This window comes from Struthio camelus, chromosome 14 (genome assembly GCF_040807025.1).
Source record: "Struthio camelus isolate bStrCam1 chromosome 14, bStrCam1.hap1, whole genome shotgun sequence".
NCBI classification, from domain to species: Eukaryota; Metazoa; Chordata; class Aves; order Struthioniformes; family Struthionidae; genus Struthio; species Struthio camelus.
The window spans coordinates 8,844,594-8,987,271 of record NC_090955.1 but is presented as its reverse complement, the minus strand read 5'-3'; the positions used below and the strand labels follow the sequence as shown (position 1 = coordinate 8,987,271).

General features: G+C 42.1%; 4 protein-coding genes across 10 annotated transcripts in view; 2 read left to right on the top strand and 2 right to left on the bottom strand.

Annotated features, from left to right (window-relative positions):
• Positions 1-55,226, bottom strand: part of LOC104140498 (netrin-4) — a 56,142-nt gene extending 916 nt beyond the window's left edge. Inside the window, exons 1-10 of the mRNA XM_009669313.2 lie at positions 54,318-55,226; positions 46,898-47,439; positions 32,972-33,235; positions 17,957-18,083; positions 17,226-17,414; positions 9,421-9,634; positions 8,507-8,643; positions 7,437-7,505; positions 6,081-6,251; positions 1-1,307 (exon numbers count right to left, since the gene is read on the bottom strand). The exon at positions 1-1,307 is cut by the window's left edge and continues 916 nt beyond it. Coding sequence (XP_009667608.2) covers positions 1,171-1,307; positions 6,081-6,251; positions 7,437-7,505; positions 8,507-8,643; positions 9,421-9,634; positions 17,226-17,414; positions 17,957-18,083; positions 32,972-33,235; positions 46,898-47,439; positions 54,318-54,384 — 1,917 coding nt within the window. The 5' untranslated portion in view covers positions 54,385-55,226 and the 3' untranslated portion in view covers positions 1-1,170. The remainder of the gene's footprint in view (positions 1,308-6,080; positions 6,252-7,436; positions 7,506-8,506; positions 8,644-9,420; positions 9,635-17,225; positions 17,415-17,956; positions 18,084-32,971; positions 33,236-46,897; positions 47,440-54,317) is intronic.
• Positions 55,227-57,802: 2,576 nt separating this feature from the next.
• UROC1 (urocanate hydratase 1) lies at positions 57,803-104,787 on the top strand. 7 transcript variants are annotated; one of them, XM_009669316.2, is made up of 21 exons: positions 57,803-58,103; positions 64,955-65,085; positions 67,981-68,074; positions 69,247-69,306; positions 72,760-72,888; positions 73,565-73,626; positions 74,617-74,683; positions 75,766-75,909; positions 79,044-79,132; positions 80,525-80,587; positions 81,255-81,434; positions 82,948-83,045; positions 83,293-83,365; positions 84,416-84,537; positions 89,247-89,317; positions 90,274-90,372; positions 92,536-92,635; positions 95,536-95,617; positions 101,478-101,577; positions 103,774-103,916; positions 104,652-104,787. In XM_009669316.2, the coding sequence occupies exons 1-20, from the start codon at positions 57,978-57,980 to the stop codon at positions 103,912-103,914; spliced, it is 2,031 nt and encodes a 676-aa protein (XP_009667611.1). In that variant the 5' UTR covers positions 57,803-57,977; the 3' UTR covers positions 103,915-103,916; positions 104,652-104,787. The 7 variants fall into 7 exon arrangements, 6 of the variants coding, with proteins under 6 accessions (XP_009667611.1, XP_009667609.1, XP_068763453.1 ...); XM_068907350.1 differs by having other exon boundaries at positions 57,828-58,103; positions 89,247-89,401; XM_009669314.2 differs by lacking the exon at positions 104,652-104,787 and having other exon boundaries at positions 103,774-104,021.
• Positions 104,788-108,149: 3,362 nt separating this feature from the next.
• ZXDC (ZXD family zinc finger C) lies at positions 108,150-121,582 on the top strand. Its single transcript, XM_068907348.1, has 10 exons — positions 108,150-109,305; positions 109,683-109,835; positions 110,931-111,009; positions 111,151-111,281; positions 112,659-112,829; positions 113,442-114,127; positions 114,838-114,922; positions 116,594-116,766; positions 118,170-118,271; positions 119,380-121,582. Exons 1-10 carry the CDS (start codon positions 108,165-108,167, stop codon positions 119,464-119,466), a joined length of 2,808 nt encoding a protein of 935 aa, XP_068763449.1. The 5' UTR covers positions 108,150-108,164; the 3' UTR covers positions 119,467-121,582.
• A 444-nt stretch (positions 121,583-122,026) lies between these two features.
• On the bottom strand, positions 122,027-138,785 carry CFAP100 (cilia and flagella associated protein 100). Its single transcript, XM_068907269.1, has 14 exons — positions 138,619-138,785; positions 136,744-136,850; positions 135,135-135,327; positions 134,497-134,564; positions 133,667-133,830; positions 132,958-133,038; positions 131,271-131,452; positions 131,030-131,192; positions 129,641-129,692; positions 126,631-126,782; positions 125,670-125,805; positions 124,962-125,164; positions 123,356-123,449; positions 122,027-122,324 (listed from the first exon to the last, which is right to left on the bottom strand). The coding sequence occupies exons 1-14, from the start codon at positions 138,722-138,724 to the stop codon at positions 122,211-122,213; spliced, it is 1,815 nt and encodes a 604-aa protein (XP_068763370.1). The 5' UTR covers positions 138,725-138,785; the 3' UTR covers positions 122,027-122,210.
• Between the last annotated feature and the right edge of the window lie 3,893 nt (positions 138,786-142,678).

Below are 142,678 nucleotides of genomic sequence, written 5' to 3'. Positions count from 1 at the left end.
GATTGCTTTTGTAGAACCAAAGTACTCTACCTCAAGTGCAGCTGTTACCACCCTTCCACTTCTCTGGAAAAAAATCTCCAGGCAAAAGGGGAAGGCAGCCTAACTTCAGTATTTTAACTTGGAAGTGTGACCAAGAGAAGTAAAGCAGAATGAAAGCGCCAAGTGCAATCAAATGCCAGTGGTCTTGAGCACAGTTTGAATAGCCAGGTGGCTTCCAAGTTAACTGTAGTTACCTCATTTAATACACAGTCCAACTTAATCCATTTGCCTCCTCTTTTTGGCATTCTTGCTTTTGTAGTATCACAAACTCAACATTAGAACAGCCCTAGTTCCTCACATGTTGTGGCTTGGTGATTCTTTCCTAGCGTAAGGCTTTTAGGTGGTAATTGCTATGAACCCTTTGTCTGGTCTTTCAGACTAAAGTATTACAGCAAAGAGCAAAATGATCTTTGAGAGCAAGAGTTGGGTTTGGAATCAAAACAGCCATTGAGCCAGCAGACCTCAGCACTAAGAACTGATGATAGCAACGTGTATCTATAGAGGACCTTCGTGAGAGCTAAGTCCCAAGTTAGTTTGTTTCTGTGCAGCAATATGATAATTTTGACCTCTAGAAAGCAACATGTTATATTGGTCTAATTGCAGTTTGATGATAAAAATATCTGAGCTCTTTTAAATGAATGCCATTTGACATCCTTGTTTAGTATTATGGCAACTGTAAAGCTGAAAGAAATTGTTGCCAGTTAGTGGTCACTTTAAATAAAGAAAATTACACCCAAGTAATGAATGCGCTATGTAAGCAGCTTATACCTATTAATATTAGGCTCTGACCTGAAGTGTGGAAACACTAATCCGTATCTTCAGTTTTGCCTTGTAAAATGACTCTCTGGGTGTGGTGGAATCAGGCTCAAATTAAGAACTGACTTGTAACCTATGTATGATGCAACAGTTAATTTTGCATGATAAGACTATGGTTTTGTTTTTGTTTTTTTTTTGAAAAAAGCAGTCATGTCCCGTTTCCTGTCTAAGCACGTGAAAGGAGAAAGGATGGTAAGTCTGCTTTCATGGCTTCAGCTAGGAGCGTGTTGAATGGGAATGTATGAACTAACTACACCTTTTGCTGTAGTGTTATTAAAAGGGAAAGTTCATCACTTTTAACTTCTGAAGCAGAAATTACTTGCACCCAGTTCGAAGAATATCTGCTACTTGTTTTCCCAGATATGCTTTCCAGGGTTTCACCAGGCTGTTCATGTTCACAAGGAGTTTGCTGGTCCTAGAGTCCTCCTGGCCTGCTATAAGATAATCAGTACCTAGTTCAAAAAAAAAAAAAGTCAATAAATAGAAGAAAATAGGACTACATGCTAAATTTTCTCCATTACATAAAGATCTGGTGTGTAGCTTCTTAGCCAGCGTTGTCTAGTTTTTATATTCCAGTTTACGCACACATGGTTTTATGTGTATGTACCTTCATGTGTGTATTTTCAGTGCTGACTCCTGGACACACAGGTAAGACCTTCTCATGTGCGTATGTGCAGAAATCACAAGTGTCTGGACTGATTTAGTTCCAAGGTTACCGCCTGCAAATTCAGCACCTCCATGTGCAGATGACTGGGTTTGATTCTGATCTCCTTGCCCTTTTTTTTTCTTTTTTTAATTTTTAAGGTAGTGTAACTCCACGTGCTTCAGCAGCCTTTCTCCTTGCTTGCATAGGTATGATGAATAGCAGAATTTGATCTGAACAGATGTGGAAGCTAATATTGCATATGAAAATAGTTAGCCAGACTTCCAAGATTATAACCTTTAGGTACAGGTAGCACAGCCTCAAAAAGAGGTCTGCAAACAAAAAAGTACGTAGCTACACATGGAGACAAGAAACAAACATCACTGATAAAACATGTCCTTCCTTAGTAAATATGTAATCACTCTTTGCGTTGCATCAACTGCAGTAAGTAAAATTCCTTCATTGATTGGAATTTAGAGAAACAGAGAGGAATCCATGGCCAGTTACGCGTATGCGTGTGTGTGTTTTGGTTTCTCAGCGTTAACTTAGTAGCTAGGTAGAACAGAGGCTCCACAGGTATATTTTCTGATTTTGAAAATGCAAGAGGGAACAAATGTGCTATGCACTGCTAGATTTTAACTGGCAATTTAAGACCTTTTATTCTCATGTTCAGGGAGAAAGAGTATTTGAAAGTTGTATACACAGAATAGGTGAATTTATATCTCTGTTTTTGGATATGCTTGCTCTTTACTGTTTTCTGTTTAATTTTGCTTATCATGGTACAGTTTTGTTGGTTTTTTTGTTTTTACTTTTGCACATAGATTTCTCTTGGGTGCATTCCTGTTCATTTGCTCTTAACTGAAGTTTGCACATCCATCCTGATGAAAAGCAGGCAGCCTTTTTATATCCACCCAGTTAACTTCCAAAGAGCAATTCTTTGGGTTCAATCTGTGGAACGAAACTTTTGGAGTAGAGACAAAAGGGGGAAAACATGTTACAGATCTTGCCCTCTCAGAGCTGAAACTTACGGCCACAGAAAGACCACATTGTCAGTCACTGTGTTCTGGGGAGGAACAAAATAAACACAATTATTAAAGTGCCTGAGCAGAGGCTGCGCAGCAGTTGGCTGGCGAAGAGTCTAAAGGGCCAGAGCAGTGTGCGTGCCCCACACAGCTCAGCTGACACGGCTGTTCAGCATGACAGCTGTGTATTCTGGTACAGCAATCCACACTTTCCTCTGACAATTAGGATGCTTTACAGCAGTTCAGACATCTCCAGGAAATGGAACCATCAACCATCCCTGCAGGATCAAGGAATAACCTTCAGTGATGGGCACCCAATACATGATCATTTAATTACCGTCTCACAAACACTTAGTGAACTGTTACTTAATTCTTAGATTTAAAATAAGTTGAAATCGCAAGGTTGAATGGCTTCAGGGTGCTTTCCCTCCACAAGGATGGGTGATACTGAAATGAGATCCCAAGGATTTATATGTTCATACAGATGCTTAGCAACACAGCTGCTAGTCACAACAGCAGGTGCTGAGCTCCTGCTTTACAAGGGCCAAGGCTGGTGGGTCCAGCATCACTGGCCCAGCCTCTCTTCTTTGCCTATTCAGTTCCTGTTTTCCCAGCAAAAGCAAACCAGCCAGGCAGATCCCTTCATGTGGCAGTGGTAGAGAAGGGAAGAGTACTGGGCTATAAGACTAAAAGGTTTCTTTCTTTCTCTCCTTTTTTTTTTTTCCTTCTTTAAATGCTACTTCATTTGAGGAGCATGGAAGGCAGCTTAGTAGTTTGCTCTGGCTGATAATAACATGAAAAGCAGGGAGTGGGTTTTATTTTTTTTTTTTTTTAAGCAACTCTACAGCAAATTCAGTCATAGCTCCATTTGTAAGGCTTTTTGATTGAAGTGTAAAGGCCATGAGATTAAAATGGAGTTCCTATCATCAGCCAGGGAATAAAGTCCAGTATAGTGCTGCAGAGCGTTGTGCAATATGCCAGGTTACCCTGCGCAGCAGAGCCCTGCTGACTTCAGTCTGGACCTCAGTCTGCTCTTGCTGTTGCTGCCCTCCTTCTTTAAAGTAACATGCTGAGAAGTAACAACTAATGCATATGCAGCAGGGAGGGAAAGGGTGACTGTAAAAGCCATGAGAAAGAAGAAGTAAGGATTCCACCAGGAGTCAGTGATCTCCTTGGGTGGGGGAGGGTTCAGACAGCCAATATGTTGAAGTCTACAGAACTGCAGTGATTGGGACCTGTCCGCTCCTTTAATTTTTTATTAAGAAGAGGCAATGGCATAACGCCTGCATCTCTAGCATTGGAATTTCTCAGCCATATATCTTCAGACCTATGCTGCTAAAGAGGTAGACAGTACAGCTAGAGAATATAAAGGAGAAAAATCTGTGACATTTTCCCTCTTGAAATATCTGTGTGGGGTCAGATGTGCTCTCACCCTATTTAAGCACATGTTTTATTCGTGTCTGATTCAGGGCTCCCACAGTTTCACAGGGAGCACTGCAAAATACTTAATTATGCACAACTGTGCCACTGAAATGTCAGTGAAAGAAAGCACCTTGTTCATTTGGACTACTTTAAGCAGAAGACTTTATGTGCAAATTTGAGAAACACCCCTAAAGCAGAGCTCAAGGACTATAGTCTACTTCCATGCAAATTCAAATTTAGTCTTTCACTTGGTGTAGATAATTGAAGAAAAATCCATTTCTGAGACAGTATAGTTCATTTGGTCATAAAAGGAGGAATTCATATGAAGTTTGATTTGACCTAGCCTTTCGCAGAACAGCTGTCTCTTCTGTATGTGACTGATTTCAGATGACTGAAATCAGATGTGACTGATTTCTTGTCTTAGAGATTGAGTTAAACCTTACATTTAAGTGAAGCAGAGGGAATTCTTTTCGCTCAAAATGGATATGTTTTTAATCTGTTCAGAGGGAAAAACATGAGTGAACTTTTCTATCAAGTATTGCTTTCAGAATGATAGCAAGTCACCCTTTTGCCTGGTGCAAGGTCTAATAATGAAACATGATCCCCAGGAATACATCTCACTGGGGTCTGATCTCAAGACACGCTCCCAAAGACTTGGAACATCTGGTGACATGAAGGAAAGCTGTGAGTAATCAAAGACCATTACAATTAGACCGTTATTGCCTGCTTGAAAGAATCAAGTCCAGGCTCAAATTTGCAAGATTCGGAGACCAAGAGATTTCAATTGTTATGGTAAAAGTATTTCTCTCTGCAAACCACTAAGTTGCACAGCAGAGAAGGCAGCAATAGGAAAGGCTGAATCGAGGGATGCATTTGCTGCTACTGATAACATTACTTAGCACCAATCTGGAGCTTCCCAGTCTATAGTCAGATGTACTATTTTTGCCTGCAGCAGAGCCGGGGGAGAAGATTGCTGCTTTCAGCAAACCCACTTCTCCACTCCTTTGCCGAAAGTGGATTCCTATAATTAAGAGTGGAAGAACATGGATCGTTTTGACAGAATGTGGTTAGTGAACAAAACTGGAGATTAATCCTAAACTGGTTATAAAAAGAGGGGATTATTGACTTAAAATATGTTTATAGTTATTAAAGATGTCACTGTCTCATGTGGTTTGACATTAAATTCGCTTGATTTTATGTTCTCCTTCCACAACTGTTTTCCTGCATACTGCAGGTTATCAGCTTTAGGCTTTGAAGGAACAAACCATTGAACGTACTGAGAATATACACTAAAAGAAAAGAGGAAGGCTTACTTTTCATTATTTGATACCGTTACAAAGGCATAAATTTTTGTACAGATTCCTAGCTTTTTCCAAAAAGATGTAAAACAATGTGAGAGTGCAGAGTGAAGAGGAAAGAAAACTCTCTGGACATAAAATGCCGGGATTTTTTTTTATCACAAAAATTCTTCTAGTCACAAATATTCCGGAAGATCAAGTCACAAAGTGAAACATTTCCAGAGAAGTTTGAGTTATTTGGCAGAATTTTTTCTCAGATAAGAAAATTTTCTTTACTACAGTTGTATATTGACTTCCTCTGCAGTGGGGATGACTCAAGGGGGATTGTGTTCCTCAGAGTTTGATGGGAAGTGTTCAGTAGCCATAGCCAATATTCCTAAAGAGTTGTCCTCACTATTTACAGGAGAAAGAATACCTTGCCAGCAAGCTGTTGGCTGGAACGGCTGCACTGTTCATGCAGCAAGCTGGGGAAGTTAGTTTAAGTCTAACTACTGTGTAGCGGAGAGAGAAAGCCTCTCTCAAACTATTGCCTTCTAGCAGCATGGTTCAGCTTTTCATGTTTAAATCTGGAATCCCTTAGTTCTGTCCTTCTTAATAGTCCCCTGAAATAAACAGTTTTACTCTGCATTATGTTACCTGGAGCTGTGTTACTGCAATGGATTATTACACAGTTGTCTTTGATCTCATGTCATTCTCACACAGGTCACACTGTATGACTTCATTCTTTTCAGAGGTATTGATTTGCAGTGGTGCAAATAACATAGAGGATGAGACTGATGAGCAGCATTGCAGCCTGAGCCTAACCTCACAGAATTAGTGCTATAAGCATTTTGTCCTTACCAGGATTGAGAATGGGACATGTACATCCCCTGTTGGTCCAGGATTCTGGGTAAATGCTTCTGTTGCTCCGAGCAATTTTTACTTTGCCTGATTTCAGGACCTTCTTCACTTTGACAACCACTTCTGCATGGGTCCCTTTGTCATGAGCTGATAGGATTCTTGCTTTTATCACTGCCAGAAAACACACATGGAGACCAACAATGAATTTCTAAGTGAGATAGGTTTTTTTTCTTTAGGCTACTGAATGGTAGAATTTGAGAACCTCAGGAATTTAGAACCTTGGGAGAACACATGAAAAATTAGTGCAGTTGTGCAGGAAGAGAGTTGCAATGCTTGTCCACTTCAGTCATGATTCCTTTTAAGTAAATTTGGGGAAGAAAAACTGGATTTGTCTATTGAAGTAGTTAACTGATCCTTTCACCATGCTATTTATCAATCAACTTTTTTAATGGGTTGAGGTCAAACACTTGGAAATCATAGGGAAACACTTGTGTATAAATAGGAAGACTGTAAAAAGCAGATCAGCAGCTAACAGTCTGATTTTAAGTGCACTGATTCTAGGCCTAATCTCTGGCAATTTGAAAACTTCTGTTGAACTTGCATAGCTGTAACACTGGTCTTTCAAAACTTCTATCCTGCAGGAAGGGACTGTCTGCTTTACAGGAAGGAAGGAGGTCAGGAAGCTTCCTGTCAGACTGCAGGCATGTCACATGGCTACAATTCCAGGATCGCACAACAAACCAGAAGAAACATTTTTTACTTGTGGCCTATCATCTGGTTGCCATGATACATTTCTCTTCTTTCAATTTAATAGGATCCCATAATTTTTTGGCAAGATAGTCTCATCCACAGATTGGCCCCACAGGCAGGCTTTGCTGTGTCATGACACAAGCGCATCCAGCCTTTGGAGCCCATAGTTTTCCTTTCTTGCTTCATATGATGGCGTGAACCAGTTGTTTATAGTCCACAGTATTAAATGCATTCCTGGTAAACAAGCACAGCCGTTTGAACCTACGTAATGACTGCTAAAACAGTGGCAGTCTGGATGCAAGGCTTTATCATTTATACTCAACCTAGAGGCCAGCCGTTCCACTGGATTACAGTTCTAGCCCTCTTGCTGTGAAGAGAGGGGTTAACCAAATGGAAAGGGGACACCAAGGAGTCTGTTATGAAAAAGGCTATTCACTGATCAGTTCTGATCACATGTAGAACATATCACTAGACAAAAAAGCCAGAAGAAATCCTACCTCTTATTTCATGACTTAGCCAGTCCTGGCTTTTTTCACAGCTATCAGCTAGTATCTTGCATAGAGAACACTGAAATTATCATATCTTGAGGGTATGTCACCCACTTACCATAGTCATATTTCATTTGGCAGAAATCAGTGACACTTCCAAGCACCTTCTCTTTGCACACACACTTTTCTTGCAGGGGAACCGCAGAACACAAAGGGTTGGAGAAGAGCCAGGATATGGAAGAGGAAAGGAAAGCAAATTATATTCAGTTATAAAGCTACATTTATGTAACTCCTATGATCCGGATAGACAGAAAGAGCAGGTTTGAGAGTGAGCTCAATTATTTGCAAATCTGTTTCTCATTAGATGATACAATAATGGTTCTGAAATGTGATCGGTATTTTCTAGTAAAATGCAGTCCTCATGGGGTCTGTTATATAGTTAGTAAACTGATGCTAATAAAGAGATTTGTCAGAATCAGATCCAGGTGTAAATCATGCATGTAATACCCTGTTCCTTTCCATAAGCTAAGAAGTGCTGAGCCTTGCCAGTATTAAGGTAATATCTCTCTAAGAAAGTCAAGGTATGCAATAGGTGGCACAATTACCACAGGGCCTTACAAATTCATTGACGCTGGTAAGCACCATCCTTTCCAAGGCATGCAAAACTGAGAACATTTTAAGTATTAAAGGGCTCCACCTCATTCTATCAGCCTAATTTCTTTATGACGTTAGCTGGATACAGTATACCTCTTTACTTCCATTCCTGAGCTGTTGTGCCATTAGGAATACCTTATTCTTAAAATCACTTGCGTACCACCCCAGAGGTGGCTGCATTTCAGTGATGGCTGATACAGTCTTTCTACAAACAGCATTTGAAGTTCTGTACAGCAACTGAATGCTTAGGAAAGAGCTGTGTAAATCCACAAGTATTATGACTGTACATTTCTGGAATAAGAAAAATTGTTCACACCAATCTTACTTATGATTCATTGATTTCCAGAAAAAGTTGCATAATACAGCCTCATTTGGAAAATAATAATGTAGGTGTAATGATAACCAATATCATTCAGATTAGCAGACGGGATGGACTGGAGCTGGAGAGGAGTGCAGGAGTTTAAGTCAGGGTGAAAAGAAGGAAGAGCTGGAACTGAGTGAAGTTACCAAATATTTCCAGACTCTGAGATGTACCTGGGTGTCTCAGTGCAGAAAATCCCTGCTCATGGTCATTCCATTTCCACTCATCTTCACTCTCATTAGTTGGCGTTTGCACAAGGTCGGGAATTCGTCCTCCAATGGGGATATTAAAAAATGGCTCATTGTCATAACTGTAGGGTAGACAAAAAAGAGAAGACTCAGGATGTGAGAGCAGTAGGAAGGAGGTGTTCATGGCCCATGAGCGTAGCATTCAGTATCCAGACAAGAGAGCTTTTTCTCTGGTTTGGGAAAACTTCATGCCATACAGTGAAATCATGCACTCTTTGTATTTTGTTAAATTACAGTGTAATTACTGTGTAAAAATTTGGTTTTGTTTTTGTTTTTTTTTTTGTTATTTACTGAATCAAGTAACTCAAAGTTAGCTGTCACCTGCTGATGTCAGTAGGAACTGAGGACATCTGCAGGGCCAGCAAAACTAGTAGCCACTCAGCAAATCGCAGGATTTCTACACAGAGATTAATGCATGTTAGGGGTGCAGATGCCTGCCATCTAGAAACGAGAGGGAGACCTTGCAACTCATTTCATCTCAAACACAGATGAGAGGCAAGCTTTCCAGACACTTTCATCTATTTCCAAGGCAAAGAGGTGTACTTAAAGATGCTGTACAGACTCCTGGCAGGGGGAGGGTTGTGGAGTTCCCTATTTTTACTGCAAAAATTCATCATTTCAATATTGCCTTGGATAATACAATGGATTTATAAACGTGCTAGCCACCAAATGGCATCTAAGAGACGTTTTATGTGATTTACAGCCACTTTTTCAAGTGATTGTGGGTCCCCTGGTTCCCACCAGCATCCTACAATTACTGTCATTGCTGTTGTATCTCAGTCTTTGATTCATTTTTCAAAATCCCATCTCAAAATTAACCCAAATGAGGGCTTCTTTACCCATTGAAACAGTTTCCAGTGTGTTGGTCGCAGTCTCTGGCACAGTCACAAGGGCGACAGCCATTTTCTCCAAAGCCCCAGTAACCCATGAGACATCTGTCGCAATTGGGGCCCGCCACGCCAGGCTTGCAGTAGCAGAATCCCGTCTTGGGGTGGCATCGCCAGCTTCTGCTGAAAGTGGCATTTGCTGAACCCATTGGCTGGCAGGAGCAAGCTATGGAGATATTGTAAGAGGTGACTAAGATTGTGTGCCCTGGGGTCATCTCGTTAAGTGACATTTTTGCAAGGCTGATAAACTCCTGGCCTCTTCCTTATGCTCAGTAGTTTTATGGCAAAACTGGTAATCATTATATCATCAGCTACATTTGCAATATTCTTTTTGTTTGTTACTAACTCATTTAGCACAGCAAAACAAATCCAGCTGAGACCTCTTTACATGTGAAAGCCAATTTTTCCCTTCTATACTGATCTAGAATACACAGGGTTGTGCAGCAGTGGCAGGAGGCCTGTCTGTGTGTTCACTTTCCTAGTGGTTGCAGGTGAATTTGCAAAAAGTTCCACTTGTTTGGATTGGGGTCTCAAATGATAACTATGACCTGTATTACCTCTTCTGTGAGCACAGCACAAAACTTCTGCTTTCTTTGTGGCTAGGTATAGGTCCTGAGGGTGGTTCAGATGACCTGAAATATTTTTTATTTCTAATTTCAAAGAGTCCACAAGTTTCCTTCAGTGCGTGTTCTGAGGGAGACCTCTCACCACACAGTACTCCACGTGCATAGGAGAGCTAATAAAATTTGTTGTACAAATACCTGAGCAGATTTGTTATAAGAAACAGGGACAGAGTAAGAGATGATCTCTAAACTCACTAGATATTTTACTTGTAGCTGGAGAAAAAACAAACAAAAAAGAACCAGGAGATCTTTCTAAAGCTGTTGCCAGTTTGACGCAAGCCTGGGCAACTCAAGGCAACTTGGCAGCAAAACAAACAGTTCTGGCTTCTACAAGCCACTTTGCCTTTGCAGAAAGTAACTTGTCATACTGTAATGCTACCAATACGTTCCCTATATGACAGCATCAGGAAGTGGGGTGGAAAGTCATATATGACTATGCGTCACTCTGACACCTCCTCATCAGGCAGGAGGCTAGCTGGGATCATCAAGCCTTGTGCCAACAGCCCTGCAGCAGTGAAATACAAGAAAACTATATCCACTTATTTCTGATAGTCAGAAGAATTTGATTAAAATGAGAACTGAGCTGAACACCTTCATATTTTAGCTTTTTTTTTTTTTATTTTTTTTGCATTAACAAAGCATTGTGCCCTGGCTTTTGCTGGTAGCAGAAACTGAAGAGGAAACTCCTCACTATTTCATCCATCTGGAAGAGGGGAGAAATAAAAATCCGGTGGCTAAGACCTGCTTCAGCACAGATTTACAGTCAAATGTTGGACAGGTAAGGTGTTTGGATAACCTGGATCGGGGCCAGCCTTTTGGATGCTTATCTGAACAAAACATGATCTCCAGAGCTTTTGAAGTTTGCCCATCACTGCATCTAATCCAACTACTTTTCTTCATGAGCTCACAGATAAGAGACCAAATGAACACACTGATTCCACACATGATTTTCCAAGGGGAAGGGGGTAGGTATATATGACTACAATGAGCAGTAACTGTGGTGAGGACAGATTGGCTTTCCTCCTCTGCATCCTCACGTTTTGTCCTCAAGAAAAAATATCTTTTGGAAATAATATGAAGAAACAAAGGGAGAACAGTTTTGTTTAATGGATATTTCTCTTATGATCTGCTACTACACAGTTATTTTTTTTCACCATGCCCTGTGTTCTTCCTGCCAGTATTTTTAATTATTATTACACTCTGCTGTAGATGGATCTCGGTCAGTTCTTTCCAAGGGACACTAGCACAGTAGCCTAAGGACAGAAAATAAGCGTGCTGTCATGGGCAGTGTACTCAACACAATAAGCTGGTTGGCAGATGGCAGCAGGCTTGCCTATGTTTGCCACAAAGCAGTCTTGACTTTGGGAGCAAACCCAGGGGTTTTGCTGTCACTTCTAGAGAGGAAGTGTAATGGAGTGCACATTAGCACTGACAGTTTCGAAGGCAACTTCTGATTTGCTCATGTTTTCAAAGGGCTGACTACATCACCCCAAAAGAGAAATACTTAGTTCAGTTCACCATTGAAGAAATGGCTGTCGTGGATTTCAGGACAAGGAGTGGAAATACATGCTTCCTTTACTACAGACAGGTCTGAGCCACAAGAAGTCAGAGGTTGCCCACATCTTTGTTGGCTTGAACCCAGGTTTCAGATTTCCCTCTAATATCTCTGTAATTAGAATATACCTGTGGAGATTTTACCTGAAGTTTCTCCTAGTTATGCAGCTTCTGGGTCTGTCTTTTTTCCCCATCTTATTTCCAGTTTTCCATCAGTTAGGGTCAGATGACAGCAGATGGATACATCGTTAGCCTACCTGCCACCAACTGAGGCTAGACCCTGATTCAAGAAGGTGGGCCTTCTCCCATCCTATCCCAAGGGAAAGGATTACAGGACAAACATTTACAGAATTGACAGAAGCTGATGAGGAGGTAAAACAAAGGGCATTTCAGGAAAGCTAGTGTTACTAAATGAATTATGGGGCATATTCCCCAGTTCGAAACTGGAGCAGCTTCTAGTGTGTCAGAAAGCAAAGCTGAATCAATAAGTATGCAACGCTTTCAGATGAGTTATATAAGTGGCTTGCAAATGCCTTAGTCTTGTGCTTATTTAGCATTTCAGCTCGGGTGTGTATATTGTCTGGCTTCCAGAGTGTTAAGGCCAAAATCCCAGTTGTGTATGTAAGGTAACTTCCAAAAATAAGTACTCAGATGTCACATGCTGAAGGGGCAGCTGTTGATGACTGGGTTTTACCTGTTTAACAGCATCAGAGATTTGCTGATAAACCTCACAATTAAAGGAACAGAAAAACAAGTTTCCCAAAACACACCCTTCTACATTTCCAATTGTTTGACAACACAGCATCTTTCCCTGCTGATTTTTGATTCTTTCCTCTTGGCAAATCCTAGTCTTCTCCCCATCCGCCTCCCTGTCTAACAAAACACCAGCCAACACGACAATGGCCTTGTTTGTCAAAGGCATCATGAATTATGTTAGGGACGGTGTGCAGACAGTTCTGGCTCAGAGATGGCTGGTTTGTATGGGTTGCCCCCTTGAAAGCAGTATAATGAAAAATTTCATCATTGTGCATTAGAAGTGGCTATCAGTTGTGGAAGTATCACAAAGCATCCTCTTGGCTGCCAGCTCCTATCCTAAGTATTTAGGAGAAGCTACTCTGAAAAGGGGAGACTAGGAATTAAAAAAATGAATTATTCATATAGCAGTCTCCACTCATGTTGTCAGTAAATCTGTCTCCCCTCAGCACAGCTGTCTTCCCCATGTAATTAGACACAGCTGCAAAATATAATATTGGTTTCACAACAACATAGTCCTAAGTTAAAGGAAAATAGCAAGTGCTCCAAGTAATTGAATGGACTTTGAGGTGTCTTCCCTCAAACTTCTGTCTAATGATACTGTGTAAGATATAGCTATGAGGAGTCTGGCTATTTGATTAAAAGCAGGCAAAATGAAAAATCAAAATCTTCTGAATCTGAAATATATACATATGCATTTTCAGAACATACGACCGGATCAGGGCAATTTTTAAAGCATGTCAGGTGCAGGGGTTGAGCCAGCCAATGATGTCTCTTAAATGAAGGAAATAAGGTAGCCAGCTGTGTGTGGTTAGAGCTGACTAAGACATAGTCTCTGAAACCATGATGTGATCAGACATTTGTGATATTACAATTAAAAGTTCACTCCCTCTGCTCAGAAGTAAAAGGAGAGAAGTTGAGCTTTTCAGAGCATGTGTGCATACATGCGGGCACATTTTAATTTTCAACCCTTGTGCATAGAGTAGAGAACTCATTTTCCTGGAGACCCTTTTTAATGGTTCTACATGCCTGCATTTTTTTAAGCTAACCAAAGGGCGAGTACAAAAGATGGTGCCAGTTCAGAAGGATCCTTTAAGCCTCCAAATAAGCCACAGGAAAGAGCCAAGGATAGAGCAGCTTTCCTAACCATTGGTTAGGAAACGATTAGGCTTCCGAGTCAAAGCTCCCATACAACTCTATATCCAAACTATTTAATCCTGTGTTGTCATCCACAATAACAAGCAGGTGTGTGCCTTGCTCTAGGGCTCTTTTCATCCTTTTTTTAATCTAAGCAGTATCAAAACAAGACTCTGCACATGACCTGGCTCTCATTCATCCCCAGCTGCTAGGAACAGGAGAACCAAAGGGATCAGAGGCAGGCTATCTCTGCAGATGAAAAAAATAGCAGATTCACACTTACATGTCAAATTTCAACAGATTTTTTTTTTCCAGGGGAATGTCTTTGCAGTCTCAGATTGGAGGGTGAACAAAGGGTGGTTTTGATAGTGCCAGGACATCAAATTGTTATACAACTTTTTTCCCCTAGCAGTGATTAAGAGACAATGCTGCTCATTATTATGACTAATGCTTAAAGATTCCTTCTGGGCCTGAGCAGTGTCCTGTTAACTTTCTGGGAGCCTGAGGGGGCTGTCACAGCTGAACCTAGACTTTGCTCTGGATGGCAGAGCACTCTTCAAGCATGCTTTCTCAAAGGGATTAGCACAGCATTTCATTCAGCTTTTTCATCAGATTTCCTTTCCCAGCTCAATATCTACCGTACACACGGGTCAAGTTTTGATCTCCCATGGAGCTTTTTTCCCCTCTGACTTCAAAATGAGAAGCTGAGGACCACGCTGCTCTCACCAAAAACATCCCTTCGGTCTGCTGTTTCCAATTTATTACTGTTCTTTTCAGCACTTGCCCAGTGGGTGGGTTTTTTATTTAGCGTTATTATTCTAGGACTGTTGGCATGATTTTCTAAAAGTGACATGATTCCTTAGAAGTGGTACATTCAGATCCTCACAAACATGTTGGTGCAGGATTGACAGACCTTCAATTTGTGATCAGCAGGCTGAGGTATGAGAAAGGTATACCTGGTTGGTCTCTTTGTCATATTTCATATATATTTAGTTCTTAAAATTAGTAAATGGTTTTTACTGAATAAGCAAAGTTACTTTTAGAGTTACACAACCTAGGCAATTTACTTAGATTACCAGATTAAGTTCAATAGTCATGCAAGTTTTCCAGCATACGGGTAGAAGAGGGCCACTGTGTTATATTCTGCATGGAGCCTTTGTGTCTAGCATCAGCTCTAGGCATGAGGAGCTGATGCTGGTGGTCCTGGAGATTAAATCTCCCCTCTGTCAAATCAAGCCCATTCTAATCAAAATAATTCTCTCTGTACTGGTGCTTGTTTCTGCTGTCAGTGGTAATACTGACCAAGGTAGCTGAAAGTTCTCTGCAGAGAACTCATGCAGCTTAACATACTCTGCATGCCTACCATATGGGGAAAATGTGGTGATCGGTTTTTTAGCATATAGAACACTACCCTATTTAGTTAATTTGTCAGAGGTCATTGTAGGATTCTCTTCCTCACCTTCAATAAGAAAGGGCATAGACTAACCCCCTCGCATTGTAAATACATTTCTCTTAACACTCTGGTTATATCTGGGATGTCCCTCCTTGTCCGTGCAAGCATCAGGTACACACCAGTCTGCCATGAAAGCTGAGGCTCTCTACAGCTGTATGCCCTTTTCTCATCTCAGCAAACATTCATGTGTGACTCTACATGCCTATGAATGTTTCCACAGACTTGAGTAATGCACAGATAGGGTCATGCTTACCTATTGGCAATAATGCTGAAACCAACCTATTAGGTCTGTATTCATCTCAACCAGCATAAGCTCTCTAGCGTAGGCCACTGATCCAAAATACCTCTTAAGTCAGAGAAGAGAAACAGATACCTCTAGAGGGCAATTCAGCTCATTTCTCAGGCATCTGTGTTAGACTGTGATGAATCATTCCCTAGAGGTCTCACTTTCTCCCCAGACTATACAGGGAGCCTAGGAAAGAGGCTTAACTTCAGATGGCTGAACTGAGGTGGCAGGAATCTAGGCCCGCATGTGCAAGTCAGAACGGGAACAAATACATTTGGGAACCTTCTGCTGGCAGCAGCGCGCTCCCAAGTGAAAAGAAAGCTATTGTGTCCGACATTGACATGATAGAAATAAAGCTCTTGGAACAAGGTAAATTCCTGCTTATCCCTTTGTATCCCCTTTGAACTGTTTTACTTTACTATGCAGAGTATTGGCAAGATGCACTGAGAAGCTGGTGACCAGACCAAACAAAAGAAGCAGAGGCAGAATCAAGGTCTGATTTCACCCAGCAGACTGTTCTAGGGTTTCCACACAGATAGGCTGTATTTTCAAGCAGTGTTTCTTCTCCTCTACTCTCCAGTGCTCCTTTAGTGTGTATCTAATATTACACATGATTTTCATTACTATGCCATCACCCTGCTGTCAAATACAAAAGTTCATGCACAGATTCTTTAGGTACTATGAGACTGAAAACTAATCCTCTGGCACAACATTTATTCTCATTACAAACATTTCCTTGCAACAAATCTGCTCAGAATAGACACAAGCCTGAAAACTGGGCCGCAATAAAACACTATGGGGCACAGGGCATGTTAGGTAAGCACTAACTTACAGTGGAGGCAGTCTGTGCTGGCAACTAAGATCCAACGGAAAGAGAATGCAAAAAGAGCAAAAAATAGGATGTGTTATGCACAGAAATTTTAAGCAACATCACAGCCCATATGGTCCCAGGGAGAGGAATGTTTGCAACCTGAGCATTTGGCCAAGTGTAACCTTGATGTAGACTGTCGAAGGGGTAGTAGAGTTTCTAAAGCACAGGCTGACAATGGGCATGGATGAATGAATGTAGATGACAGGACAAAGTTCCGTGTGCTGGCAACTGAGGTCTGAGTTGGCGGTAAGGAGAACTGTCCAAAGGGAGAAATGAAAATGATATATTATTGGAAATAGCAACCTCCCAAACAGGTGCCAGATGGAATCAGAGGTGTGAAGCCTGTCAAGGATACTCAGGAAATGTCTACACTAAGTAATGGAAATCTGGACTTGTTCTGGCTGTGTTCCAGACTAGGTGCAAGCTGCCTTGATCCAGAGGTTGTACACTCATGTTAGTGCCTCTGTGCCTCAGTTACTTCCTAACACATCCCACTGAAGTGTTAATGAGGCAATTAATTTGGGCAGAACACCCCATAATACAGCTATAGAATTCAGAGATAAGGCTGAGTGAGCTCTGATCTACCTGTTTCCATGTGGACAGACATTGTCTCAAGCTTCCTGCACTTCCTGCAGCCATTATCATATATATTCATCTGCACAGATGTTGCCATATCAGATGGAATTTAACAATAGCTTACAGGTAAGCGCACATAGGCTTAAGAGAGACGCAGATAAAGCAGCTAAGTACAACGTGCCTCAAGTGAAACAGGAACCGCATTATTTTAAATGCAAGCCTGACAAGAATATATCTTTCCACAGAACATACTGGTTTTGGAGACCTGCAGCAATTAAAAATTAAACAACACTAAAAATGCACTTAATTGGATGACTCCATAGGGAGAGGAATAAACACAGAAAATCAGGAAGATGACCTTTGATCAGAAAATTGTAGTCTAGAAACAAAATAGGAAGAAAAGATAATTACTTAAAAGAAAAGTTACTTCTACTCGAGTTGATTCTTTTTTCATAGGCTTCCACCAATCATTTGCCTTTACTGCATGTGACAGTAGTCACTTACGTTTGCAGACCTCTGCGGAAGACATGGGTTTACTTCTATCTCGGTAATACCCCGGTTTGCACCTTTGACACCGATGCCCCTCTGTGTTATGCTTGCAGTCGTCACAAACTCCACCACTGCGCTTTCCTGATGCCAGCCAAACACTCAGATCAAAGTGGCAGCTATCAGCATGGTTGTGGCAGCGACACTCTGGGGAACAGGAAAACATATTTCAGGCGTTTATTTATAATAGGCACAGCAATACTATTTGAATGCTATCGTTTCCCTACTGTGAATCATGGAAATAGATCTGAATGTAATGTATTTCTTCCTCCTGCAATCCTTAATTTATGTAAAAACTGGAGATTTCAGTACAGAGCGAGTTCTAGCAGAGACTGGGAAGCCTGGATGGTTGTGAACTGTATGGTATTCCGATACTGAAACAAACCAACTTGATGGTATCCTAGGCCTTATGCAGAACCTTAGTACTAAAATACCCAAGGAGATATAACTGTGTGGACACCAGATTCCTGCCATCTAAATTCTGCTTCCAAATTTCCCAAATGGATCAGCTGTGGTAAAACAAAGCACATGCTAGAACAACTTTCAATCAGCAACCAACAGTTTACCCCCAATCTCCTATAACGGCACCATTAATGTAAATTGATTGAAGTCTGTTGTAGAGCTTTGCCTGCTTGAGTGCCGATTGTTCACCTTGAAATCTTGGATTAGCAAACCTCCCTCCCACTTACTTCTGCATTCATTTGGTGCCCCTGTTTTTCCATCCCCTGGCTTCCAAGGCTGATCGTTATATAGTGGTGCACATTTCTCACAGTGGTCCCCTGCTGTGTTGTGTCTGCACACACACTTCCCGTGGACCTGTCAAAGGAAAGAAAATACATTCAAATAGCTAAAAGCATTAACATGGAGTGCCCACCAGCCTCACAGGGAGGCTGCACAACTGCAGACTCCTGCCAACTCTGCACAACTCCTCCCACAGCAGCCTGGCTCTCAAGAAACACACAGGGCCTGGAGCTTCAATGTGTGGGCTTCGTCTCCTCACACAGTCACTACTGATGGGGATTCTTCCTGTCTTGTAATTTAAATATGGCAAAAGCTTCTTTTTTTGCTGTCCAGTTGGCTATTTCACTACATCCGGATGCAAACTGGAAACAACAGGGAGATTCCTTCTAAGGGACCCTTGCGACTGCAAGAAAGTCTTTACAAAATCCAGACTGTTCTGATAATTGCTGGCAGAGGTACCACTGTATGGCACCCAGCAGCGGCTGGTGCATCGGAAGATAAAAGATTTTGACCTTCTGTACCCACACAGAAATAGTACAGCATATACAAAGTATCAAGTCCTGTCCCATTCAAATTTGCAAGGCTTATGTGTTAAGTAAGAGAACCTACCACCTTTTAGTAGGCTGGGAATATCTTATTCTTTTGTGGCTGCATCTGGGCTACCTGGGGAAGTTACTGGCGCCAGCCTTTGCTTCTTCCCCATAACTGTCTGTTGCCAAAGGCTGTCATATCCTCAGATCTGTCAGCTGAGCCAGATCAATAGAGACCAGACTGTTCAAATTGTATAAACTAACACAGCTTTTTTTGACTGACAAGTTCAGGGCAAGGGCACACAAAAAGCCTGAGCAGGTAGTCACCTCCAGACAAAGGCAGTGACAAATACAGACTCTTGACTAACCCAATTGCAATCACAGGAGAGGACCACCTAACAGAAGGTGTTGGACTGTCTTATTTGACATTAACAGTGATCCAGAAGAGGGAGTAAACACAGAGTAATGAAATCATCATGGATTAGTAGATTATAGTTTGTTAAAAAAGAAAGCAAGTAATCCAAGGTCTCCTAACACAGTTAAAAACGTGTCAAAAATAATTATTAAACCTGGAAAAATACCAACTGATATACCTGCAGAAAAACAATCTGAATCATGCCTATTTTGTGATAGGAAGGAGCTGAGAAAGCACAGATATTAGAAGAGACCTAAGTACAATAGGCACCTACCGACTTACGAGTATGCAATGATAGGTAAGCAAAAAAGGGCCAGTGAAATCTTGGGCTGTATAAGTAAAAGCACTGTGACAAAGTGGAGAGGAAATAGTTACTTATTCTTGGTTGCAAGAAACTGTACATGCAATACTGTGAGTTCTGAACATCTTGTTACATGATAAAAAATGAGAAATTGGAAGATGTTCAACAAAAAGCAGTGAAAATTTTGGCACAGCTGACAAATGGGGCTAAACTACAAGAACTAAGTATATACGCCCAACTAAACGAGGAAACGATAACAGTGCACAAAACATTTGAGGGGGCAAACAAAGGAAGAGTTGCAAAAAGTCTGACTAAAACTGTCTGAATACTGTGTTTTTCCCTGTAACTATTTGCTTGAAGATCCTGACAGTTCTCTGAAAAAAGAGCTTACTTCCTTTGTACTTACCTGCTCTCACTGAGACCATAATAAATTATTTTTACACATGGAAATGCTCTGTCAGTTTTGGAATTTGGTATTCACACCAGAAACCTGACCTTGGAAATTGAGCTAGCTCAGCCTTGAAATGGAAAGGTACTTTTGAAATTAGTTCTGTTCTCACATCATTTCACACATCAGAAAGATAATAGCTGTGTCCCCTATAGACTCCGATGCACAAGATTCTGCAATATCTAACTACATCCAAGAAATGTTATGCAGGAGTTTTGTTGTTGTTAAGAAAAGGGATTCTCATATGTTTGTAGTGCCTCACAGGGAAAGGAGAGTCCCATGAGATGTTCTTCAAGGAAACATCCAGCGTAGGGAGTTGGAGAAGGAGAAAGGTGGGGCCTTAGGCAACAATCTTGTTCTACACCCACTACAGGAGAAGCTGCCAATTAGTAGCATGTATTTCATGCTGAGAGACACTTGTACTAGAGCAGGCAATCCAAAGAAATGGAGGACTGAAGACTCCCCTCCCTCTGTGCCCTGTTCAGGATGCTAAGCTCTGTAACCACTGTCACAGCTCTGGCCCACTGCATGCTATACAAAAAGCAGAGGCTGAGATTTCGTTTTGACTGGAGTGTGAATTGAATCTAATCCTTTAATCTCACCACTAATGTGAGCTATGTTTCTCTATAGTCTCTCCTGAAAGTCAGACTTTCCCTTTGCAGTTCTGCCCCCCTCCCCCCATCTTGTGTTGCGGGTAACTTGGGATTAAGAGAGAAATGTTAAAAAGAGCAACTGCCTGAATGTTCTCCCCTGCCCCCAAACTCATTTCCCTGCAGCAATTTGCTCTCTGGTCTTCTGGTTTCTAATCCTCCCAGACCAGATATTTCATGTAGCTAGCAAAGGGGATAGGCTGCAGCTGATGCCATCGCCCCTCTATGGCCAGCTGGCAGATTTGCTGCTGCACAGAGTGGTTGGCTGCCTCCTCACGGAAGACTGAACACAGACTTCAGGGTATGCATTTCTCTGTCAGAGCTCAGCACCAGTAAACCTCAGGAGGTTACAGCATGTAGCACATTACGTGATGCCTCTCCAGGCCTGTGTACAAGTCAGTTGTCCCTACTCAAAGCGCTAAATTGGATGACAAACTGCAGGGATAAAGAAGGAAAATATTAGTAAGTTGAGGGTGTTGAGCTTCTTCGCATTTGGGTTTGGCTTTTCAGACTTACAAGTTTCTCCCTTATGGACACAGACAGTGACTTAAAAGCAGCAAGTCCTTTACAGAAGCCACAGAACAGAGGGAAAAGGACCAAGAGTAGGGAAAAAATAAAATGAGGTAAAAATCCAGAACTGTATATCTTAATGTCCCCAGACTTCAGATTGTATTTGTAATCAGCTCATCCCAAAATGGCCAAAAACAAAAATCTTGCATCTAGTCATTTTTTAATTTGAGGAAAGTGCCAGTGTATTTCAGTGCAAAATGTGTAAATTGGCCTGTCTCTTAAAACACATACACAAACTATGCATTTACTATATACAAAAACACACACACACACGAAAGGAACGTTGAAGTTGTACAGGGAAAGCCTTCTAAATGTGGGAAATGGCAGCATTAAGCCATGCAATCTTGTTTTAGCCTTGAGTGACTGATCAAATATTCATTATTCCACAGGACCCTGTGCTTACACAGCACAGATGGTGTGAACACTCACAAACAATTATTCAGAGAGTAAACAGGAAAGTTCAGTGAGGAAGGAAGAATCAAATCGTTCTTTGGAGGTAAGTAGATGTGTTAATTTGGCCATTGCCCACTGGTTTGTTTTGTTACAAGTTACAGTTTGCAAAGACTGTGAAGGGATGGCATATTGCAAGTAGGGCAGAGACATAAAGGAAATTCCCTGCCAATGACTCCTGCTATTGAACAAATTGCCACCAAATCTATATGTGGAAGGATGACTGGCTTGGACAAAAGGCTTGAAAAGCCAAGCAGCCAGCAAACAGGAGAGCTAGTGAGCAGGCAGGAGTAAATGAGAGCTGGCATGGAATTTTGTAAGGAATGTTGGAAGGTCTGAGGAGTATCCTTTTTATGTGTAGGTAAAGACAAGGAAGAGAAAGTACAGATGGATTTTGGGGGGCAATGGTGGAGGATAATGGAAGAGAAAGCCAATCTACAATGAATTATCTAAATGTGGATTAATTCATAGAAGTCGTTAATTCATGGAGAATCATCATTCATAGGATAAAATCATCATTCATTGGAGAAAACAGATAAGGAGAAGAGCACAACATGAGGTGACAGTGAAGTACAGGGAGGGGTTGCAGAGGAAGAGAAGAGAGCAGAGGCAGACAGACAACTCAAATGGAGTGCAGATAAGGAAGGTGATTCATGGACTTAAGTGACCACAACAGAAAGATTGGTTAGTGGCAGAGAAATTGAGCTGTGGAAGAGGCCTGTCGCACTGAAGCAAGAGGTGAAATAAGGATAGAAGAGGAGTAAGTAACAAGAGCAGAACAATTTGTTCTGTTAGAAAGGAAGAGATAGGGGAGACAGCCAGGAATTGGAGTCCAGGAAGGAACAAGAATGATATACAGGAAGTTGTAAGGCGAAATGGGATATCTGTTTAGGGAAGGGAAAAAGGTGAGAGTCAGAGGCACAATACCAATACCAGAAGAACAGACATATCTGACTTGCTATTCCCTGGGAACACATTTCTCAGAAGTCACTCCTGAAAACAAAAGTTTGTGCTCTCTGCCAGATGCGAGATTGCAGGATGCATTGGATCACACTGAAACAGATCAGAGATGATTAAGCCAAGGCAGAGAAGTTAGTCAAGTAAATGCTAACTCAGGTAAACTACACTGACTTTTTTTCTGCACTCTAGAAAGCAGAGTAGAGGTAAAAGTAGATAATGATGATTAAAGAAATTATTGTCAGGGAATAGCAAGAGCCAGCTGCTCCCTAAGCAATAGGGATCTAGGAGCCAAGGGTGAGCCCAGCACAGGTCCTCACTAATGGGGCACCATCCCACAGCGTCTGAGCAGGAAGCCAGTTACAGGGTCCACCAACAGCCCCAGACACTGCAAAGGGATGAACCAGGGTCAGGGGCCATTCAGAGAGCCCAGTCAAGAGCAGCAGGAGGTAGTCCTAGAGACAAGGTTACAACATCAGTCCCAAGTTCATCAGGAGACTTGAACAGAACTACAGACGAGCTACAACATACATTTGAGTAGCTACCTACAGCATGCAGCCGAAGATGATCCAGGAGTCGGAGCCAGAGATAGAGCTGCAGACAGGCACACCTACCCCACAGCTCAAAAGGGACAAAGGGCTCAGGGCAGGTCTTAAATGGAGCCCCCAGACCTATGGGCAAAGGGTGTGGGTGGGGGTCCCAGGTGAGGCTGGTCAGGACCATTAAAGGCCTATTAATGCCCTCAGGGCTGCAGTAAAGGTTTTTTGGTTGCTACTGGGTTGATCTCATTGCAATATTAAGGAATTTATTTTCACAACAGCTCCCTTCATCTGCTTCTCCTCATTGCTGTGCTAACTCTAGTTGTTGCCAAGGATCATTCCCATTCATCGGAACATGACTGCATTGAGAGCTCAGCTGCTCTGACAAATTTGTCTGAAGCTAGATGGTGCCTTCCAAAGTTATTATAGGGAGCCTATGGATCAGAGAAATAGATGCATTGGCAGATGGGCAGACTGTGTCATCATATAAACATCCTAATTTCATAAAGCCAGTCTTAAGTATGTTCTATGTGCCCAATCTGTAATAGTTTATATTCTTGCAGTCCTGCTTTCAGAATGCTTTTAGCCAGGGTTACTTGTGTCGCTGACATATGCTATGAGCATGATGAAGAGTTGTTTCAAATACTAATATTCTGTCTCCATCAAACTTCAGTTTTTCTAATTAACTTTTGCAAAGGTTAAAAGTTTACAGGCTGATATACTAGCAGTCTGAGGATATTATTAGTCCAGGAGAGCAACAAAATATATCCTACATATTTTATACTGCGTTCTCAATCACCATTACATTGAATTTGATGGCCACTTGAAAGCAAGCTCTGCTTTTGGGCCCTGCAATGGCAGCTATGTTCTCAGGCTGTGGTTTCCTGATGCAAAGTTGATATAAGACATTTCTGCTTTCCTTACTATTTTATGTGCTATGGCCTTCTGTATCACGCCCTGAGTCACGTGTAAGCTGGGCTGTGAAGCTTAACCATGTTAAAAAAAAAAAATGCCTTTTTTTCCTTGGCACCGATATTTTTAATCTGGATCAGTTCCCTGATCTGCCTCACAGCACCGTCATCCTGGTCCAGCAGAGAGAAGAGAAAACAGTAAGGGGTGCAACAATCTGGTTTGGCTACCAAAGACTTTGATGTGTGCATCTACCACCCAAATAGTTTTGAAGCAGGACACAGAGGAGGTTATAGCTTCATGGATTTTAATGCCAGGAGGATTGGTACAAATTATTTAGCTCAACCTGCTACACTAAGTCATGAATTTCAACCATTTTTTACATGAAACTCAGTAACTTCTGGTTGATTTGCAGCAAATAGTTTAGAACTATATCCTGGTTTTATATCAATGCTTCCAGGAATTACGTGATAATTATTCACCTTTGCACAAAATTGTTTCACCTGAATTCTGATTGGCAGCTGAGAGAGAGCAAATGGGCATTTTCCATCTGTATGTCCTGCAATTTTTCAAATTTTTTAACTCTTTTCAGCTTCAAATAATAGCTCAAGCCTCTTGCTTTCTCTGCCCATTTCACTTCTTTTACTTTTGTCCTTTTAGTAAATGTTGTTGTTGCTCCTTCTCCTGGGCTACTCTCACTCTCTTTTGGGTTTTTTTCCTACTGAATGGAGGTTAAATTTGGATGCCTTCCAGAACAGAGCAACTGTTGCTGATTCAGAGAAAATGTTTGTCTTTGGGCTCAGTATTCACTTTGTAATGTCGCCAGAGCAATTTTGGATGCAGCAGTTTGCCATGACGTCAGAGGCTAGTCCCTTACCTGCTTGTAGTAGAAGGACCCTTTCTGGGTCATTTTGAGTGGTTGCATACAAAATAGTCGCTCTTATCTTGCCTTTGTCAGCCTTGCCGCTCAAACTGGACTCTGTCTTCTCTCCAAATGGAGAGGTATATCCCTGTATGGGATTTATAATAAAGGCTTCAAAACCAGGTTCTGGGAAGACCTCATATGACTTTTGAGAGGCATCACTAAGCACCCTTCTGAACAATAATAAAGCAACAGCATAAATAGACTGGAAGAGGTATAAAATTTATGCTTTATGTGAGGGAATATAACAGACTAACCTAGGCCTGTGACGGTTTCAAGACACAGCTCCATCCTCTGGAGCCGAATATCCCCTCTGTAGGTCTTCACACCCGTGCCTGACTCTGCCTTAGCCCACATTTCACTCTACTTTCTTGTTTTCTTCCTCAATGCTAGCTTGACTTTCATTCATTTTTGGGCTAAGCTATCCTCTCATTTTTACCGACATTGCCATCATTTCCATTATCAATCTGTAGCAAACTGCATACAAATAACAGCTATCACGCTGATACACAGCCCCCTGAGTTACAGCCAGTCACCAGGTCGTGCTGCCTGTCCTAAGAGGGGAAGCGGAAAGTGGAGGGAGGCTCAGGATTTTAATAGGCAAATACCTGAATCAGTTTAAGAAGCGAATATCAAAGTTCAGTTCTCCTGAGAGTGAATGGCACAAGTGAGTTTGGTCCTGTTCAAGACCCTCTTCCTGAAGCCACTAAACAGTCTGGCCTGAGGGCCAACCTTTGCTGTAGAAAGACCCAGGATTAGTTTTCAGGGGAGGAGAAAAAGGGAGAAGTTTTAGATTCTGTCTTTGATACACAGACAAAGAGTTGTAGATTAATAGGTCAGGCATAGCAGGTTAGCACTGTGCGTAGACAGTTTGGCTAAGTTTGGACATGACCTGTTCACTCAACAGGCAAAATAGTTCTGTCATTTACTTTGCTAGAAGTCCAGCTAACTCTAGAGACTGTCTGGACTTAGCTGGGCTTCCAGTGGTTAATCCATAGTGGTTCTAGGGATGTGTGATTGAAACTCCACCCCCGAAGTAGGCCTGTGAACTCTCCTCTGAGTTTCTACCTCAGTATTGAGCAAACTTGTCAGCGTGCGTAGCTCCCATTCAAGTGAAATTATGTTGGGTAATGGAATAGATGAAGCCAACAGAAAGAGCTTTCTGCAACTTCTCTGCAGATGGCTGCAGTTTGGAGAGTGAGGGAAAGGCAGGGCTGACATAGCACAGGACCAGCCAAATTTATAAAGAGTCTGTCAGAGGAAAGGGAGAAAAAAGGAGAGAAAGTCCATGATTTAGCAGAAAACCTATGCATTGAAAGAGATGGATTCTAAACCCCTAACAGATAATCCCCAAGATCCTTCCAGCACAGTGAGTAAACGAAGGCAAGGAAATACATGCAGGATTTTATAATTTTTGTGCTGAGTAATATGAAATTTGTTTTAAAATTCTGTGCAAAATTTCTCTGTGTTGTGTGCACCTGCCTCCAAAGCTTAAAAGTGCAGATTCAGAGCACCCTCAAGGTGCGACTCTGAGAAAGATTTGCTTAAATTAAGGGGAGATTTTGGGGGGGATGAGTGCACTTGCTGAAAGACCTTGAAAAGCCTAGGTAAAAGACTGCAAACTTTTGTCCTGCTAACATGTAGGTGAGCTGAGGACAGAAACAGCGTAGCAGTCTGTTCACTCCCAGAGGAGCTTAAAAACACAAGGACTTTGTGTGTAAGGCCAAACACAGCAGCATGATCAGTGTCCAGCTCCTACAGTTGTCACATCACAGCAACTTCCTAGTGTTGGTGGCCGAGTCAAATTGAGAGAGACAGGACAGCACATATTGCATAGAATTAAAAAGAAAAATCCTCAGAAATGTGCTGTACTGCTGGACATCAGAGAGGTGTGGGTAGCCAAGCGGCAGCTGATAGCTGTGAGATAAATCAGTTATTTCTTCCCCCACTGCTCACACTGACTCCCTTAGCTTTAATTTGAATTATCAAATGTTTTTACTGGTAGCGTTATTGTGATTCTTTTGTGGAGAAGAAAGTAGCAGAGAGCATCAATTAAGCGATTAAAATAACAAAAACCACCATTAATTAGAGCAATTATTAAATAAAATTAAACTACTTTTAAACAGCTTCTCAGTAGCCACTGCTTTTAAGAAAAAGCTGTGTTTAAAGACTACTAAAATAATGTCAGATAGGAAATTATTTGCCACCACATCCCACAAAATGAGACAAAGAGTTTCTTGCAAGTAGAGCGTCTGCATGGGTGGATCTACCCTGAGCCCTGATTCAGGAAAACATTTTGGAATGTGTTTAAACACCATTTCTGAATAAGCATGTTTTCCTGGTTTGGACTTTAGTAGTAGTAGCAAGTGACATTTCTCCAACAATAGTAAAAGTAGGAAAAATTTATTGACTTTATAATTGCAGAATTCCTGCTGACTGAACCACTACATGGATCATACCATCGCAGCTGTGGTTATTCTCTAAACTGTAGATACTCAAAACCTTATGCTGACGGTATGAATGCCAGATGCTCTGGCTGCAAACTAGAGGTTCTCAGTAGAGCTCATGGAGAACCAGCATTTGACGTTGGTAGCACTGGATCCAGGATGTCAAGTTAAACACACCCATCTTCTGTGTTTTCAAATAGTTAACATCGGAGCTTGAAGTCCTTATTCAGTTTTTGGAAAAAATCAGCATAGGCAGCTGTTTCTAGAATCTATTCTGACTTGATCTAAAAGCTGTTGTGATTTTTTTTTAAACATTCCTGATGCTACTTACCTAGCTGATGTACAAAGGCTAACTTTTTCCTAAACAAAACCTGCTCTTTGAATTGCCAACTCAGAGAGCACCTCCTGGCAGCTCTGAATGCTGGAGGTCATACGAACTGGCACAGCTTGCATCAGCTAATGTGATTCCCTCCTCCCCCCCTCCCCCTTAGTTGGGGGATTATCAGTAGAACTGCACAAGATATGTGAACAGGAGATAATATTTGCAAGAGAAACAACAGCCAAGTCACCAAGAAAATTGCTGTAGAAAAAACAAGTTTTACCTTACATAACCTCCCGTATGCCAAACAAGAAATCTTACTTAGGACCAGATCCTGCTCTCTTTGAAGTAAGTGGAAAATTTTCCATTTACTTCATCATGGAGGATCAGACCCACAAGGAGTCTAGTTTGTCTCTGTAAACAGGATAAAGAAACAGAAGAAACATCTGAGTCAAGTTGTAAGAATTTCCTGGCAATGAAGGTACCAACATTTAACAAGTAGAAAACCCTAATGCTTTGTATGAAAACATTTTAATCCACATTTGCTTTCCTCCATCCATACTTACTACTCATGGACTGGAAAAAGAATTGTGAAATATTTGGCAAATGGAAAGGAATTTGATCTAGATTGTGGTCTCTGTTGATGTGCTCGTTCTGCTTTGTAAACTCTGTATGTTCTGGAAGCACGCTTGCCCTCAGCTAAAACGGGTCAGCAAAGGCGATCCTATACCTGACAGCTCTTCCCAACTTCACTATATTGCAACACATACCCCTGTACACCCTGCAGCAGTGATACTTGGGACAGGATTACTTTCAGTTCTATCCAGTGGTGGAAGAAGACTAGAGGTGTTCAGCTGGCCATGTCCTAACATTTGTTTCAGTTACAAGGGCATATTAATGCCCTCCATGTAAAAGAAAATGCTTCTCTGTAGTTCCTGTGGCAAAATGCAGTCTCAGTAGGCAATTTCCCCACCCGTGATCACAAAGGAGCTACCTGAAATAGTTTTAAGGATATAGCCCATGAAATTTCAAGAGGATAATTTTGTCCTTTGCTATCTTAAGAGGCCGTATAAGTTGCAGATGATACCTCTGTGTTGTGTTGTCTTTGCTCTGAGGAAAGGAAGTAGAAAACAAGAAAATGTCGCTATCTTTAGCAACAAACCCCAAATTCAGGATATGCTGGCCCAGAAATTTCTTGCCTCTTTCTTATGGTTCCTATCTTGACTACTCAAAGTTTTTCTCCTATTGGAAATTATATTCTCAGTAACTAACGAGGAAAATGTGATCTAGATAAATTGCAGTGAGATGGATGCATTACTAGTTCCAAAAAAAAGGTCACATTGAAAAAGTAATTATTAATGCTTTGCTGTCAAACTAAGTCAAAGGACATTTCCGTGGGATCCTTCAGATGTCTACTTTGCACCTTGCTCTGTTCAGTTTTTTCACTAATGACTTATGACCAAATAGAGAGAATATGCATGAAACTATGTAGGATTCCAAGCTAACATGAATTATGTGCCATTTGGAAGCCACTTTCACCATTCGCAATCATCTTGCATCATTAGATACTGTGACTTCTGTGACATTACTTCTCATAAAGACAGCTGCATTATAACTACCTTTCTTGTTGGCAGACTTAGTGGAGAAGCCAGAAGCTGAACAGATAGTGATGATTGAATTAACAGATCCGCAGCTAAGTTGATCATTGGCAGATTATCTAGTAGTAATAGATGATCTAGTCTCTTCAAAATGGGGTTGATAACTATGGTTCAAAAGTGTCAAGAAGCTTTCTGTAGCATTCTCTATTATTCATTTTCCATACGGTATCACTCCAGCAGCGTTACAAATATTATAAACGGACCAGATTTCCTTCAAGAGTAAGAAAAGCAGACTTACCAGTTGGCACATTTATGTCTCTCCCAAGACTTGAGCACAGAATGATCTCAGTTTTTGGGCCTGTCCCATGACAAACAATTACAGTTGTTTTCTACATGGACGTGCTTTTGTTTTTGTTAACTACAGAAAGGAAATACCTTGTATGAAGACTCTGAACTCTTAAGAGATTGAAACTCATATTACTTAGGTCTTTCTGCAGAGGTCTATATTTTTCCAGCATTTTATTTAATTGCTTCACAGCAGCCCAGGAAACATGAAGCTGCTCAGACTTTCCTGCTGTGATATCACCCACTTCAGCCACATTAAAAAATGTGTGTCTTGATAGTTGCTCCACCCATGTGTTCATTAAATATTTGATGTGGCCAGTGGAATGAGTCAATTTATTTCTGAACATACAGTGTTTGTTTTTAGCATCCCTCTTCTCTGTCCTGTTTTAGTCTCTGTGACTGAAAGGAGAGCAGCTTCCAAGTCTCTGCAAAGAAAGATTTGCAAGATAACAAAAAGCTTTGTTTTTAGTTTGGCTGATACGAAATGCATCATTGGTGTTTGACAATCAACAGCAGAGGCCTTCATTTTCTGCATGTAGTCAAGGAGATTACCACCTGCAAAGTTATACACTTATGTAAACTCACTCATGCTAGCCATGAAGATCAAATCCTGATCAAATCTGTACCTAGGTGAACTCTCCCTTCACCACTACAATGTCATCATCTGTAAGGATTAGATAAAATTTAGAAGGGATCCTGGAAATTGATTTCTCCAGGAGTGGATTTTCGATGCATATTTGAAAAAGAGCAGAAGTTTAACAGTTAAAGCACAGAAAAGAGGAGCAAAATAATATGATCATCTCTACTGCAGACTTATATGACCTGGGAGAAGAATTTAAAGTTTTGACCCCCTAATTTTTCACATTTTTCTGGTTAATGCAAAAAAGCAAAAACTAAGAAAGGATATGATAAGAATCTTCCAGTCATATCAACAGAATGATGATCAGCTGTTCTCCATAATCGTTACAGGAGAAGGATCAAGAAGAAACCACCTTAATTTGCGGCATATATTATTTAGGCAGGTAGTAAGGAAGAGCTTTCAAACTGTTAGAACAGGGACAACTACTGAGGGTTGCTAGGGAATCTCCTTCATCCAAGACTTTCAAAAATGAGTTCAACAAACATCCATAGGTGAATGGCTTAGGTATGCTTGATCATATGTTAATGCAAGGACTTAGACTGGCTCACTCATGGTCTTTTCCAGCCTTACATCTAGGATTCTAGAGGTAAAGCAGTGAATGCTCTGGAAGTCCTTTCTCACTTCCTGCTACATTTGAATCCCTGCTTAGGCAAAGACTTGCTAATAGCTGTGTCTGTATGAAATGCTGTGATGCATCCACCCTCTTGCCTCCTGAGACATGAGTCACTCATGAAGTGCATTTTATCAAAACTGTTTCACGTTCTGCCCCGTGAAGTCATTGATGGCACAAAAGGATTCTATTCCCTTGTAACTAGAGGAAAAAAATTAATAAAAAAAATCCAGTCATCGTTTACAATGACAATGCCAGTAATATACACAATATTGTGTTTTCCTCTTTTGATGGGCAGGGTGTTTATTCTTCTACCAGCTGTATTCATTTAGTGTGTTATTCATCTATTTGGTTTCACCACGTGTATATTTAACTGTTTGAAACAGGGAGCATGCACTCTTTAAACAGCCTTTTTCCTATACAGTTATGTCTTAAGTGGGTTTGTATTTGTAATTAATGGAATCTGCAAATATCATCTAGTTCTAGAATACTGTATACGATGCTTAGATTTATACTACAGATGGAACTGATTCAGGAATGATTTTGCAAATATTGTGTAACTCATACAGTCCTAATTATCCATACAGTAGCTACCTCTAAATCTCAGAAAGTTGAAAGAAAGACAATGAATTCACATTCCAGAAGACAATAAACCAAAATGTCAAGTGTACCATAAATCTAAAGGGACAGAAATTAGCTGAGGATGCATTTCCTGAATCTATTATGTCCTAGTGCACCAGGGACTGAAGAAGTCAGGATTATTTTGGTTTTCAAAATCCTTTATAAAGACAGGCAGCTTTCTAGAACCAGTGGAGGCATTGACTGGTTAAGTGGTTTGAATTCTCTTTGTGATATATATATTTAGGTATGCCTGGGTATTTGGTTAGCATTATCTCCTTATGACTGTTTAATATTAGAGTTCTGCCTTATAATGTTTGCAGCTAGATAAAGAGCAGGACAGCAGTTGTTCCCCTCGAGCAGCATTGTCTGTGTACGCATACAAACAGAACCCACATCTTCTGCACACCCAGGGTTACACTCAGATAAAAGACTGAACAGCGGCCAGTCATAGTACTATAGAAGAACACAAGCTTTGGCCCCCTTTTTAAAAATCTTAGCTTATTTTAAGCTGGATGGGTAGAAAAGGGGGAATTGTTTTCACATGCTGAACACTGCGCTCCACACAGTAAAAGTAACAAAAACATACAGGGAGCATTGTGAATTTGAACTCATTCTGTCATTTCTTGTAGATTTGGTTAAGTATCTTCCTCCTATCTGATCCAAACATGTTAAAAAGAGTAACTCCCAGCTTTTTGCTAGCCTTTTTCTGTAAGTAGAGACAGGACTAGATTGAAGGCCAGCTCCACCATTGTAGAGACTTGCTCCTCTCAGAACCATTCTCCAAAGAAAATAGAAGTTTCACAGTTCATTCTTTAGAGAAACTGTATTCATAGACCTTGTTTAGCCTCTAGCTAGAGGCTTAAGTATGTGATACCTCTAGAAACACGGTCCATTCAAACAAGTCCTTCCATGTGTGTGCCTACAGAAGAAGAAATTCCTCTGAAATGAAACTTGTGATACCTGTCAATTCAGCTGAGAAGGGAATCGTTTGGCTCTAAGGTAAACTTGATAAATACTCCAGTTAAAAATAATGGCCTAAACTATGAACCATTGCCACCCATACTGGACCCATGAACTGCCAATGTGGACTGCCAAAGCCTTCCTTTTCTTATCTTTTTCCTCTATTTACTTTTTTAGTGTTCCTTTTTAGAGTGTAGTTTCTAGCTGGTGCATAAATCCTTTTTGAATCAGAAGGCAGAGTTGAATGGATGCTTCAGCCTAAGGCCATTTCAGCAAACAAAGGCGCTATGTTGCTGAAATGCAGTAGAAGGTGGCACAGGGTTTCTTCTGACTCTTGATCAAGCTTTTCAAAGTATATTTCTGTCAGAATCATGTGGAAACTTGTGCAATATGAAGTTGGAAAAATCTATGATTACTCCCCACTCTTCACTGTATTTGGGTTTGGATCTCTATTCCAATTTCAAAGCCTCATCACAATTTATAAGTATTTTCAGGTCACAAGTTTTTGAAAGGACTCATCTCTAGCAATTGATATGCATGGAACTGCAGGAAGAGTTATACAAAATCTTTTCCTAGAAGTGGTTTAGATTTCACTGATGTGGATTAACGGTGCTGCCTTTTTTAAAGGGGATTAGGAAATGTTGGACAGGACCTTCTGCAAAATCTCCTGTTAGATTCAGAAAGCATAAGCAGGTAACAAGGCTAGTAAATTAATGAATGTCTATAACTCACCACATTCTCAGTGTCTCCTGTCCTGTTGACAAGCTGGCATTCTTCTGCATGCCCATTACAAAAGCAGCTTCCTCGGACAATCAGGTCATAAATAGCATAGTGGGCAAATCTTTGAGGTTTCTCTAGCAATGCTGAACCATGGCATGGACATTCCTGTCTTTTTAACAAGAGGAGACGGAGGTTGGTGAGCTTCAGAAGATCTTGAGCCTGAGGACTATAAGGATCTTCGATCTTGTTAGCTGGAGTTAAGGCACGATAAATCACCTGAAAGATAGAAGATGCACATCCAGGAAGAGACAGAGCAAATACACAGCAAATATTCTGCGATGATGCTCAGGAAAGAGTTTCTATTTTGAAGACTGCATAAGCAATTGTGGGCCTGCAGCTGATCCCTGAACATCATAGCTGAGGTACCACCAGCTGACCAAGCCACAGCAAGTGACTGTGTACATGCTTTCATCTCATCTCAGGTGTGAGATAGGAAACACCTTAGTTTAACTATCTTTCCCTGGAGTTACTGAACCCAGTCACTTACTGCAGTTCAGCCAAAGCGTGGTTACTTGTCAGGCTCTGATTACTTCCTCATGTTTCTGAGCCAAGTAACAACAGGGTGTCATTCAGAGAAGTATGAGGTATATTGACACAAATGCAGTATCAATGCCATCCAAATTTGTCAAAGCGTTTTAAGAGCATAGCTTTAGCATGAGTTCTGTAGTCAGGTGAACTAAGGCACTAAAGGGATCTGTGAAAGAAGTGAAAAAAGTGATCAGATTTTTGGCTTGCTCCCTTGAACTATGTGCTAGAGAACACAACCTGGCTTAGGATGAGTAAGCATCAAAAGAATCCTGTTTTCAAACAAAACAAGCTGTGTTATTAATAGGACAGGAGAAAAAGCTGTACTGCAGTGAGCTTGCAAGGCCAAAGGCACTTCGTGCATACCTGCTGTTTGAAAGTTGTTACTTTTTTACCAGGACTTTTATGCTTTTCTGATTGCTCTCTAGAGGAGCAGCAGTTGGTGTTTGGATATCACAGGTATGATTTTGTGTTTAGCAGTGACCAAAGGGACGTGTTTTATTTTAGCTCATGTATCACTCTGCCCTTATGTATCTCTCAGGGTGTATTTGTTTCTGTTGGTTTTGTTGTGGAGAGGGTGACAATGGAGGGCTCCATCACAGTCCGTGCCAAAGAGCTAGAGAGCTGGTTGCATTCGTTCCCAGGCTTAGATGCCCTTTATGGATGTGCTAACTCTGATTTGAGAGCTATTTTCTCCTCTGGTTGAGTTTTGCCATCATAGCAGAGGGACTTGCCCGCGGGGTTCATTGGTCCTGCTTTATGAGCAGTGACAGTCTCTGTCTGGCTAACTCTGTTAGCGGTGTGAAAGCTTTGTTTCCATAGGGATTCCCTCTTTCTCTCTGTTTTTTTCTTTTCTTTTTTTTTTTTTTTTTCCTAGTGAACCAACTGATTTAAATACTTGCAGGATGTAAAATATTTTTGTTCCTTTTTGCTTGCAGGAGCCAGAAAAGAGCTTGTGGCTCATGCCTGGAAGATAATTCTGTTGTGTATTGATGGCACATGGGGAGATAAATCCCCTTAAAATAACAGTGTCAGTTGCCAGACTTAGCACAGAGCTATACCTGACGGTAATACAGCAAAGGCAGTGGTACATTTCCCACCTGTCCACAGCATTTTCTGTTCAGTTAACTCTACTCTTTTTTTCTTTTCCTTGATTCCCTTCCTTTTACTGTCAGCTATTTACAAAGCTGCAAATGGACCTGTTTGGTCAGATCAGAGGTGTCCATACTTCCTTGTTTGATGGAGCTATGGGCAGATTGCCCAGGCTGTGCAACGCAGGTGCCTACATTCCCCTGACCAATGGAGCCATGAGAAAATAGCCCAGTCCTTTCTACTGCAATGTCTACATTCCCCTGATTAATAGAACCATAAGCAAATGGCCCATTCTGTTTTGTCCAGGTGCCCAACATTCCCCTTATCGACAGATTCACACGACAAAGACCAAATCTCTTCTGTCCAGTTCCTCTAATCCAGGGTGGTCCAGTCTTTCCAGTGGAGGGCAGTTTCATGGGCCCCCTTTCCCTCCCTCTAGGCCTACATGGGGGTGGAGTGATTTCCCAGAGCCCTGAGCACTTGATCATGAATAGACACACGTCTTCCTCCCACATGAGCGTGTCAGTTCACCTAAGGCCAAAGCAGTGAACTGGGTGGAATTGTTCTTCAGAGCCTGCTAACCCAAAGGATCTCAAAGCAGGGTTAAAAACTAACTTCTAGGACATTAATGACTGAAAGTCCTTATGAAGCTCTCTTAAAATGCCATAAAACAGAAGAACCAAGGAGTAAAGCAGTGTGTTCAGTTATCATTTTTTGAAAGCTCCATTCTCACACTTAGCTTTCTTGTCTCTGCCTTCTCCAACATGCTTAGTAAAAATGTTCTCTCCCTTCAGGATAGCTCTCCAGAGGATAAATGACAGATCACTGGCCCACGAATACGTATGTTAGAGGTATCTTGCTCCAGAACAAGACATCTTAAGAAAGGTAACCTGTATGTCATTAGCCTTTGAGAGATCTGTGCCCACCCTGTGAGGGACCTTCTTAAACAAGCCTGGACAAGAGGCTTAATGTCTCTGTGCCCCAGCGTCCCCCCTTGTGAATGGGGAATCATAGTATGGATTTCTGCATAGGAGATAGAGAGGGAAGGTGAATAAGGGAAAGATTAAGATTTTTTAATTGTGCTCTTCTGAAAGAAATGGCTAGCTAATAGTCAAAGTGTTTCTTTTTACTTTACGTCTCTGGCGTTATACTTCTATCCAATGACAATGGCCTTGCTTTCTGCTCTATTAACCATGAATGAGGACTTGTGTGTGGTACTACTAGAAACCTGTTCCATATATATTATGATACATTTAAAGATATAGATTCATGTTTTGGGATCTCCAGTCAATTATCCATCCTCACCATGTGTTAATTGGTATCCAGATAGCAATGAGTTCCTTAGGCCAAAGGAACAGCTGTTGAGTGCTCTTCTTTCAGCACAGTGCCATTTGCTATCATGAAATGGTATCAGTTTTTCTTCTGGAAAAAGCTTAGGTTCCCTGTAGGTTTATTGTTTTGCAAATATTTTCATTTTAGGCCTTGCATCTCTTAAGGAGAGTTGCTCTGGCATTTCCAGATCCCCTTGGAACTCTGAATATCTATTTGTCAGTAGAGATGTTAGTAGCTTGGATGTCCCATGGGGATTGCGACATCCTTTTAAGAAACAGCAGTATTCCATTCCAGTTGAAATACAAGAGTTTGCTTGTATGATTAATTCATGACATATTTTTGCTTGCAATAAGCTCAGTGGTGAGACTGGATTTGTTCATCCTCGCTTTTCCCAAAGCAAGACTTGTTAAAAGTTAAAGATATGTTCTGAGTGACATAACACTAGTGAAGTCTTTTGGGAGCAGCATTTGTATGTTCTTCTTGGATTCAACAGCCAATAAGAAGCTAACCTTCTCTAGCTATATAAAAATCAAAGATATTGAGGACTTACATAAACAAAGACATTTTTTATCAGCAGAGTCAAAGTGGATAAGTTGTGCCAATGTAAAGTATGTTTAGGTGAGCTTCATTTTGGACTGAGGTAACACAGTTTTAATTGGTATTTAAACCAGCTTAGCAACATTATTTTAGATATGCATAAAACTTGAAAGGGATTTTCTTCTCTCTCCCCTTCTGGGGGACACATTCTCCTTGAAATTCTGGAGACTAAAATCCTTGAGCACGAACAAGAGTATAATGTCATCACAATTTCTTGGTTCATTTTCAGTATTTGATTGGATATGTCTGTTTACATTACAGTGGTGGTTGTTAAGTCTTCCTTAACATATGGGTTACTTTACTGTCATGAGTAATATGTTGCAGTGCATAAATTATATTATTTAGTCTCCTATGTGCACTGATTCAAATGATTGTAAGGTAGGATCAATTTTTAAAACAGATCTGATATCTCACCTTATATGCCTCTGAATTATTTGTCCATAAATGCATAGTTTACTTTAAAAAGTCCTTAACTTCCTTTTTTTCTCTGTACTAAAAGCACATGATGGTATTTTAAATGCATGTATTTGGGTTTTTTGGTTCCCTAAGAAGAAATGAGTCTCTAAATGGGAGACAGATTGCTGATGGTTGTATATACGGGCTTCTAATTTTCAATTGTACAAGGAAGGATTTTATTACTGAAAAGAAGGAAGAGGTGTCATTGTAGCCAAAATGAAGACTTGGGAATGTGACTATTTGTTCAAAGCCCCAGCACAATTGTTGAGTATGACTTTCAGCAAATACTTTGGCCTTACTCTGGTCTGGACTGCTAGTGATTTCAGTAGGAATCAGCAAAGGCTACCGCATGCCCTACTTACTTTTTTTTTCAAATGGGACTCAGGTACTCAAGTACTTCACAGGAGGGGAGGAAGGTTAATACGCTTATCTGTAAAATTCTCTGAGGTTCCCTATAGATGGATGCTTCATATGTGCAAAATTCAAAAAATAATAATAATAGGTAAAAGCGAAGAGTTTAGCCTTCTCAACCATTTCTACACAGATGTTTGGAAGATCTTTAGCCTAGAAATAGATTAAAGTCTTAATGAACTGCCAGAGTCATAAGCTGTGGGAAGAGACACTTGTCACTGCGTTATCTGCTCTTTTTTTTAACTGACAAGGTTGCATTGTGCTTTCAAAGCCTATGAGGCCAATTCCTTCTATACACATGAGCATTTGATTCTACCTTTTGCTTAGCTTAAGAGAAACATGATTTATTGTTTATTTCCCAGGGATATTTTACAAATTTGCAGTTTTTCATTATATTCACATAAAGGAGATCAAGAACGTGTAATGAAAAAGGAAATATGTTCCTATAATTAAGATGCAAGCTCTCAAAAGAGCTTCCCAGTGTTGCTCACCATAAGGTTATGTCTCATCTAATTAAGCCTTTATCTGGTATCCAGCTCCACAAAGCTCTGTTCTTTTTTTTTTTTTGCTGTAACAGTCTGCTCTGAAATCCCCCAGTGTTTTCTCTAAACATCAGTGTGTGGCTTTCCTAAAAGCAGCATACACACAGCTAGAGAAGAAAATGTGCTGCTGATTAAGACTGCTTTAAGCTGAGCAACTTAAGGACATCCTAGAAAGCTTTCAGTTTCCACAGAACTGGGTGGGAGATGAGGGTATTCAGCACTTCTATAGAAAGCCTCAACCCTTTGTGGAAATACATCCTAATTTCTGAGTTTCCCTTATAATCAGAAACTGACACTGGAGCTGAATGCTGAGTAGGACATTCAGGCTTATCTGCATATCTGCTATCAAGCGCATATTTGTCATTCTCATTTTTGAAAGTCAATCAGCTACGCCTCGAAAAGAAGTTCACTATCCTGTCCTCTCCTGACCTTTTTAAGAGCAAGGAGGTCTGGAGAATGCTGTAAGAGTGCAAAGCTAAAAAGGATAGCCACCATTAGAGGATCTGTTTTACTGTACACAAGCTGGCATAGCTTCACAGGAGTGATGTTTTATCACCAGTCCAGAGGATCATCTTCATTCCAGAGACAGTGTCTCAGATTTTTGATTTCTTGCCATTCGCTGAGTACATGTTTTGATTCTCCATCCTTGATGCAGATAATTCTGTTTTCTTAACCTGATCTTCCAGCCAGTATTAGTCAGAAAAGATGTGGATACAACAAAGGTTCCCCTTATTGCAAACTCGTAGCCTTAGGTCAAGAAATATGAATCATAAATGGAGGGCAGTGGCAATGCATGGCCTCCTACAAAAGATCTCTATGCAGATCAAGAATTTGATTTTACAGATTATCTTTAAGCTATGCTGACCATGTTGTACACAATCAGGTTAATGAGGTCAAAAATGTCTGTGTGCTTCTACTAGGCCCATCAGAAGGAAGCTGCAATAAACACTCTTATCAATCCTTATAAATCCTTTTCATTAAGAGATTTTCATGTGAGTTGATTTTGTTCGTAAAGGAATGGTAAATAATTGTGTCTTAGAATATTTCCTACTCAATGACAAATATCGTCTGATAAATTTGACAGAGCCCCTTGACTTAAATCCATTCTTCCATATTGTGGTACAGGGCTAACAAAGAAGAGGTCTTCTTCCTGTTTTGAAATACTGTTAGGAACATGAAGAAAGTCTCTCTGTTCTCTTAGCTATTAGAAGGCTAGTCTTGGTGATTCATGGGACAGCATTTTTTAATCAAGGTCCACCGCTTTTCTGTCCTTCCAGAAAATAAAATTTAGAAATCAGTTCAATATAGAATATGACAGTTTGTTAAAGAAATAATTGTGAGTTTGACTTTTGAAATGTTTCTAATCTGGGTAAACCTGGTTACTATCAACACAGTAGCATCTTGAATTCATTCTGTGCTTTTCAAAACAGAAAGGGTCAATGTCCCTTCAATTTGCATTTGCTTTGAGGTTGTTGCAGTAATCAGTGTGGCATTAATATTAATATTTAGGCATTGCTGCCAATATCACAATGGGGAAAGAATGCACGGTCGAAGTTAGAGGCAGACAAATCTGAAGAACCTTGCAGACTTGTTTCCTCCTCAAACTTAGTGTTTCCTGTAGGTGCAGGTTATTCACAGATGTAAATCCCAATGTCTGTGTAGAAAGGCGAGATTTGTAGGGGGAAGCAGTATCTTTTGTCAAACCAGGTGATGTAGCTGGAATGAAAAACCTCAAGTATTATGCACAAAAACTGTTCTCCAGGTTGCAGTCTGTGTACAGGGAATGGATGAAATTCCCTCCATTCCACACAACATCATTTTGCAAGAGCTCATGAGGACCTGAGAACAGTTGCATGCTGCCACCACAGCGCAGCATCATTTTTCATGATGGGAAACGGTATTTGCCCTGAAATGGTGCAGGACAGCTTGAGGGGTCCTATGATGCAAACAGTTCTACTGAAAACTGGACTGAGAATTAAGAAACTCATTTCACACTGTCTGTTGAACTGTTAGGAAAGTTAAAACACTTAGTCACTATCAGCGTCAACAGGACTAGACTAGAGCTTTATTGGAGAGGATTCCTCTCTCATAAGTGGGGCCACTTATACCTCTAGCTCTTGGCTGAAACCTTACACATGAACAGATGTAGAGAAGTACACAGTCTCCCCATGACAGCGATGTGTGAACAACCACAGAGCAAACAGCAAGTGTTCTTCTGCCTGGACTTTGGAAATTACAGCAATGAATCCCTAAGATTCATAACATTTTAGACAAGACTGTTTTCTCAGTTGAGACTTTAAGAAAAGTCATGGCTGCAACTCCACTAAGCTTTTATGAAATAGAGTGAGATGGAAAGCTGATTTGATATCTGCTGCCTAGTCTGTCAGGAAATAGAAATAATGCCCAAGAAAATAACCATGTCTTTCTGGCTAGATACCAAGTGTCTCTGAAATGGCTCATTACAAACCAGGTCAGAGTAGGACACTTGGTACTCTCCTGAAGTTCACTTGCCAGGGATGGTAATCCTGGGCCAGTCTCATGTCAGTTCAAATTCCTCTCAGACACAAACCCTTGAGCCCCTTAATTCTTCCTCCGGGGAAGCAGGGCCTGGCAGTGCTATCTGCTTGTTTACACTGCTGGTGTTAACTGCTTCCTCTCAACTTGCCTCTGCATTTTATCTCCTCTACAGTTCAAGTTAAACGAAACGCTGAACAGACAGCCCTAGTCATAACATTCAGGCACGTCCCTTCAGGAGTGACTAATCCCTCCTGGAATCCTTTCCGGCTGGAAGTCGGAATAACTGAAGCATCGTGTGATTTTGAGAGGCCTGATGAATGCTGGACAATTCACTACAGCGCAGTACCCTGTCCTTGCATCCCAGCTACTAGGAATTCAACCTTGTGATGTGCTGAGCATGTTTCTTTTCAGTGACCTCACTGCTGTATGAGATCAGACCTTTAAGAAGCCACTGAAACCTTAATGGTGACCTCATGAATTATTGATGTTGCCATTTAATGAGGTGTATGTGTTTGTGGGGATCCTCCTTGGTTTACCAAAAGGCATGAAGACAGTAAAAGAAAAGCCTGAGAAAAGACAGCAAAAATTGTGGGTCCTTGGAACAGAATCAGGTACATTCCATACAGAGCCCTGTCCTTGGCCTGGTTTGGTGTCTGTGTACAAGTGGTCCTGCTCTGTAGTAAGCGTTGCTCAGGGAGTCCCTGTAGATGGAGAAGGGCAGCAGAGGTCTCCAATGGCAGTGCAGAGGCAAAGACCTTCCATAACATTGGCTGTGGCTTCTATTTGAACAGCCTGGTGGCTTTTGAAGTAGACAGAACTGCGTCCTACAGCACACATGTTGCTTTGATACTCACAGAGTATCTTTAGGAGAGTGATTAAAAGTCTTACAGCTGCAAAGTGAGTCCAGTCATCTTTGAAAAAAGGCATTGCTGCAGACTTTGGTCCCTAAAGAGGTCACCACAGGCTACAAAACGGAGAATGAGCAGTTCTTCTGCGCAAGGCACATTTAACACGTTGCCATAGGAACCAGTTACCTAATTCAGGCATACACAATTCTTCTTGCCCCCAGTGAATTCCAGTAATGGGTTTATTATATCACACTTCATTGGTGTCATCTGTCACCCAGACACTCACATAAATGAACCAGCCTTTGATTTTACGCTGCCTTCCACTAGGCAGACCCAGTAGTGGATGGGGCTCCTTTTGGGTCTTGTGGTTGTAAGCTGGTCAGTTTTATATCCCGCTTTGCATGGTAATGTATCGTTTTCATGCAAACATCATCTTTGTTGGAGAAGAACATTTGTTTTCATTTCCCAATATTCCAGTTTATTAAAAATGTGCTCTTAATCTCTAAGTTCTTTGAGAGCACGTGCTGTCAGGATGCAGGTTGAAGCATTCCGATCCCTGTTTTCCCCAGATGGTGTTTGAACTGCAAGTCACACTAACGTCTGATGCAACGTTGTGGTCATCTCTCCCTTTGTTTTGGCCAGAGTTTTGATTTACATTAGCTGAACTGAAGGTTCATTTTAGACTTCATGACTACATAGTACAGTGTTTTGTTTATTAGAAAAACAGAAGGATGGACAGGTTGGTAAAAAAGATCTCAGTAGCGTTTCCTGTACATGCATTTGCAGTAGATGGACAGACCTTAAAAAGGTGGGGTTGTTTTTTAATTCATGATGTTATGTTGAAGGTTGGTATTTTGAGGCTGAAGAGCATAACAGTAATATGATGGCTTTTCAGTAAGCTATCATCTGGGAAAGGGGGCTTCAAACATTGTGCAAACCACCTTGCTCAAAACTTACTGAGTTCATGAAAACAGAACAGTGTGTATGTTCTTTGCCAAAAAACAGGATTGTCTGACCTCTTCAACACCTGAAAACAACCAGAAAAGGCTGGGAAATGACCTCGTGGTGGGGCTGGAATACTCGCTGCAGCAGTGAATTTGAAGTGTTGGACAGACGGGGAAGCTCATCTGTGAAAAATTCTGCCTGGAATGGCAATGTGGATCAGAAATAACCAATAACCTCAACAACACAAACCAGCAGGCTTTCCACAAAGAGTCAGGAATAGCCTGGAAAATTTGGAACCCGGTAGCAGCTATGAGTTTCACAAGAATTTAAAGACATGAAAAATGACTTCTTGAAGAAAATTAAGGGTCACTGCTATACTGGAAATTTGTTGTTTGAAGATAGAATTGGGTTAGCCAGAAAACTTCAGCAAGACAGTATATTTAAAACAGTTTTCTACCTCATTTGTAACCCAGAGAGGTTGGATTGTGCTAACACAAATAAAACACCACTGTTTCTGAAGGGAAAACTCTGTAACAAGCTTATTGGGTTATGACAGGCAAGTGGGTGGATGGAGAGAAAAAAGGGCTTGATTTTTAAAACCAGCTTGACTATCTTATATTTCTAATGAACTTCACTTGAATATTCCAGATGTGATTCAAACTCTTGACATGATGTTCAGAGCCAGCTGTCAGTCTGAGCTGGCCTGGACTCAGCAAAAATTTGAAAACAAAAGGGAAAAAAGGAACTGTACTGGAACTGGCGAAAGTCCTGTGAAGACATAAGTTTTTGGCACGGGCTTCTAAGATAGAATGGCAAGAAACCAACATATACATGCTCACCTGGCTTGCAGATCGAGACCAATGAAAGAAGACAAAATGCTCACAGGGACTGGAAAATGCTTTATAGTTGTTGTCTTTCCTTGCAGCTATTCAAAATGTATTGTATACAGTATTATAAACAAGTGAATCAGGAAGCTGCATATCCAGTGATTCCCCCAGTAAATAGCACGGCCACTAAGCTGAACTGGCAAAGTCTGGAAGAATGAGTATCAGACTCCCTATTTTCATTCAGATTTCAGCATTGCACAGCTTTGGGAGATTAGCTTATCAGTGTAAAACTGATCTGTGAAATACAAGAGATTGGTGAGAACAAGCTCAAACACAGCAGCTAATAGACCATGCTAAACAAGCAAGTTAGAGGATCCTTATTAGTCTCAAATGGCAACAATGACTGAGGAAGGAATAGTCAGCCAAAAACTGAGTTTGAAAACTGGAATGCTGGAATTAGAACAGGAAGTTTGGATAGCGAACATAATTAATGAGCTGATAGTTCATGTGGGTTTCACTGGGTTAGTAGTGGTGAAACAAATGCCAGGAATGCTGTGGATCTGAACCCCAGAGCAGGGGATTTAATAAATGCTGGAGTAAAAGAAAACTGCAAAAGGGGCATTAGGAAGTCACCTCCGTGCATTTCTAATTCTCCATGCTCCCTAGTGCCTGACACCTTCTATCTCAATTCTGCCTCATTTCAGATGGTATGGAGACGTACGACCCAGTCAGAGGTGAAAGATAAGGGATAATTTACAACTGATGTGATACACCTCAACCTAATGATATACTGTGTTCTGTTACAATCTTGTCACATCACCCACCAAAATATATTTTGCTTTCATTCTAGTATCATCAAAGTTTCTCTTCCAGTCAGTTTCCTATTGTGCTGCCAGGAGAAACCTCTTTCAGTGCTCTTGAAGGAGCACCAGACTGTGCTCACCGAGAGAGACGCATCTCAGTTTATAGATGCTTATATGTTATTGCAGCTCTACCAATTCTCCTCTCCCATCTACGTTCTCAGTTTTGGAAACCAGCCAAACTGAAATCTTGTTCCCTGATGCATTCCCATGTGAGTTTTAAACCTAAGTGCTCTTAGTAGGCTATCTGCTTTTTGATTTCTGTTGTGCCCTGTTAAAAAGGAATGTATATCTCTTCTGAAAGCAAATAGGACAGTGCCCAAGAAAATCCTGACTGTCATGCACTGGAAATGACACGAACCCTTTCAGTAGAGAAAGCTGACATTTGTCTCAGAGAATTAATTAGCATGTAAGCTGGAAAGAGTTTTGATCACTCCAGAAATGTTGTCAACTTGTGATGTGAGCTCCTCAGCTCTCCAAGGCTTAGTCGGTATCAGTAATTGGATAGGTCAGAGTGGAGGTGAAAAGAGAGCAGAGAACGCTGCAGAAAGTAGTGGGGGGGATGCAGTCAGTGACCTGCTTCCTTCCAAGTCACTCGTGAGTCGGTGCTTGAGAGGCTGCCCTGATGACATTTGTAAAATCTTTAACGTATGATGCAAAACTGCAGTTTGGAGATGTGTGGGCAAAAATCCTGTGAAACTTGCAGTAAGAGAAACAGTGTCACTCCAGCAGATCTGATCGGATTTCACTTTAAGTGACTACACTCTGCCTCGCTATTTTTTTATTCGCAAAAGAATTTGCTGTGTCATATTGCTGGCCTGAAAAGTCAGATGCGGTTGTACCCTTGTCACAGTGGTACTTCATGGGTTAGTTAAGAGGCCTCTGTAAAGTCTGTCCAGAACTTCAGAGTCCTTCAGAATTGGATTATTGTGCTGTGAAACAGTATTTGTCTTGTTCTCTGTTAAGTTGCTGTATAGATCCCTGTGTGCTGCTTTATAGCTTCAGCTCTCCATCCCGTGGAGGAAGTGGCCTCTGTATGTATTCAATTCATTTAACAGTTCATGAAAGTAATTGGGATCTGTAAGGGTATGACCTATAAATATTTGACTTTTCTTACTGTTACTAGTATTTTCTATCATCTACTGCCACAGTGTAAATCGATTAAGCATACACATATTCATTTCAGAGTATTTGCTGCCCAAGTTGACAGAATCATTTTGACTTGTAATCATAAAGGCTTGTGTTAGAGGAATGTTTCATTATTTGATTTTCTGCCTCCGCTTCTCAAATGTATTTTAGCAGCAACATATGGTCTTAAATGATACTTTCCAAGGGTAAGTAAGCACAAAACCCAACATACGCAAGGGAACAGCGGATAGCGTATAAGGGAAAAAAGAGCTGTTTTGCGTTTAAGGACAAGGCCTTTGCCTCGTACCCTGGATTCTTTTCCTTACTGTACCAGAATTGTCATGTTTTACCACAAACCAATTTACCTTTCTATGCTACTCTTTCCCCATCTGTGAAATGGCAAGAGGACCCTTATTATGTGTACTGAAGAATATTAAATAGATCTTGTGAAGTACTTTTGATTGGAAAACACACAGAAACGGAAAATGACATTATATGCCTAGATTCTGTATTGACGTGGCAAGTGAAATCTCTGTACAGACACATTTGGATGTATTTGACGTAAATGTATCATATTGACTGACTAGCAGAATCGCTACTCCAGCAACAAGACAGTTCAGCAGATGATTTACTCCAGATTTCCAATATGCAGAGGTGTTTCCCAGTCTGTTACACAAAGATGAACTCAGTCTCTCTGTACTGCTGCCTCCTTGTCTCTGGTATAGTACACTAATTCCTTTCTTCTCGAGTGCATTTTTGAAGTGTGCTGCTGAAATCACTATGTTTTTTTAAAGCCTATCTGGACCTTTCACCTCACACCTGAGCTTAATTTGTAGCCTCGTATTACTGCCAAACCTGCATGATCATTTCCAGACAGGGAAACCAAAAATAGGATTGTGACTTCTCTAGGGAAGAGAGAAGGAAGTGAAAGGACTCCAGCCGTTGGTATGACTATATAGGAATATTTCATAATCTCCCTGTGTACTTTTATGCCTCCTGTATAAAAAGATGCTAATGATATTTACCTTCTTTCCCATCTAAATTGTTTTGAGATTCATGAATGAAAAGGGTTATAGCTGAACTACATATCTGATTACTAAGCAGCTGCTAAGGTTCTTCTCAGAGGAAATTATCAGAGTAATCATACATTTATTTAAAAAGAAAACCCTCTGCATCTAATGGCACATTAAAATACTCATACCAAGGCACTTTCCTACCCTGTGGAACAGTGAAACATGGTTGTTCACTTCCACTTCTCGTTTCTAAATAGTTTCATTTCTGGAGCCTATGCCCTGATATTCTGTCAGAGCTGACCCTCCCAGCAGGAACAACGTGCATTGAATGTTACGGGCAGGATGTATTTAAATGTCATCCAAGCACCTAGGACCTTTTATATGGACAAAATAGACAATTACAGGATGCGGTTCATGTCATCCTACAATAGAAAACTATTTCAGATAAATCAGGTTCTACAAATGCCTATTTCTCTACATTTTGATGGAATTTTAGTTCAGCTATTGGCATCTGCAGTGTAAAGATAGGAAGTGTTAATCCTATCCTTTGCAACTCTCAGAAGTTAAATCATTTCCATTAAATGATTAAATCATTTCCATTCATTTTCACTGACATATCATTTCTCTTCTCCTTCCTCTTTATTTTCTTAACATAAAGCTTTGGGGGAGGGGCTGCCTTTCTTAATTTATATGGACAGTGTCCCTTTGAGCACATACTCGCTGATTTTCATCTAGGCTTTAGCTGTTCAACATTAAACATTGTCCAGACCTTACTTATTGCTTACCTCTCCTCTGGTACAGGGCACTGCATCTGAGTACCTGGAAGTACACATAGAGCCCTCCTCAATAAGGTCATCCTGGAGCCCGAAAGTAGCTGTACAGTTGACAGAGAAATATTTGTAGGGCCTCCAAGTCTGGCCATAGTCCTGGGACCTTTCCAACACCATCGCAGCGGGGCGAGGTGACTTGAACACAGCTATGACATGGGTCAGGTAGAATTCAGTTTCAAAGTCCAGCCTGATTTCTTCCCTGTGTACCCCTTGGGCAGACTGCCACCAGGACATGGGGTTTGCAAAGAAATCATCTGTCATGTCAGCAGGGAGATGGGAGTTATCAGGCTGGTTGGCATTGCATTTGGTGCAGCGAGGCTGTCCACAGCCATGGGAAGCCTGATGGAGGAGGTTCTGGTCCGGGTAAAAGCAGTACAGTTCTGTGCTGTTCTGCCCACATGTGGTGAGAGTGGCTGGTGTCCTCCCTGTTGCAAGGTTGCCCACCGGAGGGTTGCATGAACGGCCATTGCAGCGGAAGGCTCGTAGCCTCATGGGATCTGAAAGACAGGCAGAAGAAACAAAACAGAATTTCCTAGATGATTCTCAGGCTCTAGAACCACTGACCATGCAAATGTTTGGACTCCTTTTCCGGGGACTGACACCCAACAGGACTTAGTGTAAAGAAAGCTACTTCATTTTTTCACACAAAGTTTGGAGGGAGTTTCTCAGTAAGTCTGCTCCTTGTTTCACGTGCCTAAGTCATGAACTGACATCTTCAGAAAACTCAGCTGCTACCTGTGGGTACTTGAAGGTCTAACTTTGATTTCTGTTGAAAATGCAGTTGCACTGGTCTATTGAATTATATGTTTAAATACAGAAATCTTGTATTTTCTTACTTTTACTCTAGCAAAGCTCTGTATCTAAGGACTGAATCTATTCAACACACTTTTATTCATGATAATCAGAAAGAGAAGCCAAACCGTACTGCACACTGTTGGTACATTTAAAAAGAGATGATTCCTGCCCAACGGATTACAGACACTGTTTACATGTACAGATACCTGAAAGAAAGCATGTATCTCTATAGTTATTACAAGCCTAATTTTAAGAGGTGTTGAGTTTCTGCCACTCCTATTGAGATCAGCTGGAGTTGTTAATACTTAGCAGTCCTGAAAGTCAAGTCCCTTTTGTTTAAATGCTTTAATATGGAGGCAGGCGACTATATTCTGTTTGCCAAGTTTACAAATATTGGCATATAAGCATTTTTTTGTATATTCAATATATGTTTCTATTTATTTCTAAATGAGTAAGAGGTAGGGATAACTAAACAAAGTCATAGTATTGTTTGGAAATCAGTAATGCCTTGTGACACCCGATCACAGGTCATTCCCAAAACCTTATTACCAAACTGGAGAAAACTGCTTTTCTGAGGACATACAGTGTGCTCTTTGCATCTTAATAGTCTAGAAGGAGTTAAAGACTGACCTTGCAAGGTCATAAATCTAATCCAAGAGGTCACAAGTCAGATGGCTCAATGCAAGTTCTACAGGAAATGACCCTTTCAATGAAACATAGGATGACCGTAAACCCTTAGTAATCTAGGAGCAGTTCAAAGGTCAGCTATTAGTTCAAGATCCTAGGTCAAATTTTAAAATCCCTTCCCAGTTTATATCACTCTTTCCTCAGGCAAAACTTGTTTTAAAATCGAGTTAGACCAGAGAAAAGACTTTTTTTCTGGTTTAGCTTTATAAAAATACTCCAATTGTAAGTGTAGTGGGTTGAAACTGATGTCCCTCTTTCCCAAATGATTGTTTAGGTGAAAAAACATGTCCATCTTGCATGGCTTTGCCTTTGAGTTGCTTCTGTCCTTAATTTCCTAGTGACATTTCTGCACAGGCCAGAAAAGAAAGATCAGGGATGGATGTTGTTTTGGAAAACATCTCATGCATTTTGCATCCCAAGATTCAGACACCAACCCAAGTTACAGCATGTCCAGTGAATCCCACTGACTATTGGAGTGTGGCGTTTTAGCATACATACAGCATAAGTTAAGCTTAAACTTCAGATAGCAAGGAAGAAGATAGATAGTCCAAAAATGCTCTTGCCTGCTCTTATAAACAAGTGGAAACCACCCTCAAAGGAACTTAGATTTAATGTGTATTTGCCTTGCATGCTCTTTAAGCAGCAGCCTCAGGAAAGTGGAGGGGTCTGGGGCTTGGTGGATGTGGTCTTCCAGCAGTGGGTAGGATGGGCTGGCCAGACTTATCTTAGTATTTCAGTGAAGTCCTAGGAGGTTGTTCGAGCTCAGAGGGCAGCAGTACTTTAGTTAGGTGTGCACCTAACAGTCCCAGGATCAAAGCAATGCAAGCCACCCCTCCTCAGTCTCACCACCACTCTCTGTGCAAGCATGGAGGTGAATTTTCATGAGAAAGGAGGAATGGCAGAAGCCAACTGGAGAGGAAAGGAGGGAAGATGGTGATGTTTGTTTCTTAGTCCTTTTCTTTGCTTCTTGACTTCAACTGAGCTTACTTTCAACTGATTCTTAGCCCTACGGTAGATCTTCCACCAAGCCCTCATGCCGTTCTGACTGCTGACTGCCATTTCAATGTACTTTCTGACTGTGAACTTGTAACTCTATCTGAGCCTAGTACAGTTACAGGGGAACACCAGGAGGTTCAGAGGTTTTATCTGGAAGCAGGCTTGCAGTTTCCTTGAGCACTTTTTTTCCTGAGCAATGACTCGGGTTCCCACAAAAGCTTTTTAGAACTTCGCTACTTTTTGAAGAGCATCTGAAGTCTCAAATTTCCGTCTGCTCTGGAGGGTGAATTCCACTGAGTAGCACAAGAGTTCCTGAAAAAAGATAAATCCATCCTTGCGGGTGAGCAAAAATTTTATGAGCTGCAGCTGCAATGCCTTAAGATTGTCTTTGCAAGTGGCTTTTTGGTGTCTACATTGTTATATTTACCTGGTCTGACTTGTTCCTGTCCAAGTTGTTTGGTAAAAATTACTGTAAAAGTAAGAAAGTACAACAATTTCTGCCTTTAAAGGAGATTGGATATTAACTGATTTTGCTCAGTGCCGCACAAAGGTATCATCTTTGCCTCCAGAGAATTTATGTGGGATCAGTCTTCCAAACGAGCTCTGGACAAGCATTAACTATGACAGGAGTCCAGGGCACTTAGTTTTGATCAAGACTGAGCTCATGTTACAAATCTCATTGAAATATGGATAAGCATGTCCTGTAACTAAAAGAAAGTCCATCTTTATTGATGTATCACACCATGAAAGCTTTCACAGAGGAAATCGGATGCTGGAGTTCTAAATTTAAGGAGCTGTATAGGGGAAGCTTTGCAGACAAGAATGGGAGAAAGTGAAAAAAGGAAACTTTTTTTAAAAGGAAATGGCTACTTCTTTTATTTCCCATAAATGGGCTACCAGTCTTGTATTGGGTTTTTCAGCCATATTTATCTGAACCTGGAAAGAAGGGAAGAATGTGGTCGTTCTCCTGATCAGCAGTCACAAGAAGGTTTAACTGCTCTGCCTGCTAATGCAGCAACATCAATAAACAGTTCCTGTCTGAACTGCTGTGTCATTAGGAAAATGAGAAGAACAAAGTGCAAATTAGCAGAAGGGAGGTTGAGAGAAGGAGAGGGATTGGAAAACAAAATCTGCAGTCGATTAAAAGCTTCAGATTTAAAGAAATCAATTGGCAGAACATTGCTTGGCCATAAAGATAGCACAGCCTGTCCATCACTCACTGATTCTGTGGAAACAACACGAAATGTGGAATCTGAACAGTGGGAGGGACCACTGCAGAAGAGAAACAGCAGCCAGGCAACCAAACAGCTTATCCCAAATGCCAGGGGGGCTCACTGAATAATTCACAGCAAAATAAACAGTTTGATCGTGCACGGGCACTGTATGTTATTGAGGTTGATTAGTTTTTACTCCATGATGGGTGGCTTGTCTCCATAAGTGGTATCACTAATTTATTTGTTTTCTGCTCCCTCAGTGCCGTGCCACAAAGTGGTAGGTCAGTGGCACATGCCTGGCACGTGTTGTAACAACAGTGTTAGCTGATGATTAGGGTGCCATACAGTTCAAGAGAGGACACGTTATTGATACTACTGGGGCACAGTTTCAAACAGAGATGTCTTACTTCAAAGCCTTGTAACACAACAGCACCTGATGGACATGAACTAAAAACATTTGATTATTTTTAGGTTTTTTGGGTTTTTTTCACCCTCTGTTGGATACCTAACAGAAGAAAGCTCACATGGCACCTGATTCAAAGCCTGCTGATGTGACTAGAAAGATGCCTAATATTTTCTATGGGATTTGGACTGGGATTTTTTATTTCTTGTCTGTATGCAAAATCATGGCGTTGTGCCTTCAAGGCTTCTATAATGAAAAAGGAGAGCAACTATCACTGCTCTGAGCAACTTTTAAACACTCTGAAAACTTTGGATATCTTCTGCTAAAGTTTTGATGGAGCAGTTTCAGCATGTATGTGTGCACATACACATGCGTTTCACTTGCTCTACCTCTGATTAACTTTTTTTTTAATGACCAAAAACTTTTGAATGTTCATTTATAGTTAATCACCTTGAGGACATGAATTGCTCAAGTCTTTATTAATCAGACTCAGAGCTTTTTCTGTAATGCTGGTAACAACAAAAGTGCTACAGCCCTTTGGTTTGTCTGGGGTCAACACGCAATGGGTTTGGCAGGTCTTCATTCATTTATGAGTAGGAAGTCATATTTTAGCACTAAAATGGCCCTCACAACTGGAGCTTCCTAAATTTCCCAAAGGTGAAGTTCTGAATAAGCTATGAACCCAAAATGCCCCCATGGCCTGAGGCACGGACAGAGTGAGGACAAGATCCCCAGTCTAGGCAGTCTTCCAGCATGGCTAGTTGCAGTTTGCCTGCCTGCATCCCTCCTGGAGCAGTGCTTGACTCCAGCACCTGCAGCCGCATTTGCAGAAGAGCTAAATAACCCCAGACCATAGGAAGCCAAACCCTGCCGATAACAGGGCAGCGCAACTGATGTTAAGCCTGGTGCTAGAAATGGGCATTTTTGACCACACCACGCCCCCTTTTGGAGACCTGCCATCAGAAGGAGAGCTGGCCCAGGCACTGCTCTTCTGGGGAGTATGGGCTGGCAGAGTGTGAAGCAAGAGCCCAGGCTGCTGGCAGTCCCCTGAGTTGTCCCAATGCACAAAAGTTTTCAGGCCGTTGTAGAGTTTATATGAGGAGAATGAGGCCCTCCACCTGAATAAGGCAAGGGGAAGGACAGCCCAAGTGTCACATCCCGCAGTATAAAACCTAATTGACCCTTCCAGCCTAGTGACTAAGATTTTTCCCCCTTTGTATTATGTTTAAAGATCTAAGGAGCCAATCTTGATAGCCATGGCTGTGTTATCTGCATGGACATGGGCAAAAGGCAAATATTTCCCCCATGTATTCCTCATAAACTACCCCATCAATTTATTTCACCTCTGACCAGGAGGGACCTACTGTAGGGTTGAAAAGGAAGCTTACTATATAGGCTAATAAGGCATGAAAGAAAAAACACTTCTCTGTGTACCTCTCTGCTCAGGAAAAGGCTGAAACTTCCAAATCATTTTACATAGATTAGCTAGATGCTGTCAGAACCTTAATCTAAGCCATACTGACCCAGCCTGCAATAGGACCTGTAAAGATTCAAGATTAGTTCAATATTTTTACATTGCTTCCAAAAGAATAACAAATTAAAAAAGAAAACACGTAGCCCTTGTGCTTTCCCAGGTTGATGTTTTGTACAACCTTTTGAACAAGCACTGTATATTTATTTAAAGTGACATTGAATCCTTAGCGTCATCACCTTCAATATCCAATTATTTTGCTATTAATCACCATCCCTACACCATTACTCTGAGAGTGTTTAACTTAATACAGAACACACCCCCTCCCCTCAAATTCTCTTTCCAAGCAGTCAGCTTTGGATTGCCTTTCCTTGAAGATTTGTTTTCACTGTGTGAATTGGTTGCGAAGCAAATTTCAGCTAGTTTATAACAGACTGTTTTCCCCAACAGTATCAGCAACTTTATGAGGCATCTCTGTAAGCTTTCTGAGCTACATGTCAACATATGTTTCCTACAGGGAGTGTCCTTGCCTGGGAGACTAGTGAATACCCTAGATAAGACACTAAGGGGACTAAGGTACCATGTCCTCCCTCCACTCATTCCCTATCATGCTGTAATAGCCAGACTTTTTCCCAAGTGAGTCGCTATATGGCAGGATTGTAAATTTATGAGCTGTTTTCAGTTTTTAAGAAAATAACATTTGCAGTTGTAGAAATCTGATGTCTGTGTTATCAGAAAGGTTTTAACCAACTCATAATCTGAGCTGAAGCCACCTGATCTGCATTTGACTTTCCTGGAGCCTGCAGAGTAGCCGAACACTTCAGTAGCTTTCAAACCACTGCACGAGGAGTGTTGTTGCTATCCTAATGCTCTGGGCATGCAGGTGAAATTTAAACCATTGATAGGCTTTTCTCCATTGATAGGATTGTTGTCTTATCCATTCAACAACAATCCATTGATAGGATTGTTGTCTTATCAATACTTGTTTTCACTTTTCTGACCTGATCTGCGTAATTCATCCATTTTAACGTTAAAGATGTATTAAGCCACAGAAGGAAAAAAACAATGTAATGCCTTCCTTCCTTTCCCTCAGAGAACTATTCTCTTTCATAATCAAGGCATCTTTAGGACCATAGGTAAATACCAGGGTAGCTATATCATTTCTGAATATGCTTATTTGTACACCCACCCACCCACCCACAACTAATCAACTCTGTCTGTCCCAGTCTATTTATTCTCTAATGCTAGTTTAGTCATGCCCACTGCATGTTAACTATCAAATCAGGGAAGGCACTGTGTGAGTGGACTGTCTTGGATAAATAGCAGTTCCTAAACAGTGTCTCTGACTTATAATGATGCAAAATGAAGTTTATATAGAATGAATCAGATCCTTCCTGTGACGCTATCCAAGAATGTTGTCATTTCACTCTTGTCCTGCCTAGCAAAGCAGTGTTTCTTCCTCAAAACAAATATCCAGAATAGCTCAAGTCATTACCCTCTTTCTTTCTCTCTTATTTTCTTTCATTCACAAAAATAATACACTGTTTTCTCTTAGGATGTAGGAAACTATACATTCTGGTATAAGTCACAGGGAAGAGTCTGAGCTGCAAAGCTGCATGTTGGGGGAAATAAGAAGTATTTATAGATATTCACTAACTCAGATTCCTTATAAGAATACAATAAAAAAAAAAAGATGTGGACATAAAAATATTCTAACAGAGTTTACAGATTTGTTTTCCATTCCCTCTCCCTTTGCTCAACTTAGACTGAATTGTTTCATGGATGGCAATATTGATTTATTTTACTTACCTGCTTCCCCATGGCCAGAAATAAAATATTCCAAGAACACAATCAGCATGATGCCTTTATGCTGCATGGCTGTCAGTAAAATATCTGTCCTCAGTGAAGCAAAAAATAGCTGCAGAAATCTACAGGTTTGGTGCTTGCATGGCTTTTCTATGTTTTCTTTCTTTCTTTCTCTCTGCTCACCTTCCTCTTAGTGTAGGGGCTGGGGCTGCTGTCTCATTCTTCTCGTTTTCGTTTGGGTCCAGAGGGCTTTTTTTTTTTTTTTTTTTTTTCAGGACTCAGATGCCTTCTGGGTGTCACCCGTACATTGCTTCCAATAAATAAATAAATAACACGGATTTTCTGTGTCTTCACCCCTCCTCATGCAGCAGGCGAGGGATGTTCACATCCTTGATGTAGCCCCTTAAATGCACCATCGAGGGCGGATGCGAAGCGGGGAGCTCTGCCCGGTCCGGTCCTTTGCGGTTGTTCGGATGCTATATCGAAACTTTCGTTTCTGCTCCTTGCTTTCTGTGGGGCTGCGTTTTTGGCTTGGCCGCGGCTGCCCCCGCCACCTTTCCTTGCCGCGGGGTAGCGGCGGGGTGCGCGTACGGCGTACCCCGCTTTGTTAGCTCTCTGCCCCGGCCCCTTCTCCCCCCCGCTCCCTGCAGCAGAGGGGCAGCAGAAGAGCCGAGCAGGCTGCTGTCGCTGAGAGATGATGAGAAGCAAGTGATTTCTTGGCTCCTCTCTCGTTTTATTTTGTTTTGGCTTATTTTATTTCACTTCCCTCCTCCCTCTGCTGTCACGGAAGCCACTTCTTCACACAGCGTGCGCCAGGGGGATAAGAGTAAAAAACAAACCAAACGCCAGCTCGCCGGTGCCGGAGCCGGTGCCGGAGCCGGTGCCGGTGCCGAGAATCGCCTGCCCTGCCCTGCCCTGCCCGCGGCGGGCGGCGGCTCCCCGCCGGGAGCTGGGGCCGGGGCTCGCGGGAGGGCGTCGCGCTGCGGGCAGGGGCGGGCACGGGGCTCCGCTCCCGCGGAGCGGGGGTGGCGGCGCAGCGCCCGGCTCGCCGCCGAGAGGGGAAAAGGGTGCTGGAGGGCAGCTCCTTCCCCTCTGCTGCTACAGCGAGGTTTAGGGCTTGGGTTGCCTTCCCTGCCGAGGGCTGTTCAGTTATCTCCCAAGTTTTCCCTCTGCCTCCCTTTCAGCCTCTAGCACATCTCGCAGTCCGAACTGGGCAGTTCACCTCTCTGGTCCAGTCTGGCAGCAAAGGGGATTATTATAACATGTGATCGTCTTCCTGTTCTTTATATGTGCTTTTTTTTTTTTAAGGGGGGAGGAGGGTGGCGAGGGGGGTGGCTCGGTTCCGCACCTCCTCGTCGGCTGGCCCGGTTGCTGCTGCTCTCAGATGCAGGCGTTGTTTTCCAGCCGCATCTTCTCCTCCAGGAACCGGTGTGTGTGTGTGTGTGTGTGTGTGTGTGTGGAGGGCGGGAGCAGGCGTGCTCACCCCAGCTGGTCCCTGCTGGCCCCGCAGCACCCTCTGCCAGGCGGCCGGCACATGACACCGGCCCTACAGCGGGGCGCTGCCCGCCACCCCGGGGCAAAGCCCCCTGCCCGGCACGGGCAAGGGTGTAGCAGGGCTTGGGGAGAGGAGGGAGGCTTTTGCGAGAGTTTATATACATTACAAGGTGCTCAACCAGCCACACCCGAGGGGTTTGTTTCCATAATCAAACAGACATGAGCTGGGACATGCCAGGCAGCACGGGGACTTCTGATTTCCCAGGGAAGCTGGGGGTATGCCCTGAAACACCTTCCTGCCCCAAAGACATACCCAACAGTGGGCATGACCCTGAAGTCAGACTTGCCCAGGGGTAACTCCAGCCCAGAGCTCCTGGAGAGGCAGAAGGACTGCAGCGTGTAAACATCACAGTGTGGAAAGTGCTTAGCCTCAGAAATAATTTAACTCGGGGAGTGAGTTCCCTCCCTGGCTCCGTTCTCTCTTTCTTCAGCTTTTAAGGCAGTGTAATGCCATTAACTTCTGATTGATGTCACAGAGGGAAGCATGTCCAATGGCAGTCCCAATGCAGAAGAGGTTATTCTTGTGCCCGCATGTGCACAGGATCAGACCTTAGGGGGACAGGGAGAATGTGGATCATACAAAGAAACACAAGGAAAGATTTATTTCTCCTTGGGGTAGGAATGTTTATGTAAGGCAGGGTTATTTAGCTATGCTTTGGGATAGAATTTTCTCACTTTACCCTTATCTTCCTTTTTTGTATATTTTTAATAGGAAAACTTTTACAAACACGACACAAACTTTTAAAACATGAAGGAGAGCTTTTCCTCTCTTTTTGTCTTTGCCTTTTGTTCAAAAACAGCTAAAACGCTGTATAACTGTGAAACAAAATTCTCCTGCCATAAATGACATTAGTATCCTTCAGAGGCTTTGAGTCTGCTGTGTGCTCAGCTCTCCTGGGATATTCCGAGTCTTTCAACTCAAGCATCTCCAGTGGGAGCTGGGGATGTGCAGCATGTCCTAGAGCTAAAGCCAACATGACATTAATGAGATGCTGTCATTTAATAACTGTGCTTTGTTGTCATTGCTTGCTGATTGATGCCTTTGTGGGAAAATGTGGTATTTTTTTATTCCCAGGTTTTAGGCTCACTCCTAACCGAAATGTTTCTCCCAGTTGATTTCACCAGGCTTAAACGGTGGCACTTGAGAAAATTCCATGACAGTGAGTTTCAGTTCCATGGATGTAATAAAGATCGAGAGTCTGCTGTATAATTTCAACAGCAGCTCGAAACAGAGAGCAAAGTTCATGTTGCATTTTCAGTGGAAAGTCAAAGTTAAGCTTGTTCATTTAGTTGTGATGCCTGGATGGCAGTATCGTAAGACTTTGCAATTGTTGTTGACCATGGAATACAGAAGTGGCGTAGAACTGAAAGCCTTAATTCCTCCTCACTATTATTGCCTGTCTTGAGAAAACTACCACCACCGCTGATGAGGCTGCTGTGTTTCTGGTTTAATTCTACTAAAACCCAGGCACTCCTGTGAGCTAAGAGGAGCTAACAACTAAGGGTAGACATTTTGTTGTTATCATTGACAGCCGCTGTTTTCTAGATGACAAACTGATCAGATCTGAGGGACAGCCTGTACCTGGAGGTGTCAAACAGAGAACGCCCTTCTTCCTGGAAGAGTGTATGTGGATAGTGACGTGACTAGTGATGAATAACTTTCGTCAGTTCCTCAGCTATTGAAATGCAAAGGCACAGTCCTTGTGGTCTCAGGCAAGGTTCACGCTCAAGACCGCGACTCTCACTAGGCCATTGGGGGAATCAACTGATTCGGAAAGTGACCGAGTTTGCTCCAGAGGGTTAGCACAGCACCAGCTGACGAAGCACCTAGAAAGTAAACAGCAAAACTGTGAATCATTCATTTTGGGGGAGGAAGGAAGAACCAATGGCATGGCTCAGAGGAGGTAGGTGTGTCATCTGCGCCACCTGCCCTCAGTGCTTTGCCGGCCTGTTTGCAAAAGCCAGAGAACAGGCTGTCTGCTTTGAGATCACTGTGGAGTGGTGGTACGTCTCGACCGCTTAGAGGGAGCTGGCCTGCACACTTTGCTCCCCAGTCCTTGTGCCTCTCCAGTTTGCCTTTCCTTTCCTCCCGATAATTCCACAGCAGCTATGGCCAGCCTGAAGGAAATCTGTCGTGGCCTTCCTCTACATCCTCTGCCCGAAAACAGAGGTCGGAGGAAAGGAGTACCCCACGCACCTGTGAGAACCCCTAATCTCACTGCTCAGGAGAAAAAGGTAACATGGCCTTTCATAGGGCCTCACTTCTCTTCCTTTCAGATAAACGCAGCTCAGAGCAGCAGACCTGATTGCCTCAAATGCTTTTCTGGATGTGGGCTTAACTTTGTAGCAAATGCATTTTCTTTTTTTTTTTTTTTAATTTCAGTGGTTAATGGGACAAAGTACTGGGAACTCTTCTGCTTTCTTGATTTCTTTCTTTCTCCACAGATATAAGCAGGTTGATGTGAGGGATATTTGCTGCGCAACAGATTCCATGCCTTTAAATGGCTGAACAAGAGGCTTTAGACTCCAGCGCTGTCAGTCTAGCATCATTCCTTGGAGATGAAATTATGAATGGTGTCAGAAAAACACTGCCTATTTATGGGAGTGAAAGCCTAGCCCCTCAAGTACAGTAAACACAAAATGTGGAGAATCAACATCTCGGTACAAACCACGCACACATACATATATTTGCATAAAAGATGCCAAGATAATTTATGTTAAACCTTAGTTTGAAGTTTTCTGGAATTTAGACAAGTTTGTAAGAAGTTGGGTTAATTATTTGTCTTCAGTTGCATAACTCTTTTCCTGTATCTTTTTGTTTGAATTGTCTATGGGTGCACTAAAGTAATCATTGCATTACTTCATGTTAGAGATTGAAAAATATTAGCAGCAGAAAATAACAGTTGATGGGTGGAGATCCTTAGGAATTTTATGTGGGAGAGGATAAGGTGGGTTCCTTAGCTTGAAAGCCTGTGCTTCATCACATATAACATCAGTTAAAATGTGACGTTCTGGTCAGTACACAGGAGTACCTTCCCTACTAAGAAGTTGCTCACAACTTCCTTGCTTTTCGTGGGAGTTCCCCATTGGCATGAGCAGCCAAATTCTTTCAAAGTGCACTTCCACAAGCAAAGAAGAGCTCAGGCAGAGGGTAAAAAGGAGAACAGCTGTGAGATATCTGAAGAGGATTTACTGCAGCATCAGGCAGCATTCATGGCTGCTGTTGTCTGTGCCTGGGACAGCGCGGACACGTGGGAGTGTGGCTACAAAGTGCGCAGAGGGGACCATGCTGATGACTATGAAGATGAAGGAGCAGGAGTGAGCTTCACTGCATGGCAGAACATTGCCAAACATCTCAGTTTAATTCCGTCTGCCTGGGCCTTTCCTAAACTCACCCTTCTCCCAAGAGAAATCTGCTAGGCACATAGGAGTCCATGTTACAGGGGAGGAAGAGATAATATCACTTACAAGGATGCCAGACCCTACTCTCTACCTGGGCAGAGAATGCAATGACAAAGCCCTCACTCCCTATATAGAAACAGGAATAGTAATTGCTGCAAGGAGAAAGCTTCTGCTGGACTGCTGTTCTGGTCCCAGTCCCAGGCTACTGTCTAACATCCTACCCTCATCTCCTTTTCTTATCTACCACATGTGATAAAAGGTCATGCTTTTTTTTATTAGCCTGTTAAAGGTTTAAAAGCTTCCTTGCTGATTTATTTTACTCTTAATCTTCCACCTTAAACTCCTAACAGGTTTAGAGGCTCAGCTGGTATTTATTTTGTATCTGAAAGGCCAAATCTCTTTTTTTTTTTAAGAGGTGTTCCATGCTTAGAAAAGGTTGTCTGTCTGCAAGGTGGTGTTTAAGCCTTGAGACAAGCTTCCAGATATTGTTGGCAGTGAATAGTGCTGAGTATATTGAAAGCAGTGTCATACGGAAAGACAAGCCTTGCATTTTCTAACTAAAGCGCTCATGGGAAGCCAAGGCAGAAGTTAATAGTGCTTCGCTAAGTTCCTTTCGGTATGCTTCTGTCCCTGTAGTCATCTGCCTTCATTCTGATTTTACCCTTTTTTACAGTACTGCCACGGTTTTATTTTTTGGGGCCTCCTTTTCTGGTTATAATGGAAAACCTGCATGTGAGATTTATCAAGATCTGTGTGTTTTGGGGCCTGCTGAAGAGATATATAATTCTTCCTATCATATCAACTTTAATCCCTTTGGATAAATCAAACCATTTCTCAGAACTGATTTTGTTTATATGTTTCCTGAGTTCTCTTCCTTCTGCATTCTTTGCCTGGGGCCTGAAACAGCCGCATCCTCTCTCTTTCCCTTCCCAGGTCAGGAAACCCTAGCTTTTTGTTTCTCGGCATCTGTATCTCAATATAAATATGTTGCAAATAACTTACCCCTAAAACCTCATGCTTGAGGTGTCCTTTGCAAGGCAAGGACATTGCGTACTCATTGACCTTCCAGTAAAGCTGATGCAACTTGGGAGGAATATACACTTGTCAGTGTTGCTTAGAATCAGAAAAAAAAATGGCATTTTCTTATCCATATATCAGTTTCCTTTTGTGTCTTTGAGTCCAATCATGTTACAGCCCTTTTCCTACCCCAACATAATCATCTCTTACCTGACTGCAATCTCTTAATTTGTGTTCCTGTGTCTGAGCCCTGACTGCACTAATAGGCCTTTAACAGCCCTGACCAGCCTCACCTAGGACCTCCACCCACACCATGGGCCCAGGGGCTCCATTTAAGCTCAGTCCTGAGCTTTTACTCCTCTCTGAGGTATGTGGTAGGAGTACTGGTTTCCAGCTCAGTCATAGCTATGCCTGTTTCTGGCTATGGACCTAATTGATCTGGACCCTAGCCTGCAGACTTTCTTCCTGGCTTGACCTCAGACCTGCCTTGTCGCTATGGATGGGCCTTCTGATCTCTGCACTGTGTCTGACTCTGGCTACTGTCACCAGACCTGATTCTGACTTGTGTTCTTGGTTGGACCTTGGACCTGCCTCATCACCACAAACTTGCTTGATGATCTGAACTCTTGGTTGAACCTGGCTGCCACCCTGTCCTGCCATGCTCTCTTCGCTTGGGTGCTGTGAGACGGGGCCCTGGCTGATCATGCCTCTGCCCTGCTGGCTGTGTTTTGCCTTGGCCCCTCATTGCTTAGGGAGCAGCTAGTCCTTGCTGTGCCCGGACATCCTTGTATGAAGAGTTAAAAATCAGAGCTGGAAGTGTTGCAAAGGTGCATAGCACCTGAAGATCCTGTTCTCCTTACTGGAGAAGAAGCAGGATGCTTGAACTTGATGGTTGTTCTATGCAGCTGGAAATTGAGTCACTTTTGAAAGTTTGTATATGGATTGGAAAGGTCAGCTGTTAGCTCCTGTCTTAGAAAGTTTTAGTGATAAAGAACTGAACTTTCCCAGCCAATGGCCATTTATAGCAATAGCTGGTCAGAAATGACTATGCTTACTTCTAGCTGAGCTGGTCTGAACTGAGATCCATCCAGGGAAAATAATACATGAAACAACAATCTCTTACAGCTGCTGGTTAGAGAATAGTTCCACCAATGATTCTGAGCCTGGATACGATCAAATGTGAGACGGGTGGGAGGCAAGCAATATCTTCACTGGGTAAGGACAGGAGAACTGTCACTTGCTGTATATGCTTTACTTCCCCTTTGTAAAGGGGTAGACTGCAGATTTTAGTATTCGTGAAGATCCTGAGATCCTTAAATTGGGAGTCCTTATAATGTTTGGAAGGAAAATGAATGCCATTCATCCTGAAGAGGGACCAGCTCTTCAATAAGGACCAATTAGCAAGAGGCTGATTTGATTTCTCAAGAGAGTCCCATGACAAAGATACAGTTGATTGACTGAAGCAGGATTTCATGGACTCTTTTGACTACCTGCTGTTGGTGTTGATGAGTTCTGACTTTTGATTAAATGGCAGCAGGATCATGTTTTGCTGTGTGAGTTCCAGTAAGTATAAAGATAGTCTGCTAGTGAGAGCTTGAACACAAGAACCAAACATTAGATCCACCTGGCAGATCTGAGAGGAAGACTTTGCATCAAATACTTGCATTGTGCTGAGCTGAATCAGAGACTCTCCACAAATTCATGGTGGGATTTGCAAAACAACCAAACAGGTTCAGGAGTATAATCACCATTGAGATATATAGATATATATATCTAGATATATAGATATATTTTTTTTCCAAATTCCAGCAAACTCTGAACCTGATTTGCAGAGGTGCTAAGCACATGCAGCTCAAGCTGCTGGGAGGGGAAACTAAGAACAGGAATAACACCTGAGTATCAAACCCACAATGTCTAAAATTTGGAGTGGAATGTCTCCATTATGGGTAAAATTAATTCTATGTAAAGGTCAGATTAATAATTTATATGATCCTTTAATGAAATGTAAGGAAGAGGTGGCCTTGTACTGCCTTTCCACAAAAGCATGATGATCAGCCTATTTGAATTTGGTCCTTGAGTGCTTTTCTAAGGTTATTCAGTTTATAACTCAATAATGAATATGCAAAATTCATTCAGACACATGTGGCAATTGCCTTTTCATAAACCAGTCAGGCTCTAACTAATTTCAAGTGCCATAGCTCTCCTATTAAGAGGCTCTTTCAGAATCTTATATTTAAATTCTTCTAATTTGAAGACTGTTTCTTCATGGCTAATTAATAGCTGTTTATTCCTCTTTCAGCATTTCCCTGAAGCTCCTTCCTGCTTTGACATTTATCCTGCAGAGAGACAGCAATCAAATGTCACCTTTGTTCTTTTAGGCTAAACAAGCCACAGTCTTGGTCTCTTTTTATAAGATCAGCTCCCTATTGTCTACACAACCCAGGAGCCCTTCCTGCCCTTCACGTAGCATCAGAATTCATGTTTCTTTAATGCTTGCATCATCAAAATTCAGGCTTCGGTTAACACGGAAGGCTAATAGGACATAGGCTCTGTTTAAGTGAAATTTGTCTGAAAATGCAAACAGATTTTGCTTGCTCTTATTTTTAGGGCAAATTAAAAAAAAATCATTATAATACAAATAAAACATTGATCGAAGCCCGGGTGATCCTTGCCAGACTGGAAATAAAATGTTTTCATCCTGATCATTCTCTGTAGTTCTCATAGGCAGCCAAAATTCCAAATGTGGCAACATTTTTTCATTTCAACAGATGACACTCTTTTGTTCCTTTTGTAGAACTTGATTTTGTTGTTACAAGGGATGTAGCGGGTTTCATTGTCACTTTAGAAATTTTTCAGAGCTAGGATCCCCATGATGGCTGTTTGCCTCCGAGATACTGACTTTGAAAAACCTCTTGCATTTTGCCACAGGGTAAACGTAGCTGGGGGCTTTGTTAGCTTGTAACGTGCTCTTGGAAAAACGGCTGCTTATCTAGTTGAAGAACAATAAAGTGATATTTGAAGGTGGAATTTGCAATTGCTAGTCTGGTAAATATGTTTCTTTCCCCCCTTGTTATTCTCAATGTGAAATGGCAAATCTCACTGCAGGGTTTTACAGGTCTGATTCTCATCTGGTGTAAATCAGCATAGATTTGTTGATCCAGAAGTATCTGACCTCTGTGTGCGTTCAGTAGCAAATATGCCAACGAGAACACTCTCTAAGGGGTATTTTTAGATTTAGAAATACTTACTAGATACTATTTAGAAATACTGTTCCTTCAGTCTGCTCTGAGATATGTGGGACCAGCGGTCCTGGATGAGGAAGCAGCTGGAGAACTCTAGCCATGAGGTCCAAACCACACTGTTGAATCAAGAAGAGGTTTATCACTGAGCCAAAATGAGGGCTTTGTAGAGCTTGTTGGGACTTTTTGCCAGGGTATTTTTTTTTCTCCCGGAACGAGAGCGAAGGTACCTAGACTGGAGAGTTCTAGATGCCTTTGTTCTAATCCCTTTTTCTTGTATTACAACCCACCCCTTGACTTCCTCCAGAAAATACTTGCTTTCATGATTCTTTGAACTGTCAACAGCAGGTGCTTCCAGCATGGGGTATGCTCAGCCCTCCCCAAAACTGGATTTTCCTGCTTCGGCTCATATCAGATCTGGAAGCAAAATTCATTTCCTTCTGCCCTCCCCCAGTCCTTACAAATCAGCTTAATGAAGCCGTGAAATTTTGCAGAGTTTGTGAATCTCTTTAACTAAGAGTTGTTTGGATAGTGCTGCTGTTTACGAGGTCTTTTAGTGTCTTTGCATGCAATTGGCTTTTTAAAGATTACAAATTTTTTATTCTCATTCTGATTTTAAACAAGTGGAACGTGAAATATGCAGATATGACTGTTACTAAAGATAGTGATTTATTTATGGTTTCTTTCATATAAAAGAAGAACAATGTGCTTTGCAAACTATGGGTAATGTCTTTGAAAGCAACAGAGAATAGAAGCCTCTTAGTATCATATGCAGATTTTAATTTAGTGCCTGCTAATCACTTTACCTAATTTGGAAGTGATACATGTAGCATCAATAAAATAGTGTGAGCCACCACCTTCTGCAATATGTTAGGATGGTAAATGTAGTGAATCTTTATCTAATAAAACTTAGTCCAAAAACATCTTCATCTGGGACCAAAGTCACATAATTCAGGGCCGAGATCCTTTACTTGAATGGAAAGTTCAGTAGGATCTTCAGTGTCTCTAGGAGTTCAGGTTCTCAGATTAATGATTTCTGAACAGTATTTTTCTTGGTAGTTCAGTGCCCCCTAGCACTATGAGGGGGAATTTGTCCATTTCTGACCTACAGGATTGGGTGCTACCCAGCAAACCTCCAAAATCTCTCACTACAGAGTTGGGGGGGGTGGGGGAGGGATAGGCCCCCCCTGTATTCAGCAATTTAGTCTACAAGAAAAGAGGCAGATGGAGAAATTTCAATTGTAAAGCAGGAATGGTAGCTCCCCTGGTATGAGCTTGGCCTTTAAAAATCATCATAGTGTTATCCTGGGCAGGTTTGCCAGCTGAGTCTGCTTAAAGTTCGGGGCTGTACACATACCTCCATTTCTCTCTTACCTTGTTTTGTGTATGTGTGTGTGTGTGTTTGTGGGTCTTTTGCTTTTTTGGCAGCTGGCTTTGCGGAATGCCTTGCGTTATTTCCCACCTGAAATACAGAAGATATTGGCGCTGGAATTTGCTGAAGAACTCAGGCTGTATGGACATATATATATGTACAGGTTCTTTCCAGATATTGAGATGAGGTAAGGACTAGAGCATTCAGAACTTGTTGCATTTCATTGACATTTGCTTACAGCTTTCACCTTTGGAAGTAACCTTTGAGTAGAAATACCACTCCATCCTATTTTACCTCTTGCAGAAGTCATGTCATGACATTAACGAAATGTGTCAGCTGAATAAATCAGATGTCCTGTGTGTCATTAGAGAACAGTGGTTTCACTTCCAAGGAGTGTTACTCAGTCTTTTGGGATGCTCTTCTGTAAAGCTGCCTAACAGAGATCCTTCATCCTCCAGTGTTTGTCCTGCTCTCTGTCCTCACCAGAGTCTCATGGAGTTAGTAGGGAGACACTCTGCATCTTTCTGGATGGTCCCTGGCAGGGCCAGGACAGTCTTGCTGCATGCTGGAAAGCTCAGCATCACTCAGCATGGTATTACCTGCACAGTGTGCGTGCACACAATCAAGATGTATTGCTCTCAGTGGTCCAGCAAGTCACCCGGAAGGGGCTGTGCAGCATCCTGTGTTGTAAAACCAGCTTTGCCCTACACAGAGACGATTATCGTGTTTCATAAGCCTCTTTAGGACTGTCCCAGATGCACTGAAATGCATAGACATGTGAGTCTTAAAGTTTCTAGGGACCAGTCTTTATTTGACCTCTAATTGCAACCTGGACAGAAAGTCTGCAATAGTCCTGGTATCCTGTAAGTCAAATTTGAATGAACCAAGAGGAAAGACCAGATGACTGGATGGCTTTGGATAGAGAAGGAGAGTACAGATGATACAATCACACCTTAAACATCCTAGCTGAGATTTTAGACAGGCCTTTACCCACCTGACATTCTCAGAGATCAAAGGCTAGACCTGAAAGTAAAGGGCACTGGCTGGACCTGCGGTGGGTGGTTGGTTGCTCCTCAGTCACACAGAGAAGGCTCCCTGGGCATAAAAGGGAGGCTGCGTGTTCTTTGGTCCTTGGAGCCTGTATCTGACCCTGGTTTGTAATATGCTGGGCCTGTTGCCTGATGGTTTTGGAGCATTGCTTCATTGTAGGGCTAATGGGGCTAATGTTTGTGAAGCAGAATAGTTTTGGTGAGGGCCACCATGGCCTAGCTGCTTTTTTTTTTTTTTAAACTGATTGATTCCTTTTTGCATCCTGTAGAGGTCTGGTTAATATCTATAAGAAATTTGAATAAAACTAGCAACTGAAGAGCACTCTAATTTGCACAAACAACTATATTTCTGCGCTATCCGTACTAGTGTGGGGTCAGCTCTTGCAGAATTCAGCTATGGGGAGGACAACTGGAAGACTGAAAAATATTGCAGTGCTGGACTTCAGAGGAGCCAAGTCCTGAAGTACAGATGAGGGCACCTTCCACTGGCAGGACTGGATGAGACAATCCACCAGCTGATTTCCATTGCTAACTCTTTAACAACTTCAAATTTTTTTTTCATAGTTTGTATCTATTTCTTTGCCCACCCTTCCTAATAGTTTCTTAGAGCCTTAGAGATTAAGTAAATGCCTTTTGTTCTTTGTAGTCTGGTAGTATTCAATTTTGTTTTGTATTTCCAAGGGAGTGCAGTCCAGCTTGTTTCTGTTTCATTTAACACCCTTGTTTCTGTATCAGCACTCTGTTAGCTAGTACCTGAACTTGGTGTTGCTTATGTTCTGAGAACTCTCATATGGAAATAACTCCTTTTGATGAACTGGTATCATATTCTACAGAAATCCTGTTATTTTATCACGTCAAATTTAGAAGAGCAGAGAACTCTGGCACCAGAAACATATTTTGAACAACTCAGATGCTCTTCCTCCTGGTTTGGCAGTGACTACAAGGCATTTATTTTAGTATCCTGATGTAAATAGCTAGAATAAAGCATATAGCACCATGGGAGGAGCTCATTTGCTAAATGTATACAATATACATTTCGGATCTTGGCTCAGGAGCTGGTCAGCAGATGTTTGACTCTTTTGTAGTTGGCGCTCTTCAGCCTAACCTTTTCAGTGTAACTGTTTTCCCCAAAGCAAATGTCCAGCCACCAAACAGCTATGGGCCAATAAAAGAAAGATGATTTAGAAAACATGTCAAAAGATCCTATCTACCTTCAGGAATTTCTAGTGTCTGTAATAATGTTGCTGCTTATGGGAGAGGGAAGGAGCAAAAGAGTGAAACTTTTGATTAATGGCTATACTTATTTTTGATATTGGACCCTGAAGGCCTCCAGACAATTGTACTGAGGCCCGTACAAACACATAGCAAAGAGATTGTCTCTGCCCTGCAACAGTGTAAGCGTAAGACTGCAAGTTTTGAAACAATTTGATACAAGAAGTAGATGGTGGAGGAGAAGAGAGCAGTGAGGTGATTGCAGCAGCTGCCCTTAAAGTACATCAGTGCTAGGAAATCTGACTCAGAAAAATATCTTTGTGAGAATTCCACGCATCTCACCTCTCAAATTTCTGCATGAAATGCATTTAATTTATGACTGACACCTTGGCGTTGCAGGATGTAGCTGCTTGGCCTGGCAACTGGCATACAAAAAGCAGTTCAAGCATGTTCCAAATAATCCAGGAACATGCTTGAACATGCAGAGAGAAGAAGCAGAGAGGACTCATGGGCACTGTATTTATAACCACTTGTGATAAACTGACTCAGCAAATGATAGGCTGAATCCAATTTTTTTTTTTTTAGTTTTCTTTGTTTAGTTCTGATAGAAGTTGAAACCTGATTTGCCTGTACACGTCACTTCAGATTTGCACTTTCTCCTTTTAGTTTTCTCCCTTCCCTTCTGAATAAAAAAACCTGTAGCTCAAGGCGATTTGTTGACGTTCAGTGATATTTCTGTGGGGTATTTTGTTGTTGTTGTTGTTGTTCTCTTTATCTATGAGTAGAAGCGTCTCTCTAAAGTTTGGTGGATACTGTTTCAGAGCATACCCCATAGAAGAATATCCTTGCAAGACCAAATCAGCTGCTGCTATTATGCTGATGATCATGAATAATCTGGATCCCTCAGTGGCTCAGGTAAGGCACAGTGAAAATAAGGAAGCTGGAAAGTATTCACATGACAGAAGCAAGTCTGCAAGTTACTTCCGGCATATGCTCATATAACAACTGAAAAATATAGGCATATGGGTGAAATTAATCCCTGTGCAGATGATCCTCTCTCCAAGCCTTGAATAGGATATTAGTTGTTCATTAGCCTTTTGCTGGTTCTGTGCCCTGAGATACGTGCCAGTCCTCCTACGTGTAAAGCTGGCTGCTCTGTGTTAGCTAAGCAGGCTGATTTCAGTAGTGCCAAAGCCGTCTCTTTTCAGTGTGATATGCCAAAATGATCATTTCCATGAGGCTAGACCTGCAAGGGGCGAACGAGTGATTATATATCTCTCTTGCGCTCTTCTTGTGGTTATGCTGTGATGCCTGGGTCTTGGGGTCTTTTGTATTAAGTTCTTAAATTTGCTACTGTGTGTAGTTTTTAATTGTGCACTGTGGGCTCTGGTCCTAAGTCTGACCTGTGAAGCCTCCTGTAACACTGATGAGATGTCTCCAGCTCCCGTTATACACAGGAGCTTAGTCACTGTCTGTGAGACAGGTAGAGTTCAGCTCTTAGTACGAAACTTATTGAAAAACATATATTGAAACAACATATATTGAAAAATTGATGTTGCTACTTTCTGCAGCTTTGAAAAGTCATCTCTTAAGGACAGATTTACTAGAAGGTTACAGGACCAAAGTCCCTCCTTACAAGCACTACCCAGTGTAATGCATTTATTGTACAAATGGCAGAGGAGAGGCCATAAAACCCTGCTGTGCTGGCCCTTGGCCCTTTCAGCAGCAAATGCCAGTGGCAATCTGACTGTGAGATCACTCAGATCCTATTTAACAGAATTTTCTGGGATGTCTATTTGTTACAGAAGCTGCAGTCCAGAAACAGCTTTGTAGCATCTGACATCACCAAAATACCATTATAACAATAACAAACACTATTTGAAGGGTTTTTTTGTTTTTTGGATTTTTTTGCTTAAACTATTACTTTTATGACGATATTTTCTGATTTCAGTAATCTAGACGAGGTTGATGCAATAAGCTGCAGTGAAGATTTGTAAATGAGATTTTTTTTTTTCAAATAGGCAGGCTATACTCTGAAAGATTTCCAGAAATTGCTTGCTTTAATATTATTAAATTGCTTTTCTCAGTTTCCCCAGGAGCTTGTTACTTATGGAGGAAACGGGCAGGTCTTCAGCAACTGGGCGCAGGTAGGACACAGTTACTTTTGTGACTGGTTTCATAAAACCCGTTTCACCCTCCCCCAAGCACATTCTGCTTAGGCAGAGTTTGTGATAATTCTTTGCAGTCATTGTCTCAAAATACTCCAAAACATCCTGTCTGGATAGATGAACGCTCAGTTATGAGCTGCATAGATGGGAAGAGCTTTATTTAGCAATAAGAGCACAGACAGCCCAGTAGAAACATTGCAGTATAAAAGTATCAAGCTGCATACGATGATATTAAGAGCAGTTCTTTTTTATTTTTTTTCTTTCTCTGAGGCTTTTACATGTGCCTCTGTAACAAGTTTTGCGCAAATAATTTTAGAGGCAAATTGAATTCTGGGAAACAAAATATATCTTTTGTTTGCTTGTTTCTGGTACTTCTACAACATATTGCACAGCAAGTAATGGAATAAAAAAATGGATTTGATTTAAGAAAGGGAAGAGAATTTGATTTAAGATTTTATCCTGAGTCGTCTTCCAATCAAATCACAGATTAGCTGTAAATGTTTAAGTGCTAACTGGTCAGATCTTAGTGCCCTTTACTTTCAGGTCTAGCCTTTGATCTCTGAGAATGTCAGGTGGGTAAAGGCCTGTCTAAAATCTCAGCTGGGATGTTTAAGGTGTGATTGTATCATCTGTACTCTCCTTCTCTATCCAAAAATAGCACTAAATACACTTACTTTAGTCCAAGTACTGCAAAATACATGTGGGAAACATTTCAAGGAGGTCTTTGGTCTTGGCAGCATGCTTAGACTGTTACTTTTGTGTAAGTGCTGTTTATTCTCTCAAGATCAGTCCAGGTCTGGATGCTCTACAGGTGTGTGGTGGCAGGAGGAACATTCAATGAATAGCCATCCTGGGCCTCTATAGACAGACAGGCACAAATGCAGTTGTTGCGAATGCTGAAAGCGCGTCACCCATGCAGCCTCTGGCATTATGCTCCAAGGCCACGGAGAGGGGACAGATGAACACGTGGCATTAAGTTTTGCAATGCAGGACGGATATGGCGCAGGTAGAAAGCTGCATCATCCTGAAGGACAGTGTCACTCCTGAAGGCGAGGAAGATCCTGAGTTCCGGTTCTGTAGGTTAAATAACCAAAAACTGATCTATGGTGCCAACTTCTATCTTGAGGGGTGATATATGGACCTTGTTGTTTTATCTGAATTTCGTCTCTTGGTTATTAAAAAAAATGCAAGCAAAACTAACTTGTAAATGAGATTCCCAGTTAGGGAAAAGTAATGGATTTCTGAGTGTAGCACAGAACTGTAACACCTGGGTTTTCTTCCCAGTTTGGCTGAGCTTTTCAGTTGTGGCGAAGAGAACTCACTTAAGCTTCAGTTACCTAATCTGTAAAGCGAGAGTTAAATGGAAGTCTTGCGTGGCTTTCGAGGCAAAACTATTCTAACTCTGTGAAAGAAAGGTACCATGGCAATGCACAACAATTCTTTATTCTGTATATTGATCAATTAATGCCAGTTAATGCCTCGCATGAAGGTTTTACAGCCGTTTTGATGTGAGCAGTGCCAGCAGCTCATATAGTAGCATTAATATGCTGACATTCCTTAGGCAGATGTTGCACTACAAAGTGAAATCGAAGCACTGCCAAGTTCAGAAATATCCTGTCTTTTCCCTTGTTCTCATTGAGGCTAGTTGGAGCTGTGACCTGCAGTTGCTTCACAGCAGAACAAACAATATCGTTTTGTTTCTGGTTACTTAGAGTAGCAATCACATGAATGATTCCGTTATGGTGGGATGTTTTGTTCTTTGTTTATGCTTTTCGTCAGTTTATGTCGTTGCAAAATTCCCAGTGAAAAGGTTGAGTTTTGTGTATATCTTCCAAACAGCCCTGTGCTTTTTTCTCAATAGTTTTCTAAAGAAAGAACAACATCCAGAGCTAAATTCCCCCTTACTAGCTTTGCTAGCCTCAAGACAACAAAACTGTATCTTGTATGGTTCTTTGGTACAGGAAAGGCAGACTAGATCTTCTTTTGGGACGCTCATTGATTCTCTTTCTTTAATTGTCCAAAAGGCGCTTCACTGTGCAAAAAACGCAGCAAGATCTAACTATCCTTCAACTTTTCATTTTATTACACATTTTTCTGAGCTTGCTAAATTCAATCTGTTACCTGTTCTGTGCTGGACAAGAATTTCACTATTCAACGTTTTTCATGAAACAAAACAACAACAAAAGAAAAAGAAAAGCAAGACAGTAACTCTTTCCTGCCTAAATCAGCTTGTTAAGCTCAGCTTGGAAATTGGTTGGGTCAGGAGGAACTGGCTTCAAATCTGTACCATTTTTGCTTGAGATCAAAGACATGACCACAGAGGTTAAGTGCCCATTGCAACTGATTTGCTGCTTGTTTGTGGATGGCGTTGCTGTCTTTCTTTGATCAGCAATTCCATCCTTGTCAAAACTTACTTTTTGTACCTCTGTAGAAACTTTAGTTTCAGCCTATTGTTGGATTTTGATATTCCATGGCAAAGCTCCTCCTAGGCCTATCTATCATGTACTAAAACTCCCACGAAATATAATGGGCTTTGTAATTGACAGTAATGCGTGTGAGTTAACTCTTCAGGCAGTTTAGAATGACAAATTCTACTTTTTGGCATAGGTCAAGAGTAACTATTGAATTATAGAGATGAAGGTGAGAGGCGTTTATGTATGTGTGTGTGTATATATATAAAATATACATATTTTATAAATATAACAAATATGCATAAATGCATATGTGTATACAATGTATATAATATGTATAAATGTGTTAATATATTATATATATATTACACACACACACACACATGCACACACACACACACGCACATATACATATATACACACACTCTCACTCCTGGGTGCGTCAAGGGCTGTCTTTTCTTTGTCCATAATGAAAGTTGACTTTGTTTTTGTTTTAAGATGAAATTTTTTCATTTTTAAGTGCACATTTTGAAACTGATCTGTCGAAAAAATGACAAGCACCAGAAGATGCTGAATTATCTATTTTGAGTTAGGATCAACGATATGCATGGGTATTTTAATCACCTTTTTTTTAATATGGACATTTTTGGAGTTTGGCTTTGGAAAGATTGCCAGAGAAGTGCCAGATCCAAATGGTTAACCTCAAGATAAAATTAGAACAGCTCTAAAAATGATGCATTAAAATGCTAGCAAAGCATTTCTGGGGTTTATACTGGAGAAAGTATTCTGGGGCTTATTCAGACCTTTGCTAGTTGGTGATTTATGTTTCCTGCTGAGTGATGTCTCTTAATGGACTTTATTAAAAGCAAGAATGGGATGAGAGCTCTGGCTGCTATTCCATACACAAATATACCTTGTTATCTCTATCGCTGCCTTTGTGCTCAAAGCTTGGGAGATTTGTGAAGAAATATCATTGCAAGATGGAAATGGATTCACTCATTCTCCTTGGTTTCCCTTTCAGTTCTGGTTGGTCATGCGCTATTTGTCAGAGATGACCGAAGAGCAAACATTAGTAATGTACAGTGGACATCCTTTGGGACTCTTTCCCAGCCGTCAGTATGCTCCTCGATTAATCATTACTAACGGCATGGTAGGTATTGTTATCTTGCTTCCCCTTTTTTCTCCTCTTCTGTTTGGTTTTCAAGTGTTTGCTGAATTAAGACGTTATTGGTACCATCTGAACTTACAGTAGCACACAGGAGAGTCTGTGATCCAGATTCTGTATCGTTTATCCCAGGACCCTATATTCCCTTATCTCAAGTGCGCTGAACTGTGATGAGGGAATGAACAATCCTGTCCTGATCAAAGGACTTCTGTTCCAACTGAGCCTGAGCTGCATACGTTCTTGACTAAAACTGTACAGACAGGCTCACTTTGGAGGCTATGAAAGCCCTGAATAGGCAAACAGATGATTATCGACCAGATGCTCAGATATCTGGACTGCTTTGCTCCCAAGGCAAGCTGGGCAATTGGACCTACTGGTCCCTTGCCAGTCATCTGGGCCATTCAATGCCCGTCTCTCTGTGGGCTAGTCTTGGGCCTAGACAAATGCCTTCCTCAAGACTTGCATGACCATCGTGTTGCCATAAAGACCAGACATTTCTTTCACAATACTGGAATGAGTGGAATAAAACACCTGCCTTACTCCTACTGTTTTTCTCTGGTTTTCTATGTGTGTGACCATAGTTACAGAATTTGGCCTGTGGGAAATATCTGCTTAAATCTCTAATTTGCTTTTCTGCGTTTTCTTTTGGTTGTTTTCTTAGGTTATTCCCAACTATTCCACCAGAGATGAATATGAGAAGATGTTTGCTTTGGGAGTAACAATGTAAGATGATACGTCGCTATATCAAAGATTTAACTAAAATGTAATTGAGACATCAGCCGCTGCTTGATTAAAATTTCTAGTGCAAATGGGTTTCGACTGGGCTTCTGATGCTGGAACGCATTAATGAGCACTTAAGTGAAATTACTCAGGAGTTTAAGCTATGTTCAGCCATATATATAAGGATGTAATTATGGCCTGCTGGACTTAGTTAGGTTTGTGTGTAGGTTTTGGCTGAATTACAGCCTAAAGCCTTAATCATAACCTACTTACAAGACTGGCTAGTTCTGCTTTGTAGTGGCTTTGTTGTAATCAATACAGAGAATGTAAGTTATGAAAAGGTTCTCTTCTATGATACTAAGGCTTTGAAGCAGAAAGTTTTAATTTTAAATATTTGTTCGAATAATTAATTGCCAGCTCTTTGGATGAGCTTGCAGAGGGTTGTTATTCTGTTAGGTACCATGGAGAGATTCAATAAAAACTGCTGGAGATCTGGGTGTTTACAAATAAGGAAGCCAGAAGAAATTATAGGACATAAATCCCCAGGACAGGGGCAGTCGTCATTCTCTGTATTTAATAGAAGTGTAGAGAACTGTTTTGGGGTAACATCTTCAAAAGCAACTATTTGACTTAGCAGGTCTTCCATTGAAAAGCAATGGCATAAAGATGCCAACAATGTGAAAAGATGTTTCCTTTTGTCCTAGTCACTATGCTAAATGCCAGTACTAAATTTCCGTTTAATTTTTTCATCCATGCAGTTTTGACAGATGAGCTCAAACATTTAAAAAGCTGAATGTTCCTGAGAATGTATTGGTACAGTGCTAATAAAGAAGGAACACAGTTAAGTTGGGAATTTGATAATACCAGACCTTTAACAACAAATAGAGGCACAGGAGATAATTACTTTTGTTATGCTGAAAACATATAAATATATACAGATTTCATTCCAGCCTGAGGAACATGTGTTACCATTGCGTTTCTTCCTATTGCTAGGTATGGTCAGATGACTGCAGGGAGCTACTGCTACATTGGACCCCAGGGGATAGTGCATGGAACTGTGGTAAGAAATTGGCTATCCACAAATAGACCTTTCCCCAATGGAGGAGGGTATCTCCTGCAGTGGCTTGAGTGGAATGGATTGGTGTGAGCAGGACGCTCCTGACTAGCAAAGAAATTCTCACTGCTTCTGCCTTTAAAAAAAAAAAAAAAAAAAGTTCTTCCACTCAGTGCCTGGCATCTTATCCAGAATCAAAACCTCAAAAGATCGGCAATCGAGGTTTCAATCTGAGCTCGTATCTAGCTACAGCAAGTGAAGAATGAATTGACCAAATGTTCACTACATGGTAGATTGATAATGACATATTCTTGGGCCTCATTTTAAAGTAAAGCATCTTGGATCTATGAGACGCTGCATAGCATCTAAAGTCCTGTCTAAGGAACTGCATGTGGATTGTCTAATCAAAGAGTACGTCCACAGAGTCTTTGCTATAGAAATGATCCTTTCAGGTAATCTGTGTTCTCTTTATTGGCATCATGGCAGGCCTAAGCTTTTCACAAGAGTATTTATGTCCTTAGTCCAAGAAGATCTGCAGAAGTCATTTAACCTAGTGCAATTGAACTTTTTTTGTATGAGGGCCCTTTGCATGTTTTCTCTGTCAGAACAGACTTAAAAGGGAATGCACAGATATCGTAACAATAGGCTTGTTTTCCTTGTCTGTCTTTTGCTGAAATCTTGAAGAGGTCTGTATACCCCAAGACCAGCATTTTGGGAACCACTGATTGTTCCATTCTATTTAACATTGGCTGAATCATGTATTATCAGGACAGATGGTTTCATAGCATCACTTAGTAATAATTTTTCTTTTTAAAGGAGTAAAACAGATTCCTGGTCCTAATGACGCCTGAGGCCAATTCTGCTGTTTCAAACTCTGTATTTGCACTAGGGATGAAAGATTATTCAAATATAAAAATCCCAATGCCTTTGAGTACCTTAACCGATCCTGCTTGCAAACAGGCATGTGTTAAAAGTATCTGGTCAATATGGAAATTCATTGGGAATGCACAATGTTAAATTTTTGTCCTTAAATTTCAGGAATTCTAGGAATGGCTCAGAATAATTGCTGTATTGTGTGTTGTGTGTAGCTCACAGTGCTGAACGCAGGCCGTCGCTACTTGAAAGTGGAAGACCTGTCTGGAAAGGTGTTCGTTACCTCTGGTCTTGGGGGAATGAGTGGGGCTCAAGCGAAGGCTGCAGTCATTGCTGGGTGTGTCGGGATCATCGCAGAGGTGAGAGCAATGTTCTTTTCATTCTATCTTCCCTTCTTTCTATGCTTAATCAGAACTCTACTGACATGCTCCTCAATTAACCCTGACAGGCCAAACTCAAAAAAAAAAAAAATAGTCTTCCCTGTATGCCCTTTTCATTGCTGAGCATAATCTCTTCACTGCTATTCCACCTTCTATTTGTGGAATATCTATCTCTCTAGATTAGACTGTAAGGGTATGAGCTGTGACTTCTTCTGTTTGCTTCACACATAACAGAGAATGGTGCTGTTAGATGAGCCATTCTCAGTGCTTGAGCTACTCTCATTTCTGCTGTGAATGAGTATAACTTCCATGGACAATTCCCATGGGAACTGTGCCTTTTTACGCCAAATAAGTCTATTTGGCATAGACTTATGTTTAAAAGGCTTAAAAGGTGGTAGTTATTACAATTAATCTTTAATGTCTTTTTAAACTAAATGTTGTTCTGCAATTATGTGATAATGGCAGTAAATGAACTGGATCTCTGGCTATTGCGAAATAAGACTCCCATGCCCTTCTTTTTTCTTCATGGCAACCTTTTAATTCAATGCACTGGAGAAGCATTTGCGGTAGAGCAGATATAGGACTGACCAAAATGTGGTGTGCTCTTCGGAGTATCTGTAGTTGGTGAGCTGTTGCTACTGGTCCAGAGAACAAGAGATTTTGAGAACCAAATTCCAGTCAGAGCTGACTGGAGTGGGAGTTCAGCTTTCTCGGCTGAAGTAGTTTATAGAGAGAGTTAGCTGGCAGACCTCTGCTGTAGGCATGTCATTTGCTGCAATGAAAAGAGTAAGAATATTGCAACCTGACCCGTGGTAATTATAATTAAACTTCAAAACATTATGGGTCAGACAGCCACGTGGCATGCAGTAAATCTGACCTGCTGTGGCTAGCTGAGGTCTTATTCATGGAAGGCTAGAATTTCATCTAGCTTGCAACGATGGTGCAAAAGCTTTTTTGTTAGCACAGCACTAGCTTTGCATGCATTCGACATCTCATCCGGTACTCCCTGCAGGTGAAATAAATCTACTCAATTTATTATTGAATAAATTATTATTGAATAAATTATCTTCTCCAGACTTCTACTCTATCATCATGATCTTTCAAATGCTAGAATACAAAGGAGGGATTCCGGTGAATGGTATTCGCAGCAGTCCTTTGTCCTTTTCATCTCTACGGCTGCAGATGATTTTGTTCAGGAGACTGAATATCGCCTGGTTTTTATCTCCTATGAGATGATCCTTGTCGGAAATGAGTCTCAGGAACACATGTGGATAGCTATATATATGCACATATTATTTATTTAAGGAACTATTTATGCAAATGACATTGATGAATTGTGCAAGAGATGTCATTTTGTCAGCCGGGGCTTCCGAAGCTCAGACAGAAGGGATTAATGGTGTGAGTCTTTTCCCTCTTCTATTTGACATGAAGCAGATTGTAATTTTATGAAATAACTGTGTGCAGGGCGAAGCAATCTCCCCTGAGCAACGCTAAGCTCTCTAGGGTTGCACCAGAGGTGACATTAGCTCACCATGTTTGTGCAAATTTTTTAAACTACTGAGATATTGATTTTAAAAAAAAGAGCATTTTTCTGAAAACATGATGCAATGGAAGCTAGTTTTCCTGAGTGCGCTAGCACGGCTGTGAAAGCAGGCCTAAGACTGTCACAATGGACTGAAGTAAAATATTTGGGATATGGCAACAGATTTAAACAGATCTGATCTGCACTATACCTAGTTTTAAATAAACCCAATCCCTGTAATTCATATGGACCATTTAATAATATCTTTTCTCCCTATGTTGATTTAAATAACTTCCAGAGAAGCACCCTCCCTCTGTGCCTGACTTCTCATTGAATAATTCCATTGGCAATGACATTCGTATTATCATAACCTGGGGTTTTGGACGGATAGCCTTTATTAGCGATGCAGGAAGCGATGCACCAACTGATGGAAGGTTTCTCATGCTAAGAATGATTGGGAAAGAGGAGGTTTCTTGGAGTTCAAGCAACTCCTGAATACAGAACATATTTAATTTACATATAAATATGTTGGTAACAAGAAATAACGGACTGAAAACCGTAGGGGTGGTTATAGGGAAGTAAAAATGCTTTAATGAAGTACTATAAAATAGTTGGGGCACATGCATGCTTGTGCTGCCACCACTTCGGGTATTTAAATCAGTTACTCCCCCAGAAATTGGCTTGAATTAATTTTGCTGCTTGCTTTATGCCACTGGTAACTCATTATAAAAGTCTCAATGATGTACAAGTTTGTACACTGAATCATTAACGTGGAAGCTGTGCCAAAGGCTCCACAGTTTGTCTGTGCATTTATATTTTTACCCAACTATCTCCTGTGTGTACAAACTCTGACACACACAGGTACGGAGGGCAGAAGAGAGTAGAGATTTTGGATTTGGCTTGTTTGGAGCTTCAAAGTTCCAAGCAAGAGGGCATCAGAGAAATGGTTTTTTTGATCCATTCCATTTTTCACACAGGCACCAGCTGGTTGGGATGAGAAAATTATCTTTCCTCTTTTCTTTTCCATGTTTTGTTGAAATTTTCAATGAGCAGTCAAAGAATAAAAGTGAGGGTCAATTTTAGTCAGCAAACCACTGCTTAGTCACAGGCAGTCTGGCAGAAATTTCTGTCTCTGAGTTGATCAGAGAAAGTATTTCCTTAACTAATTGTAAACTTTATTTTCACAGAAAATATCAGGGTTTATTTGAAAAAGATAAATCAGAAACATTTTGGATTTCTATTTTTTCAACAGAATCGTGAAAAAAAAGCAACAAAAATCATGAAAAATTGGTGCAGAAATATCCCGTACAATTTTAATGAGAAGTCTTGTTTTGCAAAATGTGTTTGGGAAGTGATAGATCGAAAACTTCTTCTCTTGTCTCACTTCTAGCCCGAAATAATAGAGAATGGAACTGATAAAAAACAGAGATGGAAAATAACATCCACTCCATCTTTTTAAGGCCAATACGGGGCTATTCCCATCACCCATTTGATAGTCTTTCTTCCAGGCTAATTGAAAAAGTTAAAAAAAAAAAAAAAAGTCACTGCATGGGGGAGACAGGAGGTTTAAGATCTCTGAAATTTGTCTTAGGTTGATGAAGCAGCACTTTTGAAACGCTACAAGCAAGGATGGCTGATGGAAATTTCTAATAACCTGGACCACTGCATTGCTCGCCTCAGGTATGACGTATAACATAGTTTAGTGAGTTTCTCTACTCTTTAATTCTCACTTTACATCTTTGTGCACTGCACAATTTTAGTGCGCATGGAGGAGGGACCGAGGGACACCTCTTCTTATCCCAGTTCTGTTGTTCAGTGTGAATCCATCATTCTGAGCAGCAGCTGTCATTAGTAGCCAACACCACTACCAGTGCTTGTCATTTGTACTATGAAACGTTAAATGCACCTTCAGTTTCATGAATATGCATGCAGCAATTACAAACAATGTTACACTTGAAGCATCTCTCAAGCATTCTGGAATCACTGATTAACAATTGCGTACAGGTCAAAAGATTTTGATGTTATTTGAATGTGGATCCAGTGTCTTTGAGTGTTTATTTCTTTAGCCTGGTGCTACCCTTTGAGAACATAAAACAGTTCTGATTTATACCTGGAGAATGAGGAGAGGATCAGGCCCATGTTTCACAAATTCAGCACATTAATTCCCTCTATTGTTTTTACTCATTGTCTGTTTTAAAATCTTTCTCCTTTTTACAAGTAGAGCAGGGCCAGATGAAGCCATGAAGCCATAAAAGCAATGCTGCACAGCAGCACAGCCACTCCATCAGGATGTGCACATGACACCAAGTGTTGCTTATGGGAACCTCCAGGCCACATTTTGAGCCTGTGGATTAAAAGCATTGTTGACTTTCCTTAGATGAATGGGGTAGGCTATAGCTCCTCTTCACTTTCTGTGTGGAGGAGGAGGAAAGAGGTGTGTTGTGAAGGTGGAGGGGAAGTAAGGAGCAGGCTGTTGAGCTCCTGTCTTGAGCAAGTGGGAGAAGAGGGTAGCAAAATGTGGAGGGGCAAGGGTACCTTCAGGTTGGAGTCTGTTACAGATTCCGCCTAAATTCAGTGAAGATTAGATTGTGTCATTGGCAGCTGGAGCTGTTTTTGTCAGCAGGTAGAACTTCCAAGGGGAAGCTGGTGGTGTATGTATCTGTCTGCACAGAGCCAGCAGCTGCTACCGCCCACGCCCCAGAGCTATATGATCCTGCCCAAGTTAATGGTGATGCCTAAGAAAACCAAGTGGAGGAAAGAAACCGATTGCTATGAAACCTTATGGAAACTTCTTTGTTTTCTCTGAAAACCTAAATAATCACAGTGCCCCCAGTTCTTATTACTGTTCCTGATTCTGCATTGTTTGTGTACCTAAACTTCTGCTCTGTTCAGAGTCCCAGAGATATTCGAATGAAGGGGTATCTTCCTTTCTAATAAAATCTGTTACCTAGTTGAGTGTTTGGAACTACATGTAGATTTTGTTTGCTGTTTTTTGTTGTATCTGTGATTTGTACATTGCAATTATCCATGTGATGTGTGTTCTTCAATCACTCTTTTTTTACTCTATTTTAGAGATGCAAGAAAGAATAAAATTGCCCTTAGTTTGGGTTACCATGGAAATGTGGTAGATTTGTGGTAAGTTGTAGATAGTCAACATATAAGTGCTCTGGCTTGTTAGTTAGCTTGGAATTAGTTCCCAGACTTGGAATAGAAGGAGCATTAACCTAGCGCTAAGTTGCTTCCCATGCATCTACTCCTTTCCTCGTGGAGCAATGAATATTTTAGGGACGGAAACCCCTAAGATTCCTTCTCAGATGGGGAAAACATATTCCCCTCATCCCCCTTTGGCTGATTGTATAGCAAGAAAATGTCTTTGGCTTCAATTAAGAATAGAAGTATTGAGATAGCAGTTGAATAATAATTCTTAGATGATGGATAGAAATTCTGGCGCTCTTGAGAGTTTGTCCAATAGTTAACCTTGCTGTAACACAATATGCCAAAGGTTGAGACTGACCAATATATCTGCTGGTATGTCATGCTGGTATTTCAGACTTATCTACAGCATTCCTGTACAAGGAAATGTTGAGTATAAAATTTACATGTCTTTCTAAATCTTTATCGCCATCATTTTCCACCTCCTGACCCCTAAAGCAGACGTAGCCTGCCAAGAGCATGCCTTTATAAACAATGTCTTGGCATGCAAAAGCTCCTCATTGAAGCAATTGATGCTCACCTGGAAGAGGAACAGGAACGTGGAATGATAGCTTCTGTTCAAACACTCTATTATCTTGCCTTCCTCCAGGGAGAGGCTCGTGTATGAGCTGGACACAACCGGAGAGCTGCTAGTTGATCTAGGATCTGACCAAACTTCATGTCATAACCCATTCAGTGGGGGATACTATCCAGTTCAGCTCAGCTTTGAGGAAGCAAAGCAGCTCCTGTCTGCCAATCCGGGGAAGTTCCGGACCTTGGTGCAAGAAAGGTAAATGTTTTAGTGATAAATGTTTTTTAACCTTTATATTTAGTTGCTCCGCAAGTGATCGGATTTTTCTTTCCCACAAGAAGTTTCACTGAATTGTTGGATCGGACTCTACTCTTTGGTATTTCAGTAGAAGTCTGGGGTAAAGCTACTGTATTTTCTCTAATAACCCCTGATTTTGCACTTTCATAGCTATTACTCAGAATCTGGCAGACATCACCTACCCTCCATTTCCGGAGTAGTCTCTAGTGCACGTGATCTAAGGTCTGAAAACTTAAAATTTGTTTCACTTCTACAAATTACTAAATTGCATTAGGTTTTTAAAATCCAGGACAATAAATACAATTCCATTTAGATGGAATTGTAGCTGGTGGTTTAGGTTCACTGATTAGGTCATAAAACCATAATGGTAAGTCAGAAAGTCCATCTAGCCTGTTTCCAGTGTAGCCAGTAGTAACTTTTTAGGTAAGGGTATAAGGAGGGGACCCCCACTTTTTGCAACTGTAAATGTAACTTTAGTTTACCATCTTCATTTTAGGGGACTACTTCTGATTTACAAGTTTGCAAGTGAAATGGGAATTGGACATTCTAAAGTGAAAAATTAGGTATAATTTAGGTATAGAGAACTTGAGGACAGAGGCAGGGAACTCTGCTGTTGTTCTCAACTGATACTTTTAAGACTTCATGGCTCCTACTCTCTTTTGCATTCGTCTCGGGAACATTATCTATTTGACTTTGGATTAGAGACCCATAAGCACCGTTACTGTTTCTCACTTCTGTACTCTAAGGCTGAGGTAACAGAGAGGTAAATTTCTGGTAGGCACTTATTTGTAAGGAGCTGGTGTGACCTAAAAAAATCCAGCTTTGTTTGTTAGACGTTGGTTTACCTCTCTAGAGTTCCAAGAGGCTCCGCCTACACATCTACAACTGCATATACAACTATGCATTGAGGGTAGAACTGGATGATATTAAACAAAAATAGTATCACAGAGAGCAATCCTGAGTTACGGTTCTCTTTGCACGATTGGAAGCAAAGGGAAAATCAGTCTGTTTTGGCCAAGGGAGAGGCCAAAGCAGTGATGTTTAGCCATTTTCAATTTGTTTTCTGTCTTTCTGTGCTCGCTTTCTCTCTTCACTCTTTAAACGGTTGTTGCAGTTTTCTATAGGCTGTTAATCATTACTAACTTTCATCCCCAGAGCTGGCTACATTTACTTGTGGCTGCTAGAAGATGTGACCCCTCTCTATTAATTGCCCCATATCCCAACAAAGAACTCTTGACAATGAAGTGCTCTTAATGTTTATAAATCAGTTAAGGATTTTGGGATAACAGGTGCTATGGAGATTGAAAGTATCTTTATTGATATCTTCTGGATTTATATCTGGATTTCTCTGGGATTTTTCAAATACAATTGTTTTCCACCCCTTCCCTCTGCATTGCCTTTAGTGATTTCATGATATTATTCTTTTTGAAATTTTATTAATCTCAAGGACAACTATTTTTCTTCTTTATTTCAGTTTGAGGAGACAAGTGGCTGCTATTAACAGACTAGCTGATAAGGGCATGTTTTTCTGGGATTATGGCAATGCTTTTCTCTTGGAAGCTCAAAGGGCTGGTGAGTAGATGCTGGAGTTCTTAGACAAAAATAAAGATGATTCAGAGTACATCTTCCCAGCCCTAGGACAGGGCTGGCTACTGTTATACTAATTGTTTAGTCCCTCTTCTTCTCATGCTGAATTTTGGGACCCCCCAACCCTTTTCCCTGACTACCGTAAAGCCTTCATAGGAACCCAAGTGCAGTTTGGTTTTACGTTTTACAGGTTTTCTTCATCTAATCATGGACCTTTAAAATCCTTTTATAGGTGCTGATGTTGAGAAAAGAGGAGCCAATAAAACAGAATTCCGATATCCTTCCTACGTTCAGCACATCATGGGGTACGTTGGGGAGAGCATGGAACGAAACACACCGGAATGAGAGTCATAAACCACTTCCGTAGGGGAAGAGAAATTACTACAAAGACTCCACTTAGTGCACATCTTGCCATGAGATATCAATGATGTTGAAAAGGAGTGAACTGTAGCAGTAGGCAATTTCGTCTCACAGATGTTGTGCCTGGGTGGGTTGCCTTTTTCTCTGCTCTGGATTAATGCCTGTGTGTGGCTTAGGAGAATGGACAAGTCACAACCTCAAATTATATGCAACTTCACCTCTAGGTGTGTAAAATGAAGAGTTTACTGTCTCTTCAGAGCAGTATAGCTGAAATCCAAGTCATAGGCCTATGCTAACGCTGAAGTTTAAAGCAGGCCTGAAATAGCATTCTTCCCCATCCACACTGCTGACTGTACCCTCCACCCAAGCTCTCCATACTGCCTGTAGGAAAAGCTGAGCTCAGGAGATCTGTTGGGCGACTGGGTTGTGACAACTTTTTCCCCGACTCATGCTTAGCTTGTCTAAACCATGTGAATAAAGGCATAAACATGGAGTGAAGCACCACCCAGATTAGATCTCTTCCTCTGGAGCTCAAGTGAAAGTGTGTAATTACACACATTATTGCGTGTTAACAATGTGGACAGCAAATGAGTCTGGATTTGGGCATTTGTTCAGACCTAAACTTGTCTGATAGTGTAGATGCCCTCAGAGTTAGCCTGGTTTAAGGAGGAAGAGACCGGACACCAAGAAGAGTAGGTGTTGTAAAACCAAAGAAAATAATAGTTCATCTGATGCACTTGTTTGGTTGCAGTGCCCAACATTCCTATGAAAATGCTGGTCTGTCTGTGCGTTTGTATACACCATTTGATGGCTGCGTGAAACAGCACTGTTTAGTTTCTGAATTAATGGTCTCTAATACTTCTGTTTAGATTAGTTCATTCAAAATGTTTCAAATTCTTCCATCTCCAGCTAATGAAAGAAAAGCACTGATAGCAGCCAGGATAAATAAGGAAAGAATTTCAACTATCTTCTAATGAAACATATTCTCTTCCCAGGGACATTTTTTCTCTGGGATTTGGGCCATTTCGCTGGGTTTGCACCTCAGGTGACCCACAAGATCTTTCTACCACTGACTCAATCGCCATGTCTGTGCTGGAGGACTCCATACGTAGGGGAGGTAGGACATCATCCCATGTGCCCATCACTGGGGGATGCTTTTGGGGAGAAAAGTAAAGCGAGAGCTGTGTGACTTATGATGGCTTTTGGCTGAAACCTTAGAAAGCAATCTCTTGCCTGTTCCACGTGGGCAGGAAATCTCACTGGTCCCCAAATTCCTACAAGGAGCGTAACCAGTAGATAAGATGTAAAAACACCCTATATAGGGATTACTGATCCTGAAGCTATTGCAATTTTGATTAAGAGTGTTTCCATTTGTTATAGATTTTCCTGCACTTTGTCACCTTGAAACTGTAAGGCAAGGAGTGTCTCTCATCAACAGATTTCAAGGAGTTTTTTTAAAGGAGTCAAATTGCTTTGCCCCTATCTCACAGACAGAGGAAAGAGGCAGGGGAATCTAGAGAGGTTTGTAAGAGGTTAGCAAGCAGATGAGTGGCAGGGAGCCCAGGTTTTCTGGGTGTGGTGCTCCATCCAGTGTCATTCATTTGCGATTACAATTTTGATGTTTCTTTTCTATGACATTTGGTCACCAAGCGACACCTTATCCTACTTGCTGGTGGAACCAGTCTGGAATATCTACATGGATCTACATTTTACTCTGCGAATTACACCAACTTTCACTCTTCTGTGTCCCTTAAAGTGAACTACTGTTATCCCCAATATAGGAATGGAAACTGAGGCAAATAAGCTAATCCTGGGTTGGGAAACATAAATCCTGATCTTCTAGATTCCAGTGAAGGGCTCTAATCCTTCTCTTTTCTTTGTCTACTTTTACAGTAGCTGTACAGCAGAATCAGAGACTCAAGTGTCATTGTCCCTTAGCACTGAAGTCCTCTGTTCCTCTGTTTCCATGCAGTGGACCTTTATGCTTCTTGGAATCAAACATATCTATTTTGATCATTAAAAATATGAATAACCACTTCACCTAAATGCTGCAAGCACCCTTCCCACTATCCCAGGCTAGATTAGTCTACCTTCTGATTTGCTTTTCTATCATGCAAGCTGCTTTCATCAAACCTTGTCAAGACCACCATTACTGATATTAAGGGAAAGGTTCATATTTTGTGAAAGACATTACCCAAATGTAACTGGAAGTGTGAAGATTTGGAATGCTCTCCTATTTGTCATGGAACAGTTAGTCCTGCGAGGTTCTAAAGTAGTATTCCTGGAAGGAATCTACCTTGCTCAGATATGTTTCTTTTTTGAAACAAAACTACTGTTATCTTCCTGCTGTGCAAGGCTGGTGTCCAGCCTTCTCATCCTTCAAAGAGTTGAATTACTGATGGGGAGGGTCCAATCTTGCTGAGATCCTCAGTGCTGTCAATTCTCAAAAACTTCCCTTAGGTGTCATCCTGAAGAAATAGCACTGAAGAACGGGTTGTTGTGACCCAGAAATTCCTCCCGTTTTATGGACACAGAGCTTTTTGTGTTTTTAAACTTGGCCCCTTGGCATAGTTGAAGGGAGGGTAAAATCCAGTGCTATAGTGTTGGATCTGCAGCAGATTTTCTGCAATGTGCTGCAAAAAACAGTTGTTTTCTTCTTTCAAGCATGATCTTATGCATGACCTTTGGATGGTTTGGATTGCAAGAGTAGGAAATGAATCAGTTTCTGTGCACATGGGTGTCTATATAGATGTTAATGTAAGACTGGGGATAGAAGCCTCTTCCACAGACAAAAAGCATTGGAGTCTTACATGTATATTCTTAATTGAAATAAAAAATGGCATTTTAAAATCCCAACAGGTGAAAACAAGCTTAAGGGTAATGCTATTATTGGATTTGTTGTATTTGGCAGGACAAGGGGAACAGGAATCCAAATAAGTGAAAACAGAATTTGGCCAGAAAATAAACACAGCCATTCATGGTTTTGTGTTCTTGACTGTTCCACTTGCTGTACACTCCCTATGGGACCTGGGCTTGGAGCAAATTACAGGGTCTGGATATCCTCACATATATATGTATCCAAAACCTGAATATACCTTTGAATTATATAAAGGAAACTGTCATTATAACGGCTGACTGAAAACTCCACAGACCTGAATTCTGTCACGTTCCAAGTCTGAGCTTTTAATCTGGCCTTGAGTCCAATTTTAACTATTCTTTTCCTTTTGGGAAGATGAATTTTGATGCTTAAATCCCATAAACTGTGAGGAAGTCCTGTGCAGTACTATTGTTTGCATTGACTTCCAATGTACCCAGGATTTTAAGTTAGCCCTAGTGTGAGAGATGCAGCACTCATGGTTGGATTGAAACTTGTGTTTACTATCCTTGTGGTAGTTTGATGAAGGCTGAATTAACACCTAATGTCAATACAGATCTCCCAAGAGCAAAGGGAGGCAATCTCTCTGTTCATGAGGACTATTTCTCTGTGTGTACAACGTTCTCTAGTTAATCTTCACAAGCCTAAATAAGTACAAGGGCCTGTGAAATACCAGAAGCAACACAGTAGCCTGCTTGATTTAGGAGCAGATTCCTCTTGGTCAGCAGCAGTTTAGCAAATGAGAGACACATGGAACCAATCCAAAGTCTAGCTCTTTTTGGAAAAAGTACTGTGAAATTTTCAATTGCAAGAAGCCGTAATAAATAAAAGTGAGGGTTCTTCACCTCCCCAGGGCTAACAAATGAAATTCAACTTTGGGCACACCACAGTTTTGAACAGAATATGACAATTTACTGGAGCTAGGTGGGAGGGATGGATGTACTATGTTGAGATATGTCTTTGTAGCCAGTTTTCTCATCTGGCTTCTCCTCTGGAAAAGTCCTATATAATTCAACAGACAGTTAAGATCCTTTCTGTGAGTCTAAGCACTTTAAAGTGTAAAATGTGATAAGTACTCTCTAAGGTTGCTTATAAGAGGTATAGAAGGGAATTAATTTTCTATTCAGTTTTCTAGATCCACTCCTGTAAACTGTCATTAAATATCTATAATAACCTAAGTGAATACTAACTGTTACCTTCTAGAAGATATTTCCTTGAAGCTTATGAATGGCAGTGCAATCCTACTAGGACAGTGCAAGCAGATGTTTCATCTTTCACTCCTTGCAAATCTAAGAGCTGGCATGTTAATCCTCCTTGCAGAGTTTAGAGGCTCTCACTTGGAACCAACCCATAAAGCACTCACAGGTCCTTTCGGCATCATTAAAACTCTCTGTGCAGGAGGCCTGCTTCTGCAGGAGTGAATGTGTTTTACATTTCCCTTTAACAATGTGTTTAACCCAAATTAAATATGAGTATCATGTCTTTTCCTCATTTCTAGTTGTACTATGAATATTTGCCGACAAATTGCTTAGAGGAAAGACAGAAGTCTAAACACTCTTCTCAGTTACCTGGGAACAATTTGAAGTTAGGAGTATGCAAGGTGACTGACTTCCAGACATAGGTCACGTGTACATTAGATTTTGATTTGAAAATGGATGAGAGTTGGAAAGTGGTGTGGAATATGGGATCTTGCCATCTAGCGGGTGCTGAAATGATTATAACTTAAAACTCCAATGCGTGAGCAAATCACTGGCTTAGTGTGTTACCATGTGTCAGCTGAGCTCTGGTAGCTGCCCAAGTCGCTTAGGACAAGGTAATACAACATAGCTTAGCCCATAGAGAAAGAGCCTACAGGGAGTAACTGCTACTCTAATCTCATCATCTGAGCTCACATTCACTCTGTCTGGAAAGGCATAACTGTGAAAGCCCCCAAAAAGGAGGCTGGTAAGAAAATGCTTCTGCCCCATCCTATACTCGCTCTCCTTTTTGTTACTCACTTGCTACAGCTGGTTCCAGGCCTTTGGAGGCAGCTGATTGTACTGGGGTTGCCACGTGCCTTAAGTGATGTGCGTCACATTTCACTGTCTTTCACTTCGAGCATCTTTATTTTTACTGCTCTTCATTTTGGGTGATTGATGAAATGGAATGGCACGGGTATAAATGAGAGCGAAAGCTAGAGAATGGTTAAAACATTATATATAATTCTCTTCTCACGTAACATGTCTGTATAGCTGTATATCTATAAACAAGGTGCAGGGTGAATTTACACATGGAGTAGCTTGCTCCAGGATAAATCCTTCTGTGCAGTCTTGTGCTCCATAGTAACGTGAGGCAATATACCCCAGTTTCACTGTGGTATGAGTGACCTTAGTTTTCTCTTGGGATAAAAACATTCACGTGGGCAAGTAGTACAGAGAAACTACTGTGCTGTAAATCTATACCCCATCTTATCCTTGCAATGTTTTATTAGTGTAACTTATCCTCACGTACATATTACCAGCTCCTTCTGGGATTTTCTGACAGTTGCTCAAATGAATTATTTCTTACCTGATATGGGACTGGGCCGTAGAACTCAATATCACGGAGCTTGCTAAAGCTATTTATTTAGCACAGGCTCGGAGAAGGATCGGGCATTTAGTAGGCAGAAAGCCAGGTGACGAAGCATGCACAGGACATGTGATCTGATCAAGATTTAATTTAGTTTCCTAAAGATTTGAATGGGAGACATCATTCCCAGCTGCCTGCTGGGTGACTTCTCATACCTTCCTCTCAGTATATGGTGCCAGTCACTGCATAGGCTGCAAATGATTCTGGATAGCACTTCCTATATGTGTGCTTATATCTGAGAGCAGAATTTGACTCCCTAGTGCTGTCAGATGAATTTAATTTTATTTAGAGCATATTGCATTTATTTTTGAAAACCTCTTTTCTTTCTTGTTTTCTCTTGCGAGTGAGCGCATCTGTGAAGCAGCAGTACCATGACAACATCCGCTGGATTCGGGAAGCTGGCAGGCACAGCTTGGTGAGCGTACAACCTCTTTCAGCACACGTGACCGCTCCGGGTCCAGACCGCAGTTTTGAAAGCTGGAGTGAAAAGCAGGAATGGGTGCGACTGAAAACACTGGCTCTAACTCCCTTTTCTCTACTGAGGGAGGGTGGACAACTTAAACATCTCTCTACAGCAGGGTTTTAGGGTGAACCGAACCCTTCCTCTCCTCATCTGGAAACGTCCAAATACACCAGCAACATCTTGCCTCTGGAAAGAAACAAGCCCGAGTGATTCATCTTGCACCGCATTTGTCACTACCTTTCCTTTGGAGCTATACAAAATGTCCTCGTTGGCATTTCTTTGGCCCTACCTCTTCAGCCCTGCAGTTCCCAGTACCCTTTCAAAACAAGTGATGAGGCAAAAAGACTGCATCGTCCTATTGCGTGATGGGAAGCCCGGCACAGTGAAACAGCCTTTGTTTTACTTTTAGGGCAGAATCACACTGTGAAACTAACTGGCAACACTGTAGGGTTTATGCATGCTCGCCTCATCTGGAAGCCAGATTGGCTTGTGGAATAAGAGCTGGAGAGGAGCACAGTTGTGCGGGACAGATGTTCATTGCCATTCTTTGTCTCTGTATTTATTTTCCAGCCTACCATTGCTGACTCCAAACCTCTACTTTTCAGCTGTTGATAAGGTGTCTGTTGATAGGGGGATTAGAGCCTAGCAATCAGGTTGATTTAAAAAGCGGGATTTATTGGACAGTAGCAGCTGAATACAGAAATGCATCTCACTGATTGCGTGAGTGGAGATAAAACTCTTTTCAAAGGGGGACTTTAATTTCTTTTTTCTGGAAGCTGGGTGTTGATGAATGAATAATCTGTGCTTTCTCCTACAGAGGTGGGGCAATCGTATAACTCCATTTATCTGGGGCCTGAAGATAAGCCAGTTGCACAGGGAACCTTATCTCTGGCATTTTTATCCTCCAGGTTGTTGGCTCTCAAGCTAGAATCTTATATTCTGATCAGAGGGGTCGTGTATCTATAGCCGTGGCTATTAATCAAGCGATTTCTGAAGGAAAGATTAAGGTTTGGCTTTTTCCATTTGATATGATCTGGCAATTTTGTTTAATATCCAAGACTGGGTTGGCAGGTGGGAAGGGAAAAGCTTCAGCCAATGAGAGTGGAAATACCTGCCATGTATGTGGGTCCAGTGTTCTGTTAGCATCTATTATGGCTTAATCTTCCTCTGTCTAATGTCACCGGTATTGCCCTGTGTAACAGAAGGGAGACAGGTTTAGAAACTCTCTCTGAAATATGCTACCTTTGATTTCGTGTTGGAAATCTGCCTTATTTTGTATTTGGGCACCTACAAGCACTGTTTATCGTACTGTTTGCAAGAGGAGAAGATTTGCTGGAGATACAAGGCGGGAACTCTAACTCCTTTAGCAGTACCCCAAAGCAGGCCAAATAACAAGAAAGGCCATGCCACTACCTGGCACTTCTTCCCCTCTATCCCTGCTTTCGGTCATATTATGGCTACAGCCAGCTCTGCAGTCAACACTCATTTGCATTGCTTATGTGAATGAAGAAAATCATTAGACCTGATGCTGCTACTGTACTGCATAATGAGTAGTATCTTACTTGGTTAAAATCCCACTGAGCTTGTGTGGCAGTGATAGAAACACGTTTCATGGAAAGAACACGTGGATTTTCTAAGCTCTTCATGAGTATGGCGTGTGGCTGTACGGTGTGACATCCTGGCAGACCAAAATTCTGAAGACTCCACACACTAATTATACCCATTATTTAATGCTGTAGAGGATCTGGTGTTGCAGTAGGGTTCAGTTGCCATATATACGATATGGATAGCTTGGAAGCCATTTTGTTGTAGCACCATCCCAAGCTAGTAAGCTCTGTTGGGAGGCAGGAGGTATTAGAGCGCAGCTCCAAGTACAGGTGGAATGAATATTTGTCTCTGCAGACACACCTCTAAGATTTTGTAACACACTGTGAAACCAAAACGATTTGTGTCAGACCTTTAGTGATTTTTTGCAAGGGTTGAATCACCATCTGAATTTGCAATGCTCAAATTGATCTGTAACCTCACATTTACCAATTTGATTCAAATCACTCTTTCTTTCATTCTCTGGATGGTAAAGCTTATGAAAGGGTGTGATTACTGCTCACAAGTACGTTTCATCAGCATCTGTACTCGCTCATGACTGTGTATGCAGCAGCATCAGACCTAGACATGTTCACTCATTCATCTCTCTCTCTTATATAGCCAAACTACAGCAATTACCTTTTTTAAAGGGATAAATTCAAGTAAAACTTAGAACAGATTCCAGCTAAGCAAGGTCTATTTTTTTTTTTTTTTTAACTCAGAAAACATTTGCTAAAATATTTCAGAAACTCTTGACCTTCTCAGGATTCAAAATGAACGTCACTGCAAGCTGATCTTAAAAAATAAACCTGACCAGACAGGGCGCTCCCTTGGAGCAGTGACTGACAAGGTCAGACTCCCAGGCCCTTCAGATTTTGTTGCGTCTTTTTTTTTTCATTTCTTCAAAATCTCCATTCCCTCTCTGGAAGCTGGGTTTATGTCTCTTTTCAATGATTTTCTAATTCACTGCCAGCATAAAACAGCCAGCTAATTCCAGACCGCACCATGCCAAGAGAGTGAATTGCTCTTGTATAAACCCTGTGCCTGGCAAAGGATAATGAAAACCTGCGAGCTGATCTAGATTCATAGTGGCAGTTAAATTCCAAATCAAGAGCGGACTTGTCTGAGCTGTATGAGTTTACTAATTCTCATTGTCACCTTATTTCTAATCTTAAAATCTTCCAAGAGATGAAAAAGTAAAGTGTTTTTTACTGTTCAAAACCGGAACTATTTTTGAATGAACATTTTTGCAAGCTGAAATGTCTTTGAAATTTCAGCAAAGAAGCGCTTCAGATGAAATAGTTACATTGCTTCCCTTCCCTGCCTTGCTTTGAGGATATCCTTGTCATGAAAACAAGCTCTTGTTCTCAGTTATGAAATGGTGGTGACTCTCATGCACGTGTCAACATTTCTAGTGGAATAAACAATAGCAGAGGAAGGAGATTCAGAGGGCAAGGGAATAAAGTTGTTTTCAGCTAAGATTTGAATGAGGTGAGACAGCAGTGAAATCAGCAGCAGATGATCTTTTATTGGCAGCACCGACAGTCCATGAAAGATTCTGTTTTCTTGTCTTTGGCTTTTTCCAGGCTCCAGTAGTTCTCAGCCGAGATCACCATGATGTGAGTGGGACCGACAGTCCTTACAGAGAAACGTCAAACATTTATGATGGATCAGCCTTCTGCGCAGGTCAGCAGAGCAGCTGAGACTTGTCTGTCCAGGCAAACAAGGAAATTGCTTTAAAAGAGAAATTTTTAATGCAACATTTTTAAAATGTTTTTGTTTAACCCTTTAATCCCAATTAATCAGATTTCCTGTGAACTTGACATAGAAGCTTTGTGGGATTTAAAAGTGATACAGAGATGAATGTTGACCTAGTTAAATATGAGAGGCTCAGAACAATGATAGTATAAATCTGAAGCAATGCTGAAAGTTCAGTGAGGATGCACCAGATTTACCTAAATGTAAACGGAGAACAGTCTGTCTCAGAGGACTATATCTTATATTTGATTTTAATTTTTCACCTCCAGGTTTCAAAGAGGTGATCTGAGCAAAATTATGGCCGTACTTCCTTGGGATATACAAGATCAAAATCAGGTCTATAAAAGTACTTAATTTAAAGGACACAGATTCACAGCTCTGTTCATTCACTGTACCAGGACTCAAGAAAACAGTCTGGAGTGTTTGTAAAGGACCTTTTCTGGTCATATGGGAACATACTTTGATAGTAAAAGCACAAGAATGGAGTCAGGAGTTCTGGATTAGATTCCAAGCCTTGCTGCTTGCTCACAGTGTGACTGTGGGCAAATCACATAGGTTTGTTATTCAAAAGGAGCCTTTAGTTCTGCATACCTGACCTGAGCTAACCAGAACTTGCTTTTGAGATTGTGAAATGGCACTTTAGAAAAATAAACCTGAGAAATATCAGATTGGAGACATGAAAAATGAGTGAAATGCTAAAAAAAATTTTAACCTAAATCTTCCTCAATTCTCTATCCGTAAAGTAGAAATGATAATAATGGCTTTAGCCCACCGGTGATTCCACATGTCGTGAATTGGCAGTCAGGAAGTGACTTGAGATATGAGGATTCAAGCTGCTGTAGAAGGAGAAATTATGATTGAGGTAGCTGAGAATATTGCATGACTTCCATTATGACCAGGAGTTCATAATAGAACTAAATTATGGCTCAGTTTTAAGGAGGAAAGTTCCCTGCTATCTTAATTTGATTTCCTGATGAAAATAGGCTTGTAGCTGTGTGTCTATCAGCACCACGTCAATAATTTTGAGTATGTTGGCTCGTTCTAATGGAGCAGATGGATAGAGGCCTCAAATAATGTTTGGTTCTGACAAGATGTATGAAAATGGTGAAGCTGCACAGAGAAGAGTGATCCAAATTAATGTTACCACATAAGTAAACCCCAGACAATGGCCACAGAAGAGGGCAACAGGAAAAAAAGGCTTGCTAAATCCAGTTGCTTATCACACTACCTGTTTTTGTTTGTATTTTCTGAATTACGTGAGCCGTTTGCCCTTATCCAAAGCCTGCAGACCACTGGTTTCACTGGTCTTGGAAATCAGGCCTAACTTTCTGTTTCACCAGATGAGCTTCTGGAGAAAGTACAAGGTCATCTTAGGTCTTCCTCTCACCCATTTCCTGTCATTTTAGCACCACAACATTTATGCTGGTTCAATTGAAATTGGTTCCTCTGACACACTGAATTTTTTCAGAATGTTTCCCTGTCTCATTTCCATTCAGAGTAAGTACCTCAGCCTGATCCCTGGCCAAGCATGGGTCATTGCTGCTCTGCAAAGTGTATTTCAAGACAGACGTTTGTTCAATTAGTGTCCTTTATTGAAGCCAAGGAACAGGGCATTGTTACATACTTAGCCCACTTGCCACACTCCTTGTCTAACCTTGACTCTTAGCGTGCTAGTGGCTGAGGAAAAAATCTGTACGTTATATAGAACATGAGGTTTTTAATCTCTCCGTTCCCCTGCCCTCTTGACAGCACTGTAATTATGATAATTGGGTTATTAAAGTGACACAATGCCACATAAAAGATGCCATAATGGGGCTTTTGACAGGGTTTAACATAGATTGGTGCTTGAGTAAATTCATTTTTCCATTAGACACGTAACAGTTGCGGGTCTGCAAATGGGGCTGTGGGGATATGGTTAGTTGTCTCTTATTTTTACTTTTAAAACCACAGCAAATGATCTATAACTCCTGAATTAAAAATTTGGATGCATTTTCAGTGGGTTTCACCCCATTATTCTCTGCTGTGTGCATCTCTTTCCCCTTCTCAGCCCATGTCCTTTAGCACACGTATAGGGGTGGCAAAGGTTGGTGCCTTCAACTGCATGACTTATATGAAATTCTAGTGAACGTTTTGGTGGAAGCCATGCATTCCGTTAGTCCCCTAAATTACTTTTCTCCTTTTTTTGTAATAAACATTTTACGTGACTTCTGTAGTTACAGGGTTTAGGGTAAAACTCCTCCATGTCCAGAGAATCAAGGCCATACCACTTCCAGCCCAGCTGTGTTCCCAAAATGCAGCTCATGAGCTTTAGATGGGCTTTCTGCACAAGGCTGAATTAACTCTGCAGTTCGATCTGAAACCACTTCAGTTCAGGTTCTCCTGAGAGCTGCGAGATGTGCAGGTTTTCAAAAACGTTCCCCCATGTTGTAAGCTTCTGCATGGATGTGTCCAGGCATCCCAATGAGTGGACTGTATTTCTTTCCACCCTCAGGAGGTAACTCCCAGCTGAGGAATGGTAGGTTCTTCTACTGCTTGAACTTGATCAAAATACAGAGAGCACCAGAGTCCTCACAAACCACAGTGGGAAATTGGCTTTTGCTTCCCCTGCTGTGGGGAGGGGAGGAAAGGAGAAATAATCTCTCTCGCTTGTTTCTCCCGAGTATGAGATGTGCTCACTGTATATCTGTGAGAGCAGTTATGAGTAAATCCTGCTTCCAGCGCTGCCTTCATACAGTCACAATGAAGGCGTCAGTGGAAGGAATGAGCAAGCACAACAAAACCAAGCGTAGTGTTTCAGGGCCATAGTAACACCTCTCCTCTCCTCCTAGACATGGCGGTACAAAATTTTGTAGGAGATGCATTCAGAGGAGCTACCTGGGTTGCCTTGCACAATGGTGGTGGTGTTGGCTGGTAAGGAGACCTGATTTATGTTTCTAAAGGTGGACTCTCAATCCAGTTATCACTGCTGTGTATGTGTGTGGGGAAGAGAGACTGGGAGGGAACTGCAGAGAAGATGTGGTATGTATAACTGGAGTAGTACAATGCTGTGATCATGGGAAGGGTGGGTTTGGAGATAAGGGCTGAAAGGATATATTGTAAGGTGAAGTATGGTGTTGTATGAGGCTTTTTTAATTAATGTCCGTATGTCAAGAAAAAGTGTTTCGAACATTGGCCACGGCACAGTTTGGGGAACTTAATTTACCAAATAAGGACAGTCTGCCATGGTCTTTTTGAACAGACCCCATTTCCAAAGTTGTCTTCACAAACACACAGACAGAGTGTTAGTGGATGGATTATGTTTAGGTTTCCCCTTAAGCTGCATTTAAATCTATGACCTTAGGACCCCAATATAAATGCCCATGTGCTAAAGTGCAACGAGGGGTTATTGATACAAAACAGTTCAGGTGCCAGCAAACCCCCCACTCTCCCTTCTCTCCCCGTGCTCATGCCTGGTAGGATAAAAGACCACAGCCAAGTAAGGACTTGATTAAACTGCTCCTTCTTCACATAAGACACAGAACTGGGAGAAATGCCTAAGCTGAGAAGCAGAATGAGAGAAATATCCTATATGGAGAGGGAAATTCATGTCCTTCATATGCTGCTAAAGGGACTCTGCATTGGCATAGGTTTAGAGAAAAAGAGAGTGGCTGCACTGCAGGGATGATAGCCTGATTTGTTCATTCTGGCACAGTCCAGCAAAGCGTCTCCCATTTACAGTCATGCCTCCATTTTGTGGCATAGCTGGTCAAAAGGGGAACTCCCCTCTATTAAATACTATAATGATCCCTCTCACTCAGCTGTTCCATCTAGCTTCTCCAGAATGTGCTAACAAGAGCAAGCCAGATTTAAAGAATTTGTTGCAGGTGTTACCCTCAGAAATGCTTGAGGATATTTGATTATTACTTGTCCTGGTGAGCTGGAGCTACAAAAATATCCCTTGAAATCCCTTGAATGGAGAATTCCCTCCCATGCTGTCTACCTAACTTTGATTTCAGTGAAGTGGCTATTGAATAGAAGGTATGCAAGAGCAAAATCAGACCATGGAATGAGAAAGGTCTCTGAGGACTTAATCATATGCTGTGAAAATCTGGCTCTACTGATTTCAGTGGTAACCATCAAGGCTAGGATTTTTATTCATACCTTCTAGAATTCCAGATGGAAAATGCATACTGGCATACCTACCTACTCTGGTTGTCTCTGTCTCTACAGATTGCAGCAGGCTAGGTCCGTTTGAATAGCTTTTGTTGAGTTTAACCTTTTAAAAAATCTGGTCGTGAAACACAGGCAAAGACAATCACCTTCAAATGTGTATTGTTCAAAGTATTTGGAATATTTTTTATGATAATTGATTGTTTTAATTATTATAATTGATAAAATAATTGCTTATGCCAGCAGTTATTTGTTCTGTTCATTGATTATGTTTATTCAAAATTCAAACTGTACAAATGATCATATTCCTCATCTCCCTCTGGCCTTTGCAAGGCCAGTCCCTCCTGCATTGCTCCTCTCTGAGCAATGTAAAGAGAGATTGGTCAAATGGTGAGACTGCCCCTACTTCTGTAAAACTGGCACTGGCCAAACCACAATTTCAGTTACACTGTTTCAGTTAGTTCCTTAAGTGGAGTTACATCACCGGCAAGAAGCTATCCCTGAAGGCAGAGCAGAGGTACTGTCACTTATATAAAGAACAGGAAAATTAGCATGTAGCTGTTCACTAAGATCAAAACATCCATGGAAAAGCAGGGACTGATTTTCCTCTCTACCAGTTGCTAAGGCTGCTTTGTGGCTTGTCATTATGGAACAGTATCTGCTCACCTTGTTCTTGGGAGTAGTCTTAGCCCTCTGTGATTAAATTATTGTGCTTCAGTGAAGAATGCGGAGCCTGAAAATTAGGCCTGTCTCTGTACGAGCCTTAATAAGCCACCATGCTGAGACTCAGACGTGGTAACAATGTTGTGTCATTAGGTGCCGCAGTCTGGAAAGCCCCCGAAAGCCATGGCACGACAGGTGGTTCTGCTCGGCTTAACTAATCGTGGCACCACCTTGGCTAGTTAAAGCACTATCCCCCTCTGCCTTTTCCTTCTAAGGAGAAAGAGAGGTATAATTTAAAGGTGGGAAAAGAAACAAAACCAACCCCCTACCACTACAAATTACTTTCTTTGCCTGGAAGAGCAAGATGCTTTTAGGTTTTTAGGACCGTGTTTTTCTTTGCCTCTGGAGAGGTAAAAATTTGGTTGACTTTGCCATAAAGAGATCTCCACGTGCCTGATAAAATAAGCATCTCATCTTCTTGTAGTCAGTTGATATGGAGGTGTGAAAGTGCATATGGAAGCTGATCTATATTTATAAACAGATATGCACATGATAAGAAAGAAATCAAATTGCCATTGGAATGCCTCTATTCAGAGAGTTCAGAAATGGCAATTGCACTGTGTTCAGCTGCTAATCTTCCTTGCAGAGGTTAGGCTTGCCTGAAACTGTTGACAGATCTGGTATGTCTTCCCAAAGAGAGAAATGCCTTCTACGTGCTTTGATTTTCAGAGCTATAGCCTTATGGGGGCAAACAGAAAAAGCAGGATTAATATTTATTTAGCTGGAATCTGCATCACATGTGCTGTTTGCGAGACTTAAGATTAACATATTCTTGACCATAATTACAACAAATGAATGTCATTCATTTCTTACAGCCTGTTTATTTGCAGGAGAATGTATATTAGCGCAGAGCCTGAGTAACCTGTAGTAACAAAAAGGCAGAAGTAATTTAAGAATTGAACTACACTGTTGACAGTGTGACATCTTGATTGAGAGAGGCCTTGTTTTCTTTGATCACCTTAAAGGGAGACATCTGGAAATTATAGGAGGTAGCTTAGGTCAAAATGCCACATGTTTCTTTAATTACCTTAAAATATGACCCAATGCTAATGAAGGCAGAGAACTCCCCTTTAAAAGTGAGAGGTTTTCCTAGAAAATCCATCCTAACAAACATTGGTGTTTAATTTATGAGTGATTTTTAGACAGTAGGACAGATTCTGATGAGTGCTTCTGATTTACACTGGAGTAACTCCATGGAAATTGATGGAGAGACTCTAAATTTATGGAGTGCAAGTGAGATCAGACGCTTACTGTTCATGCCTAAGCTTCAAAGGATGCTCTTTGGGATGCTGTGCACAGAGGGGATCTTTGCCACTGAAAGAACATCATCTGCCAGTGTACAATATCTTTAGAAAGCACCAGTCCAGAGCTTTGATTCTCTTATTGTCCAATATTGTCAATAGGCTGACTTGAGGTGTGATTATACTATGATCTCTCTTACACGTTGATGTTGATGATCTGGGTTTATGTGACTGGAAGCGGAATCTGGAATTTCAGCACAGGCTCTCAGGTAATCTCAAGGGACAAAATCAAACCAGATACAGCAGAGAATAAACTGGCATTGCCCTTGTGGGTGTCCATTTGCCCACTTCAGGAATGAATGTTACTCTAGATAGTAACTTGTATCCCTTTGGCATTTGCTAGCAGTCAAGATTACCTAGCCACATGACTAAACCCAGCAGTGATATAATAGTAATGGGGAAATGAATTCAACTATCAATTAAACTTGTGCGAGCAACACTTCAGTCCAAAATCCAAGTTGGATTCTGATCCTTTCTGCTGGTGTGAAATGAGAGTCACTCCACTTGCTGAGAGGACTCCGCAGCTCCTCTAAAAACAATCTGTATTCAAATGACCATAAGGAAACCGATTTGCACATACAGCTTAGAGTAATGTCAATGTGAACAACAACATGGGATGCACTTTTTCCTCTGCTTGTAGAAAAGATGCTTTACAGCTGCAATTTTGGATGGCCCATTAGATGTGGACACAAAATGTACTTTGCTAGTTTAAAAAAAAAAAAAAAAAAAAAAGACTACTGCTGATTTGGTCTATCTACACAAAAAAAATAGAGTGTAATGAGGTAACTGGCCCTGGTCTTCAAACGGTGACATTTGTAATGTTGTAGTCAGGCTGGCCGCCTCCTTCTAAGAGGACAATGACAACAAGAGGTATTTAAAAAGTAGTGTTTGCAAGAAATGCAAAAATTTGGATGTTTGTTTTCATCCCAAAATGAGACTGAGAGCATAATTAATGAAATATTTCACACAGTAAAAAGTTGCTTGGAATTAAATTTCAGGCTGAAAAGTGTTGGCAGTGTCACTCAAAAAGAAATATCTCATTTTGAAATGTCAGCACTCACAATATTCAAACATCTCCCCAGAAAACATGACTTTGTTTCAGATTTCCCTGCGAGCTCTAAGAAACTGATGCCTCAGCTGACATCTTGCTATGAGAACTGTCAGTTTCAAGAAAACTGTATTTCAACAGAATTATGTTTGTTTCAGCCAGCTCTAATAATGGTAAAGCAGGGGGGGTTCGGAGAATAGTAACACGACGTGCGATCTAGAGTTCTCAGCAAGTTCCACGCTCACCTATGTCAAACCCCTACTCACCGTACCGCTGGTACATGTAACTAGTGAAAGGGGATTAACATCATATAAGTAACAATATAACACTGAAAATCGGAAAATGCAAGTTCTAATTCCAAGAAGTAGATCTCAGGTCTGTCAGGCTCTGATATAGCCTTCTAAGAGAGGAGAGCAAAGACCCTGTTTCTTGAGAAGCTCAGGTTGCTGCTGGAAAATATACAGTAAGAATCAAATCTGTACTTGATTGGGAGACACCTAACTTTACCCTGATTCATGGATATGTCCAATGTTATTTTGTGTAAATGTTGTGAACTTACATTAGCTATAAATCACAGAGGACAAATTCTGCTTTTAGGGACCTCCATTAGTATTCTCCTGTACCGTGTGTATTTGTGAGTAGGATATGCCCCCTTTCTCTCAAATATTGCTGATGCTGAGTTATAATGCCAGAACTCTCGTCCAGATTTACAGCAATAGATAATTTTCCAGCTGTCCTCACTGCTATTCACCACATGCAGCAAAAAAGGAACTTGAGCAGGCCAGATCCTGAAGTCAGACAAGATGTTTTGCTCTGCGTTTTTTTCCCTGTTCTTTTAAAACCAGACTGGTATTTCTCCCAAGTATATCTCTTAGTTTGTAGTGTATTTCTGTTCCTCTCCTGCCAATAAGTCTGCTTCTTGAAAAGTTGGCTCTGATGTCTTTAAACATCTATGTGTCTCATACAAAACAAATGACTGATTTTGACGTGACTGGGGCAGATGTGCTTTAAGTGGTGGTTAACACTTTTTTTAAATAAAACACTCTCTTATTTGTCCCAAGAGAATATAAATAGATCCATCTGTCTGTTTCCATAAGTACATAGTCCTTCTCACGATCCAGTCTATATAGCAGGCCCTGGGGTGGCAAATATGAACTATTTAATCTTTAAAAATCCCTAGGATAGGTAACTCTTCAGTCATCAGAAGCACTAACATTTCTTTGCTTGTTTCTAAAGCCCATACAGAGTGCAGTCCTCAGGAGGTGCAGAGCAGGCTTAGTTTTTGGCACTGGCGCTTGGAGCAGACACTGACTGCTAGCTGGACGTTATGGGGAAGACAGCATAGGTTTTCTGCCCTGTTCCAGACTAGGCCTTTGCCCTGCTACTTTTTTAAGGCATAAAAGGTCATTGATAATGTATTTTGTTCAGCACCGTTCCTGTGATCTCATCCTTCTTTCTTCAGTGCAACCGAACAAATTCACTTCTGCAAATTTTGTGGGATTGGCTTGGGTTCTTTTGGTTTAATTTTTTTTACAATTGTACCTTTTAGGGGTGAAGTGATCAATGGGGGCTTTGGCCTTGTTTTGGACGGGTCTGCGGAGGCTGAAGAACGAGCTAAGATGATGCTTAGCTGGGATGTTTCCAATGGCGTAAGCAAAGCTCATTATATTTGTAGATTGTATATACCATCTTCCTGCCTTAAAATGCGCCTTCACCTGGGGCTAGCTTCATTCAGGTACTCAGATTCCTATGCTCCTACCCGTTTTAACTGGATGGGAGTATGAGCACCCAGGCAAGAGTGTGAGATCTTGCCCTTTGTATCCCAGAAATAGTCCTGATGGGCCGAATGACTCATTCCATCCACTCCTAATGTGGGCTGCTTATGAATGAGCCTGGTGCCACTGAAAGCAATGGATTTTTTTCAACTAACTTTAATGGGCTTTGAGTCAATAAAAGAGGCTGAAAAATCCTTGAGTAAGGAATTTGTTGTAAAATGTCCAGAGCACCCTCTCTGACTTTATAACATACAGGAGTCCAATCATTTCCACATATCACAGTGTGAGTGGTGGTTGGGGTTTTGGTTTTGTTTTTGTTTTTTGTTTTAACAGAAAGAAACATGCTCCAGGTCATTTTAAATTACATGCTTTTACTTGCCTCCATAGTATTGACGTAGTATTGGCAACTATATGTACTTTAGTCATGCCTATCCCAAATTTTGATTTAGATTTCTTGAAACGGTTGTCATTTAAGTGCCAGCTTGTACAGCCCTTGCTGACACTAGAATGAGTTTTTGTCTTCTATTAGTGTTTAGATGGACCCCATTTTCATTTAAGACTCTGATCCTGTCTTTGAACGAGCAGAAATGGTTGTTCAGCTCGGCCAGATGAAATCAGTATTCTTGAGTCAAGATGTCTTGGTTCAATACTTGCAGAGAATGCATCCAATAAGATGTAATGACACATAGTCCAAGTAAAGGACAAAACCTGTTGTGTTTTAGAGTGACTTAACCTCACAAGGACTTGATGTGTTAAAGGAACTCCTTGCAGATGCTGATATGATCTGATGTTTTACTTCTCATAAGAACTGGAGAATTTCTTCTAGTGTTAGACCTGAACATTTTTTCCTTTCTGAAAGCACCCAGCTCTCTGTGGAGAGAGGAAAAAAAAAGTGTGTGGGGAGGGCAAAGAACAATTTGCATGTATTCCCTGTCCCATACCTGAAATAACACATTAGTAAACTGTCGAGTAAAAAGGAGGAGGACAGCTGTATTAATTTGTAGATTTAAGTCATGAAGGCAAACCCTGCACAAGCACTGTGTATCATAGACAGCCTATTAAAAAAACAGTAAATCTTTTGCTCCTCTGATTTATTGTAAGCAAAAGCCCCGCTCCGCCACACAGTTGTTTAAAAAGGACAATCTCAGAATGTCGCCCATATTATATACAAGACTGGAAAGAGACTGAAGCGTACCCTAGAAAATATACTGCTAGGTAGGAATAGTCATAGGAGAGCGGCAGGGAAATTGACTTTTTGACTTAAAAGGTCATTTCCAGCTCTTACTGATGTGATCTTGGCAACTTATTATTAGCCTTATGTTAATCATGTGCTTAAATATATTGCTAAATTGGAACCTAAACATCATCTTGCTTTGAACACTTTTGAGTCTGGCTGAATATTTCAGGCACTGATTTGTAATTCTTAATGGCTATGGAATACAGGTAAGTACTTATTTCCTTTGTGCCAAATCATGGTGTTTTTATACATTTGGAGTTTTGCTTGTAGACAGACCAATGTGCAGAGCTTAGCCTTTGGAAGAAGGCACTAGCAGTTCCCTTAGCATCTTTGGAATTTCACCCATATGTACTGGCAGAGAATTTGGCTCCTGGATTTCATAGTTTGAAAATGCATTGAGTGATCTTCACGTTTTCCCTTTTAATATTTATCCTACCACAAAGGCATTGATTGCTTAAACCATTCTGTTATCTGAAACAACTGCTAGTTTAACAGAGCTGGGATGGAGAACAGGATTATTTTTAGGGAGGGAATTTTGTGACGTACCTGTTTATAAGGTACCTGGCTCTACCAGTCTTATCAGCCCAATAGTATGTTACCGTATGAAAATGTACCAAGTCCATCTGACAACTACTCATATAAATGCTTTGAAAGAAGAGGTAGGTATTACAAAAATTATTTCCTACATCAATAAGGAAACTTAAAACTGGCAAGGGCTTGGAAGATTTATTACCGTGAAATTGAGCGCCTGTGTTTGCACAAATATTGGGTAAGATGGGATGTGGCAAGAGAAACGTACAATTTTTACATCCATTGATTTTCTGGTCTGACAGGTTGCCAGACGCTGCTGGTCGGGTAATGACTACGCTTATGAAACGATCTGTCAAGCAATGAAAGAGAATGTCACATTGAAGGTGACTCTCCCTCACAAGGTGGCAGATGAGAGTATCTTGGAGCAAGCCCTGCAACGTTAATGGTATTCCAAATGCAATATTGTCCTTGCAGATGCACTTTGAAGTTGCTTCCTTGATATCCTTCCTTGCTCTCTGGCTAAGTGATAAAACCCTTGATGTCTCTTCCACGGGAGTTCCTTTTTTTTTTTTTTTTCTCCCTTTAACTCATACGTGGGGCAGACCTGAATCTGTCTATGTGGCAGGTCTGAGACAGGTCCATTGATGTCAGGAACATATTTGGAATGATATTTGCAGTAAGATACTATTCATTGTAAGGAAAGGAACTGGAAATTGGTTCCTGATAATTAAGCTTTATAAAAAATATCCACTTATTTCTGACAATTCAGAAAGTAAGGAAACTTAGGTCTGGCAGATCAGTTGCAGAACTGGAAATTGGAACTCTCCATTCTAGTTTGAAGTCTGCTGCTAATAGTAAATAGACATGAAATCCAGTAGCCAGACAGGGAGTGTATGAAAAGACTTATGGAATTATTCTTCAGCTGATGGAGGGTCTACTGATGTTGCATGTGCTAGATTCAAGCTTTTCTATACTACCATGACAGCGACTGCTATTTGCAATAGAAAGGGACAAATAAACAGTGAGTGGCTAGTGCAGCTAGTCTACGTGCGTTTTTGCCTGGAAAACGATCATCTGATATTTTTCACCAAAAGCAGAACCAGAATGCATTGCCAGATAAAATAGGTAGAAAAGCCTGAGGGTGGTAAGTACTAAACCATTTCCAAATGTCTTATAACAGGGTCAGGAAAATGTGGAACAACTCACGATAAATTACTATGAGCGAAATTCTGCATCAGTCTGAGATGGTGCCATTCTGCTGCCTCTGATGTTGTATCTGCTTTACTGGCTCACAGCGATGAGCTCGTTCTTCTGTAGAAGCTTGTTCCACTTGAGCACAACGGAACATCTTCTAAATGTACGGAAACCTCTGGGAAAATGTAGATCCTTAGTGCTGGCCTGTAGTTTTTCGCAAGAAAAAATAGGCTACTTACCCATTTGGATGTAAGTAGTGCAAGCCGCTAGTAGTAGTAGGGTAAGCCGCTATAACAAAACGATCATCTAGATTTTCCTTCTGAAATAAAGCAGGACTGATGTAAAACAAGATGAAGCCTCAAAGACAAACGGTGTAGCCTTCTTTCACACATAAGTTGATTATAAAGTAAAATAGAGATAGACAGGTCTTTTTAGTCTCCCTTCCTCTTCCCAGGAAGAGTTAGGAAGACACAGAACCCGAATGTGCCTAGATGTAATTTATGTTTTATATAGCTTTATATTTATATAGCCTTTTATTTTGCATCTAAACCTACAATTATGTTTGTGTTAACAGTAACTCACTGAAGTTTTTTGTTCTAATTAGCTCTGATGCCGATCCAAAAGTTGTGAGGCTTACTTTACATGAACCCCCTATATGCATACGTATTGACAGATACATGTATATGCATTAGCATTTTACACACACATACCCACACATATATGCACACAAAAATAACTCTTTCTGGCTATTATTAGCCTCATGCTAAGCCTGGTCTTTGCATTTGTCACCCACTGGCTCTAATGTGTGTATATGGGCTTCATTCAGACCCAGAGCAGCATCAGTCCCTACCCCCAGCGCATACTCAGTACTGGACTTCCCTGCTGTGGATCTGGCATGTTGCTCAACCCCCTTAGTGTTGTACCTGGCTCCCCTTGGGAGGGAAGGGGTCGCACAGGTAAACTTGCATTGGCTGATGCAGCTGGGGTGTGATGAGCTGCGGTCCTCTGACAGCCACCTGTGTTTATGCTGGGAGAGCTCAGGGAACGGCAGCTCCCACCGCCTCCGGCTCCCGTGGCCATCCCTGCTCCAGCTCATTTGCCTGGTCTGCAGCGAGGGGCTGGCTGGCTGCCTAGGCGAAGAATGTCCCCTTCTCCTAGCCTTGGCCAGGAGATCAGCCAGAGGCTGCTGGTTGAACCGGTCTGGACTAACGGGGGTAACAAGAACTGGTTTCTGTTGTGTCTCGTGATGGGTTCTTGAGGGTGGCTGTTCTCTGCAAATGGAGGTGTGCTTTGCTGGAGGTCTTACAGACTGTGTGGTCTTGAGAGGATACAACTGTTGGACCCTGTGGTACTTACCAGGTGAGCACTCTCTGCACCCCTGTGCTGCCCCTGGTGCCAAGTAAAGAAAACAGCATTTTTGTAATTCAAAAAAATTGGTTCTTTACTCTGTTCACGTACTGTGTATGTCTCCAGCTGAACAGGATGAGTTGGCATCTGCTTGCAACTGAACCTTCTGTGAAGTACAATTTGCAGTTGGTTGGAACTGCTTTATATCATGGAAAAAACACCCACGTTGCCAAGTTATACGATTGAGATGTGAATAGTTGTCAGCCAGATTTGACAGCTTTTGCTTTAACATATGTTATATGTTACTTATTAATAATAACCACACTGGATTGGGCCCAAAGTTTCTATCTTGGTAGCTGTATCCTATAAAACCACTTTAGTCTTCATAACCTAAAAGCACTGAGGTGCTGTTTGTCATGAGGAACATGCACGGTCTCTCCGTACTAAGGAATGTAGGTCTGCTCCATAGAGTCATGTTAATTCTGAGTTGAAAATTCACTGAAGACAAAACGTTGAAGAAATATTTTTTACGGACCCTTCACCTATTTTTGTATTATTTAGTACTGGATACCTGCCAGCACGCTCTCCTTTGTATCACGGACAAGAAGAACCCTGTTTTCATCCTTGTGGCTTTACTGACCAGATGACTTAACTTTGCAGGTATGCCCATGTTTAAAGCCACTCAAGCCCCTGGGCGTTTGTAAGTCCAGACTACTTGTAGGGAGATGTAGAACCCAAATATGAGCTCTGTGCAAGAGCTGCTAGTTGAAGATTGTATTACAAAGTCAGTGACTATTTACTTAACATGAGTAAAGCAAGAAGAGTTATAAAAAGGCAGTGAACTGACAAGCAGTTTATTGTATTCATGAATACTCACTGCTGCTTATTTGAATTATGAAATATGTTTAGTTACGTGTATACATTTAAATCTACGTTGTGGTCCTTTAACTGTGTATCTCAAAGGATTTAACTGATGTGAACTGAGTGAGGTTTACAGTACCTTTGGGAGAGTACAGGGGAACAGGAACATGCAGCAGGGGATACCTGCTGTACATCGGAGCAGAGGGTGCCCTGCGCTCTTTGAGACCTGATGCAAAATCACTCCGGCGAAAGAAGAAATCCTCTGCCCAGCGGCAGGAGCACAGCACCCTCTGCCGGGGGCTTCTTGCCCCTCCTGGAGCCACCAAGGGGGCTCGTGTCATGTCCACCACAAAGAAGGCACGTTTTACCCTTTTCTTTAAATAGCTGGAAGAGGAGAGCCAGAAGGCAGCTGAATATCGTCTCCCGGAAAGCCTTGCACAAGAATGAAAAATAATTTTTTAGGCGCTAGCGGAACTGATAGTTCTTACTTGCGTTCAGCTAACTTCAGCACCAATGCGTTGTTTTAGAGGCTCCTGCCTAGCCTCCACCCCTTGTTGTGCTTCTGCCCTTTCCCCTGCTGCCTTCGCAGCGCGTTCCCGCCCGCGCGGCAGGTCTCGGCGCCCTTTCATGAAGGCCTTTCGCCTGCGCGCTGCAAAAGTGCACAGCGAAGGGGGCTGACGACCCCGGGTGACGGAGCGGCACAGCCGCGCTTTGAATAGCAGTTGGGAAGTTGCATCGCTCAACGTACGTGTACTATTAATGGTAAACGTATTGTTTTAACATTGCCCCCGAAGGCAATATTTTACGGGATATTTTACTAAGATTGTTAAAAGTCAGAACTCTCCCGGTGTGGTTGCAAGCTCATAGAAGTGCTCTGCTCTCGCATAGCTTATTCCTTCGCATTAACAGGAATACGAAGATGTTGGAATACTCCCTCAATACCAAACAAATACTAACGGTGCTACTTTGTACTAGCTACTTGGGACCAGTAGATAGGCAGTAGGAGACGCATACCGCCGTAAAGCAGCTTGTTTGTGCAGGATGAGGGCCAGGGCAGCCTGCCCGCTTCCGCTGGCAGCGCGGAGGTCGCCCAGGGCCAGCGGCCCCGGGGCAAGCGCTGCCCGCGCCCCGTCCGCGCCTCCGCGCTCCGCGTTTCCCCTCCGCCTGCCGGCCCGCTCCCGCTCCGCTCCGCTCGCCGCACTCCGCTCCGGGTTTCCCCGCTCGCCGCGCGGCGCCCGGCCGGCCCCGCCCCGCGGCTCCGGTTTCAGCCGCTGCTACAGGGACCCCCAAGATGGAAACGCAGGGGCTGCCCGCCGCGGAGGCGGCCCGGGCCCGGCCCGGCACCCAACATGGCGGCCCTGCCGCGCCGCCCGCCGCCCCGCGCCGCCCGCCGCAGCCGCCCGACTGGGAGCCGGCCGCCGCCGCCGCCTCCTCCTCCCCCGCCGCCAGCACCGCCTCGCCGGGCCTCTACGTGAGCTTCCCGGTGCTGCTGGTGGAGGAGAAGCCGGAGCCCGGCGCCAGCCCGGCGCCCAGCCCCTGCGCGCCGCCGGCCGGGCCCGCGCCCGACAACGACGGGCTCCTGCTCGTCTTCAACGTGGTGCGCGGCGCGGCCGAGGCCGGCGCGGGCGGCGGTGAAGCGGGGCGCGCCCAGCCCGGCCCGCCGCCCGCTGAGCCGCCGCCGCCGCCGCCGCCGGAGGCTCCCGGCTCGGCGGCGCCGCTGCCGCCGCCGCCGCCTCCTCCTCCTCCTCCTCCCCCGCCGCCGCTGCCCCCCGCCGCCTGCGGCGATGGCGGCGGGGCGGAGGACGGCTCCTTCTCGGGCACCATCACCATCAACAACCAGAGCCTGGTGGTGCGCATCGAGAACGGCGTCCTGACGCTGGGGCCCGGCGCCGAGCAGGCCGCGGGCGCCGCTCCGCCGCCCGCCCCGCCGCCGCCGCCGCCTCCACCACCGCCGGCGCCGCCCGCTGCCGAGCCGCCGGGCGGGCCGCGGCCGCACTCGCCGCCGGCTTTCGCGTGCCCCGAGCCGCGCTGCGGCGAGTCCTTCCCCCGCAAGCAGCAGCTGCGGCTCCACCGCCTGGCAGCGCACGGCGGCGGCGAGGAGAGCCGCGCAGGAGGAGGGGGGGCGGCGGCGGCGGCGCGGCCCTTCGGCTGCCCGGTTCCGGGCTGCGCCTGGTCCTTCGCCACGGCCTACAAGCTGCGGCGGCACCTGCACTCGCACGACAAGCTGCGGCCTTTCGCCTGCGCGGCGCCGGGCTGCGCCAAGCGCTTCACCACCGTCTACAACCTGCGGGCGCACAGCCGCGCCCACGAGCAGGAGGCGGCGCACAAGTGCGAGGCGTGCGGGCAGCGCTTCGCCAGCGCCGCCCGCCTCGCCGCCCACCGCCGCCGCAGCCACCTCGAGCCCGAGCGGCCCTACCGCTGCGACTTCCCCGGTAAGCGCCCCGCCGCTTGCTTTGCTTTGCTGTCTTTATATTTTATTTATCTTATTTATTTTTTCTATTTCGTTTTATTTCGTTATTTCTAGATTTTATTTTACTTATTTTTTTCTTTATTTTAATTTTGTTAATTTTTTATTCTTATTTTTTCTGTTTCATTTTATTTATTTTTTATTATTTTTAAATTTTATTTTACTTATTTTCTTTCTTTCCTTAATTTATTTTTTATTTTATTTATTTTATTTTTTCACACCTAAGTGTCAGGCAGGGCCGTAAAAACCCGTTGCTGAAAGCTGGGAGGAGGAAGAGGGAAAAGGACTCTGTTGTTGTTGTTGTTGTATCCCGCTGACCTGCTATCTCCCCTCTCTCCCCAGGGTGCGAAAGGACGTTTATCACCGTGAGCGCGTTATTCTCGCATAACCGAGCCCACTTCAGAGAGCAAGAGCAATTCTCCTGTTCGTTCCCCGGGTGTAACAAGCAGTACGACAAAGCCTGCCGCCTGAAAATCCACATGCGGAGCCACACAGGTATACGCGTTCGCGAGGGCAGCTTGTGCCTGGGGCGGGGGCGCCCGGGAGAAGGTGATGGGGGAACAGGTGACTTAGACTGGAAGTTGTGACGGGAAGACGGGTGGTGTGAGTTATATTTGAGTCGGCTTCGTCTTGGGATTTGGGGAGTGGGAACCCGCAGGATCTGCAAGGAGCTATCGCAGTGCAGAGCTATGTTTTTTGGCACGTGAGCTCTGTTCAGAAAAGTTAGCCCACTAGTCCAGCGCTATTCCCAAGTTTTTGTAGATATTCAAAACATGGTGTAAATCCTAATCTTGGTTTTAGAAGAAAAAAAAAAAAGCTAGAAAATTAACAACATGTGAAATAAACGTATCAAGCTTTGGGACTGTGAGAAAGTAAATTTCAACTCGAGGAAGCACCCTTGATCTGTAAGGACCACTGTCAAACTGAAATCCGTCCTTTTGATATTTTAAAGACAGTCATGTGTACTCTGGCTTGTCCTCAGTTTTCCTCTAGTTTCATGGCCTGACAGTGCTGTTTCACTGTCTTTCGGAAGTGTCTCTGTTTTGTTAAGTGAAAGTTCAAAGAAGTGATGAAAACTAGTTTCACAGGGGAACTTCCTGTATCGTAAGCAGCATATTGTCACAGGTCATGAAAACAGGCAAAAACGTTCTGGTCCTGTGTCTGTTTTAAGTAATGCCAGCGTAGGTTACTGAAGCACGTTCAAGATAGTTGTGGGTTATTTGGAAAGGGTCCTCGGGAGAACTGGGAAAGATCAGGTTATAGAAAACAAACAAGGAAAGGTAGGCTAGATTGTGATTGCTGAATGCAAAGAGCAGAAAACTGAGCAAGGCCGCAGTTTTCAGATAAATGTGAGATTGGTTGGTAATGTCCTGTGCTTCATGATACGCAGGAAAAGATGTAATGGTCTTAAGTTAAAGAATTGGATGATGCGGAAGGGGGCATCACAGTACCCTGCAGTGACTTGCATGAGAAGGTGGTTGAGTCGTCTTGTCCTCTTAAAATCTTTCAATTTAAGCAGTTCTTGAGGTCTTCTAAACAGCAGTGTATATTTTGATGTTAGATTATTAATGTAACTTTTCTTTGCTTAAGGTGAAAGGCCTTTTATCTGTGACTTTGAAGGTTGTGGCTGGTCTTTCACCAGTATGTCCAAGCTACTGAGACATAAAAGGTAGCCTTTTTTCATTACAATGTTCTAAATCATTCCTTGCTGTTAGTTTGTGTGTCTGTGTTTGTGTGCGTGTGTTTTTTTCCCCGCTAGTGGTTAAGCAGTGGATTTAATCTTGCCAATGGTCGTTTCCCTCCTTTTTAGGAAACACGAAGATGACAGAAGGTTTATGTGTCCAGTAGAAGGCTGTGGGAAGTCCTTCACAAGAGCAGAACACTTGAAAGGCCATAGTATAACTCACCTTGGTACAAAACCGTTTGAGTGTCCAGTAGAAGGTATTTGTTAATTCTTTTGTGCAATTGGTGTGCCTGTTGCCTAGAAATTTTGCATGCTTTTTCCCCAGATGCAAGCTTGTTACAGGATTGGAGCAATTTAGAGCAACTCTTCTAATGGAATTTGAAGACTTAAAACTTAATGAAAGACATGTAACTGAATGAGGGATCGCTCCGATTTGTGAGATGCAAAGAAAACAGTGGTTCATGCTGTGGCTTGATTTTTTTTTTTTCTTTATGATGAGCAAAGCTGCTTTATTCTGGAAAATCCGAGTTCTGATACTCAGTTTCTGCAGCTCAGCTTTTTCACTTCATTCATCAAAAGTAGTGAAAGTTGGTCCCATCCAGCACTTTCAAGGCCACATTTTGCTGTTGTGACGACGGGTGGCCATGTCAGTGGTATCTGTCGTGGGCTTTGGTCATTCAGGAGCACAGCTGATGCTGTGTGGGTTTCTTAGAGCTGCCTCCATCGCTTCAGTAGGACTCCAGTGGAGGAGTGGAACCTAAAGATTCTGGGTCTCATCTGATTAGAAGCTGTTTCTGAAAGTGGGGAAAAGAGTGGATTTAAAACAAGCAAAGTGAAGTCTGCAAATGTTGGAAATGATTTAACAAAAAAAAGGGGGTTGGGGTGCTAGGTTGTGTTTAAAGTAGAGGCTTTGCCTTTTCATTCACTTGCTCCCCTCTGATGGGCAACATAGTATATTGTAGCGTATTTGGGGGCCTGTGGCTGGGTCAGACCTGCAGAGAGCTGCCAGCTAGCCTCTCTGAAAGCGATGAGGAGGCTGCTGAAGCAGCACACCTTGCCCTGAGTGCTGATCGCCCACCTCCTCCGTTTCTGTAGATGTAAAAGCTTGGAGCCCGAGCTCTGGTGTGTCTTGGGAAGTAAGAAGTGGCCGATGGGATATCGGCACATAGCTTAAAATTGTGTTATCGTGACTTTGAGGGGGACGGTTGAGCCCTAACAGGATGCTACAGATGTGGAATATTCTATTTCCTAAAGTAAAACAGCTGCACTTGGTGGTTGCATCTCCTTTTTTTAAAGGTTTTGCAAGCAGTCATCATAAAATGTTTTCATTTGAGATGCCGTAATGGAGAAAGGTCGTCCATTCCACTGAGTTACTTGCTCAAGCTTTTTGGCGTCAGAAACAGGTTGTTGTACTACCTTATCCACTGAGTTGTCCTTGATATGAAACGAGGAAATGTATATTTGGCTTTCCTCTAATTCCTCTGATTTACTATAGAATGCATGCCCAGACGCTGCAAAATAGCAAATAGAGTTTTTCAGAGCTACTTTGATTTGTTTTATTAGGACACTAATATTCATTTCACCCTAGTTTTAATTTGACATTAATCTTTAAAGTCACATTTATCTTCTTGCAGGCTGTTGCGCAAAATTCTCAGCACGAAGTAGTCTATATATTCACTCCAAAAAGCATCTTCAGGATGTGGACTCGTTAAAGACTCGCTGCCCTGTATCCAGCTGTAATAAATTGTTCACTTCCAAACACAGCATGAAGACACATATGGTAAAACAGCACAACTTCAGCCCAGGTAATGTATTTTCTAAACCTGTGGGAAGGTGCAGTGGAAAAACTAAGTGTCACCTTAAGCAAAATATGTATTTACTGATGGTGAAATCCTGACACCGCTGATGTGAATGACAAAATCTTCAAGACTGGAGTTATTTTTCTCCCACTAAAATTTCCAGTGGGAACTGAAATTGGGTGTGAGAAAGTAAGACTTGAGCTTGACCTGTGTTGATTCAGAAATTACAGATTTTTTGAATGAAGTAGAGCTTGTTATTCTCCTTGCCCCCTGTAAAATATAAGCAAGGACTAAAAGCACTCCTCTTTCTGCTCCTCTAAAACCTAGCTTAGTCTGGACTGCTTGGGTGTTACCTTTTGGCGAGTGCTTTTGTGACCGAAATTTCTCAGTGAAGGGGTCTACTTATTTCAGTAAGCTTGTTTTCCTGAGTCTGCTTTGAGAGAAGTTGGGAAGTGTTTTAGTAGGCCAAAACCCTAGAGTTTTAAGCTTTCTCTCTGAACGTTCATATTGTTTCATTTCTATAGTGCCACAGCTGAGCTCCTGCTCCTGATAAGCGGTATCATTTTCTTTCTTGTTTGTCCTAGCGATTAAAGATGTTCAAAATATATTCTGTTCCAGATCTCCTAACTCAGCTCGAAGCAACCAGCTCCCTCACACCCAGCAGTGAACTCACTAGTCCGGGACAAAGCGATCTCAGCAACATAGACCTCGTATCCCTCTTCTCCAATGTGTCTAGTAACAATTCTGGAATTACAACAGACATGGCACTAGTGAACTCTGGGATTGTCACGATAGACGTTGCTTCAGTGGGCTCAACGCTCGGAGGAAACCTGCCTGTCAGTAACAATTCTTTAAGTCAGGCAGTTGATCCCTTGATATTGGTGGCTAGCAGTGATATGCCGCAGAGCCTGGACAGTTCTCTCTTGCTGGGAACCAGTGCAACAGTTCTACAGCAAAGCACTTTAAATTTGGATGATGTACAGACTGTCAATGCAGAAGCCTTGGGGTCGTTAGCATCTCTATCAGTGAGGAATTCCAGTCAAGATGTGCACGGTTTGACCTCCAGCAATAATTTAACGATTGACACAGCCACTTTGACTCCTTCTAGTAGCCTCGGTGGTACCAATGTGCCTGAGTTACTAACGCCAACTAAAGTTGAACGAAATTTGCTTCCCAGCTCGGATGTTGTTGGTCAACAAGAGGGCAGCAAAGTAGTGACTCAGTTTGTTTTCTCCAACCCTCCAGGAAGCTACAGTGCTCAGAAAGAAATGGATCTTAGCACAGTGACTGGCAGCTCGTTTTTGGTATGCAGTAACTATATTCATTGCCCCCAGGTGACTGAGACACCCCAATTTGGATAATATCCATTGCTACTTATACCTCATAGGCAGACCTTTGTCTGATTTCGCTGATGATGCGTTCTGGCTTTTTTGATGAAGGATGTAGAACGTTATGCTGAAGAGTTTGTTATCAGGAGTAGATTCAGCATGGAGATAAGTTCACTTAAGAAAATCTGCATTCTGGTGGGGAGAGTGAAGGGAAAACTGTTCAGAGTAAGAGATTTTAAAAAATAAAGGTCTCAAATATATCCCTCTGAGAATGAAATGGGATTTACAAGAAAACCCAGGTACAAGAACATATGTTATGTCTCATATGCATTAACGAGAGTAATTGAAACATTTTCATCTCAGTCCTCATCCTTGTGGAGCTATTTCAAGTACTCTTCCCTTTCTGCTTTACGATGCTACTGATGTGTAACTTTTGTTTACAGTATAAAACGTTCCCTCTATCACAGTGTTTACCCTATTAAAATCTGAATGCTTATAAATACAGAGCTAATTTGTAAGTACATGCAGGGAATTTGATGAAACTCTAATCAGAAAAAAAAAAGTCAGAAAATAAAATTCAGTGTTTTTAATATGAAAGATAACAAAACCAACTCCCAGTTGTGGTTAAGACAAGTTTGTTCTTGCATTCAAAAACTTCCTGTCTTCTGGGTTTTTGTTTTTACTAGGAAAGCGGTGGGTCTGCGAGAACAGATTACAGAGCCATTCAGCTAGCCAAGAAAAGAAAACAGAAAGGGAATGGGAGCAGCACAGGTGAGAAACATTCCTTTTGTTAAATAATTTTATTTACCAAATTTAATGTTCATGGCAGTGAAATGGGAGCAATTACGCGAGTATGTTTTCTGAATACCCTGTTGGGTTCATTGTCCGTTAGAAGAATTGTGCACGTGGCGTATGTGTTACTGAGGATGATCACCTCTGAGATCTCAGATCCACAGTAAGCTTACAAAGAAGTTTGCGCTAGGTTTCCCGATTGTTAAAAAGACACTATCCCTTTATCTCTTCACCTGCTTTTTATTTTCTTACTAAAATTTGACTTGATGTCGCTTTGCTTTCTATTGTCTGTGCTTCTGGTCTTACTGACTGGGGTCTCTGTTACACAGAGCACAGACAACGAAAACATCAGTTTTGTTTTGCTTGTTTTTCACTCAGTAGCACTGTGTACGCAGTGTGGAGGATGGTTTTTTTCTTCAGTTACCTAGAACTACTTAAACCTTTTTATTAGATTTGAACCTTAGAGAGAGTTCTCACACAAGGTGAGGTTTAGGCCGTGGTTTTAGATGTGTGCTCTTTCTCTTAAACTGCTTTCTGGAAAGCAGAAGTAAGAATAAGCAAAGCAGAAAATAATTTGAGATTTTTAGGAGAAACAAACTGAGAAATAGCTTGCTGGAGTAGCATTAAAAGAGGCCATAATTATTTCACCCAGTGTAATGTTCCAAAAACTTTCAAAGTCAAAAGCAGTTATGAAAGGTCTCAGCGCTCACAGACTATAAAGTTCAGGATATTAATGTTTGCGGACTACATGCCAAAGTCTTTGTCAGACCATGTGTTGGGGTTTAACTACCAGTTCCTAGAAATACAGCTGTTGGTCAGTGTTTTCTGAACAATTTTTCAGAGCAAAACTTAATTGAAAGATAGTTGTTCATCCAGCTCATATTATTCAATTTGAAACTTTTCTGTTTTGAGGATATCGTGCCAACTCAAGGAGAGTTTGGTTTGAATTGCTGGTTTATATTTGCCTGGGTACTGCAGCTGCTGGTCATGGGGCAGCTTTGATTTGGGATTGGTTTAGGGTTGTCACTCACTTGAGTGTCCTGTGTGTGTTCAGTGAGATAAATGCTAACGTGGAGTAAAACCAAATGACTGAAAGAACTAGAGTTGCTTGTAAAGCTTCTGTGTATGTGTGTTTAACCACCAGTGTCATGAGTGACAGTTATTTTGTACTTCTGTGGCGCATCCTATCTAACAGTCTTTGAAATATTTCTGGAAATAGGTGAGCTTCATTGTGCTGCTCTTACAGTTTGGAAAAATGATGCATGTGACTACTCAGGAAATGAGTTGCAAAATCAAAAATAGAAAATGCAATTCCACTTCCCAATTCTTTTCTGTAACTCCACAAACATGCTGGTCCTTTGATGCTACCAGAAGGGCGAGCCCTAAGCCTGGCAATTTGTGATATGGTTTGAATGGCATTACTGTAAAGGATGACTGCTCAGTCAGCAGTTGGAGTTCGTGAGCTGATTGCTGTCTGGGCTTTTAGTAGTTATCAGATGGTGCTTAATTATATTGCAATGTTCTAGGCATTTGCTAGGTAGTGTTAATTAGCGATACAGTGTAAACAACTCCATAAGGTTGAAAAATATTAGCAAGAGACTGTGGCAAATTGGTTCTGACGGTTTAAATGTTAAAATCACTCTCTTTCAGGGGCATCTGGCTCTGGTCAGAGGAAAAGCAAGGGCGGTAAAGTAAGCCCTACCAGCTTTTCATCATCCACTCCTGGCGGTCGACTGGGTAACAACATTGTTCTGCCAAACGGAGGGCTGACAATAAGGGACCCTGCCACTGGAGCGCAGTATGTGCAAATTCAGCTTCTTCAGGTAAGGACTGAGGAGGACAGACCTGCTCATCTTATCTGTTACTTGCTGAAGCTGGCGTTTATAGAAGAATCTAACTACTGTGAGCTCAGGTGCTGCTGCCCTTCTGTGAGATCCTGAGATCTCCACTACGTACCATGTCCGTTAGGGCAATTGCCCACCGGAAACACTCTCCTGTGAAGCTGATATGAAAACTGGCTTTAGAGAAGTCTAGAAATGCCTGAAAACAGAGCTAGTTCAATTATATAGCTGCTGGGGGCCAGGACTGCTTTTAGTGCTTCCAAGAGAAGAGGACTACTAGCATGCATTAACTTAGGGGATGCGCAAGTGTATAACTTTTTCCTCCAGTCTTCCCCAGCAAATTCTTGCATTGCTCCACCTCTCCCCCGTTGAAAAAGTAAATAAGACTGGCATCAAAAAATTCCTGGAAAATAAAGTTTGGGCCTAAACTGTTGTTTTTGTAAACGATTGAAATAAAGCTTAAGATTTTTTTTCTAAAAAGACCTAGTACTACATGTGGCCTGGATAGTGGGACATATCGGGCAGCACATTTTTGTCCAGGTGTGTATCTGTGTAATATCCAGAGAGAGTGTAAGTTTATTCCACTTTATTCATCATCATCTCACACAGAATCGCAGAATGGCTGAGGTTGGAAGGGACCTCTGGAGATCATCTAGTCCAACCCCCCCTGCTCAAGCAGGGTCACCTGGAGCACATTGCTCAGGATTGTGTCCAGACGGCTTTTGAATATCTCCAAGGAAGGAGACTCCACAGCCTCTCTGGACAACCTGTTCCAGTGCTCAGTCACCTTCACAGTAAAGAAGTTTTTCCTCACGTTCAGATGAAACTTCCTGTGTTTCAGTTTATGCCCGTTGCCTCTCGTCCTATTGCTGGGCACCACTGAGAAGAGTCTGGCCCCGTCCTCCTGATGCTCTCCCTTCAGGGTGTAATGAAATATGGTGTGGAGCAAGCTATGGGTGGAGTTCTTCCTCTGATTTTCTCTGGTCCTTGAAGCAGCCAGATGGTCACAGTTTCTACCTCAAAAACTTTTAATGTTAGCATTTGTAATTTTATATTAAGTACCAGCTTCACAGGGCATGGTGAGACTTGTAGTTCTTAGCATGTTTCAGAGTGTTAGGTTTAATGGAAGATGAAACATTTCTCCCTTCCCAAGTCTTGCCATTTTTCAGAGTTGATTACAGTAGGATGGTAGGTTGTGAGCTGAGCTAGGCTCAGACGCAACTGATAGTTAGCTCTCTGCATACCATTGTGAAACTAGGCCTTACTAGTAAGCTGCAGTAGCTTTATCAGATCTTTTTTTTTTTTTTAAGACTGTGAGGTTGAGTGAAATTTGCTGTGTTGTGATGCTTGGGAGTCTCATAATTGCACTGTTTCTGCCTTCCCAGGATGATCCCTCAGGAGAGGGAGATTTGCCCTTTCAACTTAGCTCTCAGTCTTCCTCGTCACATTCTCAGCTTACAGTGGATTTACCTGTTCACATACTTCAGGTACAGCATTTCAGAGCTGTTGGTTTTTATTGTCTAGCTTGAGAGTGAAGACAGTTTACTTAGAACTCTGTAGTGCTCTGCCTAACTGAGATACCTTGTTTTCAGTTGGGAATTTAATTTCACTTACAAGAAGCTGTGAGAATTGCAGTGCAGATTTAGATTTATCCTGTATACGCTACCAACCTTTGATATATCATAGGTGGTTGTTCTTCTTCCTCTGTTACTGAGTAATGAATAACTAAATGTTATTCATTACTGAAGTGCCCTATCCTTGCTTTCCTGATCCCATATTGCAGGCATTAAATAGGTCAAGAAGGAGGATCAGAATTGATATATAACAGGCTGCAGGCAGGGTGAGAAGTGGGGTATAAATTCTTGAGCATAGATTTTTTTTTTTCCAAACTGGCATGTAAACTGGAAAGGAAGTTAAATTAAAAAGCCTGGTCACTTCTAAAATACTTGGTTTCACTACTTTGCCTTGGTAACTACTGAGTGTCAGTGGAGATTTAGCTGTTTGAACACAGAAAGCTTCGTAAATGAAGGCAGCTCAGTGCCTTTGCTGCTTGTGTAAACGTCTCCTTTTATCTGCAGTTCCAGCAAATGGCACGTCAATGAGTATGAGCAGCTGAGAACCAAGCAGCAAGGAAAGATTAGCATGTACGCAAACCACGTTTTCTACTTGACCGTTTGGGGCTTTGTGTTTGGTAGGCTCTGCAATGCAGGATTCTCACCAAGAGTGATCCTCCTGAATAGGAAAATACACTTTTGCATTTGAGAGAAGTGCCTTACCATAACAAATCTAGAAGTACAAGAGTACTAGGATAGTTGGCCATGGAAAAGAGTTATCAGAGAGTTATCAGAAGAAAAGCAAATAGTCAGTGATGTTAATTTATCTCCTTCAGTAATGCTCCCCTGAAGCGTTCAAAGAAAAACTGGAGTGGCACTGTTTGAGTGGGTCTCCAGAGTAGGAAAGCTTTGGGTTTCCTCTAAATCATTCAGAGCATTTCTCTGATTGTGGATAAATTTGAAGGTAATCTTAGTGATAAGCGTTAAGAGCATCTAGAGGTGAAAGCACTGAACTCTTCATGCTGTCTGTTTGCTTTAACAGGAGCCGCACAATTCCACTGAAGATGATGCAGGTTCTGATAACTCTCAGTTCACTGGAAGCACAATAAACTTACAGGATCTGGAATGACCGTTATTAAGAACAGTTACTTGAAAACAAATTGGCCAATCATGTCTCGACAGAGTGAGATAACTGTGTGGGTCTTTTTCCAAGGAAAATATGAAAACTAGGAGTACTGGATTATGGTTGCACTCTTTGCAATTTGCTAAGGACAGTTACAGCTGAAAGATTTTTCTTAAAATATGTAAATTCTACTTGATGTGCCTGTGTAAGATACTCTGTCTGCCTGGTGGTCAGCGAGGCTGAGGCAGGCTGCTGTTCAGTGTTGTTTCAGGGAGAAGTACTGTATTAAACTTCAAACTGAGGTAATATTTACTGTTTTCACAGGAAAGCAAGTATTCTACAGCTAACACATACAAAATTTATAATCCTGACTATAACAGTTCAAACTTTCCTTCTGTTGGTGTCCTGCTGGAGCCAGTGGCATTGAGGAATTAAGAGCAAATTTTTTAAAGTGTTTTCCACCCAAGAAGTAATTGTTTCAGTCCCTGTGTGCTGGCAGAAAACTGGAAGAAGATATCCTATGTAACAAAATTAACGTCCAATGCCATGAAGATGAGAAGCTCCAAAATCTTTGTTTTAGAAAACTAGATTCTAAATATTAACTTAGCTGTGAATCAGTTTGTAGCTCATGTTGAGTTTCTCCCTTTCTTTGCTCCTACTCCCAAATAATCTGCTGAATTCTTCCAGCAACGCTTGAAAAAGAAAACTGCAATAGAACTGTACTCACTGTAAGTGGTTACCTAGGAGTCCAACAGCATCTGAGAGAGGTTAGTTCCCTTTTTGGGAGGAATGTTGACAGTCACTTAAATTTAAGCACCTTGATTATGTCTCATACATAAAACTGCTGCCAAGTTACCTGTGAACTGGCCACTATCTTCTTATTTTATTTTTTCAATTGAACATTGTTAACACTTGTTCTTTATTGATATCCCAGAATATCACGTGAACATGGAGCTTCCGGCTGGTTTACAGAATGTGCAGTTGTTAGACTTCCTCGAGAGGGGCAAAGAATTGTTACCTGGGAAGATTTGCCCCATTGAGAAACTGCAGTTTCTAGTGGGCAGTGGGGGAGAGGGAGGAGAAGGTTGTATGTACTGTACTTATCTGGATTGCAGACACCTAAGTAAGCATAGGGTTGTATAGGAGGAAAAAAAAAAAACCCTTTGGTTACATTTTAAGGTAGTAATTTAAATGTTTCTTATGGTGATGTACTCGATGCCTATAAAATTATGTATAGGAGTTTGATAAAAGGGTGTATGTACTGTTTTTTATTCTCAATGAGGTGTGTGTGTGTATGCACGTATGTGTATATTTTTTACGAAATAAGATATGTCATGCAGAAGAACATTGTGATCTTTCTAATCTTGCACATATTTATTTATTTTACAGTTATACTGATGTTGAATTCACCCGAGGTCATTCAGAAATGCTTTTACTTCCTGTGCCTTTTGAACTATGTATGTGTCCAGATAAAAGCTTTTTGTTGAAGACTTGAGAAAAAAAAAAAAAAAGCATACAGGTTACATTCAACTTCAGATCCTGATTTGTAGGCAGTATTTTATCCTCTGGTTGAACCAGTTTTATTTTTCTATCTTTAGCTTCAGTAACTGAGCATTAGAGTCTCTATTCTTCTCATCCTGAATTTACAGCTTAAGTCCAGGGATTTTCTTAACCCTCTCAGGAAGGGTTTCCAAACCAAACAGATTGGTAGGGGAGATTGGTCTGATGGCTGGGACCACAGCATGGAGTCCACTCCTGAGAGGTAGAAAGGTTAAGGAGGAATCTTGTTGAAGGGACTACTGGGTGTTGCTCTAGTGGTCACCATGCTCTCCCTGGAAGCTGAGACTCCTCGAGCTTAATGCCTGCGTTATTCTGTTCTCAAGGACCATACCAGTTCTTAGTCTAATGAAATGGCCAAGGAACGCTCCATCTTTTTATGGGACTTGCAGCTGAATCTTTCTACTTCTGAAAATGTACCTCACTCAGCTTTGTAAATGAATGTAAAGTGCTAACCTCTTGGGGCTGAAAATTGGATCACTTGGCTTAAAGTCCATTGCTGGCAATGGACACCTGAAGAACTGCTGGTGCAAAAGGGTTAATAAAGCTTTTTTTTTTATGGTCACTTTGTCACTGGTAGTGTTATTGGTATGGATGCATCTGACATAATGGTCAACAGCTTGCTTTTTGAAGGGCTTGTGTTTTTTGTTTTTTTTTTTGGGGGGGGGGGGAAGTTTGTTTTGTTTTTCTTTGCCTGTATTTTCTCCACAGTAGTTGTGAGGTGGAGTCTATAATGAAACCCATCCTTCCCACTCCTTTGGGTCTTGGTACTGCTTTCATTTTTATAGTTGCTCGCCAGCTTGGCATTTACAATAACTGTTTGGCAAGTGCTTAGCTTAGTCTTGCTGTAAGAAAGATTGTTACTCGGGAGTATGGTAAAACTCACTCTTCAGACTGGTAGGGATTCTGCTATTTGCTTCAAAAGCTGACTAAGAAAAGCCTTGTTGCGAACAGGAGCCTGAGAAGTGAAATGAAGGAGTTTTAATTTATTTTCTTAGGTGAACAATCAATATATAGAAAAAGAAATGATTACCCGGGATCTTGGGGCGGGAGAAAGTAGGGAATTTTGTGGGGCTGTGAAGCTGGTAATCAAACAAAACAGATGACTCGGACCCTTAACCGACTGTTCGTATAGAGAATACAGTTATCTAAAACCTTTTCAACCCTACAAGTTGTGATTAAGGCCGTGCCTGTCAAGTGAAATAATAGAGTTGTTCTTGCTTCTCTTCGTCCATTTGCTCTTGGGTCTGCTGTTGCTTCTCCTTCTTGGCAGGTGGGTTGGAGCGAAACACCAGCTTCCTGCCAGTCTGCAACGACACAAGAGGCACGCGTATCAGCAGTGTGTTCGAGCAGCACGTCTCTGAGTCACGCAGCTACTGCTCAAGCTGCTTCGTGCCGCAGGTCTCTACTGCGGCAAGGGGCTGTTGTCCCTTGCGGTCTGGTTTTTAGGCAGGTTTACGTCTGTCTGCTAAGCTTGTTTTTCCTCTTAAATAGGTATCGAGTGGCTGAAGGCCATGTATATGCTACTGCTGCAGTTTCTACAAAGTACTACTTACTGCATGTGCAACTCTTTCCTGCCTAAAGCCTTATTTGTATGAAATGAGGAAGGGTAGTTAAAAAGGCCAAAGAAATAGCTGAGGGAGGCTGCAAGACCCTTATTTTATATTGGGTCTCCAATATAAAAGTGGCAGGGACTCATGGTGCCTGTTTTCACTCTCCCAGGCTGTCGCCGACTTAGTGCATGACAGCACTGGGCTACCCTCACGATTATGTTCATCTGTGAAACGTGCAGCCACTTAACTGAGCAGCAGTAGCCATGGCCCGAGGCTCTCTGTTGTGCCCCTGTGGGGTCACATCTCAGTTTGATGTAACACGGAGCACGCAAAAAACGGTATGGTTTGATGGGGTAGTTGAGCTGACTTAGTGGCTTGCTGCTGTTGTAGGGAGAGTGTCCTGCTGCTGCTGCTGATTCCCCTGTTGCTGATTTTCATGCTTTTTCTTTTAATGCTGCTAGGTTAACAAGCTGAAATCAGCTTAATGAGAAGATTGGCAAGGAATGGATGGGACCACGTGGTCAAGACACCAGGATAGGAGAAAGAGGGAGGAAGGACACTGAATCAGAATAACTCTCGGAGTAACTGACTTCCAGGGAGTTGTTTAAGTTATGTCAGTCCTGTAAATAGGAGTACACCTGAGTATGGGTGTTATCCCCACCCAACTATGGGGGCCCCTAGGAACACTCTTAACACTCTTCCCTTAAATGCTTGATGTTTAGGTACCCTCATTTTCTCTGAAGTGTGCTGTCAGAAGTGATGTTCCTGGTGATTGCTGCACTTACCTTTTTCTTTATATCTGCCTGTGCTCTTGCCAGGGCCCGTTGCAATCTTTCCTCCTGTAGCAGCTTCTGTTGTCTTATCTTTTCCTCTCTGAGCCTTTTGAAGGGAGTGAATAAAGGTTGAGTTAAATGTGGTGGGCATGGGATACGCTTTTGATGCCCAGCTCCTCTACCAGTGTAAGGTTGCTGGAGCAAAGTGGTTTGGGTGTAGCTGATGTTCCAGCTCATTGCTGGGAAGGGGGTTCTGATGGTGGGCTGGGAAAGAAACGTTGAGGCAGTTCCCCCTACCCTTTCTGGGATGAAGGGGGACCAGACCCTTTTTCTTGCTCTGTTACAGATGTGCTGCGTACTGCCTTCAGCAAGTGATTTGCACTCTGCAGTGAGCCTAAGGTGCTCACCAGGTTTGTGGCTGAACAATGCTTCTTGTGTATCTTAAGTTCTCACCAGTGCAACCTGAGCCTGTGACATTACTGACGTGGAGTAGCAGCGTTTTACATCCGTGCTGCTGCTACAGTTTACCTAAATGTGCAAAGTGGAAGCTGAGAGAGTTAACAGGCTCTGGTTCCCTGCGGGAATAAAGCACTGGAATGGAGATGGGCTCAAGCTGTTGAACACCCTGCAGTGAAGAGGAAGTGAGTTTGTAACCTTGTGATCTTCAGGAAGTATTTAAGTTGTTTTCACAGTACCTTCTTTATTGCATCACATTCCTTCCCTGCTTCTTTCCCTCCATCCCCAGTGTAGGGTAAATGTGTCTTACTGCTTTTTTTTAAGTTAGAATGCAGAACCACTCACAGAACATCAGGAGGGGAGGTGTTGCACCCCTAGTACTAAAAAGGAAGAAAGGTGCAGAGAAAGAGAGCCCAGTAGGAAGGAAATGTCACTGTTCGGACTCGAAATCCTCACGCTATTTTTGTTTTGTTTGTTTCTTCCCTACATGGACCTGATTCACCCAGGGATGTCCAGTTGCAGCTTTGCTCTGTGCAAGGGGAACTTTCATGTGTTGAGCCAACGAGAATGTATCTGGCCTCAGAATCTAAATTTATTGTGTTCATTGGCCACTTTGAACATTTAATTATACAGGTTAAACTTCAGAGGTTTATAGCAGCAAGAATTTTGAAACTGTTGTTGACAAACGCTCTCAAGTACCTATTGAATTCTGATGGAGGAGCTGGGTGAGTCAGACACTGTGTGTGTTAAATAATTATACAGGAGCAATTTTCTATTTAATCAGTTTAAATATTGTTACTACAAATTGTTGTCTTAAAATTATGAGTCTCGTTGAATTTGCTCAAGAGCTTTGTTTCCCCCCCCTCCCTCCTCCCCCCTTCCAGATTTTTTCCTTCATTTCAGGGTACAGGCACCTTCCAGGTCTTCTCTAGTATAGCTGTGGGCTGCTGCTTACTGATCAGGAGGTGCAAATACTATGAACCTGAAGTCCTTACAGGAGTAAAATGGGTTATATCGGTCCCATGTGGGCTTTCATATTTCTGTTGTTATTTTCTGGTTTGATCTGACAAATTGGGCCCTTTCAGTAGCTTTGCTTTTGGGTGTCAACGTTTTGGGGAGAAAAAAAAAAAAGTCCCATTTCCAGAGGAAGGGCTCCTTTTACCTTATCCTCCGTTCTTTTTCCTTAGCTTTCTCAGCCTGTTCTATCTTTGCCGGTGGGATTCTCTCTAAGCACTCCAGTAAGTCATCCAGCTGTTTTTCTATCACTGTTAGCATCTGCAGTGTCCCTAGGTTTGCCTCATTTTCTCCAATGCAGCGGCGATAGACTTCCAGCACCTTTTTATTCAGGCTCACGAGCATTTTGTCCTAGAGATAAGAGGAGATAGGGTGAGACAGAACCAGGAGGCACCAGCTAGGTTCTATCCAGAATCATTAAGTCTCTCCAAAAGAAAATGGAATTAATACACTTTAATTCCTCCAACGAGATGCTATTGCTTGTTTTCTGGTTTGCTTAGCGCTGGTGTCTAGGATAGACAGTTGTACTGAGCTGTTCTTGTATCTGTCTCCTATTCCCAGCTATCGCTGTGGCCTGGGCCAGGATGCAGCCTGCTGCCACAATCCTCTATGGGTCCTACTCCAGCTTCATAGCAGCAGCGAGGAGTGGACACGTTTGTGTCCTGGTTTGCTGCCTCAGCGATGCCTCCAACCTGCCCTTGCTACAGCTCCAATACTGAGAAAGAGGGCTCATCCCTCACTGCCGCGACTGGGTGTCCGCTCTTTTCTCAGGCTGGATATGGCTGGTGGACAAGAGCAGCGTATTTTATTCCTACGCTAACCCTCACCCTGCTATGTTCTTGATCTCGGGATGTACCTGGACATCAGCTTTGTATTCTCCAAAGGAAAAGACGCGAACTCTGAGCTTCAGATCTGCTGCAGTTTCTTCTTCTTTGGCAATAGAGGATCTAACAGTGGCTGCAAGCTGTTTGAGCTGCTCTATTTCCTGGTCCCTAGCCCAGAAGAGAAGGCAGGCATTTTTTTGAAAAGCCCTGAAACACATGGCTCCTTGCTACCTTACAGACTGGGACCATCCTTCCTGCTGCCGGCAGATGGAGATAACACTTCATGCCGTTTCTGGGGAGTATGCACCCATGACTCTCAAAGCAGAGGGAACTCTTGATTTTTCTGAACTAGCAGTTGCTGTGTTGGTGTAGGGGGGAGAGAAGCTAAATAGCATTCCGAATTTTTCAGTCAGTCAGTGCAGAAGGTAGATTCTATTTAAAAACATTCACAAGTGGTTGAACTGTGCTTTAAATGGGAATACGTGTGTCTGCCTGCCATTGAAATACTGTATTGCCATTACCTTTGGTTTTCTGGCTGGCTTCCACTAGGAAGAGTTTGCATTTAGTTGAAGCAGGTGCTGGTCTGGATTGCTCCAGAGCTTGCCTTGTTTCTTCCTTTGATCATTCCTCATAAGAATTACATGGTACTTCCTGGCTTGTGTTGCCTCCCTGACTCTAAGACACTGCAGACCCTCTCCTAGGCCTTTTTCTCCAAAAAATTTCTCTAGACCCTCCCAGGTGTATTTCCTGTATTACATAGATGGGTCACTTCTCTGGGAGTTTACAAAGCAATGGGTTGGATGGGCTCTTTTGTATGAGAAAGAGACTCTTTTTGCCATGTGCTGCGTGGAGACCATTATGTGTGGTGTGGTCTGCAGCATGCAGCTTGATGGTGAGGTGCCACTAGAGGGGGGGGGGGGATCACTTGTGTTTTAAGGCTTCGGCACAGGGGGCCCCTTTCCATCACTTACCGAATTGCAGAGTCAGACTTACATCCTGTTACATGTGGTGATTAAAGTGTGTCGGAGCTCATCCAAAGTTTCCTCAATGTCCTGGGAATTCTGGATAAGGGACAAGTTCTGTTCCTCCAGCTCCGTGAAAATAGACAGCAGTTGTTGGGGGTCAGTAAAATACAGTTCCAGCTCCTGGAGTGGAAAACATGTGATGAGTGTGTTCTAGCTTTTTATCCATTGAGCTACATGGAGATTGGTCTATACCTTGTATCTTCTGCTGGTACGTGATGGGACTTTTTTTTTTTTTTAAACAAAATTTATAGCACATACAGCGTGAGGTTAAGAATCTGTACCTACTCCAAAGAGCTTGCATTGTAAAGAAAAGATATGGTTCAGTTCAGCAGAGAAGGATTAAGAACTGGAAGAGAGGGAAGCAAAGGGCCTTAAGGGCTGTTGGGAGAAGAATTACATATCCCAATTATGCATGGATGCTGTCTACATGTGACTACATATGTAGCTTTGCAACTGTGTTGCTTTAAGGTTATAACAGACTTAAGGACCTCTTAGTCCTGATCCTTACTGTTGCTTTCTCTGACCATCTAACTTGACATATCTTGGCAAACTCAGAGGAATTGTCCTGAGCTTGTTTTAGTTTTGATGCTTGATTTGAGACCTGAAGAAGGTATCCTAAAACACCTCTTTTTTTTTTTTTTTCAACTGCATTACTTGATCTTGAAAAAGTTGTTATTTTTCCTCACAGACCTGCCTAAATAATGTGCCATTTGCGTATGGCTGGTTCACTCCAAGGAGGAGAGAAGTTTCTCTCATTTGTCTTTGGAATTTAAAAATAAGATGTGTTTGTGATCCTTCTCTCTCTGTTCTGGAGGAAAGTGCAAATTTAGGGACAAGAAAAGAGGGAAGTGCCCTCTTTCCCCCAGTGACTTTACCCACCTGAATTATTTGTGGCTCCCCCAACCCAAGAGCTGCTGTCCTTACACGGTCCCAAAATGTTACTACATTCCATCAACAAAATTCACTCCTATAGGGCCAACTAAAGAGTTGCTACTGGCCAGGTTAAATAACTTTCATCGTGCCTCAGAACAGCTCTCTGGTTTCTTACAGCAGTGTGGAGTGGAGGGGCTGTGGGTACTGAAAGGTGAATTTTTTGCACCTGCTATAGTGCAATTCTGAGCAGTGATTTTGACTCCTGTAACCTTCTCCAATCTTTGACTTGTGGTCTGCAGCCAATGGAAGTCATTAGTATAAACCCAAGAGAAGCAGGAGGTAAGACTTACCCTAAAGGAGAGGTAAGGCCTGTAAAAAGGACTGTGTGCTTTATTGCATTGGCTTAGTTGAGAGGGGTGATTTCGACTTAAAATTCAGCTGGTGCTAAAACAGCAGAGGCTCTTACTTTAGTTTAGCGAAGATGACAGAGAACAGGGGGAAACTGAAATAAAGCAAGTGAAGAGCAAACTCAGTCCTGGTTATCCAAGTGCTCTCCCAGGTACATGGGTGCTTGATAGTCCATGTACAAACCCTCTTCCACCTTCCTGCCAAGTGTGTAGCTTGACTCTGCTTCAGTATCTGCACCATTAAAATAAGTTGACTTTCAGGGAGTAAAAAATGGTGCAAAAACATTGTGAGTAGGAGGTCCCTTTAGATGAGCTGAACTTTGGGGTAGGTGCATTCATGAGATACTGACTTTTGGGGCAGAAAGACCTGGGAGGATCAGCAGCTTGGCAAAGAGGTGCTGCAAGGAGGTAGACGAAAGCCCAGATCCTGGCACTGTTGGAGGTGTCCATGGCAGGTGGGAAGTAGGACTGAACATTGGGGCTCTTAGGTGTCCTCCACCGGAGAACATGCTTAAGATGCTGGTCTGAGGAATGAGAGGGAAACCCTTACAAAGTGGGAAGAGTTAAGAGAAACTGAATGGGAGGGCGTGGGAGAGTCACCATCTCTTTATTTTGTTTGGTCTTTGTTGTCAGAGTGGGAGAAAACGATTGACATTGAGAAGCAATCAAACACCTGAAGAAAAAAAAAGTATCTAGCTGAGATGACTCCCAAGTCCATGCAGTGTTACCAGGCCTGGTAAGACCCTATCATACCTGCCTGCTCTCCATGTTCCTTGTTCTCAGCCTCCCTCGGGGGAAGCTTTGGCCAATCCATGCCTTTTTCCTGAATCCTCTTTGTGCTCCTATGGTGTTAGCAGGTGTGGGGAGACCGGGAAAGTGACAGACTGGAAAAGAAAACATCTGCTACTAATAAAGTAGCATAAATAGCTAATTTGCAGTAGCTGGATGGTTGTTTGTGTAAGATCAGCTATTCACATGCAGTTGCAGAAAATGCATTTGACAATGTTGGCCTTAAATAGCCGTCTCTCAAATGAATGAGTTTGTTTTTTTTTAATTCATATTTATCTGAATAAGCATGGAGGTAAATGGAATCTCTTGGGTGAAGGAATGTTTAAAAATCATTATTTTAAGATACTGATGGGGGTTAGGATGGATTGTTGCAGTCTAGTTTGCTGCATTTAAGATCAGCACTTGCCCCAGCTCCGTTTCAGTTTTTTATTCCTTTGAATTGGCACCTGTGATGTTTGCATGAGGTTGACATTGGATGAAGTATGGCAGAGACCACCTATAATAATCTGATTTTTTAGAGTTCAAGAAAAGTCATTTCTGCACTGTAAATGAAAATACTGTTATCGCTCTTTTTTAGGAAAACTTCGGTTTTGGACATAATAGGTTTTGAGATTTGTGAAGTTATCATCTTATGTCATGTCATATCTTGTTGGAGGGTTGCAAGCTTTGAGGTGATGGGAGGTTTTTGGAAAGTAGAGGAGGAAAGTTAAACCCAGGTATTTATAATGCATATTGCTAAAAACATGAACATTTATGACTACATAAACATTTATAACTAATGGCTACAATAACTCTTCAATCTCATAATGAACGGTTAGAAGGTGAAAGAAATTAGTAACATCAGTAAATGACATGAGAGAATGAGAGGACAAACAGAACGTATGAATACTTCAGTATGAGACATCTGACCTCATCCTCCTCGTCCGAGCAGGTTTCGCTCTCTTGATCCTCCACTAAACTTCTGAAAAGGCATTCTGTGTGTCAGGTCCTTAGAGAAATGATAGCTCAAAGGAGAGCTTGTTAGTGTATTATAAACATGGCAAATAGCCAGGCTGACATCTGCAAGCAACCTCTAGATTCAGCTATAGGTAGCCAGCAGCTTCCCTTTCTGTTGCATGTTGGCTGTTTGCTCTTGAATACTCCTTTGAACATTCACAAGTGTGGGTCCTCCTTGGCTGTGGGCTGTTTGGGGGTCAGCAGGAGCTAGAGTTCACACAGATGTGCAAGGGGGAAGCTGCCTCTGCCCTTAAGCGAGCTGCCTTCCCAGCTGCTAGGAGCTCTCTTGACTGCAGCAGGGCCACGGCACGACAGATGGGCCTGGACTGAGGGCATTGATCCAAATGGCTTTAACCTTGGGAAACTGAGCTCTTGGGCAATGAGAACGCTGAGCCTTGTTAAAATGGCTCAGGTGGCAGCCTGGCAAGTATAGAAAAAGCCTTGTTCTCCATGCGGGATGTGGTACTGCTCCTAAGTGGCATAGTATGGCTACCATGGTAGTCAGCAGCTTTTATCTACCCGGGAAGGAGGCCATTGAATGCTTCTGCCTCTGCCTGGCCTACTAGTGTTAACCAGCAAGGCAACCTCCATCTCCCCTGCTCAGCTTCAGGGACAAGGCAGCGTAAGATCCGCAAGGGCAAGGCAAGAGGCACCTGACTGGTTTTGGCAGTGGAGTCTGCTCATCACCATGTGCTCCTGTCCCCTTGTGACATGGAGGGGTGAAAACCCTCCGCTCGCAGCATCCTAGTTCCAGCCCCACTTGTGGCCACATCGTTCCTGCCGCGTGGCAGCAGCCCAAGGGCTTCACGAGGGGCGCCACATGGCAGCCCTTGCCAGGCAAACCTGGCACCTGCAACGCTCCAAACAGAGGCAGAAGAAATGGCCCTGCAAGCAATGGCTTAATTCAAAATCTCTTATTAACCATGGCTTTTTGGCCTTAGGAGAAGTATGATCACCAGCCACCCATGCTTTGCTGTTCCAGGCAGTTGCTTTCATTGCTTCAAAAAGCTGGAGCTGGCCGCTTATGCCTTATATGCCCACCTGCCAGTCCACTTCTCTGTTTGGCCCTGCTTATGGTTATGGAAGTATTATTCAGCCTGCGTCCCAGCATGTACTGCCTGAGGCCTCAGTTACTGAAAGTAGACAGTCAATGCAATGCCAGTCTACAATGACCTTGGACCTTCATTCATAGCAAAACAACTGACAGCTCCTCAAGAGGGTTGAGGAGGAGTTTTCCTTTATACTGACTGCCATTCAGTTGAATGCTCTCTGCAGTACCTGTTTTCACTGTCTGGTACTTACAGTTTTGCTGTTGATATGGGCTTCAGAAAGTCTTCAAACTCTGGCCTGATCTCACATAATAGCTTGAAATCCGAACTTTCAGAAGACAATAGAGAGCTTCGCGCATCTAAATAGCTGGTACTAGACAGATCAGCAGCTTTTGTTCTGACTGTCAGATCCTGGCCTGGACAGAAGAAGGGACATAAACTTAGAGCATGGGACTGTCCAAGCAAGGAGTGGGAAGCTTTTCCCTGGCACTTACCTTTCTCTGCAGTAGTGCAAGGGCAGGCACTTTCTTCTTTAGCTTTGGAAGCTGTTTTCAACTCCTTTTCTTTTGCACGCTTTTTTGCATATTCTTCCTGCCACTCTTTTGGAGACAGTTGATAGAGGAAGTCCCTGTACCTCTTGTACTCCTGCAAAGTATCCTCAAATTTGGCTATATCACTGAGGTAAGAGAAGTGGACAAGTCACGCTAAGTTTGTTAGCAGAGTAGAAAGACCCTGCTCGGGCAGGTTCTTTCTGACTCCTTACATTCAGCTCCACCTGAAGAAGGGACGTGTCCTCATGGATGAGCAAAGACAACCATGAGCCAGCCCGGCTTGCTCTCTGGGCTCCCTGATGTGGAAGCTGTGCAGTCACATCACTGTGGCCAGACCCTTGCTATGGCACTGGGCTTGCTAATTTAGGAGTGGTACTAGGCAAGCGTGGCTTGGTGGCTGGCATCTGGCCAGCCTGAAAAACAGGCGGAGGAGTTCAGGTCTGTTGCCTGGATCTGTTTGATCCAGGGAGAGCTACTGTATGGCAAAGCAGCAGCATCTTGTCCCCCACCCTGTCCATCAGCCTCTTCATCAGCTGCAGGCTTTACCACTTAGTTTTTACAGCTGTCAGCCCTGCAAGGCCAACACACTTAAGAGGGAGAGGTCTACCCGGTGGCAGTGGTCACAAGCTGCCATCTGCAGCTTTGCCGGTGTTAAAGTACACTGATGGAATGGGACTCTCATGGTGTCAGCTTGTGGCTGAGATGAAAAGGCAGAGAAGCGCATTTAGCAGAGAAGTGCTGATTTTTGCTCTCATGTCCCAGCCAAACTTCAGCCCCTGCACCTTTGGGAAGCCAGCAGAGAGCTCCTGCGCCCCGCAGCTATCCCCAGGGGTCTAATATGGCCTGTGTCACCTTTGATGTAGAAGAAAGAAGAGGTGAGACTGAAGTGACCTGGCCTGACTCTGAGCTCAGCCTGAGCAGACATCAAGGAGGGGCATTAAACCAAAGCAGTCAAATTCCCTTTGCTAAACAACTGCGTTTTACTTCAGAGTGGCTGGGAACCTGCCTGTGATCAGTTATTTTGCCTCAGCTGATAGATGGTAACTTGTTCAGCTGTGGCAGCTCTTTCACCTTCAGTTGCATGTCCATCTCCTCAGGAAAGAAATATCTGTTCCCTGCGTGCTGCCCACAGGAAAGAGCATGGTGGCACTTAACAGAATGAACAGCTACTTTATAACTGAATGCTCATGATGTCACTAGAAAAGCTCAGTTTTTCAGTGAATCAAACCTCAAGCTACATTCATGGCTTTGGTGCCAAATAATAGAATTTCTGCTGGAAAAATGAACTGAGAAATCTTTGCAGCTCAACTTGTAATGGGAATCATTTTGGGAGGGGGTGGGGGGTTCATTTCAGGTCACCATTAAAATGCATAGCTTAATTTTGTTTGGTTTTTACTCTCAAACTGGCTTTGACTTAATGATACTTTTTAAAAAGGCCATTAACAAGTTGGGTCATTTTAGAAGCAAAACCAGCATCTGGAAAACAGCACTTGAAACATTTTGACTCTTTTAAAATGGAACATTTTTGGAACATTTTCCTGATTTCTTTTTCCTACTAAGAGATGCAGGTCTAGTGCTCTAAAGACTACTACAGGCTAGGCAGTAATAGTATTCAGTGTGCAACCATTACCTTTCGAGGTTCATTATTTGTGAAGTAATTGCTTGAATCTCCATTATTTTCTCTCTCTTTGCTGCAGTTTCTTTTTCAGCACTAGGGAAGAATGCATAAACATAAGCCATGAAACAAATCAGCAGTTATTGGGTAGTGAACTGAGATGCATAACAAATAGAGGAAAAGATGTGAGGAGAACTCTAGAAATCTGTCTTATATATATGAAGATGTGACACTTGGCTCCTGTCTGAAGGCCCTGCTAGCAAAGACAGTGTATGGTCCCAGTGACACTTCCAAGTCAGTGCCTCCCTAATTTGGCTGCTGGTGAGCATTGGTTGCTACTCTGCCCTTGTGATGCTTCTTTTAATGGGCCAAGGTGCCTGTATCCCTTCACCTAGAGGACAGTTCCTGCTAGGAGGGGTTGGGCAGAAGTATCTCATTGTTGTAAGGGTGTTGTGAGAAGAGCACAAGTGGTGGGGATGATGGCAGGTAACTCACTGGAGCCAAAACAAGAGCTCATGCAATGAGGGGATTCCCCACCTATTGGTCTCCTTCCTCTCTTACACAGTATGGGTGGGGAGAAAATGCAACCAGAACTGTAACTCTGGGAAAAAATCAGACACAGAGCATTTGCAGGTGGATGCTAGTGTTCCAGGGCAGTCAAGCAAAAGAACCTCCTGTGTCCGGGGCAAAAGAGCACGCGGGTGGTTCCCTCAGTTTCCATTACATTTTCAGGGCTTGAACAGAATTTTTGTCATTCTCCTTCAGGAACTCATCAAACATCACAGTATCTTTTTCCAGGTAGTATTCAGCCTTTTCCAGTTTTCTTTCCTCTATCTTCGCTAGGTTCTTCAGCCTCTGAATCTCATCCCTCTTTACTGCCATGGTATACTGAAATGAACCCAAAAGACAACACAGACATGTTGGTTGGCTGGCTTATTCTGAAGTTACTCTGGTTTAACTTTGTTTTTGGTTACCTTATTACCTTATACTTGTTGGCAGAGAGCATGAGGATTTCAAACGAGGGTCTGGGTACAAGTTAGGTAGGTAGAGGCCAGGAAGATACTTTCAGAAGTAATGTAGGAAATTAATAGTGAAATTAAAGACAGAATCCAGGAATTCCAGCGCTGTGTTAACTCCTGAATGACAATGATTGATTCAGTTGTGTTATAGCACGTGATAGAGGTGAATAATGGGGATATACCAACAGGAATCCCTTATTTTGAGTTCAGAATGGCTCCCAGATATAATTCATATACGGGACAGTAAGGGCCAAGCTATCAATATATCTTTGGGTCCCACAAATGAAGTGGAAATAGTTGCAGGGCTACTACTAGGTGGTACTGAATGACTTTCACCTCTTTCTTGGTTGAGGATTGCTGGGCCTTGGACTATGAGTGCCTTTGACACAGGACTTGGACCACCAGCTCATGAGGTCTGATTTATAGCTCCCTGGTGTAATCTCTAGGCTATGGCTCCCATGAGAAAACAAAACAAAGCAACACAGGGAAGGATAATTAAAAAAAGAGAAAGCAACACTGAAAGAAAGCCAAGTACCTCAAGTAAAAATATCTGTCTCCTGTTGTTTACATAGTCATGAAAGCTCTCTTTTTCTAAATGCTGATCTGGAATGAGAACATAAAGTTGCTCAGACTAGAGGGAGAAACATGGTCAAAGCAAAACACAGTGAATATGGAGGCTTCTGTGAGTTTGGATGTGGCTGGCATTGGGGCCTGCAGTACTGAGTATGCTATACCATTGTGGCGTCGGTTAGGATCAGTTTCACATGGGTTTTGGTAAAGCTACTCCTCACTTCAGAGGCAGAAGATTTAGCTCTGTGTACTGAAATCCAACTTTAGGTCAGCTTAGTGCAAATGTCTCTATGATACACAGTGCTGCGAACTCTGGGACAACTTCTGTTCTAACTCCCAGCTGATACGTAACACCACGAAGAGCCCAGCTACTGTGGAGGCCACAGGAGAATGTGGAACCCAGTCTACTATGGTGGTGGTGAAATGTGCCACATGTGTACATGCATGAGACCGAGGTGGCCCAACCATCCTGTGTCTGCAGGCAGGAGGAGCTCACTGGAGTCAGCTAGAGCTAACTAGCTGGTTTCATCCCCTCTTTGACTTTTGTTTTAGGCTGTTATCCAGCCAAGCAGCTCCGCTATGAAGATAGTAGCTGTTCCCTACCTTTGGTAATGGCTGTCTTCCAAGAAAGACTGTCCTGAAAAGCTTTCAGTCTCTTTGTTTCTGTTGCCTGTTTTCTGTCTTCTTCTTCTTCCTCTTTCTGGAGAGCTTTCCTGAACCCCTTTTGCTTTACATTTATCTTGGTGGAGTAGGTCATTTTCTCATGTATTTTCATGGTCTTCCTCCTTTCACGTTCCTATGAGGAGATGTCAGTTATGTGGATAGTTTGGTTATGTGCTTTGTCTGCTGTGGTTTTTAATGACATGAGTAGTAACTCACAGTCTAGACATTTGCAAGCTTCTGGTATCTTGCTAAAGCTTGTTTGCCTGGTATATCTGACTAATCCCAGTGATACCCTCTCTCTCTTGATGTAACTGAAACACTTCATCTCTTTTCTTAGCATTTGCTCTCTTTTTTTTTTTGTTAGTATTCTGTATCCAGCTATCAGTGTACCAGTTTGTACCTACGCAGCTTTTGCATTTTTCCTTCTTGGGTTATTCTTGGAAGAGAATCAAAAATTTAAGAGACTCCTATTCATGCTTCTAATACAAGGGAACAGGACCGCCCATGCTCGAGACCAACTTTATCTTTCACATAGTCATTTAAACCCTCAAGTCTGGATTGAAATGATCTCTTCAAACCAACTCCAGAGCTCTCTGGAGGGTTGAGAGGTTGTTCATGCGCTCACCTGGGATAGAACTTGTAATTCATTTCTGTCTGTACAGTTTGGGCATGGGGTAGGCTGAGGACATCACTCAGCAGACATCCTTAGCACACTTCTACCTAAGTTCTTCCCCATACCCTAATGATGACTTTGAAGCTTTGACTCCCAAGCTAAAAGCAGACTATCCGTCATCAATATGTGAGGCAAGGAGGCTTGCCTAAGCTTGTTTGGAGGCCTTGCCTTTGTGATTTAGAAACAGAGGCCTCTTCTACGCTACTGCCTGGCTTCTGCAACTGTGTGCAGTACTCAGTCCTCTCAGTGATGCCGTGCTCTCTCTGTGACTTCCCATCCCCTTTGGATCACACACCTAAAGGAAAGTCCACTAGGGAAATAAGGAAGAAAAAGATATTCTACAGACCCAGCTCTCTGGTCTGGTGGGTTGCTATTCCCTATCTTAGGAATAGATACCTCGGGCATGAAACCAATTTAGTCCTTCTTCCTAGGCGTTCATTTAGCTGGCAGTTCAGAAGAAGGTCGCATCAACCATTAGAATACAGCTTTCCAAGCAGAAAGGCAAGCCTGTTGAACTGGAAAGCAAGGGATCTTGCACCAAAGCATTCTGTAGCTATAAATACCAGTAGCACTGGCAGGCATCTCGTACAGAAACAGAGGGAGTGATAAATCTGCCTTTAAGTAAGGAAGAAAAAAACCACAGTGACAATGCATAGATCTTGCACTAACAACCAGCAAACCTGTGCTCAGATCTGCTCTTGGCAAAGTTAACCTCCTGTCATGGACTTCACTGGACTTGTAGCTGATCTGGGGGATTCACAGCTGAATCTGTTAGGGACTGTTTCCCTTGTGCAGTAAATTTTGGTAAGATTTATGTTGGCTGCCTTCCCTGATGAAACCCCTGTAATACATTTGACCTAAAGCTTCTATACATACCTCTTTAGCCTCTTCTCTTTCCTTGTCCCTTATTGAGAAGATATCGATATCTGGAGGGATGATAAATGGATTTTTCGTGGAATTTTCTTCATCCTCTTCTGAACTTTCTGCAAGAAATGGATGAGGACATAGGAGTTGCAAATCAGGATGTCAGGACCCAGTGCAGAGGGACTTTGTTCTGCTGTGTACGATGCCATGGCTGAAGGGTAGCCAGCTGGGGAGGCCTAGCAATGCTAAATCAGGGGTGGGGAGCTGGAAAGGGCTTGTGAGAAACCCAAGGATATAACTGAGACCTCTGTGTTGCTTATGTTACTTGACCATGTTTGCTGATCAGCTCAGGATTTTAACCTGGGATTTTGATCAGTCTGGAGCTGTTTTACCAGGGACAAGTCCAGGATACGAAAGGATCTAAGACCAACTGCAGCGCTTACAAGAGAGCTCTCACCAGGCAGGCACAACAAAGGACTCTGAGACTGAAACTTCACCTGCACATTAGGCTTGATAAAGTCGTTTGCCTTTTATTGCTCATACAAGCCTCAACCGAGAGGAGGGAGGCTGGCTCTCCAGAAACGGTGCCTTTGAACAAAAGGATGACACCGTGGTTTAATCATTGTTCCCTCAGGTGCAGCAGTACTATGTGTCTTTTAGATGTCGAGAGGACCCTCTTTGTGCTCTGAAGAAGTGAAATGCTGCTCTAACCTGTAGTGCCTCCAAAAGTGTCATGCTACAGCCATTGCTCTCTAGCTCTTACTGGGACACAAAAAAGATATTTTCTGCCTATGGTGCTGTCTGCCTTTAATGTCTTCCTGTTCCTTTTCCCATAAGGCAGCAGCTGGTGAAACTTAGGTTTGATACTTATGTTTCTGTCTGTCTGTTATTCCTTCTGTGCCCTTCCAGCCCCCTAACCATACACACAGTGTTATTGCAGACTGACAGCCTGCTGCTAGCCCCCTCCGGTTGCACAGTCATATTCCCAGTCTCTGCTATTTACTTTGAACGGTAGAGTTTTGATGGATACTAAGGATTACTTTCTCAAGGAGAACTGGCTCAGCTCAAGCAGTCTATCAAGGACGGTTGTGAAAAGTAGCATCACAAAGTGATGCCACAAACCTCAATGTTTGGTTTTGTAACAGTTCATGCCTGCAATGATGTAAGCATGCATAGATTGAGCTGACAGGATGTATACCTCTGGTTTGCAACAGCTGACTGATGACTTTTTCACAGCATTTAACGAACTCGATCTCCAAGAGCAGAAGCCCCAATATAACAAGTGTCAACTGTTTGGACCTCCTCCAGCTCTCTTGTTACTGGAAGGCATCTAGTCCTCTCAGGAGAGGCAATAGGGAAATTATAACACACAAGCCATTCCTATTAATGTGAAAGAAATCTCTTAGTCGGTTGTCGAAACCCGAAAGTAATTAGTTTAGCTAAAAATCAGGAAAGATTTAGCCAGGCGTAAGTCTGAAGAACAAACTTTTTTCTCCCTCTGAAGATTAAAAACTCTGGTTCATAAATTAATATTTTAATATAAAATCATTCCTGATGCATGTTCAGGCTAAAATGGGTATCTGAGAGACCAAGAAAAACTCAGTAAGAACTTAGAGTCTTGGCCATACTAAGAGTTTTGGTTTGTCGGAGTTCTACATTAATTTCCTTGCCCTTCTGAGGAGCCATTGAAAGCAGACTCGAGGACTGTGTTCCCTTACAGTCTCTCTACCCATTTCCTAACCTCATTTACTGAAGTGCTCATTCAGTGTTTTCATCAGGCAGAAGCTGCTGGGGAGCCTGTCTCATCTGATCATGGGCAGAGGAATATGAAGAGAGGCCTCTCCTTTGAACCAATAGCAAAAAGCTGCAAGAGCATCATGACATTACCTGATAGCACAGGCTGTGTTTCCATTTCAGACTGAGGAGAGAGGCTTTCAGAGCTTGACTTTGAAGGTGGAGATGACATCTTTGACTCTGCCCCAAAGAAAACCATAAACAAATCAATAAATTAGGACCTGCCAATAGGTGATGCAGTAGGTTTTACAGCAGTGGTAGACCCACAGGCTTTCTGGATCTTAACTACTGAGTGTTTTGTGTCTGTAGGAGTTAATGAAAAGCTTCAAAACTGGGAAATACTTCGGTTCTGACCCCAAAAAGGAGACCTTCATCTCTAGCTTATGTGAAGGTTGTACAAAAGACAGCCCTCGCTACATACTCAGTGATGGGAAGGCAAAGATAAAACAAATTGGAGATAAGAACCAAGTGAAGTCTCTTACCTTTTCTTGTTTCACCCACAGCTGCAATTCTGATCCAAACCCATGGTTTTATCCTTCCATTGCCAGTTTGTAAGCAATGTTTTACTTTCTAAAGCAAGAAATTGCTCTGGCACTGGAGATTTCTTGTGATTCTGTGAATGACTGTTGAACAGTACGGGCATGCTGTAGGAACTCTGTCCTGTTTAATTTTAGACTGGCAAACTGTTGAAGGTTAGTTTTTTCTTTCTCTGAATCCACGCTCTATTGTAGTCTTTGCTGTGGATCCCAGGGGAAAAGGCATAATTATAATGCTCTCACTTGAAAAGGACTTAGAAACATCCCTGTTGAAGTTATCCCCTAATCAACAAAGGCAGCAAACGGGGAAGTATTAGTTCAACTGATGCAATTCTGCTGCTGGGATCATTCCTGATCTGTATTAGTATAGGACACAGCTGAAAATACCCTCTTCCGCTTGCACTAGTTTTAAGGCTATTTTAAAACATTGTTATTTGCTCTGAGCAGCCTCCAGTTTTTATGTATTTTGAGCTAAACTCATCTGGCCTAGATTCCATGCATGTCCTTGGTGCTTTGTGTTTCCTATTGGCTGTGTTTCTGTAGCTGCCCAATTAGTATGTTATTCTTCAGTGGTATAAAACTCTCACTGTTGATGAGACACAGAGACTTAGGTGGAATTCAGGCTGTGTGAATGTGGCCCACGTTTTTTCCTGCCTTTTCAGTTCTTGAAAGACCTCTCCAAAAGCCTCTTCGACTGGTCGTTTAGTTTTCTTATCTCTCTGACCATGGACATAATTTCATGGGATTTCTGTTTTCTCTCCAGGATTTCTGTTTTCTCCCCATCTATGTTGTAGTACAACATAACCCCTGCTGATGTGGTGAGTTTTGGAGAAACCCCAGCAGGTCAAGGGTAGGAAGGCAGTCAGACGCCTGCAGCGTCTGGTCAGGTACACTTTATGAAATATGCAGAGCAGTTGTAGCTAACATGTGGAAGATCAGCACTCTTAGTGCACACCTTGATTTATGTCATCTACAACCCCACTAATCTTGTTCATGTGGTTGGTTGTTTTCTATTTCTGCTGAAGGGAATAGGGTTGGAAAGCAGGACTAGACAGAGAGGATACTGGCATATGGAAAATGATTTATCAGTGAAGTTCCCTGAGATACACAGTGCTTTATAATACATTTAGTAAAGCATAGGAAGCTCTGTTTCTAAGACTAACTTATAAGTATTAATTTTATCAAGGTATTTTTGGTTTGAGGTTCTTGGGTTTTTTTCAATAGATTGTTTCACCCTTGGAAACAATGCCCAACAGACGCACCAGTCATGCTAACTATAGCTGTAAAGCTCTATAATGCAAATAAATTCTTTTATTGCTAGAATTATTTGGCATATATTTCACTGCCTCTGATGTTTTTGTCTCAGTAATGGCTGGTAGTATGTGAATCAACGGATAAGGCATTCATGGTTTTAATTACTGGATACATTTATCCAGTGCTTCTCGCTAGCATCAAGCTGCTGTGCAGAAAAAAAAATGCCAAAGTAAACATGCAAACAATTCTTAAAATAATGTAATAAAATCCATCACCATGGTCCCAGAGCACTGAATAAGCATATGTTTTATACCCCCAAATAATTTAAGCAATACCATAATTTACAGAGAAGGCTCATTATGCTCACTAGGAAATCATTCCAAGTTTTGATCTATAGAGCAACTAGATTTGTCCGATTTCCAGACACGCACACCCCCTCACGCACGCACAGAGAAGTAAATCATTAGTGCATGTAATTTCCTAGTGAGACACATTAGTTTCCTCCACTTGTCTTAACGAGAAGTCCTATTTGATGTTGAAAACAGAAAAGAAATTGCTGCAATGTTCCCTCATCCCTTTATTTTTTTTTTTGGCTTCTCACCCAAAGGAGACCTTCTGGTGCTCCTATCCGCTGATGGCCTTGGTAGGACGCAGCCCGGTCGGTGAGGGGACGCGAACAGCTGTGCACCCGGCTTCTCTGGGTGCTTTTGTCCTTCTCATGTTTGTGCTGTCATGGAAACCTTCGCTCCTGTTGCCGGGTGGCATCAGGCGTCATACAGCGGAGAAGGGCTGCATTGCCGGAATGAGCACCTGAGGGGACAGGACCTTGGCCCTAACGGAGGGGCCGGAGCCACGGTGGGTCCTCCCTATGCCTGGCTGCACCGGAAGGTGTCCCCAAACCACCTGCCTGGCTGCCCTGGAGGTGCTGCTGGAGGTCCCGGACAGGCAGCTGCCTGACCACAGCTAGCCCTCTGGATGGAAGGGGAAAAAATTTTGCAGGGTAAAAGGTTTCCATAGCTTTCTGGGATTTTTTTTCGTTGTTTTAACCCACTGTACCCCATGGCCTGGGCCTCAGGCGTTTTAACCGCATCTTCTGCAAGCAAAGCAGTGCATGGAGGAGATGAGAGCTGGAGCCCTGTTCTGTAAAACTGACTCTAATTTTTAGTCACTCTGTGACTTTGAGCTGTCATTTTATAGCCTCTCCCTTGGTTTTTCTGTCTGCAAGGTCTGAACAATTACAGTTTGGAGGTTGTGTGTGACATGGGTGAATGAATTGCCATTTACTGGAGGCTCCCCAAACGAATAGTGCTATAGAAACGCAAATATTATGTTCCATAATATCATCTATTTCTACAGATGGTTTGACAGATTATGAGCTGAAAAAAATAGTGTGTTTTAAGAGAAGAAAAGATCTCTACGTTCCATATTTTCTCTATCTTGTTTCTGAGAAGAGAAAATCAGTTCCAAATGGATCATGTTCTTCTTTAGACTATTTAGACTCTGTATTAATAAAATTTCAGCTTTCTGAAATGACAGTTTCTTTCATTTGCTGATAGGTTTCCAAGCAGCTTTCTCCATCTGAATAAGTCACACAATAAGTAGCTTGATTTTCTGTAAATGCAAACTGCCATTTGATTGTTAAAGTTCTTTTCCATAATTGCTGATTATCAAGAGACTGGATTCAGGCAACAGAAGGAAAATGCTTATGAAGAAATTTCTCTTTATTCTGCACATGAATGCTTTAACTTTTAGCAGTGGTGCGGAAAAACATAGAGCTATCTTTAGTATGTTTTGGGAAATTTCCCAAGTGTACTGGGGAATATGTATCAAAAATAAGAGTACAGAATGATTTCCATTACCAAAAAAATAATTCAGGAATAAATTGTGCTTGAGATGCACTTTTCTGAAGACATAGCATCAAATGGTCTTTGTTTAGAAATACAGGTTTGTTACAGAATTGCAGATTTGCAGCAGTAGTAACATGAGTAGCAATCATGAAAATAGATAACAAAACCCTAGAACATTTGTGTAGCTGTAGCTCTGTTTGGCATAATCTCTGTCATCACTGAATGATACATTTACAGATCCATTGCGCTCTCCTACGCTACCCTGACTAAACACTTATTTCCTGAAACTGGAACAAAGCTTATTTAAAAGCAGAGGTGTAATTTGTGAATTCTTGGGAAGGCACAAGCTCTTTATAGCTTCGGTTCATTGTTTGTACCCCGCACATACTGTAAGCCATTTAGGCTTTGTGTTTCCTTGAGGGCAAAGACATTTTTAAGGCCAGAGGGACTTCTGGGAGCTATTCTTAGCCGCCATTAGCTTGGTTAATGAATGGAATAACTGTCATGTGCACATCA

Excerpts from the sequence above, each read along its gene's own strand:
- UROC1 (XM_068907350.1), top strand. The coding sequence starts at position 57,978 with ATGGCCAGCCTGAAGGAAATCTGTCGTGGCCTTCCTCTACATCCTCTG. Across the intron at positions 92,636-95,535 it reads TGGATCAGCCTTCTGCGCAG|ACATGGCGGTACAAAATTTT; the intron begins GTCAGCAGAGCA and ends CTCTCCTCCTAG. Across the intron at positions 101,578-103,773 it reads GCTGGGATGTTTCCAATGGC|GTTGCCAGACGCTGCTGGTC; the intron begins GTAAGCAAAGCT and ends CTGGTCTGACAG.
- ZXDC (XM_068907348.1), top strand. The coding sequence starts at position 108,165 with ATGGAAACGCAGGGGCTGCCCGCCGCGGAGGCGGCCCGGGCCCGGCCC. Across the intron at positions 109,306-109,682 it reads CTACCGCTGCGACTTCCCCG|GGTGCGAAAGGACGTTTATC; the intron begins GTAAGCGCCCCG and ends CTCTCTCCCCAG. Across the intron at positions 116,767-118,169 it reads TGCAAATTCAGCTTCTTCAG|GATGATCCCTCAGGAGAGGG; the intron begins GTAAGGACTGAG and ends CTGCCTTCCCAG.
- CFAP100 (XM_068907269.1), bottom strand. The coding sequence starts at position 138,724 with ATGGTTTTCTTTGGGGCAGAGTCAAAGATGTCATCTCCACCTTCAAAG. Across the intron at positions 134,565-135,134 it reads GAAGACAGCCATTACCAAAG|ATCAGCATTTAGAAAAAGAG; the intron begins GTAGGGAACAGC and ends TTCTCATTCCAG. Across the intron at positions 131,453-132,957 it reads CAAATAATGAACCTCGAAAG|TGATATAGCCAAATTTGAGG; the intron begins GTAATGGTTGCA and ends CTCTTACCTCAG.